Source organism: Gossypium hirsutum, chromosome A10 (assembly GCF_007990345.1).
Source record: "Gossypium hirsutum isolate 1008001.06 chromosome A10, Gossypium_hirsutum_v2.1, whole genome shotgun sequence".
Classification (NCBI taxonomy): domain Eukaryota; kingdom Viridiplantae; phylum Streptophyta; class Magnoliopsida; order Malvales; family Malvaceae; genus Gossypium; species Gossypium hirsutum.
This window is the reverse complement of record NC_053433.1, coordinates 2,254,901-2,388,754: the sequence shown is the minus strand read 5'-3', so window position 1 is coordinate 2,388,754 and position 133,854 is coordinate 2,254,901. Positions and strand designations below refer to the sequence as shown.

The following is a 133,854-nucleotide window of genomic DNA, read 5'->3' as shown; positions in this document are numbered from 1 at the left end:
GTCTTCGACCGAATTAAGTGAAAATATATCGAGTTAATCGAGTTGATGAGTCAAACTTTATCATCCTGACTCGATTTGAAATTTTCAAGTCGAGTTGAATAAAGTGAAATTGTTTTAGTTAAATTAAAACCTTGGTATAACATAACTAATTCAATGTTAGAGCACAGAGATTTGATACCATATAAATTTGAAAACTTTTTCAAAGCAAAATAATAAAAAAAATATACTTTAATATGATGAACTTCAATCATTAATTAATTTATTTAGGTCTCAAAATTATTATTTTAGAACATTTTAAAAAAATAAATTTTAGAATTTTTATAAATATTTTGAATATTGAAAATTATTTTGGTTTTTTTTTGTAATTTTGTTGAGAGAAAGACTAATTTGCTTATTTTCAAAATTGATAGGGATCAAAAAGAAAATTGATAGGGATCAAAAGGGTATTTACACCAATCTGTTATTCGAATTGTAAAATTCAATTCAACTCAAACTCGAATTACTTATTCGAGTTGACTTGAATAACTCAATTCAATTAATTTGAAATTTGAATTTTTTTCGATTTTTTCTAATCAAATTGAATTTTGCTCACCCCAATAATAACCCCATGAGGCCATGACAAAATATTGTAGTCATAGCTAAGGAGGTAGGTAGTCGCGTTGACCGCTTTGGTAGAATGACACTTTTGCAGCTTTAGTCCTTTCTAAATTTCAATCATTTAATTTAATCATTTTTAGCTTCTTTATTAAATAAAGAATTGTATTTTTGGCCCTAAAATAGTTAAAAACTCGATAGAAACCATCTTAATACTACCATCATGTTTGATACAAAAAAATTAGACAATTGGAAGTTAATGAATATTTGTTCATTTCTTTCATAATCATTTATAACCTACTCAATTATTTTGTAGTCTATACTTATTTTAATTTTGGGATAAAGCAACATTTAGTCCTTGAAAATGGTACTTTTTTTCAATTTAATCTTTGAACTACTTCTGGTCTACGTTAGTCTAAGAATTACATAGTTCTTTTTTTTTAATTTGGTCCCTGAATTTCGATTCCATTAAGGTGTGATGATATGACACTTTCTTGCAGTATCATGTCATCATCTAAAAATTCAACATATTTATACAAAATCTAAAAAAATATTATTGAAGCTAAATTTATTTTGCCATGCATGTTTCAGGTCTCGAGACAATAACCTCTTGTCTTGAGACAACCAAATATCAAAGTTAAAATGAGAAAAAAAGAAGAAAATAGACCTGTCTCGAAACTTACATAAATTTTAATATCTCGAAACATAATGTTAAAACTTGATAATTGAATTTAGATTCAAGTCTTAACTCTTAAATTAAACTAGCACAACTTCATAACTTAAAAAATTAGCATGTTACACAATAGAAATGTATGTGTGTGATTATATTTAATGATTAAATTGATATGAATGATAATTGTTCGTTGAATGTTGTGTTTAAACATTAAGTTAACCTAAATTGCTTGACAATATAACATGACATTACACATTTGGATCCGATAACCCAATTGAGAAAATGTCTTACTCTAATGGTATAAATAGAGAACATTAATTTAACATCTAGAATTGAGGCTGTTAGTCAAATAGGCCAAATTTCGTTCAAATTTGTTTATATGGAAAGTCAAATCCATAAATACGAAAGATATAAATTATATCTTTAGATTTGCAACTTTTTTCTTAATTGGTGTTAGAGTTATTGAGTCGAACAATAATGGAGGTTACAATAGGGCAAGTGTGTTAGTGTAAAGATGATAAAAATATTATGGAAGTACTTGTATTAGGAGTTAAATTATATTTTATTTATTTTATTTAAAAATGAGCAAAATAGTCACCGTAAGTTAGATCAAACATTAAACTGGTCCTTTATTATAAATTTAATCTATTTCTATTGCTAAAATTCATAGCTAGTATGGAGTTGGATCTTTGTTGAGGGGTTGCCCTCCGGTTATCTATGACGAGTTATCGAATCACGTTGAGTTGAATTGATGAGTGAAAAAAATCAAGTTACTTAAGTTGAATTGTAGTCTGACAAACTGAACTTGATTTGAAATTTTGATGACTCGAGTTGAATGAAATAGAAATTGGATCAAGTTGAATCTAATAAATCAATTCCATTTGAATTGAAATAAATATTTAATTATCTAGTGTGATATTACGATTATATAAGCTATCATATAATGAGTACATGACTTTATGACTTTTAGATTTTAACTTATGTTTAAAAAACTTGACCGATGGTCAAACCAAGCATACCATCACTTATCGGTTTAATTGGTTTGATCATCGATTCAACAATAATTAAATAAACAATTAAAAATAATAAATATAAATAGATTCAACTATCAAGTTTTATCGATCCCAAACCATTTGCTCAAAAGCAAATTCAAACCCTTTATCCAAACCGATATGTCCACCAATTCGATCCGATTTCAATAACATTACTTTCAACAAATGATTTTGGAAGAGAAGAAAAAAATAATATATTGTAAACCGAAAGGTTATGCTAATTAGAAAACTACTAATATTAAAAGCTTAAATCCTAAACCCTAATTTTTTTTAGCATATTTTGCATGATAAAGCTATATAATTAATAGGCGACATTTATAGTGAGAATTTTTAAAATGAAAATTATGAGAACTAAAATGATCTTAACCATTAGATCAAAATAAATGGTTTTAAACCTTATATTTGTATTTATATTACCTTATTAAAGTAAAATCAACAACAGTCAAATTTTCTCTTTTTTTTATAGTGTAATTGAAGTTTTAGGGTGAATTTTTTTTGGATAATTTTTACTTTTAGATTTTCTTTTTTTAGAAAAAATTGCAATAGAAAGCAAGAGTTTAGGATTATTAAGATTAATCAATCGTTTTTATTGATTGAAAAAATTGATCGATCATTTCATTCTAAAAAAATTAACTTTTTTTTTGGATTGATTTGAAGTACTCACTTTTTACTTAACCAATTTAAAAATCTCAATTTTTTTAAAATAAAATGGTCAACCGGTTTTTTAATCAAGAAAACAAGAATTTATTAATTTTATTTTAATAAAATAAAAAAATCTGAAATTTAGTACAAATTATTTTGATTTAATTACAAAAATCATTTTAATTCTCGTCCATAATTTCGTAATCTATGTATCAAAATTTTTTGGTTGAAATTTTACGAATTTTATTTTCAGTCATGCGGAAACGTACCTGTCGGCACTAATTAGTTTCCGGCACGTGGTTGTAGCAAAGGACAAGCGGATTATTTAATGTCCCCAGAAATTGGGTCCCACCAGATCCTTATCTTTCTTTAAACCCAGCTCGGCAGAATCTTACACAAAATTAGTAAAATAAATGGTCTAATTCAGTTTTAGTCCCTCTATTATATTTAAAATTTGAAATTTAACCATTTTATTTTTATTTTAGTAGAATTTGATCTCTCTATTTTTATAATATCACTAGCATATCCGTATTCATAAAAATGTTAGTTGAATGTTTAAGGTCCATAAAAATCTAACTAATTTGGTCACAGAGTTAAGGTTACATGAAAATATAAATAATATTTAATTAATCATAAATTTACATGTAAGTTGAATGTTTGAGTTTTTTTTTAAATATGTTATTAATTTAATGGTAACAACTAAATATATTATTAATTTAAGGAAATATATAAATATATGTTATTAATTTAGATTTACTAATAATATTATAAAATTACAAATATCAAATTACATAAAATAAAGTAGAAAGGATAAATATAAAATTTTAATATAGTATAGGGACTAAAACAACAATTAATCTTAAAAGAAATCACCGATAAAACTAGCGAAAATCCTTTTTCTCTACCTTTTCTTCGTTTAGTCTTTGCTTCCTGAAATAAACTCGAAGAGTCAGCGTCTTATTCCACTACAACCATGCCTATTTTAAGAAATCCTTAACAAAATTACAACGGTCCATCCGGTCGAATTCAGGAAAAAAACCCACGAAAATGGCAACGAGAACATCGTCACCATCGCCTTCGTCATCACCGCCGTCGTCGTGCTTCATGCTGATCTGTCTCCTCCACTCAGCCATCGCCATATCAAGCGGCGCCTTCATGATGTTCCGTATGAAAGAAATCTACACCTTCACGCACGGGATCGAAACTGCCTCCAAGCTCCTCGGCTCCACCCCACACGACCAACTCCTGATCCGGACCTCCGATTCGTTCTGCGGCCTGCTCTTGTTCACCATCGGGTTCTTGCTCTTCATGGTCTCCTTCGTTGAAGACACCGATTTCCAGTCCTTCTTCGCCGCCGGCTGCACCTTCTTGCACGTTTTCATGGCCGTGTGGAGGTTTTGGTTCGAGACCAGAGTGGAGGATTTGGCTTGGGATTGTATTAGGCAAACGGTTGGCGATATTTTATTGGCTCTTTCTTGGGTTTCCTTTTTGGTTTACTCTTGGAGAGAAAAGTATGATTAGATATTTTCATTTTTCTTGTTAAAATTTCTCTTTTTTTTTTTAATATGGAAACGTATATTTTGTGAAGTTAATAATTTGGGTCTTTTTTAAATGAATGTAAAATTATTGGTTATGGGTCAGAATTTAAGAAAAATTTATCCTGTGTGTTTTATTTGCCCTTTGAAATTAGATTGTAAATACTTAAAATTTTCGTTTAATAATTTTATTATATATTCTGATTATATCTGTTTTATCCATAGTCTCTCTCCAACTCAAAAATAGAAGGATAATATACTTCAATACACTCAAACTCATTTCCTCATGTAACGACAACAATACTCATGTCAACCGAACTATGACTCAATCGGTGAAAATCATGACTTTTTAAATGCACATTTTAAGCTAAATCTTTTATATTGAATTTCAATTAAACTTGAAATTAAGTTAAATTCGATTATTATTTTCTCCGTGAGTTAAAATAAGTCATAAGTTTTAGCACTCTTGGTAAATTTAAAATTTAGTTTTTATACGTTTATTTCTATAAGTTTAATTATCTATTTTCCAGATTTCAAAATTCAAATCTATTTATTAACACTATGAAAATTACTTTATTCAATTCAACTTTATTACAATGTCATTATTTTAACTATATTTCTACTAAGTGAATTTTTTTTATTAAAAAATGTCACACTAATAAATTTAACAGTATTAAAAATTAAACTAAAATTTTAGAACCTGAAAAACAGATAAATTAATTTCTTAAAAATAAAAATAAAAAGAATAAATTTGAAATTTGTGAGCACCACGTGACCTATGGCATAGTCTAACCAAATACACGCTACTTAAACATTTATGTAGATATTTTGTGTAAACTTGAGTATTAATGCTGTTGTTGCTGCTATGGTTGGACTGGTATTACTGTTCATCTTCCGTTAAAAGTTGAGCTTGTGATATGCTATTTGATCTCAACAGTTGTTTGTTAGCAATTGCCCAATGGCCCCTTCTTAGCAGATTGAAAATTAAAAAGCTTAGTTAGGCACTGGGCAGCAGCAGTACTGGACCCAAACTAACCAGCTTGCAATAGCCCATTGTGCCAAGCCTAGTGTTGGGTCTTAATAGTATTATCAGGTAAAGTTAATTGAGGGCTCATATGTCATTACATGAAAAAGCACTTCTTCATTATTCATTATTGTTGTAAATAAGTGATTTTAAAAAAATAAAATATTTATTTTAGACGTGATGTAGTTAGACTTGATCATGAATTAGATTAACCGTTCAGGTTCGAAAGTTCACTTGAAAAGTGGAAGAGTTTGTGCAAAAATATATAGGACTGAAAAATAAGTTTGGATAAAAAGTAAGACCCATTTTCAAGTCTTGAGTATGATTTTTTGGCTCGGGCCTGGCCAAATCAGAATCACTTGTTTTGCTAGCATTTTGTTATTATATTGCTACTATTTTGTTGCTATTGTTTAGATTTTGTACAACTCTTATTTTATTGTTGGTTTTGCTACTATTTTAGAAGCATTTGCTTGTTAAATTGTAATTTTATTAATGTTATTTAAGTATAAGAATTTTTTCAATGTATTTTCAATTTGTTGGGAAACATTTATTTAATGTTTTTAGTATATTTGATGTATTATATTTTTTATAAAAATAATATAAAAAATTTAATACAAGCGAGCTTAGGCTCAAGTTTACCATTTTTAATCTGGATTGAGTTGAGTAGAATTTTAGACATTTTTTGAGCCGAACTAGGGCCTAGAAAATTGACCTAAAATTTTGCATTAATTCTGACCTCGTCCTATCTATGATAAGATCTAGATGTATTCTAAGGATAAAAATAATAAATTCAAACAAAAGTTAAAAAAAAAAATTGAATTAAAATCTCAATTTAAAAATAATAATCGATTCGAGAAAGCTAAATATTTACTAAATATTTCTTCTTATTTGAAAGTGTTGAAAAACACGAGTTAGTGGAATGAGTTCACTAACATCATTCGAGTTTCATCGTATAAATACTACTTTTAATCTTACACGATATTAGCTTGGGATAAGCCTAAACTTTTGCTTATTACTACATTTGCCCCCTTCTTCTCCATCTTTTATCTTATATACCCCTTTCCTGTTTGAGAACTGGCTTACCAACAATTAATAGTAAAAAATTAAGGATGAAGGAAAAGCAACAAAAGATAAGAACAAGAACTGAAGGGCCCCAAAAAAAGTGTTTTAGTTCGTTATTGATGTTTCACAGTTACCCCCCCAATTCATCATTGCATGTTTCTTTGTTTGTCGAAAATCTTTTGATATAATGAAGTTATGCTTGCTTGACAGTTCTCTCTGGGTAAAGCTTAGATAAGCTCTGTAGAGCGGGGAAGGGCAAAAAAGGAAGAAAAAAAAGAAGAAGTGAGGCTTATAGTTTATACCAAGAAATATATTTAAATTTTAGAATATTTCGATTTGGGTTTTTTTAATTAGGTTTTTTCTAGACTTAACATTAATCTGGGTGATGATTAATAATTTAGATTTAAAGCGGAGTACGTGGATCACTTTTTTTTTGGTGAATAGAAAAAATTACAAATAAATGAAAACTAAATCTACAAAGGAGGATCCTCTATCAATCTTAACCCAAGTCTTTTAGAATGAACTGATTTGGCCAAACTGTCGGCGATTAGATTTTCTTCACGAGGAATATGCTGAATTCTCCACTAATTAAGAGCTTTAAGAATAATAAGGATTCTTCTGACGAGAGCAGAATTAGAAGTCCTTGAATAACCTTCTTGAATAGCATTAACAACTTCAATACTATCAGTTTCGATAATAACCTTTTCGAAACTTCTATTCAAAATAAGATTTAAGCCATCTAAAATCCCCCAAAGCTCCGCTTCGACCACCGTGCAGTTACCTAGATATCTACAATAACCCATGATCCACCCATCATTATGATCGGAAACAAACCCTTCAGCAGCTGCAAAGCTATCATCAAATCTGACCTAACCATCAGATTTCAAATTTACCCAATTGCTGTCTGTATGCAAAATGTGTGAGGAAGCATGTGCCTTATGATGAACTAGTTTTGTGGCTGATGAATATTGCCTTGCCCAACTGTAGGAACCCTTGAGGATCTCTTCGTAACTCCAAAAAAGTCTTGAAAAATAAAGTAGTTGCGATTCTTTCAAATTTGCCAAGCGGTAATCCCAAAAAAACACGGCCAGTCCACACCATCAACAGAAATAGAGAAATGATTTTTGAGATTAATCATCATCCAATTTTGAAGGGAGCCAAAATAGAACTTGGATCGTCTTTCTTCTAGATAATACTATCTTATATGATTCGGGCTGCAGAATAATCTCAAAGTACGTAAAGTACATCCTCGCATTTGTGACCACAAAATCCACAAGTGTTGTTATTCCCTATGCCTCTTCTTGATCTTTCGGCGTTCGTTAGAAGGCGCTGCTTGATGACGAGCCATAAAAAGTACCGGATATGCTGAGGACCATTAAAACTCCAAGGCAACTCCCAAGTATGTCCTTTAAGATTCAAATTACCATCTCGGATCTTCTCATAGGCACTTTTAATGGAAAATAAGCCTGTCGGGGTAGCTCCTCACACAATTTTGTCAGGCCCCAAAGAAGGGTGTGGTGGTGGGATTCCAACTATTTTATTAACGATCTCTTCTGGGATCCACAACGAAAAAGGTCTAAATTTCACGATCCATCACCTGCAATCATATTACTAAGCCTACAATCCATATTAAGGTTAGAAAAACATGAAATATAAGATAATAAAGACCCACAATTTGAGATCCAATGATCACGCCAACATTAGATATTATTACCATCACCAACGGACCATAAGAGATTTTCATAAATAAGGGGCCAAACCTTTGCAATTGATCTCCATAGGAAAGAACAACGCCCCCTAGAAATATTTTCGTGTAAGCCATTAGGAACTCCGTACTTTGATCGAAGAACTCGAACCCACAAAGCATTGACATTAGAGACAATATTAAAACCAATCTTCATCATGGAAGAGGTGTTATGATCTTTTAAATGCCTTAGACCAAGGCCCCCATGAGCTTTCGGCTGGCACATCGAGTCCCAACTAACCAAAGTTACCTTCGAGTTGCCTTTAGAGGGCCCCCAAACGAATTTTTGCACAATACATTCAATCTCGTCGCATAGACCTTTAGGAACCATCATTGTTTGCATGAAGTAACTTGGGATCGAAAGAAGGACAGATTGATCTAAAGTCACCCTACCGGCCCACGAAAGTTGCCTAGCGTCCCAACTAGACAACTTGCTGCACAGCTTATCGACCACAAATCATAGTGTATTATTAGTAACCCTTTCATGGACAAGGGGAACACCTAAGTAAAGCCCCAAATTGTAAACTTCCTAAAATCCAAAAAAACTGTTGATACATTTCCATGAATTGCTGTCCACACCTTTGGAAAAAAAAATATTCGTCTTCCTTATATTAATTTTGTACCCCGAGTAGCTACAAGAATTATCAAGAATATTCTTAATGATCTGGGCCTGATGTTCCTCAGCGTGACCGAAGAGAATCAAATTGTCTGCGAAGAAAAGATGAAAAAGTGGTGGACTATTGCGAGCCAGCCGAATAAGGGTCCAAATACCCGCACCAATAGCAGCATGAATATTGTGACTCAGCCACTCCATGCACAAAATGAATAAGTACGGAGATAAAGGACAGCCTTGTCGAACGCCTCTAGCTGGTCTAAATTTCGAAGTTGGAATCCCATTCCACAAAACTTGCATAGTAGAAGTGGAAATTGTAGACATAATAACATTACGTAAAAAAATAGGAATACCTGCAGCTTGAAGTGACGAGCCTATGAAATCCCATTGCACTCGATCGTAAGCTTTTTCCAGATCAATTTTGATGGCCATCCATTTTCTATTTTTTTGCATGCTCTTCATAGAGTGTACAACCTCTTGAGCCATGACAATATTATCAGTGATATTCCGTCCTGCTATGAAGCCAGTCTGCTCAGGAGCTATGAGTTTTGGGAAAACCACTTCAAAACGATTAGCAATAATCTTCATAACCAGTTTATAAAGAACAGAGCACAAACTAATTGGACGAAACTGAGCAAAGCATTCCGGATTTTGGATTTTAGGTAAAAGAACAATAAGCGAATTATTTAACTCTGCATCAATACTTTTAGCAGCAAAAATACTCTTAACCCAACTGCAAATAGAAGCGCCAACGTGGTCCCACTGACTTTGGTAGAAAAGTGAGTGAAAATCGTCACTTCCTAGAGCCTTCAGAGGAGCCATGTCAAACAAAACAACTTCAATTTCTTCATCATAAACTGGATTATTGAGAAACCTAAAATCCTCATCAGTGAGGGGCGGGAAGGCACTAGTGGGTAAACTAGTCATTGGTCCAGGATGTTCACCATACAAAGCTTTAAAGAAATTGACTGCCTCAGTCTTAAGCTGTTATTCATCCATGATCCAATCCCTCAGCTCATTTTTTAAAGCAGTGATTAGATTCTGCTTTCTTCTTCTCAAAGTACGGGCATGAAAAAATTTGGTGTTGCGATCTCCCAAGACTAGCCTGTAACGCCCCAATTTTCGGGAATTCTGTGAATGTTGGCATAGGTTTAATTATATTAGTGGGCCTCTAGAAGGCCCAAGCTTAAGATAGAACCTGGCAATTTTAGTTAATTTTTGTTCCATAAGAAAAAGGGGGTGAAATTATGAAATAGAACCTATGTGAAAATGTTTGAAAATGCTATAGGCTAAATTGAAGTGGCCAAATAAATAGGAGTGCAAAATAGGAGGATTTGCATGACAAACCTCCCATTTTACATGAAGTGGCCAGCCATCATATTGTTGTAGACAATATGAGCACTTGATATCCATAATTCATGGTACAAATTGATAATGGGTTAGGTAAATGTTTCATAATAATGGATTAGGTAAATATTCCATGATAATGGGTTAGGTAAATGTTCCATGATAATGGTTTAGGTAAATGTTCCAAGATGGGAATTTCATGTCTTTTGTATTAAAGAATTAAATGGATGAAATATGAAATTTTATTAAAAAAAAAAGGGGTGAAAAGAACAAAGTTTTGTCCATTTTTGTTCATCATAGCCTAAAGTTAGAGAAGAGAAAAGAGAGGAGAAAGTCTTGAATGTTCGGTCACTTGGGGATGAAAATTTGAAGGTAAGTTCATGGTAGTTTGCTTCTATCTTGATGTTCATGAGTTCTTCTTGATTCTACCTTAACTCTTGAAGCATATTTTGGTTTTTAGTTGTGTTGTGAGCATTTAGTCATGAATTAAAATGAAGGAAATGGTTGTTGTTTCATGTTCTTTTGATGAAAAATGGAAGATAGGTGAAGTTGAGCCAAACAAATGAGCATGCATGTGCCTTAGATGCTAAGGGGAAAAATCGGCTACCATGTTATGCTTTAAAATGATGAAATAGAGATTATACTTAAGTAAAATCATAGATATGTGATGATTGATTGGTGATATACATGTTTAAATAACAAGCATGCAAGTTAGGTGTGAAAGAGTGATTTGGTAATAAATCTGCTTGGGACAGCAGCAGTAACGTGACTTTGGAAAATCACCATAAATTGTGGGAGATGAGTTAGAAGCTGCATAAATTATGTAATTAAAGCTTAATGAATCTAGTTTCAAATGGAATAAACGAGAAAATATTTTGAATTCTGTACAATGAGAAATTTGATTCGTAATGAAGAGTGGTCAGATTAGTCAAACAGTGAAACATGCAAAACTTTGAGAAAGATCTGGTATTGATTGGCCAAACCAAAAATTCTGAAAATTTTTTGGATATAAGACATATGAGTCTATTTTCAGGGAAAATTAACGGCACTTGATTTGGAGTTTCGTAGCTCCAATTATAAATGATTTAGTGACTGTTGCTCAGGAAGACAGCTTGCAGTGAAATTATGATTATGTGGTAAACATTGACAAAAATTTGTTAATGAGTTGCTTATTGATTTCTTATAAGCTTACTATGATCAGTAGGTGTGGTTGGCCGAATATTGTAAGGGGTTAATACGTAGTTTGTATTTGAATAGTTAGATTAACGTGTTAGTAATCCAATTGTAGGCGGTTCGTGTGTGGATCTCATCAGCATATCGTCGCAAACAGGTGTGTAACTAACACTCTCTTTCTTAGTCTAGATCGGCAAAAGTCGAAAATCTGAAATGCCGAAAATTGGTATTTTGTAGATTTGCGAGTGTGCAAATGCTCGTGAGGTAAATCGATTAATGTTTTTGGTAAGCTGCAATGTTTGGACTGCAAAGTGCATGATTTCTGTGTCCTCGATATTTTTGGGCTTAATGGGCCAAATTTGGAATAATGGGCCAACGGGCCCAATTCGGTAAGAACCCTCAGTACGTGATTCTATAGTACGTGAAAGGTAGGAATATGCATGAAAAACCCTAAAATAGATAAATTACTTAAATACTTTTAAAAGTGGAAAATTTACAGTTTTACCCCTAGTAGATAAATTACCGAAATACCCCTAGGGTTAAATTGACCTAAATGTATGTTTGACTGTTGTTATTTACTGCATGCCATGTTGTTATTATCTGATGCATGGGATTGGGATATTGACGGAGGAAGTACTGAAAGTGGCTTGTCCACGTACTGGAGGCTTTGCCTCAATTTACTGTTAACTGAGCAGCAAGGCTGCAACTGTGGAGTGTTGGGCTGGGTGGGTTGAGCTATTCCCCACATGGAGTGTAGGGCTGGTACGGGTGGAGTGTAGTGGTTGGTGGGTTGAGTAGTCTCCCCAAATGGGCTTGCATATGTTATTGATGTTGCATGTATTTTGAAATGGGCCTATGAGCCATACTGTTATCTGAATAAGGGGCTAAGGCCCAGTTTATTGTAATCTAAAAAGGGCTCTGGTCCAGTACCACTGTTACTTGAATGGGCTTAGGCCCAATAGGCTTGAGCTGACTTGAGCTTTGAATGGGTTTTCCTTATACACTGAGTTTCCCCAAACTCACCCCTTTTATTTTCATCCACGCAGGTAATCCCCAACCATAGTGGGCTTGGAGCTATGAGGGAATTCGGAGTGGCCACCCGTTCTAAAAGTTTGATTTTCTTCTGGTGAACTGGACATCCTTTTATTTACGTTTGAAGTTTTGGGTTTTTAAATGTAATAAGGCCACTTAATTATTTTTGATGGTTTTAATATGTATTACTAAGATAGGTATTACTTATTTTAACTGTTGACATTGGATAGCTTTAGGGTGCGTTTTCAAAAACAACAATTGATTTCAAAATAACACGACAACAAGCAAAGCTTCCGCAATGAAAGTATTTTCCAAAATTAATAACTTTTCCTAAAAATGACTTAATCAAATCGATTTCCTAGAAATATCCATGACGTTAAGGCGTGGCAATGGCGGTATGCATGTCTAGGATTGGATCCGAAGGGAGCTTGGTACTTAAGCAATCTGATGGACTCACCACCTCTTTTCCGGTTTCCTACCTGGTGCACAGCTTCCATTCACTTTAACCTATAATGAAATTATCTTTTAAAATACTAAGTAAGTTTTTCTGGATCAACAATATAAAATGTTTTGAACAGTTCGATGTGGCATGTCGGATCCGGTCATAACGTCTAGGCCGGGTTTGGGGTGCTACATTTAGTGGTATCAGAGCCTAGGTTACAACAACTCGGCTGTGGAATGGGTTTACAAAAAAACAAAGATTTTCAAAAACAATTTTTTTTTTGCGAAAAATGCAATTTTTAAAATTTAGATCTTTAGAAGGTGGCATTTTGAATCTCCGGCCCAAGCCTGTAAGTATTTTTCTGAACTTTTCTGAATATTTTCCTGAATTATCTGTCTACTGAAACCCTATTAGGATACTCTAGATAGGATGATACTGAAACCATAGGAAAATCTGATAAGAGACTGAAACTGTAGCTAGACTTCGATTCTGCGAAAACAAACTCTGAACTACTGTCTGATTCATAAAACATCTGTAATAAACACTGGAATATTAATTGATGTATAAAAATTTGTAATCAAGATAAAACGATATGAGTACAAGAGGCCGTGGACGGAGCTGATGAAGTGCTCAAGCGAGATCTTTGTCTTCAAGACATATGCCGGCGGTGGATGCACCGGTACCACCGGCAACAGAGGTAGAGTCTCATAACTGCGGTGCCGATGATGATACCCTGTCACAAGCAATACTTCGTGTTCTGGAAAGGGTTACCGGGGCAAGCACGGGCAATGGAGTTTGGGGATCTATTTCTGAAAGACTTCGGGCTAACGGAGCGGAGATCTTTAGGGGCGTGTCTGGTATAGCCCCGAATGTGGTGGAATATTGGTTAGAGGCCACAGAACAGATTATGGACAACTTGGACTACTCTGAGGAGATTGTGAGTAGGGTATCTTTACTAAGTCCTTTGGGTCACTCGGTTAGGGTAGACAAACTGTATAGGGATGTACCCTTAGAAACTCAAGGTAGGATTTTTCCTGGAGATCTGATGGAGTTACCGTTCGGAAAGTTTGATCTCATTTTGGGAATGGACTGGCTTGTTAAGCATAAGGCGACCCTGGACTGTGCTGCTAAACGAATGGTGTTAAGGACCACAAAGGATGAGGAGGTTATGGTGATAGGTGAGCGAAGGGATTATTTGTCCAATGTGGTGTCGGCTTTAAGAGCCGAAAAGTGGATTTGGAAAAGTTGTGAGGCCTATTTGGCATTTGTAAGTCAGTCAGAAGAGGAGGGATTGACAGTGGATAAGGTTAGGATCGCAAAGGAGTTCCAAGATGTTTTTCTGGAGGAGCTTCCAAGATTGCCTCCGAACTGAGAAGTTGAGTTTGGAATAGATTTGTTGCTTGGAACGGCACCCGTGTCCATCGCACCGTATAAGATGGCACCGAAGGAGTTAGTAGAGTTAAAGGCTCAAATTCAAGAGTTGTTGGATAGGGGCTTCATTAGGTCAAGCGTGTCTCCATGGGGAGCACCAGTGCTATTCGTGAAAAAGAAGGATGGTATGATGTGGATGTGCATTGATTATTGGCAGTTGAATAAACTGACGATTAAGAATAAGTATCCACTGCCAAGGATTGACGATCTGTTCGACCAGCTTAAAGGAGCTTCTGTATTTTCCAAAATCGACCTTCGATCTGGATATCATCAGTTAAAGGTCAATGAGGCAGATATCCAAAAGACGGCATTCAGGACTCGATATGGTCATTACGAGTTTCTGGTTATGCCATTTGGACTGACGAACGCTCCTGCAGCATTTATTGATCTGATAAATTGTATGTTCCAACCATTTTTATATCAGTTCGTAGTCGTCTTTATTGACGATATCCTAGTATATTCTGAAATTGAAGCGAAACATGATGAGCATCTCCGTATAGTGCTGCAAGTGTTAAGGGAGAATAAACTCTTTGCGAAGTTCAGCAAGTGTGAATTTTGGTTGAGGGAGGTAACCTTCTTAGGACATGTGGTTTCTGCCGAAGGGATTAAGGTGGACCCTCAGAAAATTAAAGCGATTTTAGAGTGGAAGCCGCCTAGGTCAGTGTCGGAAATACAGAGTTTCTTAGGGCTGGCAGGATACTACAGAAGGTTTGTGGAAGGTTATTCTGTTATGGAAGCACCCCTTACAAAACTCATAAGGAAAGGAGAACCGTTTGTATGGACTGAGAAGCAGTAGGGAGCTTTTGAGAAGTTGAAGAAAGTTCTGACTGAAGCACCTATGTTAATTCAGCCAGAGTCTGGAAAGGATTTTAATGTGTACAGTGACGCATCACACGTGGGTTTGGGCTGCGTGTTAATGCAGGAGGGTAAGGTGGTTGCATATGCATCACGACAACTTAAACCTCATGAAGGGAACTATCTTACTCATGATTTGGAGTTGGCGACAGTGATATTTGCACTTAAGATTTGGAGACATTACTTGTACGGAGAGAGGTGTATTATATACACAGGCCACAAGAGTCTTAAGTATTTGTTGACTCAGAAGGAGCTGGACCTTAGGCAAAGGAAATGGATTGAGTTGCTTAAAGATTATGACTGTTCGATCGAGTGTCACCCAGGCAAGGCTAATGTGGTAGCCGATGCTTTAAGTTGTAGAACCGTATCTGATCTGAGAGCAATGTTTGCTCGTTTGAGTCTGTATGATGATGGCAGTTTGTTGGCTGAATTGCAAGTAAGGCCAACCTGGGTGGACCAGATTAAGGAAAAGTAGTTGGAAGATGAGTCTTTGGTTGCTCGTTTTCAACAAGTTAAGGAAGGGGAAACTTCTGAGTTCGGTTTAAATGGTAATGGAGTTCTGTATTTCCGAGGAAGAATTTGTGTTTCGAGGGACTCTGATTTAAGGCAGACAATATTGAAGGAAGCTCATGAGGGACTATGTGCCATGCATCCTGGAGGGAATAAGTTGTATCACGACTTCCGAGAATTGTACTGGTGGCCTGGACTTAAACGAGAAATAACGGAGTTTGTAGGAAAATGTCTGACATGCCAACAAGTGAAAGTTGAACATCAATTACCTTCTGGACTGTTACAGCCGGTGAAGATACAACTTTGGAAGTGGGAGAGGGTAACCATGGACTTTGTAAGTGGGTTGCCTTTGACACCATCAAAGAAAGACTCGGTGTGGTGATTGTGGATAAGTTGACCAAATCAGCCCATTTCATGCCTGTACGTACTGACTTTTCGCTTCAAAAGCTAGCCAAGCTATATGTAGCGGAGATTGTACGACTTCATGGAGTCCCAGTTTGAATTATTTATGATCGGGATTCCAGATTCACATCTCGATTTTGGCAAAAGTTGCATGAGGCGTTGGGGACGCGATTGAACTTTAGTACGGCTTTCCATCCCCAAACTGATGGTCAGTCAGAGAGGGTTATTCAGATTCTGGAGGACATGTTGAGGGGATGCGTGATTGACTTTCGAGGTAGTTAGGAGGATTACTTGCTGTTGGCAGAATTTGCGTACAATAACAGTTACCAGGCGAGTATTCGAATGGCACCGTATGAAGTACTGTATGGACGAACGTGTCGTACACCTAGTTGTTGGACCGAACTAGGAGAGCGACAAGTTCTTGGACCAGAGTTGGTAGCTGATACTGAGGATAAAGTCAGAATAATTAGGGACCGGTTAAGAGAAGCATCTGATAGGCAAAAGTCGTATGCAGATTTGAAGCGTAAGGAGATTGAGTACTCAGTAGGTGATATGGTCTTCTTAAAGGTTTCTCATTGGAAGAAGATATTAAGGTTTTGTAAGAAGGGCAAGTTGAGTCCGTAGTTCATTGGGCCTTATCGGGTTTTGAAGCGAGTAGGCCCAGTGGCTTATCAGTTGGAATTGCCTCCAGAGTTAGACAGGATTCACGATGTTTTTCACGTCTCCATGTTAAGGCGTTATCGTTCTGACCCTGCTCATGTCCTGCCAGTTGTAGAAATTGAAGTTCAGACTGATTTGACCTTTGAGGAGGAGCCTGTGCAAATATTGGCTCAAGATGTTAAGGTTCTCAGAAGGAAATCTGTCCCGTTAGTGAAAGTACTTTGGCGTAATCATTGAAGGGAAGAAGCTACTTGGGAATCAGAAGAGACTATGCGTCAACAATACCCTCAACTAGTTGGATCAGGTAAATTTCGAGGACGAAATTTCTTTAAGGAGGGTAGAGTTGTAACGCCCCAATTTTTGAGAATTCTGTGAATGTTGGCATAGGTTTAATTATGTTAGTGGGCCTCTAAAAGGCCCAAGCTTAATATAGAACTCGGCAATTTTAGTTAATTTTTGTTCCATAAGAAAAAGGGGGTGAAATTATGAAATAGAACCTATGTGAAAATGTTTGAAAATGCTATAGGCTAAATTGAAGTGGCCAAATAAATAGGAGGGCAAAATAGGAGGATTTGCATGACAAACCTCCCATTTTACATGAAGTGGCCAGCCATCATGTTGTTGTAGACAATATGAGCACTTGATATCCATAATTCATGGTACAAATTGATAATGGGTTAGGTAAATGTTCCATGATAATGGATTAGATAAATATTCCATGATAATGGGTTAGGTAAATGTTCCATGATAATGGTTTAGGTAAATGTTCCAAGATGGGAATTTCATGTCTTTTATATTAAAGAATTAAATGGATGAAATATGAAATTTTATTAAAAAAAAAGGGGTGAAAAGAACAATGTTTTGTCCATCTTTGTTCATCATAGCCTAAAGTTAGAGAAGAGAAAGGAGAGGAGAAAGTCTTGAATGTTCGGTCACTTGGGGATGAAAAATTGAAGGTAAGTTCATGGTAGTTTGCTTCTATCTTGATGTTCATGAGTTCTTCTTGATTCTACCTTAACTCTTGAAGCATATTTTGGTTTTTAGTTGTGTTGTGAGCATTTAGTCATGAATTAAAATGAAGGAAATGGTTGTTGTTTCATGTTCTTTTGATGAAAAATGAAAGATATGTGAAGTTGAGCGAAACAAATGAGCATGCATGTGCCTTAGATGCTAAGGGGAAAAATCGGCTAACATGTTGTGCTTTAAAATGATGAAATGGAGATTATACTTAAGTAAAATCATAGATATGTGATGATTGATTGGTGATATACATGTTTAAATAACAAGCATGCAAGTTAGGTGTGAAAGAGTGATTTGGTAATAAATCTGCTTGGGACAGCAGCAGTAACGTGACTTTGGAAAATCACCATAAATTGTGGGAGATGAGTTAGAAGCTGCATAAATTATGTAATTAAAGCTTAATGAATCTAGTTTCAAATTGGAATAAACGAGAACATATTTTGAATTCTGTACAATGAGAAATTTTATTCGTAATGAAGAGTGGTCAGATTAGTCAAACAGTGAAAATGCGAAACTTTGAGAAAAATATGGTATTGATTGGCCAAACCAAAAATTCTAAAAATTTTCTGGATATAAGACATATGAGTCTATTTTCAGGGAAAATTAACGGCACTTGATTTGGAGTTTCGTAGCTCCAGTTTTAAATGATTTAGTGACTGTTGCTCAGGAAGACAGCTTGCAGTGAAATTATGATTATGTGGTAAACATTAACAAAAATTTGTTAATGAGTTGCTTATTGATTTCTTATAAGCTTACTATGATCTGTAGGTGTGGTTGGCTGAATATTGTAAGGGGTTAATACGTAGTTTGTATTTGAATAGTTAGATTAACGTGCTAGTAATCCAATTGTAGGCGGTTCGTGTGTGGATCTCGTCAGCATATTGTCGCAAACAGGTGTGTAACTAACACCCTCTTTCTTAGTCTAGATCGACAAAAGTCGAAAATCCAAAATGCCGAAAATCGGTATTTTGTAGATTTTCGAGTGTGCGAATGCTCGTGAGGTAAATCGATTAATGTTTTTGGTAAGCTGCAATGTTTGGACTGCAAAGTACATGATTTCTGTGCCCTCGATATTTTTGGGCTTAATGGGCCAAATTTGGAATGATGGGCCAACGGGCCCAATTCGGTAAGAACCCTCAGTACGTGATTCTGTAGTATGTGAAAGGTAGGAATATGCATGAAAAACCCTAAAATAGTTAAATTACTGAAATACTTTTAAAAATGAAAAATTTACAGTTTTACCCTTAGTAGATAAATTACCGAAATACACCCAGGGTTAAATTGACCTAAATGCATGTTTGACTGTTGTTATTTACTGCATGCCATGTTGTTATTATCTGATGTATGGGATTGGGATATTGACGGAGGAAGTACTGAAAGTGGCTTGTCCACGTACTGGAGGCTTTGCCTCAATTTACTGTTAATTGAGCAGCAAGGCTGCAACTGTGGAGTGTTGGGCTGGGTGGGTTGAGCTATTCCCCACATAGAGTGTAGGGCTAGTACGGGTGGAGTGTAGTGGTTGGTGGATTGAGTAGTCTCCCCAAATGGGCTTGCATATGTTATTGATGTTGTATGTATTTTGAAATGGGCCTATAGACCATACTGTTATCTGAATAAGGGGCTAAGGCCCAGTTTATTGTAATCTAAAAAGGGCTCTGGTCCAGTACAACTGTTACCTGAATGGGCTTAGGCCCAATAGGCTTGAGCTGACTTGGGCTTTGAATGAGTTTTCCTTACACACTGAGTTTCCCCAAACTCACCCATTTTATTTTCATCCACGCAGGTAATCCCCAACCATAGTGGGCTTGGAGCTGTGAGGGAATTCGGAGTGGCCACCCATTCTGAAAGTTTGATTTTCTTCTGGTGAACTGGACATCCTTTTATTTACGTTTGAAGTTTTGGGTTTTTAAATGTAATAAGGCCGCTTAATTATTTTTGATGGTTTTAATATGTATTACTAAGATAGGTATTACTTATTTTAACTATTGAAATTGGATTGCTTTAGGGCGCGTTTTCAAAAATAACAATTGATTTCAAAATAACACGACAACAAGCAAAGCTTCCGCAATGAAAGTATTTTCTAAAGTTAATCATTTTTCCTAAAAATGACTTAATCAAATCGGTTTCCTAGAAATATCCATGACGTTAAGGTGTGGCAATGGCGGTATGCATGTCTAGGATTGGATCCGAAGGGAGCTTGGTACTTAAGCAGTCCGATGGACTCACCACCCCTTTTCCGGTTTCCTACCTGGTGCACAGCTTCCATTCACTTTAACCTATAATGAAATTATCTTTTAAAACACTAAGTAAGTTTTTCTGGATCAACAATATAAAATGTTTTGAACGCTTCGATGTGGCATGTCGGATCCGGTCATAACGTCTGGGCCGGGTTTGGGGTGCTACATAGCTAATCACAACGAGCTTTTTGACGCCAGAGAATTTCCTCACGATGCAGTACATTATCCAAATCCTCTCTAACTTCCATTTCAACTTGGCTGAGAAAAGCCTAGTTATTTCTGTTAGGTTATTTCTGTTAGGTTCGATCTCAATGTTGTGCAGTTTCTTAGTTAAAAACTTCTTTCGGGTAGGAATATGGCCATACACATCTTTATTCCTTCTTTTGACTAGATCAGTAAACTCGGAGTGGATCTTCGACATATCAGTAGAAAGACTCCAATTCTCTTTAACAAAATTAGAGAATGCTGGATGTTCGACGCTGTAATACCCCTACCCGTATTCATTGCCGGAATAGGGTACGAGGCATTACCGGAGTTTACGAATTAAATTTTTTTATATTCAATATAGCCCCTTTATAAATATCTAACCTTCCCTGAAATATTAAATCGAGACCAATCCACATCAACCAAATCAATTCAACATATTTTCAAGATAAATTCATGCATATTTATAAGATAACGTCATCACATATCTAAAACCAGGTTTGTTAACCATACTAATGGCTAACTTTACATTCATTTCACGTTAACATTTACTTTGTTAGCTTATACATGCCATTGATTTCCAAAATAAAGTTTCTTTATATACCGAAATCCTGAGATTGACAGTGTGATGTGTCTTCGACCAAATCCGACCTCCGAGCTCTTAACACTACAAAATAGGGAAAAAGGAAACGGGGTAAGCACTTCGTCCTTAGTAAGCTCATGTAACAAGAATTATACTTACCTAATATTTTCAATAAAATACAATAAACATCCATATATCCATTCAATGCATTATTACCCTAATATGCACAAACTCAACATTCAAGTTAGTACAATAATTTCCATATACCAATAATATATACCATGATTGATGAGCTCGTCAATACCATGATTTCCATTTCCTTGTTATTTTTCCATATTTATCCCGTTGAATTTATCGTAATTTCGATGGATTTTCAGAGGTACACATTTATTGTACAATTCCGGGTCCGTCAATTCATATTCATGTGCGCACATATCCATTTCAGAGAGCACACTCCCGCGAGCCTCAACCTTGCAGCGGGATTACCAGTCCAGGCTAAATCCCCTGCAACGACAATTACTCTAATGAGCTTGGATCTGAATTACCAGTCCAGGCTAAATTCAGACCCTAATTCGGATTACCCGTCCGGGCTAAATCCATTTTACACATATTCTTCGGGAGGGCTATATCAGGATAGGATCACCCGTCCGGGCTAGATCCTTTTTACCGTCAATTCCTTTTTAGAGATCCATCAAAATTTCCTTTCATTCAAATGGGATTTCTTCCCATTTTATCAAATATATCAATGTTTCATTAATTTTCATACAATGAACACTCAAATCATATTCACATCAATAACATACAATCTCAAGCATTTAAGAATATAATTCAAGTTACACGAACTTACCTTGATACTTGTTTGTAAACAATAAAAATCTACTAATCCCGAACTTTTTCCTTTCCTCGATCTAGCTTTGTATTTGAATCTTCCGGATTTGGTGCAAAAATTATGAAATACCAGCTTAAAGAACCCTCCTATGGCGTTTTTAGCTGCTGGAATTGAAGAGAAATGAAGAGAAATCTAGATATTTCCTATTTAGTCCTAGTTTTATTTAGTTAATTTTGCAATATTCCAATTTTACCCTTAATTTATCAATTTTTCTGCTGATTTCATACCCTTGCCGTCCAGCCCAAATAACTTTTGGGTCTAATTTCCTTTTAAATCTTTCTCATTAGACTTTTAAGCTATTTAATCATTCTAGCAACTTTTACACCTATTACAATTTAGTCATTTTCATTTAATTGACTACCCAAACATTAAAATTTCCTAACGAAATTTTAATACCACATTAATAACATTTCATAAATATTTATAAAATTATTTTTGACTCGGTTTTATGAGATAGAGGTCTCGATACCTTGTTTTTACCCAATTTCTTCAATAATTTCTTTTTCTATCTAATCACTAAATCGGTAAAATTTTTCTATCTATATTTTCATACAAAAATATTGAAATAAATTTCTCTTTATATCGGATTTGTGGTTACGAAACCACTGTTCCGATAATTTTGAATTTAGGCCATTACAACTCTCCCCCTCTAAGGATTTTCGTCCTCGAAAATCTTACCAGTAAAGAGATTTGGGTATTGTTTCCTCATTGCCTCCTCCGGTTCCCATGTCGCTTCCTCAATCCCATGCTTTTGCCACAATACTTTCACCAAATTTATCTTTTTATTTCTAAGCTCTTTTGTCTCTTGTGCCAATATCTTGACCAGTTCTTCACTGTAAGTCATATCCGGTTGAATCTCCACTTCTGTCGGAGAAATAACATGTGAAGGATCTGATCAATATCGTCATAACATAGATACATGAAAAACATTATGGATTCTATCAAGTTTCGGTGATAATGCCAATCGATAAGCGACCGGTCCAATTCTTTCTATGATTTCATATGGCCCGATAAATCTTGGACTCAGTTTACCCTTTCGACCAAATCGGTGGACTTTCTTCCAAAGAGACACTTTCAGGAATACCTTGTCACCGACTTGAAATTCAATCTCTTTTCGTTTAAGGTCGGCATATGATTTTTGACGATCGGAGCTGCTTTTAGACTATCTCGAATAACCTTTACTTTTTCTTCTGTTTCCCGGATCAAATCAATCCCATGTATCTTCCTTTCACTAAGCTCAGTCCAATATAACGGTGTTCTACATTTTCTACCATACAAAGCTTCATAAGGAGCCATTTTAATACTGGACTGATAACTATTATTGTAAGCAAATTCAATCAAAGGTAGATACCTCTCCCAATTACCTTCAAACTCTAGTATACAACATCGGAGCATATCTTCCAATACTTGAATTACACGCTCAGATTGACCATCTGTCTGAGGATGAAATGCAGTGCTGAAATACAACTGAGTACCCAAGGCTTCTTGCAATTTGTCCCAGAAACGAGACGTATATCGGGGATCTCTATCTGATATAATGGAGAAAGGCACTCCATGTAGCCTGACAATCTCAGATATGTACCGTTCTGCTAGTTTATCTAAAGAATAATCCATACGTACCGGAATAAAGTGAGCTGACTTTGTTAATCGGTCTACAATCACCCAAATATCATCTTTTTTCCTCGGAGACAAAGGTAACCCCGATACAAAATCCATAGTGATTCTTTCCCATTTCCATTCCGGTATAGTAATTGGCTGAAGTAACCCCGAAGGTACCTGATGTTCAGCTTTAAGTTGCTGACATATTAAACACCTTGATACAAACTCAGAGATATCACGTTTCATTCCCGACCACCAGTACATCTTTTTCAGATCATTATACATTTTATTACTCCCCGGATGTACAGACATAGTACTGCTGTGAGCCTCACGTAGAATCTTTTGTATGAGCTCTGAATTCTGAGGTACACATACCTTACCTCTGAATAATAAACAACCATCAGAACCAATCTGAAATTCAGAATCATTACCTGACTCACACTATGCCCGTTTAACTTGTAACTTCTCACCATTCTTCTGAGCTTCACATATTTGCTGTAAAAATGTCGGTTTAGCTCTTAATTCTGCTAGGATTGAACTATCATCAGTCAATGATAACCAGGTATTCATAGCTCGTAAATAAAACAGAGATTTCCGGCTCAAAGCATCAGCTACAACATTAGCCTTACCCGGATGGTAATCAATAATCAAATCATAGTCCTTTATCAGTTCAAGCCACCTGCGCTGTCTCAAATTCAAATCTTTCTATCTCATCAAATATTTCAAGCTTTAATGATCAGTATAAATATGACATTTCTCACCGTACAAGTAATGCCGTATAACAACCTAATTTTCAGTGGTGTCGGAACAGTGATTCGAGATCACTAAATCCGACAAATGAGTAGGAAATATTATTAATTTAGTGAGTATAAGTTAAATATAAAGTTAGGAAAAATTTTGAAATAGTGAAATGTACTAAAAATATATATATTAAAATAATTAAAATTGAAAATGAGGGATCAAGACCTCAGGAATTTTAAATCGAGCCATAAATATTTTTATAAATATTTATGGAGTGTTAATAAGTTAGTATTAAAGTTTCGTCAAGAAATTTTAAAGTACTGATAGCTAATTGAACAAAAAGGACTAAATTGTATCAAATGCAAAATTGTGGGAAATAATTAAATAGCTTAAATGATAAAAGAAAGAGGGTTTAAAAGGGAAATAGACCCAAGGTCTATTTGGGCTGGACGGCAAGAGCATGAAATCACCAAGAAAATAAGGGGAATTAAGGGAAAAATTGGAAAATTGCAAAATTTACTTAATAAAGCTAGGACTAAAGTGGAATTATCTAGATTTCTCTTTATTTTTCTGCATTCTCATCAGCAAAAACACCATGGAAGAGTTCCCTTAAGCTGGTTTTTCATATTTTTACTGCAAGTAAGTTCAATTCTTGATTATTTCTTGAATTTTTTGTGTTTTTGTGACTTTTACAACTAGGTCCATTTGTTGAATTCATTAGTTCTTGATTCTATGAAAGAAATTGAAAGTTTCTATGAATATGTGCTGGAAGTATATGATGATTTGACATAGAATTAGAGCTTTAAATTGTTTATATGCTGATTTTATTGAAAGAATTGAATATAAAGTGAATGTTTGGGACCTAAATTGTAAAAGAGTTTGATGTTAGAGTTTTATGTGGAAATTCTGAATTTCAATAGTTATGAAATAACTTATAATGTCTAGGAAAAGTACTAATTGAGAAAATTAGTTTAATTGAGGGGTTAATTAAGTAAGGACTGAATTGTATAAACTGTGAAATTTGGGGCAGAATGAAAATCAACATTTTGCACTAAAACAGTTTTGGACAGTAGCAATAGTCTAACTTTGAAAAATCTCCAAAAATTTTAGAAATCTAATTAGGGATAAATAAAATATGAAATTAAAGCTTATTGAGTCTAGTTTCTTATAGAAGAAACGGTGTAAGCAATGGAATTGTAAATAATGAGATATAATAAGTTTTGTGAGACAATGTCAGAATGATTTCGGGTTCCCCTGTTCTAACTTTGGAAAATCATCAAAAATTGGAGAAAAATAATTAAGGGATTAAATTTATATGTTTAAAATCCTTAAAGAGTTTATTTTCAATAGAAATAAGCAGGAACATCATCCGAATCTCATACGATGAGTAAATTAATTCTTAGTGAAGAAGGGTCGGAACTGTCAGACAGCAGAACATGGGCAACTTTAAAGAATAAACTGTACTTATTGGCTAAACCAAAAATTCTGAAAATTTCATTGTAATAAGATAAGTAAGTCTAGTTTCAGGGAAAATTAGCGGATCTTAATTTCGAGTTCTGTAGCTTAAGATATAAATAATTTAGTGACTATGACGCAAATGGACAGTTTTGAATATACATAAGTAAATAGTGAAATTATTGATAATGTTACTTGTTGCATGTTATATAAATTAAGGATGTGGAATGGAGAGGAGGAGGAGGAAAATATGTATGAATATTCAGCTAGCATGGGTAATTTGTATTTTTTAGGCTCATGGACTAAATTGAATAAAAGTAAAATTTTATGGGCAATTTTGTAAAAAAAATGTTAGAAATGACCAATTTGCATGAAATGGATTATTTTATTATTTAAATTACAAAATTGAATGAAATTATTAATTTAGCTCAAGATCAGGGAAAAACATGTTTTAAGGATTAAATTGAAAAGTGTTGAAATTATGGAAAATTCTGACATTTTATAGAATTCATAGGTTGTTATCAATTTGTGTGAGAATAACGGCTGGAAATAAGGATTAAATTGCAATAATTTTATTTTATTTTAACCTAAGGATGAAATCGTCATTAATTAAAAGTTTAGGGGTAAAATGATAATTTTGTTTAGAGCATTAGTTGAATGTATTATAACATGAAATAAATGAAAACGACGATCAAATTTCTTTATAAAGATCCGGATGACTTGAATACGAGACTTGAACGTGGAAAAGAAAAGATATCGGATTAATGAAATATCTGATAAATGAATCGGTAACTCCGGTAATACTTCGTAACCCTATTCCGGTGACGGATTCAGGTTAGAGGCGTTGCATGCCGCCATATCTTCAGCGTAAATACAATAGCAGCTAATTCAAGATCATGTACTGGGTAATTTCTTTCATGTGGTTTAAGTTGACTTTAAGCATAGGCTATTACTTTACCTTATTGCATAAAAACACAACCTAAACCATTTAATGAGGCATCACTGTAAATAACAAATTCCTTACCCGGTTCAAGCTGCACTAATACAGGTGCTTTCGTTAATAGGTCTTTCAATCGGTTGAAACTTTGTTGACATTCATCAGTCCACTCGAACTTTACATCTTTCTGCAATAATCGAGTCACTGGAGAAGCTATCATAGAGAATCCCTGTACAAATCTCTGATAATAACTAGCTAAACACAAGAAACTTCTAACTTCAGATACATTCTTCGGTGGACTCCAATTAACAATAGCTGAGATTTTACTTGGATCTACCCTGATGCCTTCGGCAGATACAATAGATCCTAGAAAACCCATTTCTCGAAGCCAAAATTCACATTTACTGAATTTAACATATAACTGCTTCTCTCGCAGAATTTGCAACACAATTCTCAAATGTTCTGCATGTTCTTCTTCATCCCGAGAATAAACCAAAATATCATCAATGAATACTACTACAAATCTGTCTAAGTACAGTCTGAATATCCGGTTCATCAAATCCATGAATACTGCAGGTGCATTAGTTAGCCCAAACGGCATAACTAGAAACTCATAATGCCCGTACCTGGTTCTAAAGGCTGTTTTTGGCACATCTGACTCCTTTACCTGTAACTGATAATAACCCGATCGAAGATCAATCTTTGAAAACACAGTAGCACCTTTCAGTTGATCAAATAAATCATCAATTCGGGGTAACGAGTACTTATTCTTTATGGTTACTTTATTAAGCTGCCGGTAGTCGATACACAATCTCAAAGACCCATCTTTATTTTTCACAAACAGAACTGGAGCACCCCCCAGGTGAATGACCTGGTCGAACAAAACCCCTGTCAACAAGTTCTTACAATTGTGTCTTTAACTCCTTTAATTCTGTAGGAGCCATACGATATGGAGCTATGAAGATTGGAGTAGTTCCCGGAATCAAATCTATAGAAAATTCCACTTCTCTTTCTGGTGGCAATCCTGGTAATTCCTCTGGAAACACATCGGAAAATTCACATACCACTGGAACTGCATGTATCTTTGACTCAGATACCTTGGTGTCAAGTACATAAGCCAAGTAAGCATCATATCTTTTTTTGACATACCTTTATGCTGCCATTACTGAAATCACATCAGATAACCCCTCTGTCTGATCAGATTTAACCCGGAGCAACTCACCATTCTGACATTTTAGCACAATATACTTTTGTCTACAATTTACTACCACATCATGCGGGGTTAACCAATCCATGTCCAATATCACGTCAAATTCATCAAATGGCAGTAACATCAAATCAGCCGGGAAACAATAACCTCTTACCATCAGTGGACAATTTTTACAAATTTTATCCACCAACACAGACTGGCCTAGGGGGTTCGAGACTTTAACCACAAATTCAGTAGGTTCAACAGGTAAATTTTTAACAATTGCAAGTTTAACACATATATATGAATACGTAGAACCAGGATCAATTAATGCAGTAATATCAGTATCAAGTAAAGAAAATGTACCAGTAATAATATCAGGTGCTGAGGCATCTTCTCTGACACGAATGACATATGTCCTAGCAGGTGCTCGTGCTTCAGACCTGCCTGCAATATCTTTCGTAGCTCCTCGGCTACCACTGACATTACCAGATGGTCGAGGTGGTCTACCTATCGAAACTGGCTTACTCGGCTTCGATATCTATTCAGCTTCTTTTTCACCTCTTTCTGGACAATCTCTGAGGAAATGGTCAAAAGAACCACATTGGTAACAAGCCCCGCTCTTTAATCGACATTCACCAAAATGAGCTTTATTACAGTACTGGCATATCGGCTTAAGAGTGCCAACACTACCAACACTGGTCACTGATGGAGTAGAAGGTTTTGGATTAGTGCGTTGAGAACCTCGCTCTCTGCCCGAATACCCAATGGCTGAAGTAGAACGATCCTGATACTTCTTCAATTTCTTTGAAGCAGAAAACTGGGATTTTCCCATCGGTCTTTTCCTAAAAATTCGAGCTTCCCTCTCAGCCTGTTTCTTTTCTTTGCTCAATTCTTCTGCTTTATAAGCTCTCTCTGCCAATGTAGCAAACTCTCAAATTTCAAGAATTCCGATCAGTAGTTTAATGTCTTCATTTAACCCTTCTTCGAATCGTTTGCACATTTCAGCTTCTGACTGTACCCATTCTCGAGCATATTTACTCAATCGAACAAATTCTCTTTCATATTCAGATACTGATCTGTTACCCTGTTTCAACTCAAGAAATTCTTTTCTTTTCTGATCGAAAAACCTCTGGCTGATATATTTTTTTCTGAACTCGGTCTGAAAGAATTCCCATGTAATTTCTTCTTTCGGAACAACTGAAGCTTTAGTATTCCACCAATGGTAAGCTGTGTCTTTTAGCAGTGAGACGGCACATTTTAGACATTCTTCTGGTGTACAAGATAATTCTTCCAGAACTCGAGTAGTGTTTTCTAACCAGAATTCAGCTCGTTCAGAATCATTATCAACTGCTGCTTGAAATTCTTCGGCCCCATATTTTTGAATTTTATATACTGGAGCTTTTCCTTTTCTGACAGATTCAGTACCTGCACCCTGTGGGATCTTGGGAACCGGTGAAGGAGCAGGAGGGGGAGCTTGAACTTGCTGCACTACAGGGTTAGTTCTTAAATATTGATTAAACCATTCATTCATCATTTGAAAGAAGGCTGTTTTTGCCTCCTCCCCTCGACCCTCTGTCTCAGGCCTTCTACTGCTAGTTTCTTCTCTTTGTACTGAAGCCGGAGCATGACTCCTAGCTTTCTCAGATTGAGCTCGGTCGGATGACATTACTATAAGAAAAACACATTTTAAATGGTCAGGAGATATCACACTATCAATAATAATTTAAATGGCATATATAGCTAATCCCGTATTTGCTACATCGATCTTAGAACTGGCTAAACCGTAGCTCTGATACCAATAAATGAAATATCACTACCCGTATTCATTGCCGGAATAGGGTACGAGGCATTACCGGAGTTTACGAATTAATTTTTTTTATATTCAATATAGCCCCTTTATAAATATCTAACCTTCCCTGCAATATTAAATCGAGACCAATCCACATCAACCAAATCAATTCAACATAATTTCAAGATAAATTCATGCATATTTATAAGATAACGTCATCACATATCTAAAACCAGGTTTGTTAACCATACTAATGGCTAACTTTACGTTCATTTCACGTTAACATTTACTTTGTTAGCTTATACATGCCATTGATTTCCAAAATAAAGTTTCTTTATATACCGAAATCCTGAGGTTGACAGTGTGATGTGTCTCCGACCAAATCCGACCTCCAAGCTCTTAACACTACAAAACAGGGAAAAAGGAAACGGGGTAAGCACTTCGTGCTTAGTAAGCTCATGTAACAAGAATTATACTTACCTAATATTTTCAATACAATACAATAAATATCCATATATCCATTCAATGCATTATTACCCTAATATGCACAAACTCAACATTCAAGTTAATGCAATAATTTCCATGTACCAATAATATATACCATGATTGATGAGCTCGTCAATACCATGATTTCCATTTCCTTGTTATATTTCCATGTTTATCCTGTTGAATTTATCGGAATTTCGATGGATTTTCAGAAGTAAACATTTATTGTACAATTCCGGGTCCGTCAATTCATATTCATGTGCGCACATATCCATTTCAGAGAGCACACTCCCGCGAACCTCAACCTTGCAGCGGGATTACCAGTCCAGGCTAAATCCCTTGCAATATAAACTCATAGAGTATTGTCGGGATTACCAGTCCAGGCTAAATCCCCTGCAACGACAATTACTCTAATGAGCTTGGATCTGAATTACCAGTCTAGGCTAAATTCAGACCCTAATTCGGATTACCCGTCCGAGCTAAATCCATTTTACACATATTCTTCGGGAGGACTATATCAGGATAGGATCACCCGTCCGGGCTAGATCCTTTTTGCCGTCAATTCCTTTTCAGAGATCCATCGAATTTTCCTTTCATTCAAACAGGATTTCTTCCCATTTTATCAAATATATCAATGTTTCATTAATTTTCATACAATGAACACTCAAATCATATTCACATCAATAACATACAATCTCAAGCATTTAAGAATATAATTCAAGTTACACGAACTTACCTTGATACTTGTTTGTAAACAATAAAAATCTACTAATCCCGAACTTTTTCCTTTCCTCAATCTAGCTTAGTATTTTAATCTTCCGGATTTGGTACAAAAATTATGAAATACCAGCTTAGAGAACCCTCCTATGGCATTTTTAGCTGCTGGAATTGAAGAGAAATGAAGAGAAATCTAGATATTTCCTATTTAGTCCTAGTTTTATTTAGTTAATTTTGCAATATTCCAATTTTACCCTTAATTTATCAATTTTTCTGCTGATTTCATACCCTTGCCGTCCAACCCAAATAACTTTTGGGTCTAATTGCCTTTCAAATCCTTTCTCATTAGACTTTTAAGCTATTTAATCATTCTAGCAACTTTTACACTTATTACAATTTAGTCATTTTCATTTAATTGACTACCCAAACATTAAAATTTCCTAACGAAATTTTAATACCACATTAATAACATTTCATAAATATTTATAAAATTATTTTTGACTCGGTTTTATGAGATAGAGGTCTCGATACCTTGTTTTTACCCAATTTCTTCAATATTTTCTTCAATAATTTATTTTTCTATCTAATCACTAAATCGGTAAAATTTTTCTATCTATATTTTCATACGATTTTCCTATCATATCAATTTTCATGCAAAAATATTGAAATAAATTTCTCTTTAAATTGGATTTGTGGTTACGAAATCATTGTTCCGATAATTTTGAATTTAGGTCATTACAAACGCAACCTGCTAAAAACCTAAACGAGCGCCCTCGCGAGAAAAGAAAGTCAGGCATCAAAGATAATTTAAGGGGTTTATAATTCGATTTAAGTCATGGCAAGTGATTCACAAGAGAATTAGGAAAAAGAGTACACCAAGCGTTATTACAAATAGTCCTATCTAGCTGCTCCATAACCCCCTCTCTGCCAAGTGAATTGCGGACCTCTAAAGCCTGAGACTTGCAATAAAGCGAAATCCATAAGTTTACCAAAAAAAGGGGCATATTTTTCCTAGTGACTGACCCCTTCGCTTCTCAATAGGAGAAAGAATAACATTAAAGTCACCAATCGCCATCCATGGAGTCCCTTCCGCTAGAATAGTTCTCTGCAAAGCCTCCCATAAAATTCTTATTACATTCATCGTTTGGATTACATATGATTAAAAAAAATAGTATGATTATATTTAAGGTGAATTTGAATAGGCGGTACGTTTATCTGCGGTTAGTATAAAAACAGCGGTGATGGTGAGATTAGATACTTAAGTGATATTGTAGCGTGTGATAAAAAGTATGCTAAACATATCACATCACACCATCCACCCAAACCCACACTCAAATGGCTATCCATGCTATAGATATAAACTTGTTCAAATTTTGATATTCATATTTTAAATACTTTACTTAATCCGAGCTAACATTTAATTTTTAAGTCAAAAATTATGATTATAAAAAAATTCAATTAATATAATAATGATGTTTTAAAAATTCGATTAACAGACATTTAGAGATTAATTTAAAATTCAATTCTCGAAAATATTTAAGGTAACTAACTAAAAATAATAATCGATTTGATTTGGATAACTATAATTTTTTAAATTGTTTTTCATAAACCAACCCAAACCCCAAGATTTGATTTTTTTTTTTTTTTTGATTTCTTGAGTTTTCTTGCTGGGAGAGTCTTACATACAATTACCGTTGTACTAGAATCTAAATAATAACTATTAAGGGGTTCACAGATAATTTCCTCTCGAAAGGGTACGATTTTCTTTTCTTTTTTTCTTTTATTTTATTTAAAATCGATTTAAACATCAAGAGCATTTTAAAATATAAATTCCAACGCTTTTCAAATTCACATTCATCTTATAAAATTCCAAAATCATCTAAACTCATATTTAACTTCCTATCTCCAAATCCGATCCATAACAAATAAAACCGTATAAACGATAAATTCAAAGTATCACTTTCTAGTGAGGGATTGGAACCGGACACGAAAAGGAACCTACATACGTGGTTGGAACTTGGATGTTTGGCAAATGTTTTCGTTTAACTTGAATTTGTGTGTGTTTTTCTTTTGAAAGATATGGATAGAGACAATGACGAAGGCATTCTGTCTCTATCACCCACAGTTAACCCCATTGATTTTGGATTGAGTGGAGCAAGTTTAATGGAACAAACCCAACAATTTCATGCATATCCCCTTTTATGGTTGACTCCGTTTTCGGCAATGTGCTACAACCCTAGCTCATTTTCCCTTTTTGCTATTTACTCATGTCTTTGATTGATATAAATATATATAAATATATATATATACACCAAAGTAATCGAAATTGATTTGGAGGCCTGAATCACTTTTTTCAAAAATAAAATAAAATTTTAAAATGTTTAAAATAAAATCAAAACAACCATAACTTGGTTTGATGGTTAGGGTATTTATTGTTTTAGTTGTGACATGAGTTTAAGTCACGCTAGTCGCATTATTATTACTTTTAACATTATTGTTATGTCTTTTACGTAACACAGTTAACAATTATTGGCACAAACTATGTTTTAACTTAACATTATTTTCTACTAAATGTTATGTCTTTTCATAACACAATTTAAGGGTGAATTCAAAAAAAAATAGAGGGCAAAGTTGAATTATAAAATTTTGATAGATCAAATTTTAATTTTATCATTTATTGATTTTATGATTTCATAATTTTTGAAGAGATTGAATTTTCTTTTCTATTTTTGAAGTGAAAGTGTACTTTTACCATATATTAATTTATAATTTAATCATTTATGAAAAGACAAAATTACAATTTTTTTTCATTTTGAGACTAGATCTCAATTGCTCTAATACAAAAAATATATTTAAAAAACATATGTATAATATTAATCAAAATAAAATAAATGCACTAGAAATCTTTAGTCAAAGAGCCCATTGAACGAGTTTAATCAATTGGATCTAGCACTTCACTTATTTACAATTACAAACTAATAATATTGGTCTCTATCTTTTAACTTATAAAATCAACATACTTGAAGAGGTCGGATCCTATAAGTTAATTGCACCAAGTATTTTCAAATTATGGTCTTTATTTTAATTTAGACTTTTAAAATGTTTTAATTGAGTCCTTAAAGTACTAGTATCATGTCGATTAATTACTTCCATCAATCTTAATTAATACAGAAGTTTGATTGACCCCCTCTAATTTTTTTTCTTTTCATTTTGGCAACTTCTACTTCTATATTATTGAATGTGTCTCAAAATCTGAAAAATTCTTGGGAGGGGTCATTTTTGGATCTAGAATGGATAGATTCAAGAAATAAGATAATTAAGAATGGATAGATTCAAGAAATAAGACAATTAAAGATACCCACCGGAAAAACTAATCCAATCCATAAAGATGTACCGGAAAATACAATATTTTTATTACTCAACCAACCGTAAGGAGAAGCAAATACAACAGGTACACTAATCAGTAAAATTGACGAAGTAGCAATTAATGCAAAAGCAACCAAGCTACCAACAAAAGAACTATACCATTTGATCCCTTTATGATATTGACCAAAAAGAAATTAATAAAATGCAGGGTAGAGGGATTTTACCATGAATCAATTGATCTTATATGACTTATTTCCAACCCTTTAACCGCTTTTATTCGGACATGGGGTTGAGGGTGATTTTTTTTTATTTCACGTTCACAAATAGGCATGCTAGATTATGCATTTCATCTATCTATATATACAAATAAATAGATTGACCTATAGGTTCACACACGATATCTTACTATCTAATGTGGAGCACATTTAAATCACAAAATTAAATGTTAAACACCGAAATGTTAAAAAAAAAAACCATCCTAAATTTTAATGACATTATCTATTCTTTTAACACATTAGACTCAAATCGCTTGAATCTTAGCTCAGTTGGTACTAATATTGTTGCAAAAATAAAAATGATATGAGTTCGAGCGTACTTAAACTTAAATTATCTTTTATTTTAAAATTTTAAGATCATAAAAAAATACACTAAACTTAAATTGTCTATACAATAGATATGTATATTTAAATTTTAATCTACATATTTTAAGTATATTACAAGTCATACGCTTACTAAAATTAATCCATACATGTGAAATGATCAGCTTTTTTATGGCCATAATTTTATGGACCCAACATTTCCATTTCCCTTTGTTATATATTTATGCTCCAATTGAAAAGTAATCTAATGTATATTATTAGTGGTTGCAGTGCAGGTGGACATGAAATCTATCTCTCTCTCTATATAAAACTTGTAAATATATTTTTCTTCAAAGTGGAAAGGGCATTCTTTGCCAATTGCCACTTATTAAGTAAATGTATAAACAAAATAAAACAAAGAATTGACATTGTCTAATAAAAGCACTTTTGGTGTGTGCTCCCACTACTTCCACTTTGGTCTTAAAATATGATTTGCTTTTAATGGAATTCATTGTCACAATAGTTTAACTCCACTTCTTCACATTCTTCACCAGTTCTTGACCCCATCTTAATACTCTTCATTTCCTCCTCCCTTCGTTATTATTATTTGTTGATATAACTTGAGTGGAGAAAGAAAACAATAAAGTAAAGAGTGACTGAAATGAGATTTTACGAATAATCTCGAAAGATTCATACAAGAAAGTGTTGAAAGGTTAATGGTAAAGAGGAGCTATCATTTGATGCTTATGAGATAAGTCATCAAGTTTTGTTGACATATGTGCTGATGTGTATCTTTTGAGCTAAGTGTCATCTTATATCAAGTTATTATAATTTGCGTAGTGACAGATCGATGATTTTTATAAATAATGAATGAGACATTACGAGATTTTTGTTATTGATAAGACTATAACAAAAGTAGAACAGGGCAAAATGTATAAGATTATTATTTATTTTTTGAGGCCAATTAGATCTAGTGAAATTGTGTTCATTTCCTAACAATAGTGCCACCAATGTGCCACACAGTTGTATGTATGTACACTTCCTTAAAAATTCAACCTGTTGTATGAGTTTCCTTGTAGGTTCCAAAGCACTATAATCAAATTAGTGGTCCATGATGAAATGGGAAAATATAGTTGATTAGCTAAGCTTCCACCCCATTGGCCAACTTTTTTTCCAAAACTTTTTTGTCAAACATTCAATTTTTGTAATGTGAAATTAGAATTTTTGTATTAAGAGGTTGAGATAAAATTATAAAATTACGATAAAATTAAAAGTTGAAAATTTTGACTTTTTACGAGTGGTCAAAAACGTAATTTTCTTATTTAATCAAATTTGGTTAAAAAGATTTAAATCGAATTATTGGTTTTGTGGAGGGACTAAATATAAAATTATTCCATTTAAGAACTAACAGTAAAGCTTCACAGTCAAAAGACATAAAAAACAGTGAATCTAAATTTTAAAAAATAATAATAATAATAATAAAGGAAGTATGAACAATCATTTCAACAACCACTTTTTTTCTTCATAAAAGGGTACAGGGTAATAATTCAAAATCATCAGCTAAGTTGCTTGAAGAGGTAAAAACAAATTCCTCATATCGTTAACCTAATTAGGTTAAATTAGTTGAATATGCGGAAAAAATAATTAATTGGTATAATAGGTTGATTTTTTTTTAATTTAAGAAAATAGACTGTTTTTAGAGAAAAAATTGTAAAAACGCGTTTAACTGGGCGTATTTTCATACACACTCTTCAAAAATGATTTATTTCCTTAAAGTAAAAAAAATATATTTTACCAATTATTTTTTTGACATATTTAACTAATTTAATCTAATTTTGAAGTATTAGTATTTATATATAATTATAAAAAGGAAAAAAAAGTAATTAGCCACTTACTTGAAAAGCTGAAACATAGAAGGGAAATATGTAGTGTAAGAAGGAATGATCTTGTGAATATTCTGACATTCTGCTTGCTGTTCTCACCAGTGGAGTCCTTGTGCTCTAATACTTAAAGCTTTTAAATGTCTTAAAAAGTGAACATTTTTTAAATTAGAAATGTGAAACTTTGATGAGAGTTAAAATGAAGACAATTTAGATTTGTGTTTTATTTGGTATTTGTTACTTTTCTTACATATTTTTTTGGTGCTTATTTGCAATTAATTATAATTGGTATTTCGGGTTATCAAATGTGTTCAATTATGTTATTAGGGTTTTAATTTTTAAAATGTGATTAAAATTTATATTCGAATATGTATTGTTAATACGAGATACGGTGTTAGAGGTTGGAAATGGTTCATACAAAATACCGAGAGTTGTTATTAGTGGTTTAGAAGTACTGAGAGGGTCAAAATGTAATTTTACCATTTATTCTAACTTGTGATTTCGTTAAATTTGAAAGGATTACAAAGCTAATTTACCCTTTTCTTTGTTTGGTTTGAGTATAGAGAAAAAGTTTGGTGGATCCTTACAATGTAAGACCGATAATAAAATTATGGAATGCTCTACTAAAACACGATAAGATGTGATTCGATTATATCTTATAAACTTAACGATAAAATTATGATACATTTCATTAGATTTGATAAAGATGAATTTCTCGATTATCCTTAATCAAAATAGTTGAACTAGTGAAATATTCAAACCAAATAATTATATATACCACAATATCAAATATAAATATCCAAATATTCTATGAGATAATGGTACTTGTGAATATTAGAGGGACCCAAACTCAAAAAAACAAAATTTAGGTCGCATTTAAGGCCACCCTACAAAGTGCATAAACTAGACCCAACAATTTGTTGTCCACCTAAAAAGAGAAAATTAAAAATAAAAAATAAAAAAAGAATGTATAAAATATATTTAAAATGGAGAACTATGAAACCTTGTAGTGGAAAATTAATAGTTAGGAACTAGTCATTTTCAATGAGCATTTTTTATTTCCTTTCCAACTAAACAATAATATTATAGACTAGTCATTAAATTTTTACTAAGTTTATGTTTTGGTTTCTCAACTTTTAAAAATTACAAAATGGTCATTAAACTATTCAAAAGTATTTATTTAAATCACCAGATTGTTATATTTTTAAAAAAGTCTTACAGCAAGCTCTTAATAACGATTCGACAATTAGTATAGTGAATCAATACCCATCAACTAGTAGAAGGACATAACTTAGACCAAAATCGATCTGACAATCAGTGTCAAAGATCGAATCTGTTTAGATTTCGATTTACAGATTCACGATGTTCAAGCTATTTCATCATATAGTAGTGCTTTTAACAGTCTAATAACTTAGATAAAAACTTTGAAATAGTTCAATGATCATTTTATAACTTTTTAAAGTTGAGTGACCAAAACGCGTAATTTACTAATAATTTAGTATCCTTAGATGTAATTTATCCTAATAATATTATATACATATACCTACAAAAAGAACAAAGATATTGTTTCCCTTTCATTTTGATTTTATAGTTAGTTAAAAGAAAACCCAATTAAATTGGCATTTGCTATTGGCTGTATGCCAGTTTTGTCAATTTATTATATCTATTAATCTATATCTATCAAGAAATGGCTTTGTTTATAGCTACATTTCGTCATAAAATTATTTTCCTCTAAATAAACCACATAGATATATAAAAAGTATATATATATAGCAAATATATATACACTTTAGTGAAGTACATGTTGACTCGAATAACATAGTTATATTTTTTTAAAAATAGGATCAATATATTATTTGATATCTAAACTTTGTTTTGATTTTTAATTCAGTACTTGAATTTTTCATTTGAATTAGGTACTTGAGTTTTAATTTGGCACCTAGACCAAATAGCATCATATGACCAGATGAATGTTTGACATGCGTGCTCTAGTAAAAAAATTATACAAGTACTTAATTGGAACAAAAAAGGATCTTGGTATCAAGGGCGAAGCCAAAAAATTTGAGTGGAGTCAAAATTAAATTGTATTTTTTTACGATAGTATTTTATCATTTTAATAGTCTATATCTTTATAATTTTTAAAGTTAAAGGATTAAATAAAATTTTTATTATTTTTAGAGGGCCAAAATACAATTTTACCATTACAATCTAGAATTTTAAGGGCCCTAAAGGGGCCGGGGCTCCTGCTAGCCCCTCTTGAATTCGCCACTGCCTAGTATCAAAGTGAATATTGAAGTCAAACCTAAGTCCTAAATTAGGACAAAAAAATTTATGTACCAAATTAAACATTTAAGTCAAACTCGAATAGTAGAACACACTTATATAACAACATTTTAACTCAAAGAACATATTAAAATTTAACTTTTTTTAGGATTGATATACTAATTGGTAAATGAGTTTGGTTTTAATGTTTAATTTGGTACCCGAACCAAACAACATTATGATCCAATGAATGTTTGACACATGTGTTCTAATAAAAAATATAGGCGCTTAATTAGGACACAAAACTTAAGTATCAATTTAAAAAAACTCAAGTACTAAAATGAATATTAAAACTAAACTCAAATATCAAATTAAACTTTAAAAGTAAATTCAGGTACTAAATAATATATTATTTTTTTTAAATACTTGAATATGAAATCTGGCTGCAACAGAAACATAGTTAATTAGAAAAGTCTGACATTGATCTTTCATTACCAGAAGCAGCATTGAAATTGTTTTCTCTTGCAACATTTCTGACATGATTTTTTCTGCCTATATAATATATATATTAGTATAGAATCTAGTTAGTGACATTATATTCCCAGCATATTCTTAATGATTTATTATTGTTTTTTATGTGTAATAATAAAAAAACATTAGTATTAAACATGTCTCCTGGTTAAGCAACGAAGCATTTAGGTTTGGAAGAAGAATTCATATTTCAATTAAATCTATCATTATATATTAGGGCTAATTTCAGGGACGAATCCAAAAATTATTTCTGGATTAGAATTGAGTTATATTTTTTTACTAGAGTTAAAATATAAAATTATTGTATTAATGTGTATTTTTATAATTTTTAAAAAATTAAATTAAAATTTTTATCATTTTTGAAGTAAAACGTACTTTTACCATTTACTAATATATAAATTTTTAAAATTTAAAGGGCTAAAATATATATTTTTTTTAGGAAGCTTCTTGCCCCTGTCAACCCTCAATGTCGTTTATGGTAAAATATGTATTTACAGTATATACAATTTGAATTTAACGTGTTAAAAAAATATTATCATTAAAATTTGTTATAGATTAGATTTAAATAATTAAATTTTTTTTTAACTTGTCAAATTCAAGCCATTCACGTGATAAGTATATAATATTAACAATTTGACCCTCGTATTTTAAATATATTCCACATTAAATTTAAGCTTATATTTAACACTTAAGCTAATATCAAAGTTAATGAATCTAATTAATATGATATTAATATTTTAAAACTTATTTAAAATCAGCCTATTTAAAATCTAAATCTTGAAGTTAACTCTAAATATCAATATTTTTTCTATACAATTTTTTTTAATGTTGTTTAATTAATAATAAAATTGGAAAAGCTGGATGGGGTTTGGAGTTTCAATTAATTAAACTAAAACTTAGAAGAAAAGTATTATTAAAAAGATTACAAGTAAATTAAGTATTTTTTTTAATTTCATCCATCTACTTCACTAAAATTAAAAAAATTAATCTCATTATTTTAATTTATCAGAATTTGATCCTCATATTCTTTTGTTTTTACTAATACATTGCAAATAAATTGTTGAACCATTGGTTTTAATTAATTTATTACATATATATCGTTGAACTATTGATTTTTAATTTTCATAAAGTACGATGACTAAAATTTGACAAATTACAAGGGCTATCTTCTCAATTTTTGCAAAAGAGAGGGATTAAATTTAGAATTAGAACAAAAATTAAATTTAAGCTTGATTAAAAAAAATTCTAGTTTAGCACTTTGGGTTGATTGTGATAAAAGAAAAAATAACAGGGACAATAATGTCATTACAAGAAAGAACGTACAGTATAATTAAGATACCGTGTATATTCTTCGTTCTCTCTCTCTCTTTTTTTGTATGCAATTATGCATTGCATTAATATATACACAATTCAATATTTTTCCTTTTGATGAAAAAAAGAAAAAAAAAAAGAAGAAGAATATCATTACCATTACAGCTCTGCTTCTTCAACGTTCAAACAAGCAAGAAAACACCCGAAACCCGAAGTTTATTTTCTTTTGTTTACTCTACTCTGCAATGTTTTCAAGCTTCATTAATGGCGTCTTAGCTATGGGGATTCAGAGAGGAACACTACCTCTCTGAAATTTCCCGGTCTTTGTATTTTTGGTTTTTTTTTTTTTTTGTTTATGTTGTTTGGACCGGTGGAAAAGGGGAAAAAACAGGGGGAAAAGGAAGCTGGAAGTGAAATTTGAAAGGAAAAAAGACGAATTCTTGTTCTCGCTGTAAATGGAGTTTAAGTCTATTTTTCTGGGTTGAGTTGGTTTAATTAGTACAGTTTGTGATTGATAAATTTTCTTTCATTTGGATTTATGGCTCTACTCGTTTTCAGATGCGGAAAATGGTAAGTTTTTTTTTTTTATTTTTTTCATTCATTTTTTTCCATGAAAATCTCATATAATTTCTTTTTTCTTTGCTCATAGGTTATACCATGCTTTAGAATTTGAACTTTTTGTTAATATGTGTTAACTTTTTATATAGCTGTAATTTTTATTTGTAGAATTCAAAGTTGTACTTGTTTATGTTTATATGGCCTGCATGCTGAAAAAAATGAAAAAAAAAGGGTATGTTTTTATTTGAATTTTGGATTTTTGAAATGTTGATGCAAAGAAAACTTGTTCAAATCTGCAAATTTTGTAAAGAAATGGGGCTTTTTCATTGAGTTTGAGTAATCTAATTGAGGGTATCTGAAAACTTATTTCTTTGAATATTATATGTAGGTATAGCTGCTATGCTTTTTTGTTATAAAGTGGATTCTTAAATTTTACATTCTTTTTGTTGTTCTTAATCCATTTGTGCATCATCTATTGAGCACCATTAGCTTTTTTCTTCTTTTTTTAATAAAAAATGTGAATATGGGAATCACATTTTAAGGCTTTTTTAGAAAAAAAATAGGGCGGGATATAACTTATGGTGGTTGTTGTTTTGAAGGTTTCGTGGGAATGTTAAATGTCTTAAAGAAGCACTCATGAGTTTCAGCAAGGAAAAGCCACTGTTGGAATAAATTTTCTTCACAAACGTTATTTGATAAGCGGCACTGATCCCTTGTCTGATTTAGTTGAACTCTTCGTGAAGCAGATCCGCTTTGTTTGAGGGAAAAAAGACGGTCATTTCAGCTTTACTTTGGAGCATATCTCCTTTGGCATCATAGTTTATATATATATATATGCGCGTGTGTGTGTGAAGTTGCTGAATTGGAAAATCTTGTTTGGCAGTAGTTACTAAAAGTTCCTTGGGTCAGGTGAATTTCCTAAAGAAAGAAGTGTTTATTGGTCATCATTTGCAGTTATTTATATAGGGATCTCTCCTTTCATGCTAGGAACTTCACACTGACATTCGAAGAAAAACACCTCGAAAGTTTACTCCCTTCGGAAGTTTCCTCCGGTGTAAACTTTTGGACCCGTTTGGGCAAATCTCCTTTGGCATTTGGAGTTCATAGTTAACTCCCTTCGTCCGTTTTAGGGCACATCTCCTTTGGCAATAGAGTCAACATATCCTCTTCAGGACATTTGACTCACTATCTGTTACGAACAATTGAACCAACTAGAAGATACATTCCGTGATTCGTAACAGAAGAGTATAGTCATATCCTTGGCTACGTCTTCTTTCGGGATTGACTATTAACTCACTATCCTTGTTACCATTTAACTTGGGCCCATCATATCTTCGGTGCTTCAGTTTGTTCAAGCAGGAGTTACGTACCGGTACGACTTTCTACCTGGACTTTTTATTGTTTTGTTATAGAATTTGAAAAAAAAAAATAATAGGTTAACAACTAATAGTTTAGTTTCTATAATTAAGTGAAACACTTAATGAATGGTTTCATATTAGCATATCTGTTTTGAACTAAAGCTTCTATGCGTTCACAGGTGCATGCGCCATCTTTTATGGTCGTTTCTGTCTAGCATAGGTCGTGCTCTTAAAGATAGCAAAGCTTTGAAAGTAAAAATCGTGCCCGAAGATTGTTTTATTACTAAGGTCAGAATCTTGCCCAAAAGTGGCACTAAAATCTAAATCCTCCATATGTCATTTATGTTGAACTAAATTTGACATACATCTTCTCGTAGGTGGTGAAAAATGGATATGCTACTCACCGATTCTGATTGGGAAACATTTAGTGAAAGTGGCAGTAGTGAGGAACAAGAAGACACAGAGTTTCTGTATGGTGGCCGGGCTTGTACCATTCTTTCAAGTCTAGAAGAAAGTATTGGGAAAATTGATGACCTTCTCTCGTTTGAGAGGGGGTTCTTTCATGGAGACATTGTACGCTCCGTAACAGATCCATGTGGACAGATGGGCAGAGTTGTTGATATTGATATGTTTGTGGATCTTGAGACTGTTAATGGGAAAGTCATAAAAGATATAAATTCAAACCAACTTTTGAAGATCCGCTCCATTTCTGTTGGGGATTATGTTGTTAATTCGACTTGGATTGGTAAAGTGGATAAAGTTGTTGACCGTGTTACTATTGTCTTTGATGACGGTTCAAAATGTGAAGTCACTGCCATGGGTCAAGACAAGCTTGTGCCTGTTTCTCCCAACATAATTGACGACTCGCAATATCCGTATTATCCAGGACAGAGAGTACGGGTTGTGCCTTCGGATTATTCTAGTTCAACTGGATGGTTATGTGGTACCTGGAGGGAAAATCGGGATGAAGGAACTGTTTCTAGTGTGGAAGCAGGTTTTGTTTATGTTGATTGGATTTCCTCTGCTCACCTAGATCATGATATGAGTGCCTCTCCTCCCTCGCATTTGCAGGAGGCAAAAGACTTAACTTTGTTGGTGTCTTTTCCCCATGCAAATTGGCAGCTCGGTGATTGGTGTATGCTTTCTTTTGCTGATGGCAAGGGAACTTCTCGAAAGTTTCTCCATGCATCAACTCATGACTTGATTAACGGTAACTGGAAACTAGAAAAAGGATTTAAAATAAGAAACCCGGGATCAAGACCGGAGGAACTCTTTGTTATCATCAAGACAAGGACCAAAGTTAATGTTACATGGCAAGATGGTACTTGCGGTATGGGACTAGATTCACATACTTTACTTCCTGTTAGTGTTGCAAACGCACACGAATTTTGGCCTCATCAGTTTGTCTTTGAAAAGGGAACCAATGGCGATACTCAAAGATGGGGTGTGGTTTGCGGTGTGGATGCAAAAGAACGAACGGTTAAGGTACTGTGGAGAAATAAAGCTGTGATTCAAGCAAATGATTTTGACGGAGAGCAGATGGAGGAAACTGTTAGTGCTTATGAACTTGTTGAGCACCCAAATTACTGCTACTGTTTCGGTGACATTGTGGTTAAGGCAATTCAGAACCATTTTGGCGATCAGGCTGAAAAAGGTACCGAAGCTGCTTCGGAAGGCAAAAACATGAAAAGGGATGAGAACAACCGTCCCTGTGCATATTGTCCATCCTGTATCGGCGTTGTCATTGGGTTTGAAGATGGAAACTTGGAGGTGAAATGGGCTTCTGGTATTCCAACAAAGGTTTGAATCTTATTCATCCTTATTCCGTGATTCGAATCATATGCATAGCATATAAATTCAGAATCCCGGAACTTGTTGAACTCATTTTTGGTTGAATATATTCTGTCTCTTAGCTCATCAATTAGCAGTCAAATATCCTTCAAATTTATCGTTAAACTTTGTCACACAGGTTGCACCATATGAAATTTCCCGTATTGATAAGTGTGAAGGTTCAGCTACAACTCCCGGTCTCTATGAAGAAAATACCGAGGATTTTAACCAAGAGATGTTCGTGCATGAGACACAGCCTAATAGCCACAAAGGAAAGGTAAATCCAACTTTCGGTTTTCATGATATTTTAGTTTGATTGCTCATAACATGCACGGAACTTGAATAATCAATACCAGCCTTGTAAACCCAAACTCTTAATGAGGGCCAGGGAATTGTGGCTTAAAATGAAACTGTTTTTATACTTCCAGGAATTTGACAACATGAAAAAATCTTGTATTATGTCTATTTTCAGGAGTTGCTGAGTTTCGATAGTGCACATGGAAGTGGCGAGAAATTCTCATGGGCACCTGCTTCCTTCTTCCGTCCTCAAGCTGCTATTGAATTATTCTCTAGCATTGTTTCTGGCTTCCTTGGATCCCTTGCTCCCGTAACACTTTTAAGCCAAGAGTCATCTAGTTTTATTTCTCATAGTGCAAAAGAAGATGACATTCTTCTCGAGAAAGAAGTCTCAGAAACTTGCAATGACTCTGCCGAGCTAGATCCGAGCGAGATGCAGATATTCGAAACAACAAACATAAAGCAGGAAGTAGAAGAGATCGAAGAAAACAATATGATGCCGAGACTCGACGAGACTTCCGGTCGATACAGGCAGTTTGATATGGTTAGTGATTGCTCCGATCACCATTTCCTTGGTGAAAGCAAGGTGTTGGCCGTGTCTCAGGTTAGTAACATTATCCGACTCCTTAAACATACAATTCGAGCTGTTAAAACAGTCTGAATCATTTTCAATTTCGTACTTGTCCGCACTTTTAGGTGAAACGAAGTTGGGTGAAAAAGGTTCAACAAGAATGGAGTATCCTAGAGAAAAATCTCCCTGGTTAGCTCTTTATCTTACTCTTTGTAATGATTTTATGTTTTACATTTATCAGTTCACTTGACAATTTTGTCACGAGACTATTTTTGACCTTAGCAGAAATTATCTATGTTCGTGTTTACGAGGAAAGGATGGATCTACTACGAGCGGTACTTGTTGGTGCCCCTGGCACGCCCTACCATGACGGGCTGTTCTTTTTTGACATTTTTCTCCCTTCTAACTATCCGTACGAACCACCTGTAAGTTCTACTTGGTCTCTGCATAAAGTGAATATTCACGTAAATCATGAACGTGTATATATATATGTAAACAAGACTCATGAAGTCGAATTTTTGCAGTTGGTTCACTACCATTCATGGGGGCTACGCCTCAATCCGAACCTGTATGAATCAGGGAAGGTTTGCTTAAGCCTTCTAAATACGTGGACAGGTTCCGACACTGAGGTCTGGAATCCAGGAAGCTCCTCGATTCTACAAGTTCTTCTGTCCCTCCAGGCTCTTGTGCTTAATGAGAAACCTTATTTCAACGAAGCTGGATACGATAAACAGTTAGGAAGAGCCGAGGGGGAGACAAATTCGGTGAGCTACAATGAAAACGCGTTCCTCGTCACCTGCCAGTCTATGCTTTATGTACTCCGCAAGCCGCCCAAGGTAACATTAGAGTCCCGTTCTGTAAAATGAGAGAAAAATTAATGGCATTGTCCATTTTCGAGTCACTTATTCTTATTGCAATACCGTTGCAGCATTTCGAGGCACTTGTCAAGGAGCATTTTAGTAAACATGCTGAAACCATCATCACAGCTTGCAATGCATACATGGAAGGTGCACCAGTAGGATATGCTCTCAAATGCGGCAAAAAAGACCGTGATGAAAACTTCAAAGGAAGTTCAACTGGGTTCAAAATCATGCTCTCGAAGCTTCTCCCGAAGCTTGTGGAGGCATTTTCGGATCAGGGAATTGATTGCAGCCAATTCCGAGGGCTGAATAAGTGAATGTCCTGTTATCATATCATGAATACCTTTGTATAATATTCTTCACCATAATTTTCGAAAAAACGAAAATCGAATAAAGATTCCTGCAAGGAAAGCTCTGTATCATATATCTCCAGGTGTGGTTTGGTGAAAAGATTGCAATGTTTTCTTGTATCACGGTCTAAAGCCATGCTTAACAGGCTTTTACTATGACCGTATAGAACTATTATTGTTTGCAAAAACAAATAAGATTTGTGAAATAAGAAGTGAATGATGATTGGATTGGTGTGCTTTTGATAATTTTTTTTTCTTAGATTATGCCTTTCCTATATCCTGTCTTGTTAAATTGGACTAGGATGATTCAATATTAGAGAGGACTTCAAGCTAAAATGATGATAAAAGTACTATAGAGAATTTTGTAGTAAGAGTCGAACTGTATTTATTCATTATTGTAAATTTTATCTGTTTCTATTGTTAAAAGTTGGTTTTCGTATGTAAGCACGAGGTGTATGTGTGATTGTTTGGTTATTTTATCAATCATGTCAGTTTTTAAGAATAGAATTGGATAAAATTTTTAATAGAAATGACTAGTTTGCTCTTTGATATAACGTATAACGATTAATTTGTCAATTTTTTTTAGTAAAAAGAAAAATACAATCTTACTTTTAGTACACGGATTATAATAATATTTTTACCCTAAATAAACCCAATTGGTAAACTTTGAATAACCCAAGCTAAAATAACTTGAACTCAAAACAATTCGAAATTCGAATAAATAATTCAAAAATGAAATTGACTTTATCTAAAATAATCCTTAAATTTTAAAAAGCAAAGTAACATCATCACAAACCAATTCAACTATCTATTTTCGTGTATTTTTTTGTCAAATTTTGCTATTAGTCCTTATATTATACATACGTCGTGAATTTAATCTTTGTATTCTGATTTAATTTTGCTAAGTCAAATTTTACTATTAATCTTTCCTCAATAATTTAATAAATTTCATTTTGTATATTTTTTAAAATTTAAAATTTTAGTTCTTACTTAAACAATTTCTATTAAATTTAATATTTAAATAAAACGAAAATGTTTTTGTAAGTTTTATATTAAAATAGCAAGTTTTATGAGATTATATATATGATAATATATTTACCCTATAAGATTTTGAAAATAGAAAATTTTAAGTTAAACAAGTTTAACTAATGCCATTTGAATCAAGATTCAAAATTTAAACTTTGAAAAATATAAAAACTAAAAGTGATAAAATTAGAGTATGATATAAAGATTAAATCCGTATTTTAGACATAGTAGAGGTATTAATAGCGGAATTTTACCTTTCTTTTTCTCCAAAGAATTTGGCTTCTGGACGCGTTTTTTGTTTGCAGAGCCAACAGACCATCAATGGAGTTCAAGAGTCAACATCATGTCCTAATAATCTAATTTTAATGGTGAACCCCAATTTTCTACAATTTCGTCATTAAAAACCCTCATAAAATCAAATAAAAAAACACCCAACGCTCCCAATCGTGCCCCTTTAATGGAAATCGCTTTAAATCAAAATACCCCACCGATCTGACTCAGTTTCTTCACCGCTCTAAGGCTTCTTTTCGCCATTGCCTAAAAACCAGTCCCGACAATGAAGCCGCCAAAACTTCTTCGTTTAGTTTACCCAAAAAACCATTCGAAAACCCATTTTTTACATCTAAGTCCCTTCCTCTTCTTCACCTTCTTTATCCTCCTTCAAGCCTCCTTAATCCATGCTGAAATCCCATTAGAGTACATCAAACACTGTAACGGCGTCGTTCCGGTATCTCCGGCGGAGCCTACCACTCTTTTTCCCAGCCCCACCACCGTTTCTAACAACCTCGACTTTAAAATTGGGTATTTCAGTGGCGGAGACTCCATTTTTTTCCAATCAAATACAGCCGTCGATGTGCCCAAAGCAGCTACGTTTAGTGCTCAGTTTTCTCACGACATCTTTGGTAGTAATAAAACCCGAATTTATAAAGTTCAAGGAAAGCTCGTTTTACAAATTCCTAAATCATTTTCCCTTCCTTCTCCAAATGGCGGTATCTTAAACCCTCGCCGAGGCTTACGGCGGCAGTTCCGGATCAGGGGACCGAAAATCCCAGTCATCGGAAGGGGAGCGCCAAGTTTTTCGCTTGGTGGGTTTTGGTCGGAATCAACTGGGAGGCTTTGTATGATTGGATCAGGGATAAGCAATGGCAATGCAGGTAAATTCAGGACTTTTAATGTTGTTCTTAAGCTAAATTACTCGAATAATTTCAATGTTTCTGGTACTTTAATCTCTGGGGCTCTTCAAAGTTTGGATTCTGAACATAGTTCGAGTTACTTTGAGCCTGTTCCCATATTGGGCATTAGAAACTCCGAGAATTATGAGTTTAGTTTGGTTGATAATGGAAAGGATGGTTCTTGTTTAAGTGAGGGAGAAAATTTGGATGTTAATAAAGCAAATGGGGGATTTTGTTCAGTGGTTGTTCAACGTAAGATTAGGTTTGAATTGGATTATGGAAATTGTGATCAAGTTAATTGCAGTTTTGTCATTAAAGATGTTAAATTTGTTCCTAGTTTCATGTTCTTTAAGCATATTAAGTGTGTGGATAAAGGGAAAATGCAGGTTTTGTTGGGTTTTCGGAACTCGAGTTGGACCCGTAATTATTTCCCTTTCGATCCTAACAAGACATTGATCGGTGAGGGAGCATGGGATGAGAAGAAGAATAGTTTTTGCGGTGTTGCTTGTCGAATTTTGAAATTCGGGAATTCTTTGAATGGAACATTAATTGGGGATTGTTCGATTAAGTTTAGCTTGAGATACCCCAAGGTTTTGTCATTGAGAAATAGGGATTCGATTGTGGGGAAAATTTGGAGTGATAAAAACAAGGAGGATCCGAGTTACTTTGATATGATTCGGTTCAGGAGTGTTTGGGAAGTATCACCTGGGTTAAAGAATGTTCCTGGTTTAAGATACGAGTATACTGAGGTTGACAGTGCTAGAATAGTTTATGCAAGTAAGCATGTTGCCGAACACAAGGGAAAGACATACCCTAATGCTGATTCGATAGATATGAGATTTGATATGTCAGTGATAGATAGTAAAGGAGAGTCAGCATGGGGTATTGCGAACCCAATGTTTGTGGGTGCTCAGCCTTACAAGTATCAGTCTTACAGTCTTTTACCGTTGTCTTTTGAGTCAGCAATTCCGAGCAATAATGATAGCAGGCTATTGAATATCAGCTATCAGATTAGCTACACGTATTATTCGAGTAACAGACCTGTTTTGGCCCAAGGATTTGAAATTTCTGCTGAGGGTGTATATGATAGACATACCGGTGTTCTATGCATGGTTGGATGTAAACACGTAAGATACAAGAATCATAGTTCGATAAAAACTGATTCATTGGACTGTGACATTTTAGTTACTATCCATTTTTCTCCTATAAATGTTGCAGAAAAGTATCGTGTTAAGGGGAGAATTGAAAGCACACGGATCAAGTCGGACCCTCTTTATTTTGGACCAATTAATTTTTCCTCGAGATCGTTCTATGCTGGACAGGCTAAAGAATCCATTTGGCGAATGGATCTGGAGATTACCATGGTTTTAATTTCCAATACACTCGCATGTCTTTTTGTTGGAATGCAGCTTTTTCATGTGAAGAGACACCCGGAAGTGCTTCCGTTTATCTCTGTCTTGATGCTCGTTGTTCTTACTTTGGGGCACATGATTCCTCTATTGTTGAACTTCGAGGCCTTGTTCGTAAAAAACAGTAATCAACAAAATGCTTTTCTCGAAAGTGGTGGATGGCTCGAAGTAAACGAGATAATAGTAAGGGCGGTAACAATGGTAGCTTTCCTTTTGCAGTTTCGTCTTCTCCAACTCACTTGGTCCATACGGCAAGGTGATGATAGCCAAAAGGGCTTTTGGGACGCAGAGAAAAAAGCATTATACGTATCCCTACCTTTATACCTAACTGGTGGGTTGATAGCTTGGTTCGTGCACCGATGGAAAAACTCCCACCAGACCCCGTTTCTACAACCCCATCACAAACGGCTCCGAATGGTTCCATACCAAAACCGTTTCTACCATCAAACTTCTTTCTGGACCGACTTTAAATCTTACGGCGGTTTGATTCTCGATGGGTTTTTGCTTCCACAGATTCTGTTCAACATCTTCTCCAAATCAAACGAAACAGCTCTTGCTGCTTCGTTTTACATCGGAACAACCCTGGTCCGTCTATTGCCTCACGCATATGATCTTTACAGAGCTCACAGTTCCTCAGGATATCTCGACTTATCGTACATATACGCAAACCACAAAATGGATTTTTATTCTACTGCCTGGGATATCATTATACCTTGTGGTGGTCTGCTCTTCGCCATCTTTGTTTTCTTGCAGCAGCGATACGGAGGTCAGTATTTACTACCTAAACGGTTTCGAAAAGATGCTGTATACGAAAAAGTATCTGTAGATAACAGTGAGGAATTACAAGGGGAAACTGTTCAGAAAAACTTTTATAGCTTGTGATGCAAGTGATGGTGGAAACTTTTTTTTTTCCAGATCAAATATAGTAAACGCTTTTCGATCATCCTGTTCTATAGCTATGGGCTTTATGTTCTTTGTTCTTTTTTCCCTATGGATTCTTTTGCTTCTCAGTTCTGGTATGTTTATCATAGGGTGATACTGAAATAAATGTTGAAATCAATATGTTTTTGCATGGTAGCCAAATTTTGCAAAGCCAACTTATGTATCCTCTAGTTTTATATGAATGCAAAACTAGAGTCTAGATTGAATCAATTCCGGTTTTAGAAGCTCAGGTTCATTTCAGTTTGGGTAATTCTCAACTTCAGTCATTTTCGGTGTTTAGTTCTTTCAGATTTGGTCATTTTTAAATTTGGGTTGTTTAAGTTCAGCCTTCTTAGGGTTCAAGACTCGGGTTTTTGGAGCTCAGTTATTATAAGTTCTGGTCATTTCAATTTCGAGTAATTTGGGATTTAGGTCATTTTGGCATTTTAGTCACAATTTGGGATGGTAAAAATTTTTTCAAGTTCAATCGAGTTAATTACTTGAACAAAAAGCAAGCAGTAGGAAACAAATCACAAACCCAAATTAACAGTTAAAGAAGACGTTGATTTAGTGAAATAAGTAATCTCAAAGACGTACCTTTTGCTACCCCATAGGTTTAGGCAAAACTCGAATCAATGGTCAGGATTCAGGAACCTGTGTAATGTTTTTATGCAAGGTAAAGAATTCTATGTTCATATGAACTACACAAAAACAAACATATTGGTTATGTCTGGTTTCTCACATTATTAACAGCTATGGCTTCAAAAACAGATTCAAGAAAGATACACATGATCGCTATACATATGAGCAGTCATATTCAATGACTTAAGCATTGCTTCCCCTCTTTTGTTGAACACAAATGTGGATATACCACCATTGTTCACATCGATTGACCGAAACCTGAAGCATGAATGAAAAACAACTGTTAGAGAAAGCTGCTGAAAGTCGAGCAACAATGCAACAGTATTTGGTTCAATTATGGTTTTAGTCCAGCAACTATGTTAAAATTCGGGATTTAATCCCTCTAAGCTGATATAACATCATCACTATAATTGCAGACACCATCGATGTTATCAATTTGAACCTACTAATTATAAAGTTAGAAGGACCATTAGGCCGAATTGAAGTAAAATGATTAAATCTCAAATTTTAATGTAACAGAGGGATAGAAATCATAATTAGACCTTTATGAACCAAAACGATATGTGAATCCTAGATGCATGTTCTTTATTCTATTGTTACAATTGCAGCAAATAGTTAAGTTAAACAAGATCTCTAAAAGCTCATTGGCAAGAAATGGAAATTATAAGTACATGAAGAACATACAGTTTTCATTGGCAAGAACATACAGTTCACCAATGGTAATAGTTATAACATGTGAAGAAAATGACATACCTCTCAGGGGGTAGCCCTAAAGCTGTGCAGATAAGTGCCCTTACAATTGATTTGTGAGTGACAACTAAAAAACTTTCACCCTGATAAATGATGAACACCATTACTCATCGATCAAATTTATTTGGGATGCAAAAGATATAGCGATTACAAAAAAAGAAGTTAATGGAAAAGAGAGTATACCGGCGTGAACAATATTTCCCTCCAAGCATCTCTAGCTGTTGCCCATAGTCTCCGAAGAGGGTAAACACCGTTGACGTAGAAATTCGCCGGATCCTCTCTCCATGTTATGTACTCCTTTGGATATATCACCTTAGCATCCACTGCCTCCAAATTCTGAATATCATTTAGTCTAATACTTGCAGAATGTTTTTGCACTATTCTAAAGCAGAAATTAGCTACTTAAGTTAATTGAGTTTCAAAACCGGCTAGATGATAACTTCTACATAGACCAAGCTAGTAATGTACTTAAGACAAGTTTTACATACATACTTATACGTGTATATATATGAATGAAACAGACCATTTTTCATGCCTTCAAGGAAAAAGAGATGGGCTTCCTTCAGTGAATCAAGGAAAACCAATGGCTCTTCCCTCCCTTGCCATAACACTTCAGCAGTAGTCTGCATTACAGAAAGATGGTTCAAAAATACAAAAAGAATCCTATACATCTAACCTTAACAAATAAGGTCGGTAGTCATACCTTAGCACGGGATATCGGACTTGAAAAACACTGATCAAAGTGCATATTTGCAAGGGCATGCCTACACCTTTCAGCTTGTTTCACTCCGGCTTCTGTTAGCACAGATAAGTTTGAGCTGCCCTGCAACACAAAGATAGCAAAGTCAGCACTTCATAATTTTGGGGATTCGGAGACAAATGGAAGAACCAACTTCTATGTCGCTCTGTTCTTCATTATGCTTAAACCCTGCACCTGTTATCTGAAATATATTCAAACATGGGTACGAGAATACGACCTTTTAAGAAAAATACCCTTTGAACACACGACTATATCAAACACTTACACACGAATCCAAGCAACATAGTCTAATTTCATATATGTTCACAAAGCACAATGAAAGCCAACTCAAAACTCCTTAAAATTTGATGTTTTTCATCATTCATATATTCAAACATAGGTACGAAAATACGACTCTTTAAGAAAAATACCCTTTGAACAAACAACCATAGCGAACACTTCCACTCGAATCCAAGCAACATAGTCTAGCTTCATATATGGTCACAATGATGGCAAACTCAAAAAAAAGAAAAAACTCCTTAAAATTAGATGAATATCTTGTAATAGAAACTAATTAACGAGAACCAGAGGCAACAAACCTGAACTCTACCCTCTTCATTCCAAGTGCTAAGGCCATGCCTTACAAGAATTACCTTCTTTGGAGAAGATAAGGACTCACGAGTAATCGATATGGTACCTCTTTCAAAATCATAAGCAGAACCAGTCAAGGCATAATCATTTTCAAGTTTATCTGTATCAGAAACACCGTAAAAATCAATTTTTAAGTAGCAAAAAGGAAAAAAAAAAAGTAAATGAAAACTGGAGAAAGCATGGGAACTTACCAGCAGTTACAGGCCCTTCTGCACTGGAACTTGAGCATCGAATTCTTGGAGTTGAACGACATAAATTATAGCGGTTAGTAGCTAGTTTAGCATCGTTGGAGGCTAAATTTGTAAAGAAAGGGATGGTTAAGGACAGAGCTTCACAAACCATGTTCTTCTTCAAAGATGGGGCGACAAATGATAATGGTTTCTATGATTGTTTGATATACATTAGACCATATGAACAATTGCTGGTGGGTTTTCAGGAATTTTCTATTATCGAATCTTTGATTATTGGGAGCTTGGGGCACTGTATATAGCTTTGAATGGTGGGGGTTTGTTTTCATGTGATACGGTGAGGTATTGGGTAAGCGATTCTTATCCTTGTGTTTTTTTATTTCTTTGGTTAATTACATTTTACATCCCTAAAGTATGCTCATATTTTAAACTGATCCCTTAATTTTAAAATATTCTTATTGAATTTTGAAAGTATTAATCAATTCATCCGTTAGATTGTGACAAGAAACATTCAAAATATATAAATTAAATTATAAATACATATAGGTCGATCTCATAAATTATTTCTAATCTATGTTTTCAAAATACACCACGATTTTTTTATACAATTTTAGGGTAAGAGAGAAGTAAATACAATTTGAACCGTGCCAAACAAGTAACTAAAAAAAACTTTAACCACTCTATATAAGTCAAGATACACCATGTTGGTTTTAAACTATCATTTAACACCTAAACTGACAATTAGACTAACAAAAAATCTAATTAATATAATATTAATACTTTGAAATTTTAATTAAAATATTTTAAAATCTAGGACTAAATTAAAATTTTGACGAAAAGTTAGAGATATTGAACGTAATTTTCTTTTTTACAAAATATCAGTATTTATTCTTAAGCTCGGGATGAGAGATTCTGTTATGCCATTGTGCTGATGCTGATGTAATGTAAGTTTACGTTGCCTTTACCAATTACCCCCAAATTTTGAGTTTGGCAACTCAAGCTGATAACGTTTACAAAACAGTGCATTCCGAAACGATCCCTCCAATGCTTTGCATTATGATATTCGAATAAGAACTCCAATCAATTTATTTTTAGTCATAAAATATTAAAAGAATTTAAAATATTTAAATATAATAAAATCAGAATCTAAAATAATCTAAAATTAAAATCATCAAATAAATAATTCAAATGATAAACTCAAATAACTCCACTTTAAAATTTTAAATAATATGAAGCATTTAAAATAACACTAAATTTTTAAAACACATATTAACCCTATTTAAAACCAACTCAATCCACACAATTGGTTATAGGTGTACTATATCGGTCTAATCTGTCCATCATTTGACTGCATATGTGCTTCTTCAAAAACCCACTATTCAATGCAAAGAGTGGATAGGTTCTAAAGAAATTAATGCTGATAATGTTTAGCAGAAAATAGTAAGACCCTACCTCATTAACTCTAGCAGTTTCACTAGCAAAATAATCAAGGCAAAGAATTTTCATCCCAAAACTGGCATTTGCAAATACAACCGCTGTTTTTAACTTCGTCCTTTTGATGCTGTATCAAAATAGAAATGCATGGAATTTTTAATTGCTGTAAACGTATAAACTAAGACTTTACCGAAGGACGAAAAGGATTATATATCTCAGTAAGATGTCTCCATCTTTTTCATTGTAAACAAATTTCAATCTTCAGGTGGGAAGTCTTCATCCGAACCATTGTCGAGGAAAGACCCAAGAGTTTTCCTCAAAATGCTGAAAGTTCTTTCATCCTGCATTTGCATAACGTATAAAAATAGATGTTTAAAGCTTTTTCAAGTCAACAAATTTGCCAGTTTCATTGTTTAATAACCTGTTTCTTTTTCTTCAATGACTCCTCCAACTGAGTAATTTTATCAGCATAGAATTTCTCTTGCTCGATTATCAAGCTCTTCTCTTTCTTCCCTAATGTACCAACCAATACCAAAATTAGTATAAATTATGCTTCATTAAAATCGAGGAACAGCATTTTTATTTATAGCTTACTCAATTGTTCATATCGCACAAACAGCCTTTCTTTGTCTTCCTCAAATCTGGAAATAGTATCTGTGGAATAGCATTGATAAATCAGAATACAATCAAAAGTCTAAATTCGCATAGAAATAAAGTTTTTCAGTTTATCTTTTTAAAATCATGGTTTTTTGAATCATAAACTTCAAATTCTGAAAAGTTTAGTTTATGTCAATTATGGTTTTTCCGATTCGATCCAATTCCTTATTTAAAAGACGAAACATTAAATTCTTTATCGCTCAACCCAGCAAGCATACATAATTATTTAGTTGTCACTTAAGGAAAGAAATGAATAGGCAAAAAGAGCTTTAATTATCAGAAAAGGTTCCATTTGAGTATTCAACGCTGATGACATACATACATGTTTAAGAGTAAAGGTATACCAGTACTACGGAGCCAAGGCATGAATTTAAAAATTGAAGAACTTCATTTATTATACTAAAATTTAAAACATATCAATCATAAAGACTACTAACCAAGTTTCCAAAGAAATAAGCCAAAAACTAGTTTCAGAATGTTTATTATCATATCAGCAGCAGTTTAAAGTTTAAATAAACAACTTTCCTATCGTAGGATACTGACAGATGTATTACTACAAAATATTCTAATAGATCTTCAAAAACTACCTTTCAAAGACTGCATGTGGATAGTTTTTTCTTTGCAGAATTTCTCGTAAACCTCTTGAAACTTAGCAGTCTCACTCTTCAAGCAATTTTCACACTGCAAAACAAATAAATTACATTACCATCTCAAGCTTTTAAGCCATTTATTAAATCCAATTAACAAATTCACTTTTATTGACCGGTTTCATGGATGATCCCTGAGATCTTTATTAAGTAAATACCTCTTTTGAGCTCTTTGTAAGTGCCTTGGCAAATGTTTGTCTAGAGTAAAAAGAAACAAACAACAATAAATTACTATATCTAGATCAGAAAAAATATGCTTAAATTTTGGCTCAAGGTTGGATTATAAGTAGGCTAATATAGTTTACCTTTCCTTCTCAAATTTTGACTTCAGATCATCAAGCTTAGATCTTATCTCGGCAGCCACACTGTCAACGCAATATACAAGAGACTAAATAATGGCAGAACTTGATAAGAATTTAAAAAAAAAAAAAGAAGATAAAAGGTTAAACAAACAAATATAACAGTTTTGTTATTCATTTGCTCAAATTAAAGTTAGTCAAGCATCAGTTTGTGAAACCATTAGCATAGACGTAATGATCTTCACGAATCAGCGAAGGAATTGATAGAAAATAGAATAATAACACATGCACCATTCATTCAAATCTGAATAAAGTAAAAGTTCAATGATGGAGTTCAAATTAAGAAATTACTGCTTGTTAACTCGTACAAAATTCCTTGAACTGACCAACCAAAATCATGCATCAAATAGCATAAAAGTAAAAGAACACCTGCAATCAATATGAAAATTGAAAAAAAAAAAACAGCTTCATCTTTGAAATTGAGGAGGAGGGGGTGGTGAGGAAACCGCAAAGAAATCACAGCTCTAATGTAAAATTCTCATTGACTATAAAATTCAAACAAATATCGTTTTTAAAAGAAAAAAAAAAGTGAAATCAAATTTTAATTTTACCTGGAAATTGTCTCTTCGTTCTTCTTTTTCCCGTCCTTTTGTGCTTTTTCTTTTATCAGTTGCAGAGCCGACATGATCCCTTTGAGATCACTGAAATTTCATCAACAAACAAAATGCTTATCAAATTAAAGCACATAAACACATACAAAGAAAACATAGAAGAACAGTAGTCGTGAAGAATGACTTAGAAAGATCAGGATCAGGATCGAAATCATCAATGAGTCGGGTTTTCGGATCCGATTTTCCGAGCAAGGACTCCGATCCACGCTTTTTGTTTCTTGCTTTGCTCGTTGACATTGTTTTGATTTCCTTTCTTTTTTACAAAAATTTGGAGTTCAAAATGGAGAAAAAGGAGAGCGAGAGACGTTTCCTTTCTCTGTGTGAGTTAGAGAGTTTTTTTTTTTTTTTTCTAATTTTTTGAAGCTTTGGAGAAGGAAGAGGATTGGCCGTTTTTGGATATAAGAAAGGCCGTTTTTTGTTACGCGCTCAATTGGCGCTCTTTTTCTTTCAATTCAAATATTCAAATAGCTTATTTTCGTTTGATCAAAATTTACAAATTTTATTTCCAATTGATTTTTTTTTAACTTTAATATTGAGAACTTTTTTTTTATTTTACAACTTAGATTTCTATCATTTTTATTTATTAAATTTTTTTTAAAGTATCTTGACACTCATAAATGTTGAGTTTAATATAGGATCTTGATTATTAAAATTATTTTAAAATAAAATAAAAAAAGATAAATAAAGAAAATGTCATTTAATAAGTTGAATTTAAGATGGCCACATCCATGATTGTTAAGTTTCATTTTTTTATTTAAGTTTGAATCTAGATCTTTTTCTCTCATTCATATCAAGTTTAACTTAATATATTGTTGACTTTTTTTTCTTAATTTTCATCAACGTTAATAAAACTTGAAAAAATTATTAACTTTTTTTTGAATATTAATTTTATTATAGATTGTTATCATATCTACTCTTTTTGATATAATATATAAAATCATTTATAACCCCTAATGAGTTAGAATTGTAAAATAAATCTGAAATAAAGTTTAATAAACCATCATAACTTTAATATATAACTTTTGCACATTAACCCTCATTTTTAATCAGTCCATCATCAATTAGAAATTAGTTACTAGAGTATCTACACATATTCGACCCATATTTTATTTAATAACTAAAACCAAATAAACTTTAACCAAATAAGATCATTTTTAATTTAGGCTAACATTTTATAATAGTAAATAATAATATATAATTACTATTATTATATGTACGATATCCATATTTTTCAACACAATGCGCTTCAGCACACTCACATTCATATTATCCTATGCTAATAATAATATTGATGTCAATCGAGTTAAGACTCAATCAATAAAATTGTTAATAACTCAGTCAATAATATTTTTTTCATTTTCTCCTTTCATGGAAGGAGGGGGGGTGGGGGTTGATGAAATTTAAGAATTTCTAACAATCTCACATAACAAATAAGTATAAAAATAGTGTATTAACCATAGCATATCTTACAAACAGATTTGATGAAAAGAAAAAGGGTAGCAATGGCCCCACCATAGCACCATCCTTTTGCTGTCTTCTAGTGGGCTCTTTTTATTGCATAAATAAAATCAATATCTAAGTCGTCCGATTCATTTAGCAGCATCATTGATTACTGATCAACGGTGATCCCATTAGTAAACATAGGCAATCATATACTTGGTGAAACAGGTGTAAAGCACCGGTTTTTCTATTCACTTATCCTTTTGGATTTAATTTAAAAAATTAATCGATTTTAAATGCGGCTGAGCGTTGAGGGAACAAAATAATGCAACGTTCCTAATAATTTCAGAAACTATTATATGGTAATGTTCCCAAAAGCGGTGGATTATTATCATTCGGTCACGAAAATAAAGAAAAATTTGAAAATTTAATATATTGTAGTAAAGTTTTAAGAATAGATCGAATTAGTTAGATCATCGGTTTTTATAGTTTGATTAAACGAATCATTAAAAAATATAAAAATAATAATATTTAAAAAAATTTAATTGATTTTTAACCTAATTATATTGACCCGTATTGGTTCACAAGACACTTGATCTGATGCCTCTCTCCGGATTGATATCTTGGTCGGTTTGACTGGTTCAAATAAATATGTCCCTAAATTTCTACATTTCGTATATCTAAAATTTAGTCTTTTAACTTTTATTTTCAAGAATTTAATCTCTCAACTTTATAGATTTAAAAATATGCTTTCAAATTATATATAACCACGTAATATTATAATTAAAAATTTGACGATATTAATTATTTAAACTAAATAATAAAATTATAAAAATATAAAAATTAAATTTTATTTAAAATTAAAGTATAAAATTAAATATTAAATTTAAGCATATTAAAAAAATTAAAATTGAAAATTAAACATTTTTCAAAAAATGGAAAATAAAGTGGTGTGTGCATGACACGTGTCTTGGAAGAGGACCTTCTTTTATTTTTTATTAAAAATAATAAAATTTAATTTAATGTGTGTTTTAGCATTGTTAAAAATTTAAATTTTTAAGTATTTAACTTCGAGTTTTATCTTGGTTAAAATTTGTATGTATGTAACCGTTACTTGTCGATCTTCAATTTCATCATACATCATTATCATGTGTGAATTTAATTAAATTATTCTCTAATTCTTTATCCGTATTTATTTTATATTAATTTAATTCTATTATATAATTAATTGGATATATACTTATAATAATACTATATTTGTATTTCTCTAACTCTCATAAATAATAAAATTCAAAATAAGCCAAAAAAAAATGTCTGATATCATTTTCAAAGATGGAAAATTATTAAATTTATTCCCACTTAAATCTTGCATTAGTTTAAAATTGGAATAAGGAATGATAAATCTCACTAAAAAAAATTAAATTCATTTTTTACTATATATTATTTAAATATTATTATTTAAATCCATATTAAATACTATTATCTATCACATATTTTAATAAAAACACAATTTCAAATTTTCTATATTTTTTTTCGAATATTCGAATATGTAAAAAATTGGATTCTAATATATTAAAATTCTTTTTATATATAAAAATATTATAAACATTTTATAATTAATGAATTCAGATATCTTAGTCTGTATCTATTATCGGAATAAGCAACATAGATTCGAATAATTAATGTCCAAGGCATCTATCCATATCCACTCTAAATCTACGACGAATAATGATTTTAAAATCCAATCTAAATAGGCTTAACGCACACTTTAGTACTTGAAGTACATCGTTTTTTCCATTTTGGTCTTTGAAGTATTTTTTTTACTCACTCTGGTCTCTAATGTTAAAAGGTATTCCTAATTTAATCATTTGGATATTAAAAGAAGTGGCTAAAATATTCAATCAATCATACGCTGCTATAAGAAAAAAATTACAAAAAATTTTAAAATAGACTAAAAATTTTAATATTTTTATAATTTAGACTAAAAATTTTAAAAGTAGATTAAAAATTTTAATATTTTTATAATTTTATAAATAATTCCAACGCAAGATGCTTAGAATTTCAATATAAAGTTTATTAAAAAAAATTTGAACAATTTTATTATAATTTTTAATTATATCTATTCATTTTTATATAATATTTAAAACTACTTATAACTCTTTCTTAATTCATAAATAAAAAATAATACGCTCTAACGTACTCAAACTCACGTTTTTCTTTCATAATAATATTTATATAAATGAACTGAGACTCATGAGATAGTTTTCTCTTGGAATATATCCCATTTTCAATCAAATCAAAACGGAAAGAATTAAATAAAACACTGACTACGTCCTTCCACGTGGCAAAGTCACATAGGATGGCTTCACTTCATTTGATGGTGAAGCAAATTGTAGAAAAAGGAGACAATAGAGAAATGCAGAATTAGAAACGTCAAAAAATCAGAGAAAAAAAAAAGATTTGCTACACTGTATTCCATTCCAGATCTCTTTATCCTTTATCATTATTTTTTCTTTTTTCTTTTTTCTTTTTCATATAAAAACTGCCATTGAATCGAGGCCCAGTGGATCCTTTATTCTATAAATCGCCTTCTTTGTTTTCTTTGTAAGCGAGACGATAAATACAAACTCAAGAATTTGTCGGATTTTCGGCTTGTTATAGGTACGTAATTGTTTTACTTGTCGTATTTATTTTTAATTTTGATTAATACTAAGATCGCTCCATTTGTATCTTTTGATCGAATAAAGTTTGGTTCTTTTTGGAGGGTTTTGTTTTTGGAACTTGAATTGAAATTTAGAAAAAATATTGAAATTAATCTTTCGCAGGAAATTTTTTTCTTGTATTTTGAGAATTTAAAGAAGTTAGAGAAATAAATTAATTGTTCCCATTCCCTAATTTGTGTTTGGTAACTTTGATTAAAAACAATTATGAACAAATAGGAAATTAGGAACTCAGTGATATACTTTCCAAAACATCGATTCGATTTTGTAACGAGAGAATTTTGTTCTTGGATCTACTTTTGATCGGCCATGTAATGTACTGTCGTTGGTGGATTCTTGGAAGCTTCGTTTTAATAATTATATGGCTTACAATGTTTTCATGTTTCACCTAATTTTAACATAACAATGTAAAAACATAGAAAGTTGCAGTTTGTTCTTTGTCCTTCAAGTCTTCTAATGTGATAGGGAAACCCTAAGTTAGAAAACTAGGTGTTGTAATCTATCAGCTTTTACTAAGACCCAAAGTTACCATGAGGGCAATGTTTTCGTTATCGGGACCTCGAGGGTGATTGATGGATATACGCATGCGTCTTACATTTTCTTGTAATATAATTGAAATACATGAATGTAAGTTGTGGTCCCTTGAATTTGCTGTTCTTTTACTTTTTATCCATTTGGTAGAAGGGTGGTCAGACTTCTGGCTTCATCCATTTGTAGTGTTAAAAACTAGCATAGCTAGCAAAATTACAAGACAGTGACATGCGGCATGACTCGTGTACCTCATGTTGATATACAATGATCAGTTTTTTTACGGTAGAAATGGGTTTAATTTTAACAAAAGGACCAGTTTGCTTCTTTGATCTAATTTACAGGGACTAATTTGTCCTTTTATTTAAGTAGAAGGGGCAAAATCCCCTCTTCTCCTAATATAAGGGCCTCCATGATACTTTTACCTAATCTATCAGCTTTTACTAGGACCCAAAGTTACCTCGAGGGTGAATGATGGATATACGTAAGCGACTGATATCTATACTCTATGTGTTGAATGGTTGTACATTTTCTTATAAAAATTGAAATACATGAATGTAAGTTGTGGTCCCTTTAATTTGCTGTTTTTTTTATCCATTTGGTAGAAGGGTAGTAAGACTTTTGGCCCTTTTCATGAGAAAAATGTGAATAAAGCTATATGAGTTGAGGCCTTATCCGTTTGGTGTTTTTTCCTTATTTTGGCCGTTTATATGTCTTTCTGCATAAATAGCTGTTACTTCAGTGCTAGTTTTTTATCATTTTTTTCCTGGTCTTTATCTTTCTCAGGTTCTAGTTGCTCGATTGTTGCTCCTTTATTTAATATCTGGCATTTTCATGTGTTGATCCTCTTTCATTTTCTTTTTCTCAGAGATCAAGAGTGTCCTACTGGTTAAATCTAAGTTTGTTCGAACTGATCCATGGATTTTGAACAATATTATGCTCGGGAATGGAGGACCGTCCCAGGTGCTTCAACACCAGAGAGTTTGAATGGTAACTTCAACTGCAATATCTGCTTAGATTTTGCACATGAGCCGATTGTTACACTCTGCGGTCACCTTTACTGCTGGCCTTGCATCTATAAATGGCTTCATGTCCAGAGTGCCTCCCTTGCCTCAGACGAGCATCCACAGTGCCCTGTTTGCAAAGCCGGTATATCTCACACTACCATGGTTCCCCTTTACGGTCGTGGCCAATCTGAATCCGAACTTCAAGGCAAGGCACTTTATAGGGGTATGGTGATACCTCCAAGACCACCGGCGAGCAGTTCACATCCTCTCTTATCACCTACATCCCCGAACAGTCAGCAGCTTCCTTATCGCAACCCTTACCAAAACCAAAACTACGACCCCCATGCTTCCTACGAACACGATTCATCCTCCCCGTTGCTAAACCTCGGAGGTTCCAGAGTGACCGGATTCCATCATCCGCTTGTTGGGATGTTTGGAGAGATGGTATATGCAAGGGTGTTCGGAAATTCGGAAAGCATATACGCATATCCGAACCCACACTACCTAACGGGAAATGGTAATAACCCGAGGTTGAGAAGACATGAGATGCAGGCTGATAGGTCACTGAATAGAATTTCAATCTTCCTCTTCTGTTGTTTCCTTTTGTGCTTGATTGTATTTTGAGCTTCTTATTTTACTTGCCATTTTGTATAAATTGTAAAGAATTAAGATGTAAACTTGTGGTATAGCCCCCATAAGCTGATGAGATTATATTGTATGATTAATATAATATTAGATTTTATTTGAAAATTCTACCATTTCTTTTCCAATTGGCTGTAAGTCAGTATCTAAGGCATTTGTCTCACTTGCTAATAATAAAACAATTTCAAAGAAATCATAAATTCAAATTCAAATTATTTAGATTGAACAAGTGCATGAAGTCGAAACTGTGCCTCTAAGCTCAAAATAACCCAAATTTTAAATTTATCAAAATTTAACATAACTTCAATTCTCTAAAACAAAACTATTCAAAAATTTTAATCTTAAATTGATTCAACTCAAAATTAAAGTAATCACTTAAAAATCTATAGGAATCATTTTCATCAAAGGTGGATATTTATTTCTTTTTGACAAATTAGGGTAATGTGGGGAATATGAAGTCACAATCACCAATTCAATTAGATCCCTAAACGGTGGTTCACAAGGATTTTATGATAAAAAGGGTAGGTAAGTGATGGATGTGCATATATAGGGTTCACAGTGGAGCATTTAAAATAAAGGTGGATATTTATTTTTTCTTCCGACGAATGGTTTTCTGCTTGACGCATAGCGATTGGTTATTATGAAACTTGAGGAATTCTACAAATTGGAGTGCGGTGAATTTTGAGTAGCATTCTTTTTTTTTTCCTTTTTCTTTTGTCGGTTGTTACGGAAGATTCGCAATTATTATATTTTTGCTAATAGTAATAATTGTGTGTTCAAGATCTTGTGAATATAAGTATTATTTGAGTAAGGAGTTACATGTCTGAAGGATTCATGGGGATTTTAACCGAATATCTCGGTATTGATGAAGTACACATTACCTTCGGAGCCAGGACGGATTAAGATTAACACAGATGGTATAATGTCGTTTAATGATGATAACCTTTTGATTGGTAGGGTATTTAGAGACGTAAATGAAAAATGGTTATGTGAATACTCAATAAAAGTGGGCAAGGAAACAGTAATTCGTATTGAAGCTTGAACTATTTTTAAAGGTTTATGCATCACATGGAAAAAATGTTATAGACAGTTGGAGGTCAAGTGCAATAATACACTTCTTGTGGAGACCTTACTCGCAAGTAGCGATGTCAACAGTAATTTGGCGAAATTATGATTAATAAATTATTTACTCAAACAAAATTGGAAGATAAGAATTCAGTACATTCCTAAATATCATAATATGGTTGCTAATAGAACGGCGAAATGTGTATATTGTAATCCATTAGGCTTGACGCTTTTCAAGGATCCCTTGATTTTTATTCAATAGATTTTGGAGTCTGAAAGTGATATCCTTCACTAAATTATTTGATTATATTATACTCGTTTAATGTTTTTATTTTCCTACCGAAAAAAAAAAGAAGCAGAGCCAAAGCTCCCCTCCTCTTCCATCAACTTCATTGATCACATCAATGGCAAGCTCAAGCAATAAGAAAAGGGTCAATGTGCATGGACCACTGGTTAAGTGTCATAGCTCAAAGCCCACATGTTATTATTAAATATTGGTTTACCTACCAAATTGCAGCAAAAATATGGGCTTGAGCCTAGCAAAAGAGTCTTTGGGAATGGGTTTATCTTAGGCAAAGCGTAGCATTAACAAAGTCCAATTGTAGCATATAAGGACCTCAATATCTATTGGATATGTACATATTCTCCTATTTATTCACTTTCTCCAATTTATTCACTTTCATCACATTTCATTCGTTTACTGAATGGTGAAATATATTATATTTTTAAAGAGAATGTGTACTTGACTCTTGGAGATAATAGTTTTAAGATGGGCAGTCTTAAATTTAAAACATGAATCGTAAAACGGATATAAAAGATACAAAAAAAGAATTTTTATCTTTGTTTATGTTTATTTTTGGATTTACAAAGTACGAGATATAGCACATTAGATAAAAAATTTGTATTTTTTAAGTTTATGTAAAAATTGTATGAAAAGCCTAAATTTCATTGTTATAGATTCAAAGGTTTTTATTAATATAAATATAAAAAGATCCTAATAATAATATAACATACTATATAAAAAATGGTTATTTAATTATTTTTCAACTAAGTTGGTGTTTAATTGACTTGTGACATTAACTTAATCATAAATTTTAAGTATAGGAAAAATAAGTCAATAACAATATAGAACATAAACAGAGATGGTGTTAGGAAGTACACATGCGCTCACACGTATATATCACAACTAACAATGATAAAATTACATTTTTTTATGGTCCCTTTAGAAATTGCAAAATTATAAGTTAATATAATGGTAATATCGTATTTTAGCCTTGTTAAAAAATCGTAATTCAATTTTAGCCTCTAAAAAAATTCTTACTTCGTCCCTAAATACAAATATCTAAAATAAATAAATAAAAATTTAGATAATCAAAATGTTGTTAGATAAATCAAAAAAATTAAATACCAAAATTTATATTATAAATTAATCATAAATTAATTATTTAATTTAAATATAGTAGACTTTCATACTTCAGCAGAGCAATGCTAGGTGCAGTTCACGTAGACACCCACTTCACCAAAAAAAAAAAGAAAAAACAATGATTATTGATTAAGTATCAAGCAAAGCATGTGCTTAGTGAATGATTATTATCATGTCTTTCTTTTCTTGTAACTAATCCATATTATAAATATATATTTTTAGATTATATTAGACTCACCGTATGTTTTGCTTAGCGGCGGGTCAATTTTCAAGTTGGTTAAATTTCGTTTTTTTCTTTTCTTATTATTTATTACATACCTCTTTTTTTTTAATTTACAGATATATTTTGTAAGTATTTTTATTGTCTTCACAATTTGTAACAGATAGATGATAGTGCCTATTGTTCGCTAAAATTCCACCAACCAGTACCAGTAGTTTTTTATTGGAAATTGGGTGGCTCTTCATCAACTTCTTAATTTATTTTTTGGTTTGAGTGTATTTCAGAATAATAAACGATTTCACTTGTTGATTTGGACCCGTGTTGTCTTAAGTTTTATATGTTTTTTATTTGTTTTTCCATTGTTTAATAAGTCACCAGTTTTAGAAGTTTTTGTTTGCTCTTGTAACACGTTTTTTAGTCTTGCTTATGCATATAATTTCAGTTTTACAAGTGATTTTAAGGATGATTTTATTGTCCTTCTCTCTAGTTTGATGAATGCTCAATTCTTTTATTGGTTTTTGCTTGCCACTTTGGACCATCCAAGGCCTATTTCATTATCGTATCAAGTACATGCAATCACTTTAGATATGTCGTGCTTGAGTTGTGACAAAGTCAATTGTCAACATGTCATAATGTTCTATTGATGCTAAGGTTAAAGCCTTTATTGTGTCGAGGAAGCTTATCCTTCATCATCTAAAAAAAAAATTCGAAATGAATGGACACGTCCAATATTTTCGGTTTGATTTATTAATTATTTTTTTGAAACCACTCAGTAAATAAACGTATGTATTCATTTTGAAACCTTTTTAGATAATGTATTCATTTTGAAACTTTTTTAAATAATTACGCTTATTTTATCTAAATTAAGAATTATTTTTTAATTTCATGTATAATTTATTTTATTAATTCCAATATTATTTTATATAGTAGAAATTAGCCTTGAAAAGGGGATAAATAAAATCAAGTCTAAAGAAAAGGGGGGGGGGGAAGGATAATTAGACCAAAAAAAAAGTGGGTTTTATTGGTTTAATTGTGGATAGGTAAACACCTAACCGTATATTTTAACGGTCAAATCAAGTGTGCCCACCTTTCAAACTCCACTCCATTTTGTGTTCTTTTCATTTGAGATTTGGGTAACGTGGCATTGAATTTTAAAACGATGAATTAAAATTTTCAAAAAAATTCGAAGGATATAATTAAAGTTTTAATTGTTTTTTTTCAAAAACTTTTCAACTCTCAATTAGAATAAAGGTTAAGGGTTTAATTAAAAAAATTAATAAGCTTAGTGATAAATTTTAACTTTTTGACAGGTGGAGAGAGAACAGCTCAAGCTCTCGCTTCTTAAAATAGAATTTATTTTTTTATTTAGAGTCTTTTATAATTTATAAAATTTTAAAGTAATAATAATAAAATTATACTTTAACCTCTTAAATTATAAAGATATAGACTATTAAAATAGTAAAATTATATTTTTACTATCGTAAAATATAACGTAAAAAAGTAATTGCAATTAATTAAGTTAAATTGAGGTTAAAAAACATTTGCTCCAACTCAAACCAAACTAATTATATGACGCTTAAACAGATTTATCATCAAATAATAATTTACTCTAATTGAAAATGATGGATGATGTTATTAGATTTATTAATTAATAGGATTGTTTAATTTCAAACTATTTTTAATATTATATATAGAAAGAAAGAAAGAAAAATTAAAACAGTAAAAAAAAATCAAATCAAACATCTACTTTTCATAAATTTATAATTTAGTCCATATATTTTTATTTTAAAAAAATATAATTAATCTATTTTTTAAATTTTTAAATTTATTAATATTGTTAAATTCTTTTTTGTTAAATTTATTGGTGCAACATCTTTGAATAAAAAAACACATTTAGTAGCAATGTAACTAAAAATATGGCACTGTAATAAATCTGAATTTAAACAAAATAATTTTAACACCATTAATAGTTGAACTTTAATTTGAAAATTTGAAAAATAGAGAGATTAAATTCCCGAGGAATTAAATTTTGAATTTGGTAAAAGTATAATAGAGACTCATGTATCAAGAGTCGGATTGCATTTTACCTCATTTACTCAAAAAATAAACAAATTAGTCCATGTACATTAAATAAAAAAGCCAACTAGTACTCTTCGGTTGAAATTTTCAATTATTTCTACTGTTAAAAACCGGCGCAGCTAATTGAATAACCAAATAATTATACCTGGCATGCCACGTGTATCTCATATCAATGTATAAGAATAATTTTTTAATAGTAAAAATAAGTGAAAATTTTAAAAATAGAACCAATATTTTCTTTGATCTGACGTATATAATTAATTTAATCATTTTTAATAAGAAAGATAAAATATAATCCGATTCTTAGCACAGTAATTTTCACAATATTTTTACCTTCTAAATTTATAGAGAGTTATAGCAAAATTTTAATAAAAACAAACTAATAAATCCGTCAGTAAAATACCGAGGTTGAACTATCTGTTGAGAGATTGATCTAAAAAAATAGCTTTAAACTGATTAAATCGATAACCAATTTAAATCAATAAAATTAACAGGTAGAACGATTAAACCGAATTTTTAGGAAGATATTAATCGAAACAGTAGCATGATGGGAATGGATTCAGCCATCCGTCCGTTTAAAAAACATTGCGTATCACATCAATCATACGACAAAAATAAAATTTATTGGTAGTAAAACAGCTGGAAAATCGAAAGTTCTAGCAAAACCTTCCTGAATTAGTCAGACATCGCGGCCATTATTAATTATTATTTTTTTCTCAAATTTTTTATTTTGTCAGAAAATTCTAGTATTAAAGATGAAGAAAATTGTATTAATAAAATTTTATTTTTAAAAAAAATATGTGAAAGTTATATATATTAGCACGTTTTTGAGCTCGAGTATTATATATAGAAAAAATATTATTGTTAATCAGATTTAACTTTATATTTTGTTGAAATTTTATGTGATTATTAAATATCGATAATATTAAAAATTAATTTTTAAATCTATGTCAACATGTAATTTATAAGGAAATAAGAAATAAGGAATTGAAGTGTCATGCATTAAGTTGAAATTTCACTGAAATCAAGCAATCAATATTCAATAGTCAAAAGTTTTAACAGGAGAAATATTTATATCCAAGAGTTCCTTATACTATAAGGTTTGATTTTGGACATACCTTATCTTATAAGGTTAAAACTCTAAAAGCAGGCAAAATAAATTTATGTACTATTGAAGATGATGACATTATGTATTTTTATTAATAAAAACAAACTGATACAAAATAGAAATAAAAATATAAAAAAGTAAATCACTTCATTTATTTTCAGATTATTTAAACTCTATGCTTCCAAATATTAGTTTCTGCGTATATACTAATACCAGGTGCGTAACTAGGGCTGGTAGGGACCGTCTTCTTAAAATGAAAAAAAATTATTTAGGCCATTTAAATTTTTTAAAATTTTAAATTAATAAAGATAAAATTATATTTTGGCCCCCTAAAAATAATAAAAATTTAATTTAATCTTTTAAAATTATAAAAATATAGGCTATTAATTTCGACCTCCACTAAAAAAGTTTTCTAGCTACGCCTATATTTATAATAGAATAACCATAAATTTAATGAAAATCAAACAAATCAACAATTAATTTTTTTTCACTAGCTGTTTTGTTTTTCAGAAAAAATATCACATAGTTAATTGTATTTTTTGTAAATTTAAAAATTAATTTTTATATTTTTATATTTAAAAATTTAGTCTATTAACAAGGTTAAAATTATTTTGTTAAATTTATATCCATTACAATACATTTTTTTCTTGTATTACTACAAAGCGAGTTTTTATTTATTTATTTCAAAACGTATCACCGATAAATTTAATAATGTTAACAATTAAATTTAAATTTTAAAATTTGAAAAAAAACTAATTTATAAATTTATGAAAAGTAGCATTTTTTGAATTTATTTTTCTCATAATCAATTTTTTCTCGAAATAATTGGATTAAATTTAATATTGAACTAAATAAAAAGACAAATACTTCCAACAATAATATTTTTTTTTCCACAAACTCAAACTACAGCTTCATTTAATTTGACCAAACAGAGGTTGGTCTTTGTTTTTCATTCATTGACCAAAAAATAAAAAAAGACAATGCCCCATGTGCCCGAAATGCATGAAATTTCAATCTTTTGTGCATGCTCAAACAATAATTTATATTAGTATACCCTCGCCCTTTTTCTAATAAGTTAAAATAAACTGTTCGTTATAGAAAAATATATATATAAAATCCTGACAAAGTTGCATTATCTAATCCCAAAACCCCCCAAAAGAAGAAAAATCTAAAAGAAAATCACTAAAGAAAGTAAAAGAAAGACCAAAGAAACAAACCACTTTCCACGGCACTAGTAGTTTCCAATAGGTGTGTGATATAAACATATACATATATATATATTAGAAAGTTGTAGAAGCAAAGAAGCTTTTTAACTTTAAGGGTATAAATAAAGAGAGAGGAGTGGTGTGATGATGAGTAACAAAATGAGTAGCAATTATTCAAGCTTGTCGTCGCCAAAGGCGAAAGGGCCAGCACCATTTTTGGCGAAGACATATGCTTTGTTAGAGGAAGGTGAAGAAGAAGAAAGTGGAGAGGAAGGGTGTAGCAGGAGGAGGAAGAAGATAGTATCGTGGAACGATGAAGGAACGGGTTTCGTGGTTTGGTCGCCGGCGGAGTTTTCTGATCTTACTTTGCCTAGATATTTCAAGCACAATAATTTTTCCAGCTTCATTCGCCAACTTAATACATATGTGAGTGAGTATATATAGTACCGTTTTCTTTTGCAATCCATATTTCATTGTTTTTATCGTCGGAACTTGAACCCGGTCGTTCAGGTGAAAGCAGAGTATCCTAACCAACTAGACTACAACGGAGAAGATTAAATTTTGGCTAAACTATCAAAATAGTCAATTTTATTTATTTTAGATTATATTTTAGTCATTTATATTTGAAATATTACGTTTTAGTCACTTATATTATCATGTTGTAGCATTTTAGTCACGTACTGACGTGGCATATCAAATTATCATTTCAAAAGAAAATTTTAAGTTAAATTTTATAATTGTTCTCTATATTTTTTATTTTAAGTAATTTATTTTTTTTACTTTAAAAAAGATGAAAAAAGAAAGAAAATAGAGGGAGAAGCATAAGCTAATGGAAACTAAAGAAAAAAGTTAAAAGAATATAAAATAAAAAAATTAAATTGCTGAAAAATTATGAGAATTAATTGTATAATTTAATCTAAATTTTTTGTTTGAAATGATGATTTAACGTATCACATCAACTTAAAGTTACACTATTAACGATAATTAACGGATCGGTAAATAAAATGCTACAATATGTTAATGTAAGTGACTAAAACGTAATATTTTAAACATAAATAATTAAAATGTAATTTGAAAAAAATATAAAAGTGACTATTTAATAGTTTACTCTTAAATCTTTAATTCAAAGTTAGATATTTTATGGGAAAAATACCATGAGGACTATTATGTCAAATAAATTTTTACCCTTTTTTATTAAAAAAATAGTAAATTAGTCAAAGTATTAAATTAAGCAGTAAATTGCTCTCTATTATAAATTTCATTTATTTTTATCAGTAAAAAATGATATTGCTAATGGCATGCATTGTGTCCCTTACGACTAATAAAAATTAGATAAATTTATTAACAAAATAATTAACTTAGTCTTTAATCTAAACACAACCAGATTAAATCTGGTTTGGATACTGATATTCCGCTAATTACTCAGGGGTTTTTTTTTCCCAAAACGAGAATCGGAAAGGATAATGGTGTCGTTAATACTACGTAGCCTTAGTCAAAATTTCGAAGGTTTTTAGTAAAGTCAAAAGGTTGCAGCGACTTAAATATATAGCCTTCATGTTAAAAAATATAGCGTTGATCACAGTGTATAATGGATTGATGTTGAAGCAGGGGTTTAAGAAGACATCATCAAGAAGATGGGAATTCAAGCACGAGAAGTTTCAGAGAGGTTACAAGCAAATGTTAATGGAGATAACACGCAAGAAAAGCGAGCCAAGTGTGTTCCCTGCTTTCTTGAAGGCATCTTCTTCAAGTGATGATCATCAAGATCATCATCATCATCATCATCATCAGATCATGAATGACGGCAGCAGTGCTGTTGATGAAGAAAGTACAAATGTTCATCGTCAAACGCTGATAGAGGAGAACCAGAATTTAAGGAGAGAGAAGGTGGAATTGCAGACCCAAATAGCTCAATTCAAAGATCTGCAGATCAAGCTGTTGGATTGCATTGCTCAACACACTGGAACTAGTGATCATAAAGAAACTAGGCTCTGCTAGTTAGCTAGGTTGATTTTGTTATTTTCTTTCGTTTTCCATTGTAGCCAAAAGGGTTTAAATGGTTTGTTTGGTGCTTGAGAAAATGAACGAAAATGAAAAAATGAAAAGAAAAAAGAGTTTTCATTTTAGCTTTATATATGGTCATGGAACTTATGGATTAACCTTTGCTTTCATCACTTCATTTTGTGATTTAACACAGGCCATTTGCCAAAATGATCTGAAGTGTTCGTGGGATAATATACTATTTGGTACCTAAGTTTGATTGTAATGTTCAATTTGATACTTAAGTTAATTTTTTTCAATTTGGTACTCAAGTTTGACTTCAATGTTTAAGTTGGTACCCAGACCGATCAATTCAATAAATATTTGACATATGTACTCTAATAAAAGAACGAGTACTTAATTGAGAAAAAAAAGAGAGATAAAACTCAGATATTAAATTAAATCTGAAAGCCAAACTTGAGTACTTAAATGAGATAAGGAAAATTTTAAGTATCAAAATTCAAAAATCTAAGCACTAAATTGAACCTTGAAAATAAATTTAGGTATGAAGTGATTCTTGAAGCCAAAGTCAAGTACCAAATTGGAACAAAAAATTTCAGATACCAAATTAAAAATTAAAGCCAAATGTACAAAATAGTATATTAATCTTCATTTTCTTTAAATATCACTATTTTTTTTTAATGTGTAGAAATAATATATATTTCTATTTTTATTAAAATTCTAAACATATTTTTTAATTAATTTTTTTTCACGTGATGCAATAATAAAAATATGTTATATTTCATACCTATTTATAAAAGCCCAAATCTAAAGTCTTATATTAACCCATTATTTAAAAAGGCCCAAAAAATGGCCCAATCTTTTATTAACCCCTATCTGTGTATCTCGTAAAACCCTACTCGAAGGTTTCGAATTTCATTTCATTTCAGTGCCAAAAATCCCCAGCAGACAGGCATGAACTCCACGAAGCTGTTGTCGAGCTCAAAATCCCTAGCTCAAAATGGGGTTTTCAGCAGATTTTATTATACTAATAGGGTCAATAGAGCCACTTTATATTCCAGGATCAGTCCTTTGGGTAGCCCTGACAAAAGCGTCGAAGCGGAGCTTGACGACTGGCTCAAACATGGGAACAACATTCGAGTTGCTGAGCTTCAACGCATCATTCACGATCTTCGTAAACGAAAGCGCTTCACTCAGGCTCTTCAGGTTTTTGGGTCTTTTGATTGCTTTTGTTTTTTTTGGCCGGGGGGGGTTGTTGTCTAATTCGCATTAATTTGTTTGAAATTTGTATTTGAAGCGCTTATCCTTTTGGGTTTTCATGGTAATATCGAATTAAGTAGTAGAGCATTGTGAAAACTTAATGATTTGCTGACTTGATTATAAGATGATTTGAATTAATATGGAAATTTTTTGTTTGAAATAATGTAGAAATCTGTAAGCTCAAGTAATGGATATGATTGAGCAAAATGCAGGGCTTATTTTGTGGTGTAAATTTTGGTTAAAATATGGGGACTTTTTTGACCTGCAAAAGTGAGTCTGTGTTTGACTGGAATTATGAACATAGCAACTAAGAGAGAAAAAAGTTTCAATTTTAAAAGAATGGATGCTCCACATTGTTTCCTAAAGTGGAGAATGGACTAATGTGAGCTGTTCTTAGGCCTGCAAATATAGACTTGTTAATTAAAGCTGATTATGGCATGGAGCTTGAAATTTAAATTGTTTGATACCGGTTTTTTTAGTTTATAGTGATTGAATAAGCATTGGCATGAAAGTTTCCGGTTAAGGAATTGCGATTCTAGTTGGTATATGAATGTTCAAACATTGAACCGTTGATTATGGCTAACTGATGTCTAATGGGTGCAGGTTTCTGAATGGATGAATAAAAAGGGTCTTTGTGCCTTTTCACCTACTGAGCACGCGGTGCAGTTGGATCTCATCGGTAAAGTTCGTGGATTTCTTTCTGCGGAAAGCTATTTTAATAAATTGAAGGACCAAGATAAAACTGAGAAGACATACGGTGCTCTTCTGAATTGTTATGTGCGGCAGCGCCAGATAGACAAGTCGCTCTCTCATTTGCAGAAAATGAAGGAGTTGGGTTTCGCCTCGTCAACTCTTACTTACAATGATATCATGTGTCTTTACACAAATATTGGACAGCACGAGAAAGTACCTGATGTACTGAGGGAGATGAAAGAGAACAACGTATCCCCGGACAACTTCAGTTACAGAATCTGCATCAATTCTCTAGGTGTGAGGTCTGATCTTGAGGGAATTGAAGAAATTTTAACAGAAATGGAGGATCAACCTCATATCAAGATGGATTGGAACACGTATGCTGTTGTTGCCAATTTCTACATAAAAGCAGGCCTTACAGAAAAAGCCATTGATGCACTAAAAAAATCCGAACAGAAGCTAGATAATAAAGATGGAACAGGCTACAATCATCTAATATCGCTCTATACGAGTTTGGGAAATAAAGCCGAAGTCTTGAGATTATGGGGTCTAGAGAAAGAAGCTTGTAAAAGGTATATAAACAAGGATTTCATTATCATGCTCCAATCTCTAGTGAAGCTTGATGAGTTTGAAGAAGCTGAGAAAATACTCAAAGAATGGGAATCATCCGGAAACTATTACGATTTTCGGATACCGAATATCATCATCGTTGGGTATGTTAAAAAGGGTCTACATGAAAAGGCTGAAACGATGCTCGAAAACCTGAAGGAGAAAGGTAAGACAACCATTCCTAATAGTTGGGGCATTGTGGCAGCAAGTTACTTAGATAAAGGTCAAGCAAAAAAGGCTTTCAAGTGCATGAAGGTGGCCCTATTGTTATTCACGGAGAACAAGGGGTGGAAACCGAACCTAAGGGTGGTTACGAGTATATTGGATTGGCTAGGCGATGAAGGCAGTGTTCGGGAAGTGGAAGAATTCATGGAGTCATTGAATAGAACAGTTCCGGTCGATAGAAAAATGTATCATACCTTGTTGAAGGCAAATATAAGACATGGTGAAAGAGTGGATAAGGTTTTGGACCTCATGAAAGCTGATAAGATAAATGAAGATGAAGAAACAAAATCAATATTGGCCATGAAATCCAGCTAAATTCATTAGGTTGGTTCCTCATTTTTCATTCATATTGACTTTGAATTTTACCCCTTCTTTTTTGTGGTTATCTCATTTGCCTCTACGGCTTATGTGAATTTTCTTAATGGATACGTATTGTAGTTTTGTTTAGCACTGTTCTTGAGGAGCATTTCATTTGCATAAAAAGTCTATTAATTGCTAGTTTCATAGTAAATTTTAGTGAATGTTATCAATTTTGAATTGTGATTAGTTTGATGTAATGTAATAATTTGCAGGTGATATATGCTTCTGTTTTTTTCAATATTTTTCATGAAAAAGTTTTAAGGTTAATATTCGAATTAGTACTTTAATGTTTAATTTGGTACGGCTTTAATATTCAATTTGACACTCAAATCTAAATGTGAACCAATGAATATTTGATTGGCCCATATGATATAAACTAATGCTTTTTTTAAAAAAAAATTATATACAATTTGATACTTGAATTTAATTTTAATTTTTAATTTAGTATTTTAATTTGACTTTAATTTTCGTTTTGGTACTCAAATCAAACATTGTGTTACCCAATAAATATTTGACATAAATGATGAAAAATAATAAGTACTTAATAGAAAAAAAATACTAAATTAAATATTAAAGCTAAACTTGAGTGTTTGATTGGAAAATAATTCTAGTATCAACTAAGGCAGAAAAAAATCTAAAGCCAAGCTCATATACTAAATAGTATATTAACCCAATAACTTAATTTAAGAAATAAATATAATCCATAATGTTGATGGAAGTTAAACATTTTTATCTTCTAAAAATATGCCAAAATACAAGGCATAGACAAAGGTTTCCCACTCCTCAAAGATGCAAATTGTGCATATACATACAGTAAGTACTAACTTTAATCAACTTGAAAAACACAAGTAGATAAAAGAGTTTTAAAGCAAATTAAAACCAGAAAAAAAAAAGAAAAACAAAACAAAAAAAACTAGTTTTTAAGTACTGTTAATTGGCATACATTCAACCTCATGACTGAGAAATCTGGAAATGAAATCAAGGTTTGCCCCAAAAGTCATTTATTTTAAACAAACTGAATCCACCCTTACTCGGACAGTGTCTCTTTCAGTTCACCATTGTTTCGCAGTTCCAGTACAATATCACAACCTCCGATAAGCTCACCTTTGTAATAAAGCTGAGGAAAGGTCGGCCAGTTTGAGAAGACTTTCAATCCCTGTCGAACCTCATCGTTGGTTAAAATATCGAATGACCCAAAATCAATGCCTTCCTCTTTTAGGGCGTTGACAACTTTAGAGCTGAAGCCACATCTTGGATTATCGGGGGTACCCTTCATAAAGAGCATCACCGGTGAAGATGAAATCAAACTTTTTAGATGGTCTTCTAGTGTCTCTTCCTTAACAATGCCTTTCTCGGTTAAAATCCTTTTGAGTTCACCACTTTTCTGCATCTCTAATGCAATGTCTGATCCACCGATAAGTTCACCTTTAATATACAATTGAGGGTAACTTGACCAATTTGAATAAACTTTCAGTCCTTGACGAACTTCATCGTCTGAGAGTATGTCGAAACTCTCGAAATCAACTTTCTCTTGTTTAAGGATTTCAACTACCTTGTGGCTAAAACCACACTTGGGCTCATCAGGCTTTCCCTTCATAAACAGCATAACCGGGCTTGAATTAATCAAGCTTTGAAGCCGAGAATTTAGGTTTGCGGTCAATCCGGTCGGTTCCAAGATGCCACCGGTTCCTTGTTCAGTTGCGATAATATCAACTCCGTGATCTCTAAAAACTTCTTTAAGTTCACCACTTTCATGCATGGCAATTGCTATATCACATCCACCAAGAAGTTCACCTTTGCAATAGAGTTGAGGAAAAGTTGGCCACTTCGAGAACTTCTTTAAACCTTCCCGAACTTCATTGTCTGATAGAATATCAAATGTTCCGAATTTCACCTTTTCATCCTTCAAAATATCAACAACTTTTCTGCTAAAACCACACTTGGGTTCTTCAGGGTTTCCTTTAATGAATAGCATTACAGGATGAGAGTCAATCAATTGCTGCAATCGTTTCTTAATTTTGTCATCAAGACCAGTTTGCACTTGATTTCCCGTTTGGGATGAACCGTTTGCCTTTGCCAAATCTTGGACACTCTCGAGGACGGTGGGGCCAGCAGCCATCCCAAGACTAGCAGGAGCAGCAGCTTCTCCGGGGTTAGTTGAACCAGCAACCTTGGCAACTTTGTTGGCCAGACTGGAAGGATCTGCACCCTCCAATTTATCGACAACCTTTCCATCCTAATAGAAACAATGAAAAAGCTGATCATAAGCTCACATTTTGGAGAATATTTAAATAGCAAAATGGAATACTAATCAAAACGAGCATCAAGAGATAAAACTTAGAGCAAATTATCAACTGCAATATTGAAAAGAAAAAAGAACAGTCACAATTGGATAGTCCAGCCCCAGTCGGTGGTAACATGGAAAATTATTGCTTTATTCAAGATGGAAAAGAGAGGTATGGGCAATTTTGGTTAAATGCCCAAGTCAATTCCCCTCACCTTCTAGTACTGGCAAGACAAGCTTAGAGTGAATTCAACATCCCTCAAAGGATCAATCTACCTATAGGAAGTCCCTCCTATCACATGGAAACTCTTAGCCTAGGACTCCCCACTCCCCGGTATAAGAACAAGCGCAGCTAATGATAATTGCACATCCTATTTATCGAGAAAATAAGAATGAAACCAATATTTCACAATACTTTTCATCTTTAATCCACATACTGAATCAGGGTACATTCATGAATTGAACCAACTTCAGTTCTAGCATGCTGACACATAAATTCATGAATTAAATAAACTCAAGTGCAAAAATAATCATATATTTTCTTTCAATGGTCACTTAATTGAAAATTGCACAACCAAGTTATTGTGAAAATAAGTAACAATTAACAATATTTCGTAAACATTTTTGCTCTTTTCTCCACATACAGGCCTAGAACATATTCACGAATTAAATAGAATTTTCCGCTAGCATGCGTGTATGTCCATGATCGGACCAGTATAGACAAGTGGCCCTAAGAAATCAACCTTTGTGTTTTGCCCTCTATTACCTGTCTGGAAGAGCCACAAAAGAAACCAATAATATTCAATCATTACAAATCCACACACACCACCAAAATGTATAAGGTTACTTATTTCATCTATATATACCTATGTTACTTGGAACGCGGATCAGTCCAATTTGAAGAACAAAAACTAGAACGTAAATTCACTAGGGATAGTCTTCTCCAGTTCGTTCAGTAGGAACTGGATGCGTTTTCTTTTGGAACTTACATATAGTTTTTGTGATATACAAAAATATAAACACAAATAACTAGTTTTACTGAATTATATTGCTAGTGTTCCCTGTTCTGTTACGGAACATGCGTACCAATTCGAAAATCACTAGGGATGTACACTCCTAAAAAGAACAGGAATTAGCCAACTCTAATTCATAAAATTAAAACATATTCAATTTTTTAAAAAATACCCATCAAAAGACTTTACCTTGAAGAAGACAAAAAAAGGCACAGCAGAAACCGAGTATTCCTCAGATATCTCAGGCTGTTCTTCAGCTTCTACCTGCAATAAAAAATAAAAAAAAATCAATATCCCTCATTCAAATAACAATTTTTTTACCCCCAAAAGAAGAAAAAAAAGGATAAAAATCACTGAAAAGGGAAATTTTCAAAGTTTCGAAGAAGAACCCTAAGGAAGTGAGAGTTGGGGAAATCGGTGGAGAGGTGAGAAAACACTTGGTCCATCTGTTTTGAAGCCTCACACCACGAAGCCCAGAAGTGAAGGATAAGCGTTGCGCCACTCTGCCGTAACCCATCGAGTTCACCCTTGGACAGCACATCTTTCACTGAACCACCAGCACCACCTCCTCCCATTATTACGGTTTTCGATATTTGAGCTATTTTCTTCTCTGCTTCGAAGTGAAATGGAGAAGAGATTGGTAGACGGCGCTTATTGAGTAACACAATTCCACCCTTTTTTTAATGCTTTTTTATGTGTGTGTGTTTGTTTTGTTCACAAACCACTCGAAAACCAGTTCCAAAAAACCTTGAAGTGGAACATGATTCTTTGTTTTTAGGTATTTAAGAGGTCATGGATTTCCTGCTTTGTTTCCACGCTATTTTATTGACGATTATATTGATCAATCGCCGTTGGTTTGTTTTTGGCCGTTCGATTAACTTTTAACTCATTTTTTCTAGGCCCTACTAAAAAGAACAGTGAGTCGAATATCTGTATCCTTTAAAGGGATAAAGCTTTTCTATTAAATTTAAAAACTAGATTCATTTTTTTCTTAAATTTAATTTTTTTAAGATTTATCGATTTAGATAAAAAATTTGACTGATATACTAAGGGATTAAACCAATTAAAACGAAAATTACTTGAAATCGATAAAAATCAAAAATTGACACAAAAACTAATAGTCGAATCAATTTAACGATATATATTTTTATTTTTTATGAATTTTTAATTAATTATGAATTATTGTTAGTTTAGCAGATGAACTAATTAAACTGATTGAATTGGGAACCAATAATCTGATCTGTTTAACCATTTGTCCTATTACGTAACACAATCTCAAAGTGTATTTTTCAAGTTTAAGGCCTAAAATGAATTTAATTGACAAATTCAAGTACCAAAGTGAATAAAATAAGTGTACAAGTACCAAAATGAACTTAGTAACACAATCTCAAAGTGTATTTTTCAAGTTTAAGGCCTAAAATGAATTTAATTGACAAATTCAAGTACCAAAGTGAATAAAATAAGTGTACAAGTACCAAAATGAACTTAGTAACCAAATTTAGAAGCAAAAATTATATTATCCCTTTTAACTTATGCAATTTAATTTAGCATAATTTTTTTTTTGTAAATTTAATCCGTATTTGTATGATAATTACTAGTTAGTTCAATAAAAATTCATGGTAACATTTTAACTGAAATAATTAACTATATTACCGTAATTATCTATTTAATTTTGAAAGTAAAAGTATCATGAAAGCACTTATACTATAAGTTAGATTACATTTTGTCCTTTTTACTCAAAAAATGAGTAAATTAGCCTTTATACATTAAATCAAAAAGCAAACTAATCCTTCAGTTAAAATTTCATCTATTTTTACTATTGTACATTGACATAAGATACACATAGTGAGCCATGTGTAATTATTCAATTATTCCATCAATTACGCTAATTTTTAGTAATAAAAATAGTTGAACATTTAACTAAAAGACTAATTTACTTTTTAATTTAACGCATAAAAATTAATTTACTCTTTTTTTAGTAGATAAAATAAAATACAATTTGACTCATAGTATAGAAACTTCCATGATACTTTCATTAATTTTTGCAAACTAATAACACTAAAAAAAGAAAAAATTATAATAAATTAAAATACAATTAAACCTAAAATTTTATCATAATAAAAAGACCAATATCACAATTCAATATAATAGAAGGACCAAAATCATAATTTGACCATGAACGTTGTTTGCAAATCATTAAATCAAATTGCTAGCTAATCTTGAAATAAGATGTTTATCGTCACAGGTGTAGTTTGAGTTTAAATTATACTAGTCGTGTCTGTTGTTCGAGCTTTACCCTATTCTTGTATTTAAAAAAAAAAATCAACAAAAAAAACCATTTCACCACCACCAAAAAAACAAGATTCCAATTAATTTCAATTTTCATTACAGTTGCTTTGCAATAACAAAATATAATTTAGAGAAAAAAAATACAGTTTTCCAAAAAGAATCAAACAACACAGCGAAGTTTCAATCTTTAGGCTCAGGTTTTCATCAAACAATAGCTTTTGGCTAATCATCATTAGCTTTAATGTTCAAAGAGATGGCATTTTTTTGCCAAAGCTCAAGCTTTTAGGGTTTATTTTATCTAACCGAATCCTTATTACTCCACAAGTTTCTCCTTCACTCCATGTTATTGATTCTTTCTCCAACAGCCTCTTAACCTGAAACATTTAAAACCAACCAAATCGGTACCTAAAATATTGGCTTTTCTCTGAGTCTGTTTGAATTGACGGTCGAGATTCGAGGCAGTGAGATTAGTTTGAAAAACTTTACCGATTGTCTACGACGGCCTTTTGACGAGTCTTCTTCATTTGTTTCTAGAATGAGTTTTAGGTACTTGAATGCTGGTTGAAAAACATAAACCATGAGTGAAAAAACAGGCTTAAAGTACCTGGAAGCTCCTTGTATTATAAGAACTGGATCAAACTAGTCCCCATAATACTAAAAAAATCAAGTAAGCCCAAATTATAACAGAGTTACCATTTCCTGTATAATTGAAAAAAATAATTTTCAAGACATTTTATAAATAGAAAATGTCAACTCAATTCTAATTTAGCCTTATTTGATTCTTTTTAATAGTATAGGGACTAAATTGATCCATTTAATAGTAGAGGGACTAATTGGATCAGGTCCAAAGGACCTCTTGGATACATTCACTCATAAAACAGCATAGTTCAAGGGTAAAAATCATATTCTGGAAGAAATGGTTTGACTTACATGGGATGCCTGCTAGTGAAGATAGATGGCATTTCAAAAGACGAATTGCTTCCTTTGCGCCATGTTCATGCAAGTCGAGTGAAATTTCATCTTCCGCATCTGGGCCCCTGACAAATCCAATCAAGAAAAGGATATGAGAGAGAGAGTATAAAAAACGGGTCCATAAACATGTTGAAGAACAAGAAGCTAACCGAGTTTCGAAAATCTTTTGATTTGATTCTTCATCTGCTTGGCAAGCCTTTTCACGAAAAAATTGTCCCTGCCACACCAAATTCATCCATAATTCAGGTAATCGACTCATGACACTGCATTCATCCCAGGCGACAAATTATGCATATATTTTACTTTACATTTTAGACGAATATTTTACCTGTTCTACAAGTCTGTTTGCCAGATCTTTATCCCCTTTAGCGAAAGCGTCAATAGCCTGACAAGGAATGCATCGCAGTTAATTAGAATACAAAGGTTATTGACGTATAAATTGCATCGAACATTTGATAATAGTGTCAACATGCAAAAATTGACTGCGATTTTAAAACCACAAGACTTACAGCTTTATAATATTCCTTCATTGTGCCCCTATATTCCGTCACAGCTCTTCGAAGAGCCTGGAAACCATATTCTTCATCTTCATCTGCATGTAAAGCATCGAATAAGATGAATTAAAATTTGCATATAAATAAAAGGAACTCGAGCATATTACTCATATTACTCAATACTGAGTTACATAAACTTCCAAGTGAAATGTACGATGTCGCGTACCATCTTTTTTATCTTCTTGCGAGTGAACTCTATCAACCTTGGACTCAGAATCGAAGTCAATTAGGGGTCCTTCCACGGGTTCTCCTAATGCAATAGACCTTTGTCCTGCCCTCACTCTTCTCGTAGGCAATTCATCTAATCTCTCGGGAGCACTAAATAAAGCGGTCCAAATCTCCTTTTGGAGATCGTATCTATCCTTCTTTTGTCTTGTTCCACCATTGGTGTTCAAACCTATGTTTCTGCTAGCAAGTAAAACATTTTGGGATAGCCCATTAGGAACTGTAAAGAATAAAACTTACTTTTCGTGTGAAATAACTAATATGAACTCTAACAAGAAATAATAAAACTTACTTTTTGTGTGAAGGTTCCTCTGATATTGGATGCTTATCATTAGTCTGTAAAAATGGGAATTCGTAAGAAAAAAGGATAACCGATCCTGAAGATTATATAATTGAGTTTAATGCAAATAGAGAACATAAAAACATTTCTGGAAGGCAAGCTTAATACATAGAGCTTAAATTACAGACATTGCACAATACCATGTACAATGATACATGTCACAGGGTTTTACGAACTTGATTAGACTAACCTTTTTACTGGACTCACCGAGAATTTTATTTCCTTCATCCAAACTCATAGCTGACCGGTCAAGGAGCCTCTCCATACTCTTATAAATCAATAGAGAGGGAAAAGAACCGTTAGAATAACCTTTGAAAGCGTCTTTGAAGTAGAATAGCAATGAAAAAGATCAACGAACAGTAAATCAAGGCAATACAAAATTCATTTCCCTTTTAGTACATGATACTTTGCATCAAAAAATCTGCAGAAAAGCACATTTGGTCTTCTGAAATGAGGATAGTATCTATACCTTTTGCATGTCGTATCCACAGCTATCTGCATATAAACCAATAAATAAATAAAACTAGATTAGTGGTCATGCAAGATCATGTATGACGTGCTTATGTATATAGGCAATGATTAACAGTAGGATTACCGAGAACTTCTTTGATCACATTCCTCTCAAGTTGAAATCCCGCGCCAAGCATTTTGAAAAGAAAATCTTCCATATCTTTGTGCAAACGGTCCTCTTTTGGAGGACTGGATTTACGTCCTTCTCCCCAAAATACAGATGCCGGCCACTCCTTTGAGTCTACCTTTAAAGGTTTGGTTCGTGGACTGGAACCATTAGTCGAAGGGGCGGACTTCATATACCCCTTTCCAAGCATGCTCGAAACAATGCCTCCTGAAACCGGTCTCCATTTTTGCTTTACAATTCTTGAATCCCCGTTCGCTTGACAATAATTCTGACAACTATCACTACTAGATGATTCCAAAGGTTTATCCTTTTTCAGCTCGCTATTAGTCGTATTACTAGAAGCTGAAACCGGTCTCCATTTTTGCTTTACAGTTCTTGAATCCCCATTTGCTTGACAAGAATTCTGAGAATTATCACTACTAGATGATTCCAAAGGTTTATCCTTTTTCAGCTTGCTATTACTCGTATTACTGGAAGCTGAAATCGGTTGCCAATTTTGCTTTACAGTTCTTGAATCCCCATTTGTTTGACAAGAATTCTGAGAACTATCACTACTGGATGATTCCAAAGGTTCATCCTTTTTCAGCTCGCTATTGGTTGCATTACTAGAAGCTGAAACCAGTCGCCATATTTGCTTAGGGGCTGTAAAATCCCCATTCACTCTAGAACAATTCCGGGAATTATTAGCTCGGGATGATTCCAAAGTTTCACCATTTTTTCGTTCTACAGAGGTATTCCCCTGCATTCTAAACAGAATTTCACTGGCTATATCCACATTCCGGTCTGCCTCACAGTAAGCAGAAGCAATGTCGTTAAGCGAAAATACAGATCCGAATGCATCAAGCAAACTGTTCAATGCACTCTCCTCATCGTATCTCAATCCATTTAAACCAGACACCTCCATTTCATCAAGCTTCAAAGCCCCCCAAAAAAAACCATGTGGGTAAAAATAAGAAATGATTCAATGTATAATGTTTATATCAATAATCAACATTTAAACTTTTTTTCAAAGGATGAATCACATTGGTCACATTATTTAGCAAATTTGTAGCCAACAAAAATTGGAAAAAAAAAAGATGATTAAGATACAACAGATCTATGGCTAAAGCTAGTCATCAGCCAAAAAAAAAAATTCAAATTTGATCAAAGAAGTATCATCATAAGCTACCTCAAAACTCTTGGTTCTGCCATGTTATATATATATATACACACTTAGTACAATCCACCTTTGGGATATAAAGGAGAGAGCTTTATTTTCTAAAGTTTCAAAAACAACAAACTTGAAAACAAAATATAATGATTTTAAGATTCAGCAACCAAATATTAATAGCCATAACTATAATCGAAAACGATCTAAAACACACACACACACAAAAAAAAAAATCAAAGATTACCAATTTTGGCTGCAAAGAATCAATTCCAAACGGGAAAAAAGTTATAATTTTTAATTCAAAGGAAATAGAGAGTTTTAAAGCACTTACCAAAGGGTTTTTCAGTGAAAGGCTTTGGAGGAGGCGAAGTTGAAATTCTTGCAGAGTTTGGTGAATTATTTATTTATTTATAAAAAACTAAAATATTTAAAAATTGAAAAAGGAAAAAAAAAGGGAAAAAAATTATTTTGGCGCTGAACATGAGTAAGATTTGATATTGCTACATTGATTGAGAGTGTCGGAGTACATTGATTGAGAGTGTCGGAGTAAATTCTTTATTTTTATTACGCAGAAAATCTGGTTGACTGAAATTGTTGAAATTGCTTAGAAATTTGATTTTTTTTTTCCCTTCGTTTTAGCCGTGTGTGGGTCTTCAAGTCTTAGAGGATATTTTTCCTCTTTTTATTTATTTTTATATTATTTTCTTATTTTCAAGAAAAGGATTTGTTCTTAACCTTCATTTTCCTTGGGAAGTCCGTGAAAATACCTAAGAATTTTCCTTGAGGAAAAATATAATAATATATAAGTATATGAATTTAATTATACAACAAAAATTATAAATTTTAAGGGTATGTTTGTTTACATGTAAAATATTTTTCGGAAAATATTTTTTTTATTTTTCTATATTTATTTATAGAAAATAGTTTAATTAACAAAAAATAATTTACAAGTCAACTTAAAATAAACCTTATTTTCTTGTCAAATAGCTTACACTCTTGAAAAGCTTAAGTTATTTTTCGAAAAAGAGCTCATTTATAGTTTATAGATACTTTTATTTTTTATAAAAATTAACTTAAAATAACTTAATATTATTATATTGATAATAAATTTTATTTTTATTTTTAAAAATATTTAAAATATTATATTTTTCAATATTATTAAACATACATAATTATTTATATTTAATCTTGTAATAAATTATTAATATAATAAATATAAATTATTATTTTAATAAATTATTTAATATTTCAATTTTATTTTAATAATAAATTTTAAAAATAATAATTTTAAATAATATTATTCACATATTATTGAAATATTCAATATTAATATTTTAATAATAAATATTTATTACAATTATAAATATATTAATAATAAATGTTTTGTAATATAAAAGTTAAAATATGTCATAAGTCTATGTACACTTCACAGATTTGTAATTTAGTCATTGTACTTTTATTTTCAAGAATTTAGTCCATTTACTTTTCAATTTTGAAAATCAAGTCCAATTGTTGACATTGTTAAATTTTTTTGTCAATTTCGTTGATGTCACATTTTTAAATAAAAATACTCACTTAATAGTCATGTAATTAAAAAATAACTTTGTAATGAATCTGAATTTAATATAATATTTTTAATATATGCAAAAACAATGTAAAATATAAAATTATAGACAAAAATAAATTCAATTAAACAATGAAAAAAAAAAGAAAATCTCAAATGTATGTTTATTTAATTGAAAATAACTTTTATGAAATATTTTTAAGAAATTTACCAAACAATAGAAAATATTTTACACAGATTCATCCAAACACCAGAAAATATTAGCTTTTCCAGAAATCATTTTTTGAAAATCATTTTCTGTGAAACAAACGAAGCCTAAGATGTAAAATATGGATTAATTAGGTAAAATTTTCATTAAGGAAATATGATATTATCATCATTCAAGTTCTCAAAATACAATATCATTGTTTTCACAATCGGATCAAATTAATTAGTTGGGCAAATTAAATAAAAAATTTGATCTTGAAGGAGTTAGATCAATTGATTCATGAATAGATCAAATCAACGGTTGAATCGATTTTTTTATTTTTTAATATTTTAATTTTTTAAATAAGTTATTCAATTGAATTAAAAAACCGATTGGACTAGTAACCTGATCACTTCGACCATCGATCGATTTTGAAAACCTTGAACATATGAGAAAAAGTTAAAAGCGTAAGGTGTATATCTTGCATAGATTTTGTTTAGCTCTTTTTGGATTAGTCTAGTTTTCATCCGTTATGCATTGTATTAATTGATTCCGCATTATAATAGATCAGACATATATCTATACTTATATTGTACTATCTTTGTATTGGTTCTTAAAAAAAAAAGCAAAAACAAGTTTATTAAAATTTTGTAAAATTTATTTTTGGTAATTTTATTGAATTTTATATAAATAACACGTTAAAAATATTTCTTCATATGAAAAAGGATAATCACTCCACTAATGATTCAGTAGACTCAAAACAAAATAACTTTAGCTAAGATCTAATAATGGTTTTAGTCCCTCCATCATATTGAAATATGGAATTTGATGCTTCTATTTTAATTTATCATGATTAATAAAATTGCAGATCATCACTTTAATACAACAATGTTATTAATTTAAACCTACTATAATATTATAAGTTATAATTAGACCCTTTAATTAGTGTATATACTTAACATTTCTCTTTCTTTTCTTTTCTTTTTTTAACTAAAACAAATTATTTTGTGTATTTTTGGATGCATTAATTGTAAAAATTAAATTATGATTTATGTTACCAGACATTTTGTTAACTTTGTCTTTTTTCTTATTACCTGAATTAACAATTTTTTTTTAAAAAAACAGATGTCAACATGAACACATGCAAAGCACAAAATCATAACAAGCATGAAACATTTAGGCCAGAATTCAGATCTTGTCCACTTCACCACAATGTAAACGAAAAGGCAATATTTCGCCTACCGTTCCGATAAAAACTTCCCCTTTTTTCAGTCTCCCTCGACGATGGCAGTATCTGCCCAATTCGCGGCACTGCCATTACGAGGAATGCTTTGGAGTCTCGTAAACAAGTCGACTTGAAACATTACTCCGCAGATTTTCCCATCGTCATCTTGACGAGCTATTGCTTTTACCTTATGGAGTGGATGATCAATGCTTATAAGGCCATTGCCATTCATGAAAATGCAGCCTGTAAAATTTAACAAATACATAAATTTGTACTTTTAGCAGTAAAATGAACTTGAAAGGTAAGTTTATAAATACTTTTGGTCTAATTATTGTTTGTCCCCCAACTATATTGGAATTTGGAATTCTCTTCAATATTTGGCATAATTTTGTCACTTTACTTTTATAAGTTATCATGGGCGAACTTAGAGAATTTTTCTGGACACGTCAAAATTAAGTTGTATAATTTTATGAAAATTAAAATGTAATTTCACTATTTTAATAATTTATATCTTTATGATTTTTTAAAAGATTAAATCAAAATATTATCATTTTGATGGTCAAAATACAATTTTACCATATACTAAAAATTTCATAAAATTTAAAAGGCCAAAAGTTGAATTTCCCATTTTAGGGGGTCGGGCACCTGCCAGCACCCCCCGCCGCCGCGGCCCCTGTTTGCAGGTCAAGATTGAAAACACTGTTAAACCTTAGCTGTTAACTGCTGCTTTTAAAGTGACATGGGTTTTTACAGTAAAAAAGTTATCAGCAAAAGAAACCCACTCATCAGTTTAATGACTAAAGTTAACAGTTACAGTTAAGGAGATCAAATTAGGCCAAATCAAAATAAATAAATCAAATCTCAAATTTCAGCATGTTAAAAGGACTAAAACCACAATTGGACCAATACTTTTACCTGGAGGAAACGAAGCAGAGGATTTTCCACAAGCCTTTTCAATGGTGTTTGGATCATCTGATAATACCAGGGAGCCATCTCCAGCCATTCCCCATTTAAGTTGAATGCTTCCTTCACGGTCCTAATTAAACATTGTTAAACAATTATGTTATAAAGTTTAAAATGACAACTACGTAAGTGTTAAAAAAAAAAGAAGGCATTTTGGTTATATCTACTTACTCTGGCCACAAAGAGAGTACTAGATTTAGCATCGAAAAGAATGAAAGCAAATTTTCCTTCAAGATCTTTAATGACTTGATCGGGTGGATATGGAGCTCGGTCTCGAAGAACCTTGTAAGCATCAACCACAAGCATGGCTTCTGTTGCTTGTCTGGACAAGCCGTAATGTCGCCTAAGTTCGCTAATGTTCACAAGAGTCCCAATAAAGATGCAGAAGATGTCATCCATGACAACCATGGACCTGCTGGTACATTTCTTGTTAGATCATCAAATAATTGAAAAAGGGAACCTATATATATCTATTATGTGAAATTGATACTAGAAGTACAAGCCATAGCTCTGAAAAAGATAGGATATATTACATTGTTAGTCATAATAATTAGTTTTTTATTTTTTATTTTAAAGCATTAAAGTTCTTAGATTATAGAACTTCTGAATTTTATGAGATGCAACATGAAACATTCAGTGTATAATCTTTATTTCCAGCCAAAGATAATTTGAGGAAAGAAAACAAGATTATATAATTCAGCTCATAACCAAATATGGAGAAGAATGAATTTTGAATACCTTGGATGCAAAGGACCTTGTGCTCCGTGTGACAGTGTCATGAAATTCCCATTTGAAAGGTGGTAAAAGGTCGACTCTGGCCACAACAACCTGAAAGTCTGCAAGATTTCTTCTCGAGTTTTCTTACCGTCTGAATCCAATCCAACTGAAGGAAGCCTGAGCTCCTCCGGTGGATTTCCTATTGCTTTCTCGAAAACCGCCAACATTTTTGCAGAAACACTAATACTAAAGCTAATGCATATCCTTGGCACCCTAAATGGAGCCAATACTTTCAGTTCATGCTTATCTCTAAATTGCTGTAGCCTTGTAACTGAAAGAATAATGAAGGTTCCTTTCACTAGCTTACAAAAAAGGATTACGTTGGGGTCTATGCATGTGGCACAACACAAAGCTTTAAGTTGGGTCTCACGTGTAACCTGGACTCTGAAGCTAAGGCATGCCTTGCATGCAAGAATGGTGCCAAAATTTTTTGTTTCTTCCTCAGATGGGCTGAGGTCTCAGATCACAGTTTCCAAGAAAAGAAAAAGAAAACAGAAATGATGGGGTTATTCAGAAAATTTCAAACTGGACAGCTAGGATTAATGGATAATGGATAAAGAAAGCAATTAGTATTGTTACCGTTACAACTTGCTACTCAGATCTATTAGCTTACTTTCATTGACGAAGCATTCATGCCAAGCCAAGGCCTGGGAACTGAGGTAAACAATCAAAATTGCCAATTAATCTAAAAGTTGGCCGCATTGTGTATACAAATATATACTGAAAGTGCAGTCAAGTGGAAGGAACATGAATGTCCTTTACTTGATATAAGCAACCGTACAACCATAATTCAATGGTTTTTCCTGTTCATACTTCATCACGCGTGGGTGATTTCTTAACATTTCCAGTGCTCGCTCCTTAATGACACCAGTGCCCATGCCGTGCACAATGAAGAGAACTGAATTTGATCCTCTTGCTGCGATAGCCATGTCAAGTTGGAGTTCAGCCTCTTCAACTCGCATACCACGGAGATCTACAGTGTTCTTTGATGTCTGAATTAATGGGCCATAAGTAATTGCACCACTTTCTGTAGCATCTGAATTACTGGGGACCTCTCTGCTCTGTTCTCCCTATAGCAAAAACGATCAGAATCAGAGTTATTAAATTCAACTCCAAGACAAGGAGAAGATTATAAGCTTATACATGAAACAAACCCAAAATGCTACTTTTTACAGTATGATTCAATGTGTCGGCAGGAAAAACCCAACTTCATTGCATCTACATGATCTAAGTCAATAATTTGTGAAAAATATGCAGGAAACAAGCTATGGGCTATTTGTCTGTAAAAGCTTCAGGAGGCATTCAAAAAAAGGATGTAGAGAACATTGTTGGATATGTACTGAAGTGCAACTTAAATAAGCAATTGCGCTAGTAATGCAAGTATGACAACCAGTAGAACCAGAAAATACACTACGGGAATAGTCATGGATTGGCTTTCCCAGTAGCGACAAAAAGGACCTTGGAAATTGGGAGATTAAAAGGAAAAGGTTAATAAATATACATAAGGGGGAGGGGAGCTGCATTCCAACATAGTCAGCCCCACTAATCAATTGAACTGCAGGGTATATCAAACAGAGCCACCCACTACTCAACTTAGTTCTTGCTATTATTGTCCTTCACCAAAATGTTCAGCATGGTACCCAACCCGATAAGAGGACTAAAAAAATATAACACATAAAACAAAAGCAAAATGTTTAAGAAAGCATTCTTTATTACAAACCTGTCTTTCGAAACTCTGCCCAGAACTGATCGCATTATTCTGTTTGCTACTAGAAATTGGTCTAACATTACTCTTCTCAACACGGACCCTAATTTTACCATATTGGACTAGAACAGTGTCATCATCCTCAGATGCTGCAACAACAGTAGCTAACTTGTTTCCCAGTCCCTTTAAATGGACTTGCTCACCAGACACAGGTTGATATGAACTTGTATCTGTTTCAGTAAAAGAGAAACTGTAACCAGGTTGATGAGCTTTTAGAATGGAGTTAATCGCAGATTCTGATTTTTTAACCAACGAATTCAACTCCTCAGAGTCAGCAGTTTGGAGCTGATTCTCAAATTCCTGTACTACAGTTTCAATTTGGGATTTTGCGGCATTTAGTTCTTGTTCAACCTTTTGGGTTTCCTTCGCCCTGAGAGCTCTCTCACGCTCTTCAAGATTTTCTGCCTCACTACTAACCTTCATTATCAAGAGCAAGAAACAATAAAAAAACTGCTACAATAAGTAATACAGAACATATACTAGTCTTGAAAAAAACGAAGTTAAGCTCTCCAATGTGCTAATAACTGGCCATATAATACAGCTTGACCTCGAATAAGTAATCAACACCTATTATCACTTCTCTTCTTGATAACAAAGAGCAAGCAGCAACAAAAAAATGATGTTCTGATGAGTTGAAATTCTAAAATCATACCTCGTGATAAAGTTTCATAATTTCTGCATGAAGAGATTCAGCTCTTTTGAACTGAGCTTCCAAACTGTTCCTTTCCTCCATTAGCAATTGTTGCAGCACACCTTTGCGCTCCTGCTGCTTTTCTGGCATTAGACTCTCAACCCACATCTTTGCTCGTTCAATTATATTTCCATCAAAACCAATTGATTTAGCAATAGTCAATGCATTGGAATCACCAGTTCTACCCCAGAGTATCTGGTAAGTGGGTTGTAAGGTCTCCAAAGAAAATTCCATAGCTGCATTCTCATACTGAGGGTCCATTTCCTTAAGGCGACTTAAATCCGCATAACGAGTTGTCACAAAAGCTAAATAAACGCGATTCTTTAGATATTGTAAGATACTGGTGGATAGAGCCACACCTTCTGAAGGATCAGTTCCACTACCAATTTCGTCAATGAGGACAAGTGATTCTTTTGAGGCTACTTCCAAGATCTCACAAATTTGTGATATATGCCCGCTAAATGTTGAAAGACTGTTGCAAAGACTTCAATCATAAAAGAAGAGTCAGGACAAAAGCTATTAAGGAAATGAGAATTTATCACTCATAAAAAAAGGTAAAACCACTACCTGGCTGTCCCCGATATCTGCAAGAACAAGATCAAACCATGGAAGTCTTGGCTGCTTCTTAGCAGGCAAATACATGCCTGCCTTTGACATAATAGATGCCAATCCCAAAGTTTTCATTGAAGCAGTTTTACCTCCTGTATTGGGTCCTGAAATAATGACCACCCTCGTTCCACATTGAACTTTAATATCTATAGGAATGGGAAAGTTGGATACAACTTTTGAAGACTTTATAGGAGTCATTTCACCACTTGTATTGCCCAAAACAGATGGACCCATAGAGTTGGATGTGATAAAATCAGTGGAATTACTTAGAAAAGACCCAAGGAGAAGCGGATGTTGCATCCCTTCAATATCTATTGACAAAGCATTATCTGCGCCATTAGAAATTAACATTTCAGATTCCTTTGAACTTAAAATTGGACAGACACCATTCACCCATCGAGCATATGCAGCTCTAGCAAAAGCAAGATCAACTTCTATAAGTCTATCCAACAAATACTTTATCTCAGCTTCTGATTCTGCTATTTCAGATGTAAGCAGGCTTAGGATAGCCATTTCTTCAGCTTTTTCAGAATTTGAAAGCTTTACTTCAATGTTGTTCAACTCAACTGCTTCTTTGGGCTCCATAAAGTATGTTGCGCCGGAACTGCTAACATTTAGAACCACACCACCTGGAAGTAGATATTTATAGGTAGCCTTGACACCCACACACATCCTTGACCGCCTCTTCGTTATTAAAGGTTTATCAATGCCTCCCGCCTGAAATATACTAACTGATACTTCTTTCAACAGAAAATCCAGATTTTCCATGTTCCTCTTCCTTTCTTCTCTAATAAGCTCCAATTCTTCACTTGCTCTACCAAGGATAGTTGAAAGGCTGCAGTCTATGCAAAATCCTATCTTTCGCTCCAACTCCAACTGAAAATTGCAACCTTGAAGTATTTCAAGTAATGGAGTGTACCTGGCAAAAAATTCAATAATAAGAATTAGATTCTATAAAACTAAATTTAACATTCATACAGGCAGGTTATATATTTAATTTCATAAAAGTAAACAGGAAACAAGCAGTGCAGAGTTGGATCTATAGTACCACGAAAACAATATTAGACCCTTACTAAGACAAGATATCATATGACAGACTGCCCTGTCCCAATTGAATCAAACAAAAATAAGAACCTTTCAGAGACACATCAAATAAAGTTGCTTACACCAAAATCATTTTAAACTAAGAGTCTAAGATACTAAAAGTCTGAGGTACCTACACTAGGAAAAGCAAAATATGAAAACCAAACTCTATTAAGATCAAAAGCTCGAATCCTTAAAGAAACATAAAATCAATTTCTGAACTTGTGAAAAGAATCAAAGCATTCATCACCGTAACTGACCTTTTCTTGCTACGTATAAAGATAATCCTTTCAACTTGAAGCTTTAACACTCATTAAGACACGCCTTGAAAGCAATTACAAATCTTTTAGAGATGTTGTTCCTCAGTATTATATGTGTATTTATCAGTTATCACTAATCCATTGTAGGACAGTAAGACCAATATGAAAACTATAACTCCAACCGTTTGTAATATATAATCCTAAGCCATTGCAAACTATTAACAGTTTTTTTTAATGCAGATTAAATTTGTGTCAAAAAAGCAAGAGAAAATTGAAAATAAATTAATCATACCTCTCCAAAGAACCACCTTCAGCGATAGCTGCCAACTTCTCCGAGACAGCTCTCGCGGCACCGAGCATCCTACGAACTCTGCAAAGCTCCCTTACCGTTAGCACCTGTCCTGAAGCCGCGGAATGAAGGATCTCCGAGACGTCTTCGATTACAGAGAGATCCAACGGTTCCGACTTCAAGGCCTCCAAGGCGTGCAAAGCGGAAGTGGTTTGGTCGAGAAGCTTCTGGGACGCTTCCCGCGATTGACCCACGGGAACTGCGCCAGTTTTGGTGAGGGAGAAGGCCATGGAAGTAGATATGAAGGGAGAAAGGTAATTGCAAAGGGAAGGCCATTCTAAGGTTTTTAGGGTTTCGCTCTGGAGAGTGGTGACGAGTTCAGATGAGCGTTGATCGGCTGAGTTGGCGAGCAAGCAGATGAGTTTGTGCCGAAAGGGTCTTTTTGAGAGATAGTGGTGGCAGAGACGGTGGCGGTACGAGAGAGACGGAGGATTTTGGAGGGAAAGGAAATAAGTGGAGACTTGCATGAAGATTATTTAGATTTCAGTTGGATGGGTTTTTCCTTATCCATTTCTGTTTTTTAAACTATACCAAACGTCCGCCGCTACGCGCCACATCAGCATGTTTTAGGTGATACGTAATTAATCTCGGAAAATGACTTCAATAAAATATATAGTTTGTATTTCCCTACTATGCACGGATTAAATATATTATTAAATAATTATTCTTAAAAATAAATAAATTATAGCATATATTATGTGTTATGTCATTTAAATTTTATCTAACAATTATTAATGTAATTGTGAAATGCATTTTGAAAAATGGAATCGAATAATTTTTTAAATTTTTTCATTTAATCAATTACAATTTTCATATTTTGTTTATTTGTCTTGTACTTTTATTTTATAATAATTTTTTATTCGATCTTTGTTTGATTTTATATAATATTTTATAATATTTAGTAACAACATAATTTAAAATACACATAGCATAAATATAAAATATTATATATCATGCAAAATATAACCATATTAATTAAATTATACAATAAATTAAGCATTTATTAAATTAAAAATTGAAATAGTAACATAATCAAAAACTAAACTTATGTTCAAATTTGAAATAAAATTAAAAATATATAATAAAAATGACTTAAAAAGTTAAATATAATGATGTGAATAAAATAATATATTAAAATAAAATGACTTAAATGTATAATTGGAGTTAAAATGAAATTAATCTAAAATCTAGATTTTAATATTTACTCTCAGGTAAAGTTTTATTATTAATAGAGTCTTTAATGACTTTGACTCTTCTATTTTCTTTTTTCATTTTCACTTCTCTATTTTTTTTCTTTCTTTAGATGAATAATTATATTTTCTAAAACTCTTCCTTTCTCTAAAAAACCAACCACAATCATTAACATCATCTTCCACTAACAATGTCTTCAATCAACATTAAATTCACTTCTCTTTTCCTGATTTCATAATGGTTCTTCCCAAGATCAAACTAAAATCTATTAAAAAGTTAAAAATGATCGTGTTCCATGAAAAGGACAAATTCTAAAAAGAAATATAATACTTTTTTTTCTTTTCGCTCGTGTATATTTCCTACTCCTACTTTTCATTTGTAGATGCTATAAAATAAAGTAATGAAAGAATCCAAATTAAAGTGCTACACATAATTACAGCTATAGGGAAAGAATGTTTCAAGTTTAAAAGATACTGTAATGCCGAGAATTTTAGCAATTCAAATATTTATTTTATTATTTCAACAACTAAAAACTTTATATACGATGATATCTATCAAAAAATAAAAAAAGTCAAATAAAAATTATTGCTGATTATGAGTCTTGTATTAATTATAGTTAATTATAAAATATAATTTAAGTTTGGTACGTATTACCTAATTACGCTCTTTACAATATATATTACCTGTAAATAATTTTTAGAAATATAATAAACAATTACACATGGGAGAATTATATAGTGACAAATGATAGATTGTAAGCATGCCATATAAAAATTGTTTCCCTCTTTATAACTTCAAATTGTTATAGTATATATATTAGATTAATTTAAAGTAGTTTAATTTACCATTTGATCCTTGACTTATATTCATTTTTCAATTTTAGTATCTAAATTATCACTTTTGTTCCACTTTACCCAAGATATTTTTAGTGCTACATTATTAATCTCGGAAAATGAATTTCGTAAAAGAATTGGATTAATTTAAAATAGCTTAATCTACGATTTTTAAAAAAAATACACGTGGAGCATTCTATTGGACACCGGCAATTTTAAAGTAGAATGAAACTAAAATGATATTTTAAATACCGAAGTGGGAAACCAAAAGTAAGTACCAAAATGAAAATTTAATATAATTCAAGAACTAAATCATAAATAAAACCATTTAAAATAAAGGTCAAGATTGAGTTCTACCACAAAAAGCCCGACCTTCTGTAAAAAAATAAAAATATCCGACCTGACTCCTTCCATTTTTAAATTTATTATAGATTTTTTATACCAAATGAAAATTAAATATATTATACAATAAAATAAATATTAAAAATATTAAGTCGCTTATATTTAAAAATTTACTTAAATATATATAAAAATTAAATAAAATTTATATTTTTAAAATATGTAAAAAATAATGACATGACCCAACCCAACCCATGAACACATGTAATTTACAATATTTTCTTTATATAATTTCATGTTTTTCTTTTCCTTTCTTGAAAAATTTAGCATTCCCTTAAAAAAAATGTAAAAGTTGCTGATAAATAAAGATTTTACTACAATGCATTATGGTGAGAAGAAAGATGAGACGTAAATTTAGTGATACTAGCATGCACGCCTTTTTTTTTTTTTTCATCTTAACTATGTAAAGATAAACATAACATAAATAATTAAATGTGTTTAAAATCCTAAACAAAAACTAGGAGACAAATGTATTAAATATATTGTACAACTTGTGATTATTGCGTTTTAACTGTTTTATTTTTCATTTTGTGTTATGAAAATTGAGAAAAGTTCATTGCTTGTTATGATGTTTATGAGAATAATGTTACCCATTTTTTCCATGCTATGTTGCCAGGATTGTAGAACCACAAGCAGCAAAAGCATGGTTCCCTTCTTTGTAAACAAGGTTCCCTCTTACAAAAGTGGCCAGCACTTTTCCAGACAGTCTTTTGCCTATGTAGGCAGATATACTCTGCATTCGATAGGGGAGAAAACATACCCCGACTTAACAATAGAACCAATCGAGAACAAGAATTATGTATGAGATAGGAATAATAGGGTAAAGGTACCATCGAGGCCCTTGTACTAAGAGCAAAATTACATTTTGTTCTCTCTACTCAAAAAATGGACAAATTAATCCCTGTATATTAGATCAAAGAGCAAACTAATCCTCTTGTTAAAAATTTCAACCATTTCTACTACTGAAAATTGGTTTGTATGTTAAAATGAGGTACACATAGTATGCCATGTGTAACTATTTGGTTATTCTATTAGGCACGCCAGTTTTTAACAGCAAAAATGGATAAAATTTTTAATAAAAAACGACCAGATTGTTCTTTAATCTAATGTACAAGGACTAATTTGCTCATTTTTTTAGTAAAGAGGGTAAAATATAATCGGACTCCCAATACAAAAGCCTCGGTGATACTTTTACCAAATAATAGAGATAAAGGGATATGTACCGGATTTTTAACAAACATGGGATGATCTTCATTGAGGTCAAACTCCACTTCAGGTTCCCAAACAACGACATCTGCGTGGTTTCCGATTGCTATGGCTCCCTAAACAATGTAGTTGTCATCTCCAGATTATTCATTCGTAATGCACCAGAAAAAGGGGAAGGGGATCAATGGAAATGCATATGTAAAAAGATAGTTTAAGAAAATTGACCTTTGAATGTTGTCCAGCAAGCTTCGCAGGCCTCTCGCTCCACCATGAAACTAACTGTTCCAAAGTTATTCCATATTTCTGTCCGTATGACCATGTCACAGGAAGAACAAACTGCATATGTCTCGATACAAAAGGGCATTAATCAGTATCCACCAACTGGTACCAAGTAAGAGTACATAACAATCAAAGAGAGACACGAAGAAATGATGCATCGGCATAACAATATAAATCAGACAGAAGTTTGGATATCAACCTTGAAGCCAGAGAGATGATACTATAAAGCATTTTGTTCAAAAATTAGCATAATATTGAGGAAGTAATGTTAGTCTAACATGGTATAAGAAATTTATATAGGAAGAAAGCAAACAGTTTCTCGAGATCATTTTTCTTTAAATGGAAATTTACCAACCTGTATAGATGATATACCGCCCCAAGCCTTCAAAAAGTTACCATCATTCAGGAGTTTAAGTTCCGGTACTGTTGGTGAATGATCAGAACTCAGCATGTCAATATCTCCTTCCTGGAACATTAGCAAAAATAGAAAAGAAATGGTTTGAAGAAACTGGATCGATGTCAACTAGTTGCACCAGAAAAGTTAATGGCAATACCATTAAAGCATTCCATAGTTTTTCTTTATTGGCTGCATCACGGATAGGTGGGGCACACTTGAAACGAGTATCTCCATCAGGAATTTCTTCTGCTGAAAAAGCTAGATAATGAGGGCAAGTCTCAACAGTTATGCTGTCACCTCTCCTTTTTGCTTCCTGATGCGTTCACAATGAAAGTGCAATATCACAAGCAGTAATTTATTGGCAGTTTGAAGACTAGGAAACAGAACACGAAAATTGTGCCATGATCAAGCAAGGGAATTCTATCAGAGAGATTGTGGCGTATAAATACCTTTATAAGATCTAAGGAAGAACTGGCATCAGACAAATGAACCACATGAAGATGAGCACCTTCTGCCGGACCTCCGCTCCTGGTGTCCTTTGTAACAGTCAAAAGTTCTCTAATAGCTGCCTCCTCCCTGAGTGGGAAATCAAGATTAATCTAAACCATGTAAAGAAACAGAATTCAACAAATTTGTAAACTGTGCAGAACATATATAAAACCACTGAGCTCCAAACAAAAGTATTTAAACATGTTCCTTCCCAATGAATAAAATAAAAGAAAATTCAACTTACCAAGAAGGTGGCCTTGTTTTAAGATAAGTTGAATATGATCGAGGATCACCACCACCATCTTCAGTTTCTAAGTGGCTTTCAACAACTGATTGAATCTCGGAATGTACGAGTAAAGGTCTCTTGTATTTGGCCAATACAGACAGTCCTGACTAAAGTAGCAAATTGACATGAATTTCAGAAGATAGACTAAAGATCACCAATGTTTCAAACACTGATTAAATTATATTGATCAGAAGACTATAGTTTATGCATTATCACAAGACTAAAGAACATGGAAAAAGAAATGCAGACAGAAATGCAAATATGCCGCGCTTCAAAAGGAAAACTAGCTTTATCATCAGTTGAGTGCAATAAGGGTATCAGAAACGAACCTTAATATGACTGGCATCTGTCATAGGAAAGTCATCAATCCCTGAAGGGCACATAAAAGACTGCAAAGCATGAACATAAAAGTCGTAAGATAAAATTTCTTTTGTCAAAAATGATTAAGCCTGCTATTACAAGATATCTTTGTTAGGACTTACAAAACGGAATTAGTATGTTCTAATGATGTCAGTGAGTTCTCACCTTAACTAATGCACATTAGGTTTAGGATCCAAAGCAGCATTCACCAGTTGGGAAATTCTTAATGTCATACATGACATTAAGATTAATCATACAATATTATTGGTGGCATAATTTTCTAAGAAAATACAAAGACCCAGCCTTCATGCTATTGGTGGCATAACTATGCAAATGATATATAACTAAATCATTTCATTAGATGCTTACCTTCAAACCATGGACACCAGCATCTAAGAGGGCTTCCAGAGCTGTTGCATTGAATGCATTTTCAGGAACTAGACCTCCCCAGAAGCCTGGTCATGGTATATTATTTAGACTTCAGTCTTTGAGATAGAGATTTATTAAGGTACAGTTCATGGAACATACCAACATCAACATAAATACTCTTTTCTGCAGCCTCAATCTGTCAAAAGAAACGGCGTTCAAATAGATGATATATATCATATCTATTATGTTGTCATCGATATGTACTAGGCATACCTTGAGTTTCAAGGTTTCTGTTGAAACAGTGGAAGGAAAGTTATTTAGAGGCATGTCAATCAATGTTGTAATGCCACCTGTACACATACAGTAATAAAAAGTTAAGGTGCGTACACAGTATGCCAACCAAAAGAAAGAAATATTCCAAATTCCAATAGCACAACTCTAAAGGACTAATAGTGCATGAATATATCTGTTGATCATGAAGGGAAAATAAGGAAGAACAACATATTTATCTAAACAACCAAAACCAACCATAAACATTTTAATTGGTAAATAAGTAGCAAACAAACCCACCACAGAAAACTGTAAAGTTTACTCAAAGAAGGTGAATTATTTATAATTTGCATTTATTACCAAAGGAGACATATGTTAATACAAGTTTACAATTTATACATATAAAGCAATATACCTGCAGCAGCTGCTTTAGTCCCTGAAGGAAATCCTTCCCATTCTGCCCTCCCTGGATCATCTAAATGTGCATGCCTACCATGGACAAAACGTAAGCAACTTTTATGCACTATAAATTTTCCTTTTGATTGCATCTACTTTCATGCTCAAGCAGTTATCTATCTCCATTACTGCTTAGAATTTATACTATGTTTGATAGACAAAAGGAAATCAGAGAGACAGAAACGGTAAGGAAAGAAAAAAAGGAGAGAGAGGAAAGAAAGTTAATTTTCCTTCATTCAATTTGATCTTAAGGATGAAAAATAAAGTGAAAGAAAGAGATTATGGGTAAAGTTGTAAATAAAATTCTTAATTTAAGCTGAAAAATTGGTTTCCTCTCACGGAAGGCCTGAAATTGGAGGAAAAGTAAAGATGCAAATCCACCCATTTTCCTTCAGTCCTCTTGTGTTTTCCCCTCTTACCACTTGAAGGAAATGGTGGAGAAAGTACTTTTTAGTTTCATTCCATTCCCTTTTATTTCATCTTTCCTTTCCACCAAACATAGTGCTATGCTATGTATTTACTGTTGGGGAAATGAACAAATTGCGAATGAATTATTAAGTAGCATGAATGGTAGAAAACAAGATCTAATATCTTACACATCGATCAAGCCAGGCATGACAACTGCATTGCCATAATCAACTACTTGTTTAAATTTGCCACTCCAATCCTTGTTCTTAACTATTGATACGATACTCCCTCCCTTTATCTCAACTGTCCATTTACACATCCGGAAAAAACAAATAAACAAAATGAAGTACTAAGTACAGCAAAATGGTCTAGTAGTAACACTGATTATCAACATAATGAACTAGATTCCCATGTTTACTCTATCAAATCTTCATAGTGATACCAGTCATTTTACATACCAGCACCAGAAATAATCCCTTGTGGTGTCACAATGCGCTTGCTTGCAATCCAATAGTGACTGTGAGGAAAAAGACTACAACCGCTTTGAGATGACTGTCAAATATGAAATCATAATTTCAGTTTATTTAATTGATCGACGATATCAAAAAATCATATCTAAAACGACAAAACTGCGTTACAAGAAAAGCAAGTCAATGGAAGTAAATTCCTTAAAGCAAACAAAGCAAAGCTTAAGCTAAAATCACATAATCATTTTCAGGATTATTAAGATTGAAATTCATCAGAGTATTTCCTTAGTTTTGATATTCTTAAACCAGATACTAAACCTAAAAGAAAGTCACAGAACTGAGAAAATCTTCGTTTCATCTGTTTATTTTTCTCATCAATGTCAAACAGAAAAAAAAAATACAAAAATCGAAAATTAAGATTATAATTAACACCTAATAATTAGAGTTTAATTAGAATAAACCTTGGAAGAATCTTGAATGTAGAAAAAGAAAAGGAAAGAAGCGAGCAGCGCTAACAGAGGAAAAAGCTTCCAATGCAGCAAGTCCATCTTTCTTCCCAGCTTCCACTTCCCTTTTTTCTTTCCTTGCTGATAAGAAAAAAGAAATCAATGAGATTTCAACATCTCGGTACACGTGTGATTTTACGAATGAATTGAGTCAAATTCTGCTATTAGGCCATCTAATTTGCATAAATTGTGGAGTTAATACCTGTACTTTAATTTAATTAAAGTTAGTCTTTATACTTTTCAAATTGTAAAAATTTAATCCTGACTAAATGGTAGTTGTTAAATCTATTTAGTTAAATTCTATTATTACTCTTATGTAAGTTTTTCAAAGTTTGATGCTTGTAAAACATTTCCCCTTTCCTCTCAAACTCAAATCTAATATATATATATGAGCTTAAAATGCTCAAATTCAATCTCAAATTAAATTAAAGTTTTTTTCGAGATAAACCCAAATAACTTGCAAGTACAAATATCATTTACTCATGGGTCAAGTGGTTTAGCTTACTTTGTGTCGTTTTAGATTTTTATTTTTCAATCTTGGATCCGTAGCCTATTTTACTATTTAGAATCAAAAAAATATATTAAAAAATAATATTATATTCATATTTAGATATTTTTATAATTAAATTTAAGTAAAAAATATTATTATTTTTAATATCTCAAACTCAACTACACTTGACAATTAACACATTTTGAAATGTGGTCCAATTGAGCTTTCTCAATTCTCTTAGAGCTTGTTCACTCGTCGTTACTACACTATAATTGAACAGAAAAAGGCAACCCATAATAATTACAATTAATTGAATTAATATGCAAATTTGTCACTATATTTTAGTCGACAAAGATTTATTTTTCGATTCATCTCTAGAATTAAATACTTCATTCAATAATTGTTTTTTATCCAATCTCAATGAATAAATAAAAAAAGACAAATCACACCAGATTTGACTCGATTATTGATATAATGAACAGATCTGTTATTTCTTGAAATATCTCTTCTGATTCAAAATCGTAGCGTAACGTTTAACTATTTGTTTATTTTTTAATTGTCTGGAAGGGACAAAAGAAACATATTGTTCTTTCTTGAACAATTTCTAATCTCTAATAGACCTTTCAGTAAGATTCGAATCCAAATGAAGTTCTAATCATCTATTAGAAAAAAAAACAAATGAATTTTTTAGGATTCCTAAAAAGATTTTCTATTTATTCTGAATGCATATGATTATTCGTTTGTTTCTCACCTTACTTGAATAGTTGAGACATTGAGAAATATCAAAAAGGCAATTAAGGAATCAATCTGATTCTATTTTTGTTTGAAGAAATGAAGGATCCTAAAAAATTAATAGTTATTTTAATTGTTGAATCTCTCTTTCATTGATAATACCTGATATTTCAAATCCTCATTACTAATAGAATCAAAATATCTCTAGATTGATTAGAATATTTTTTCGATTAGTAAAAATATGTTAGTTGAACAAAACTAAAATCTCGTGGAATAATATTGAATATTTGATAAATTGGATATTGAAAATTACTAATGTACTTTATATTAAATGGTATTTGTTATTGTCGTTACGAACTGGAGATAAAATCATCACTATACTTTTCTCTATATTGAATTTTGTGGCTTTACTTTTATTTGATAGAATTTTAAGAGTTAAAATTTTTATCAACTTTTACTATTCAATTTTATTTTAAAATAATTAGAAGACAATATTTAATATTTTTATATTTTAATTTAATATTTAAATAAATATAATATTAGAAATAAAAAAAGTTATTTTACAAAAATGAACTTGATTTTTTCTTTTACTATATATGTATTTTTATTTTTCAAATTTTTTATTTCATTAAATAGAAATTTTAATTTAATCTACTAATGTTTAATATTTGTAAGTTAAATTATTGTTAATTAATAAAATAAAATATTTAGAAGAATTATTCTTATTAAATTATGTTTTCAAATTATTAAAATTGAATGATGAAATTTAATTAAAAAATTAAAGTTGGTGAAGAAATTAAATAAAATTCAAAATTGATGATAAAATTCAGTGGGATAAAAATAAAATGAAAAATTTACTCGTATTTTTAAAATATAATAAGAATGTAGTAAAAAATTTAATATCTACCTATCAACTTTAAACCCTTATAATTTTCCTTTGTATCAATGGTGTATTCAGATCGTTTCAATCTGATTGTACATCCGTAGGCAAACCAAAACCCTAGAAATCGAAAGAAGATTTTTTTTTTTTAGAAAAATGCCTCAGGTGAAGATTATCGCCAAGAATTTCATGGACATGGTGGCTTCATTGCCCGCCATTAAGCTCGATTTGCTCTATCGTAATCAGTTCATTTGCGAAGCCATTCTCAGGTCTTCCCTCCCCCCCCCTTTAATCCGTAACATTAAAGAAAACAACGAATCTCTGAATTTATCGAAGCATTCGTTCATTGAGCAGGTCGTTGCCGCCGCTGGCGAAGAAATACGTGTTACAAATGTTGTACATCGATATTCCCATAACATCCAAGTCGTTGCAGGAGTGGCTGCTCGCTGATGGATCATCTAAGCACAAAGTTGCAATCGATCGGTTGATTCAGCTAAGAGTATTTGAAGTAATTGATCGGTAAGCAATTGCAACTACTTTTTGCTTCATTTGCATCTGTTTTTCTTATTACTGTGCATAATAGGAAATGGTCGTATGAACTGTGTTAATCACTGTTTTTCTTATTACTGTGCATAATAGGGAATGGTCGTAAGAACTGTGTTAATCGATCTTTATCTTTTTGCTAGGAAAAAGGAAACCACTTACAAGTTAAATTCCACGTTTCAGACTAATCTCCGAAAACATATGATATCTGGGTAAGTTTTTTTTTTTCCCAGGTTAGAGGCTAGTTGTCAAAATGTAAGGGGCTAAAATTTTCTCTTTGTTATGTATTATCAGTTTACATACTTGTAAAACCCTTAAATTTGCCGGTTTAAATTATATTCTTCTTATTACTTAAATTACAGCCAATTCTATCACATGCGTAGTTAATTTTTGTTATGCCACTAGATTCCTTATGTTGTGTTATTGTTGTAGTAGTTATTTAAAGGATTATACTTTGCAGTGGGATTTTGCCAAGAGAACCAATGCCTCAAAGTGTTACTGCAAGGCTTCCAACCTCAGAGGAGCTCGATGCCTATGCACATGAGCAATGGGAGGTGTGACTTTCACCTATTTTTTTCATCGATTCATTGGCATAATTTATGTTCTTAATGGTAGTGTATGTGATGCGGAATTATGCAATTAGTTTTGAATTTGCTCAACTGTTTAGTTTTAATGTTTGAGCTGCTTCTTACTTCAGCTTTGTTAAGCAGTGTTTCTTGCTGCAACTTATAAGTTCAGGACAAGCCGAAAAATCAACGAGCTTCAGCTCTTCCATGATGAGAATTTTTCAGCGTGGTCTTTTGCGTCAGAGGTGCTATATCCTGCCATGAACTTTAGCTTCATTTCTTTTATGCAATAGATATCGAGGGTTCTCTATCTCAAGATTGGTGTCATGATGTCTTTATGTCTGTTTCTACAGAGATAAAGAAGCTCCAAGATTAACCGAGAGTGGTTTCCAATTCTTGGTGTGCATCATGAAACTCACGGCCCTTTTGCCTCTTTTCTGGTTGTCTGTCACCTAAAATTACTTCTCATCTGTGTAATTTACAGTTGATGGATACAAATGCTCAGCTTTGGTATATTATCAGAGAGTATATCTCCAATTCAGAGGTATATTTGATGAGATAATTATTGTGTTCTGCTCGGAACTTGTTTGTTAGAGCTATTTTGTTCTACTGTTGTTAGGTTCTTGAAGGGGAAATTGGCATGAATTTATTGTAAATTTTTATTTGGTATTGGTTTATTAGTATATATTACCCTCTTAAATGTGAATGTACCCTAGGGGGTGTGACTGTGCGCATGCACTAAAGTAATAGCTTGTGTATTCTTGTGTGCTTGAGCATTAGCAGCTACTTTTAGTTCAAGGGAAAAGGTGCCATTTCCTATATGGGACTTTTGGTTGTATAAGTGTTTGTGGATTGATGGATCCATATACTGATAAGCTTAATGAAGGAAAAATAGAAATTGGCTCCTTGTCTTGGCCTTTACTTGAATTGGAAGACATTGATGCAACTATTTTTCTGTCATTTTGTAGCCCGTCTTTTTATCTTATGCTCGGACTTTCATGTTTTGGTGCAGGAGCAAGGTGTAGATCAAGCAGACTTAATTGCTTTTTTGCTAGAACTTAGTTTTCATACCCCTGGTGAGGTATGTCATATTCATTTATAACTTCACCCTTGATCTATGATTGTTCATAGAAAATTTTTTTTGGAAGAAGCCTATGCTTGACATTTGTTTAATCCATGTTTTCTTAGCAAGTATCTACATTATTAATCTTAAAAAGAAACTTTTGTTGTATTTTGTTATTTGCATAGACTCTTACTTCCTTTTGGTAATGCTTTCTTTTCTTGAGGTTCTTTAGATTTAACTTTTGTGAACAATTTGTTGGACATTTTCTATAAATTTTCTTTGTCTTGTCATAGGCATATAGTTTAGATACACTGACTGATGACCAGACAACTATGATCAAGGACCTTGCAGACTTGGGATTGGTCAAACTTCAGAAGGTTGTCCTAATTAAAGTTAGTTTTTCTTATAGGAATACACAGATAAACTGTTTTAAGTAATGCTTTATGATGGTTTTATGGTATTTGCATATGTCCAGGGCAGGAAAGAGAGTTGGTTTATACCTACTAAATTAGCCACCAATCTTTCAGTGAGCTTAACAGATTCATCATCAAGAAAACAGGTATGGCTAATTAAGATAGTTGTGTGAATACATGGCTTCTGATGTATTAACTGTTATCATTGTTTTCCCTAGCTGTGTTACACTTTACTCATGCAGTTATTTTGCTATATAACTTCAGGGATTTGTTGTTGTGGAAACAAACTTTAGGATGTACGCATACTCATCATCTAAGTTGCACTGTGAAATTTTACGTCTATTCGCAAGGTATGAAGCAGTGAATCCTCAATGAACTTCCCATTTTATAACTTTGGATATCATTTTCCAGAATGGTTCCAGGGAAAATGAAAATCACCCAGTGTCAAAAGCAAAAATTTCTTATTTTCCTCCAAACTCTTTGGGGCCAGTAGGTGGAAATGTAACCACACAACCTTCTGATTAAAAATTAATTTCCTCTTCGATACCATTAAAAAAAAGTATCCAAATTGATTTAATGCTATTAGGAGTCTAGAGAAGTTAGAAATGTAGTAATACATTTTTAGTAAGTAAACAAGGGTCTGTTTCTGCTTGATTGAAAGAATAGCCGATTAATAATATCTCTTTTCTGATTCTAGCTCTCCACTTCTTTATCTACCCACTTCAAAAAGGCTCTTGAATTTACCTGTAATCTGCTGATTCACATATATAGCCAACCACTTTCACTGGCTTGTTCTAAGATTCTCAGCTTTATTACTTCTATACTAACTATTGAATTCTTCACTAAAACGATAATGTGCTCACATTTATAGGGTAGAGTATCAACTTCCAAACCTCATAGTTGGTGCAATAACAAAAGAAAGCCTCTATAATGCTTTTGAAAATGGCATTACTGCGGAGCAGGTTAGCATCCATTTCTATTTGCTCTTTGATATCCCAAATTGAAGGATCTAGACATGCAAGAAATCTCACAATTGAAAAAAAGTAGCAACTTAAATGATCTAACATAGTCTAACCAGCTCCTTGTAACTCCTGAATACAGATAGTTACATTCCTTCAGCAGAATGCACATCCTCGAGTTGCTGCGAAAATACCATCGGTACCTGAAAATGTCACGGATCAGGTTGAATACTTAATCTGCTTGAATACTTTGGCTCTATTACGTGACTAATTCATTTAAACTTATACATTCCTGCTTCAAGGGAAGCATATCGAGTATTTGCTCTTTTCAGTTCGAAAGTAGATTACTCTAGGGATGTTCACGTAGTTGCTCTTTTGTTGCAGATAAGATTGTGGGAAACTGATTTGAATAGAGTTGAGATGACTCCAGCTCATTTTTACGATGAATTTCCTTCGAGGGTAATATCGAGCCTCTTGATCTGAGGGATATATTTCTTTTATCTCTGAACATTATGCTATCATATCTTGGAGTTGACGTCTTCCTCTATCGAACAGGATGTCTTTGAGGCTGCTTCCGACTTTGCTCGTATGCATAATGGTTTACTATGGGAAGATGCTAAGAAAATGCGTATGGTTGTCAAGGCAGAGATTCATATGCTTATGCGCGAGCATCTTCGTGGTCAAAACAAGTAGGTTGTATACTTAGTACGTATATATCATCCAATCTCTCGATGACACCAGCCAATTGAGATTGTTCGAAGTTTTGGTAGGGAAAAAGGGTGCTAGGAATCTCTACTTAGCAAGAGCAGGGTCCTTGTATGAAAATTTCCATTTTTATTGGAGGCTCTCAACCTAAATAAATTAGGAATGGGGAAGAAGAACAGCTCATTTATTTTTTAAGCTTTAAAATCAAAGGTTGATAGGATCCTTTATTTGTCACTGCACCCTGCCTTTGTATCTGCTATGGAGATTTTCAACAAAAGCACCTGTCAATAGTTTTATATTATCCAAATCAATTTTACTATATTTAATGAAAGAAAGCAATATTTGAAGACAATCTTTTATAACCAAGGTTCTCAGTTTTCTATTTTTATTTATTGGTGGAATTTTACACTTACGAAGTAAACAGCTAATGAATTTTGGAATGTATGTTGGAAATTATATAAATGAGCAAAACCAGCCTTTAGGGCTTGTACTGAGCTTCCTATGGCTCGTGTTTGAGCCTTTCATGGCTTGTTTTTATCAAGCTAATAGAGGCTTGCTTTCTAGAGTTCGTGGCCTCGTGTTTTGTCTCATTTAATCTGAAGATCTTTTGTTGTTGGAGCTACGTCGAGATTCACTAAAAAGATTATGAACATTGGCATCGAAAACGTGTTTTTTTTTTGGGATGTTTGTAATTTACTAGTTCTATTTTTTCGTTGTAGTAGGGTTTTTGGGATCAAGTGTTGTATCAGATATGCTTGATCTTCGATCACGCGTTGCATGCCATTTTCTTCGATGATGGTACACAAGGGTTCCTCTCTCAGTTTGACTCGAGTTTACTAGGGGTGTCATTGTATGAACATCAGCCTCTGTATGCTAGGTTTGGGCTTGAGACCCTATTTTTATTTGGCTTTTGTGCAACCATTCCTAGTATTGGAATCTTCGTGGTTGAACAAAAAAACAGTAGGCAAATATATTATTTTGTTACTGCCCAGGATCGAACTGGGGGCCTTTAGTGTGTAAGACTAACGTGATAACCACTACACCACAGCAAATTCAGTGCTAAGGATTCCAAGTAGCATCACTTATTATATAAATTCAAATGGGAAATTCAAATGGGAAGTGTCATTTTTTGATAGTGTGACAAAATGTAAAAAGCCAAGCAACAAGAAAACAAACAGATAGTTTCCCAGAAATTTCCCCCCTCCCCTCTCTCTCTTATCTCAATCATTCTTTCCATCATAACCCCTTTTTGTCAATTGATTTGGCCATTTATCCTCCCTCCCCCAATGCTTCCTGTGGAAAACTGAAAAAGTTTGTGTATTTAGATCACAAAGATTATGCTTTTGGACAACAAATATTACTTAAAGAAAATAATTTCTTCTATGTGAATACCAGTAAGAAAACAAACAAAAAAAAATGTCACTGTTTCTTTGATTGATAAGCCATTACGCATTTGCCACACCAATTTTTCCTTGTCCTATATTCCCAAAGTCTATAGTGTTTATCTAAGATACCCCCGAAGTAGCTTATTGTTAATCTTTCAGATTAGTGATCACAGAAAAAAAACCAGCTCTGGGGTTTTCTTTCCCATAATGGCAAGAATCATAAAATCTTGCCTACAATCAGCTTTGAAATGTGTGAACCTGATAATGGCAATGGTGGGTATTGCTATGATTTTATATGGCTTTTGGATGGTAAGAATTTGGCAAAGAGACATGGGAGGCTCTTCATTTGATGATTTCAATTCCACTGCTCCATGGTAATGTATTTATATATATACAGAAAATCATTTTTCATCTAATCTTATCAGTTTTTTTTCAGCTAATTACAAAAAAACAAGTGCAGGTTTATATATACTTTTCTGGGCACAGGCATCACCTTATGCCTATTAACATGCTTAGGCCATATTGCTGCTGATACTGCAAATGGATTTTGCCTTTTCTGTGTATCCTTTTTTTGTTTTTCATTTTGTATGCTTTTGTTTGAGTTTGAAAATTTCTTTTCCAAGCAATGTATTTGTTGTTTCTTTAATGGTAGCAAAAAAGTACATGGTGATTATCTCAGTGCTTTTATTGGTGGAAACTGGAATTGCAGCTGATGTGCTCTTGAATTCGGAGTGGGAAAAGGTATATGAGACTTTTTTCCTCTATTTGTTTTGTTGAAGGGAGGCTGAACTTGATTTTTGGAAAAGTCTTCAATCTAAGTGCAATTTTACCATTACACTAACATGTAATTTCATAAAGATTTAAGGGACTAAAAGATGAATCTATCATTGAGGAGAGGGGAGGCGAGGCCACTATGTGCCCTACTTTGTCTTCATCCCCGTCGAGTAAATGCTCACATTTCTTTGGTGGGTGAGGCACTCTCACTCCGTGAACCCCTTGGGGCTCTCTACAGAGTTAGGAGACAGAACCCAGGATAAAACCAAGCACAAATACCTTGAGACAATACCAACCATTGTTGAAAGGTCCTTCAACTCTTAGACAATACTTCGAATACATCTCCTCCAAGCAAGTTCAACCTCTCCTTGACGTGTTTCATTTCAATCCTTTTTTCCTTTCAAAGCATTTTAGTTTCAATTTCTTATCATTGGTTGATATGATACCAGGATTTGCCTGAAGATCCAACAGGAAGGTTCCATGATTTCAAAGAATTTGTCGAGTCCAATATTGACATCTTCAAATGGATTGGCTTCATTATTTTCTTAGGACAGGTAACTTCATCTGCAAGTTTCATGAACTTAGATCACATGATGATGAAAGGATGTTTATTGGTTAAGTTTCCCACCCTCGTATTCACAGGGACTTTCAGTACTATCGGCTATGGCATTGAGAGCTTGTGGCCCTAACCAATGCTCAAACTATGATAGCGACGAAGAATTCAACCAAGCTAGGCTTCCTTTAATAAATAACCATCCTCAACAACCTGCTTATGTTATTGTAGACCCTCCTTTTGCCAATAAGAATGAAGCTTGGAATGTAAGTAAGCCTTTTCCAACTTTTTCTTCTTTTGGCTTCTCTTTATTTAGGAGAAAGCATCGAATAAATCATTATACTAAGAGTCAAATTACATTTTACCTTCTTTATTTAAAAAATGTACAAACTAGTCTATGTACATTAGATTAAAGAGCAAATTAGTCATTTTAGTTAATTAAAAATTTCATCTATAAAAACAAGTGTGACTATGGAAATAATTAGACAGTGATACATAGTGTGTTACGTGTATATCATGCTGGTAGACAGAGGCTAGCTTTTAACTGTAAAAATGGATGAAATCTTTAATAGAAAGACTAATTTACTCTTTGATCTAACCTACAAGAACTAATTTGTCTATTTTTTTAGTAAAGAGGGCAAATTTCAATCTAACTCCTACTATAGGACACTCTCACCTTTATTTACTTTTTTTGTTTTTTTATGTTAATTTAATGTTATTGATTTATCATTAAGCAGATGAACAAGTGAAAGAAAAGGATGTTAGCCAAATTTTCATCATTCACAAATGAAAGCAGAGAGCTCACCATTACAAAACACCACCAAGCTATGTATCCTTGATGTTCATACCAGAAAACAAGTTTCAGCACTGAGTTAAAAAGGATAAATCCGTAAATTCACGTCGTTTTTCCGTTTTATAGGTTCTAATAATTTGTATTATATAGATTTTGACACGTTCATACATTTGTGTTATGTGGTGTTTTTTTGTAGTTGTTCTTATATTGTATGCATAATTAAGACCTTAAAAATTGTTGATGGGTTTTAAGGTAAGAAACTGTCATGTTAAATATGCAAGTGAAATAGAAAATAGGTTAAAATATGTCATTAGTCCCTGTCCTTTGACAAAATTTGATCTTTAATCCCTGTACTTTAAAAGTTCAAAATTATTAATTTTCATTAATCATATGCCCCATCACATGAATACCAACATACCCAATTGATAAATTTTGATAAAAAATACTTACAATTTCAGTGCTAGGATTGGGATTTCTAAATAGAAAAGGCCAGACTTAATTCTAACCATTTTAAGCATAGGGACAAAATCGCAAATTCTGTCAAAGTACAGAGACTAACAGCATATTTTAGCCTGGAAAATAACCAAACATAACCTGTTTCAAATGTTCAAAGATAATATTATGTAATAAATATATAAGCAATCTTTAAAAGATTAATCAATGAATAAACTTAGCTCAGTCATCTAAAAACTACATAATAGAATCTTAATACCTCAACAATGTTTACAAAACAATAACATATTTGAGCCTTAAAATGCAAGTAAACCCCATACTGAAACACAGAAAGGCAAAACAGAAAACAAAAAGATCCCAAATGGGGAGGGGGAAAAAACTCATCACCTATTCGGATTTTTTCGAGATCTTCCTCTTCATTCGGCTAAATGGTCCGACGGTTTGATCCATGATATACATGTAAATAACTTGGCTCCATGATTTATACGATTCCAAGCCTTTGTAATACTCGGGTGCGATTTCTTTCACCTTATGTAACTTATACCCAGGGATCCTAGGGAAATCATGATGTTCATTGTGATAGCCAACACTCCATGTCAAAAGATTAAGAGGACCATAATAAGAATAAGTCTCTTGTTCGGGTTTAAACACATAATGTTCGGAGATAAAATGGCCTGCCATCGGGTGCATTCCACCACCAACGAATGTCGAAAGGATCAAATAAGCGAAAGATTTCCACCCGTGAAAGTAAACCATGGTTGCATCGAGGGCGAGCTGAACGAATAAGTTTATGAACTCCCAACAACCAGGGGGTTTCGGTTTGAGAAACAAAGGTCGGAGCGCATAGAAGAAGAGTTGGAAGATAACCCATATGGATTTTGAGAAAGCATTGGTCACGACACGGGCTTCAACGTAGCTTGGAACATCCATGTCGATGCCGTCTACCCCTTGGAAACGATGATGTTCGAGGTGATACTTTTGGAAAGTGATGGACATAGGTACACCGATAGGGAGGTTAGCGAAAATCCCAAGCCAACGGTTGTAGATCGGAGTTGAGAAGGCAAGGTTGTGGCTAAGTTCATGGATGGCTAAGAAGAGATTGTGGTTGAGGAATGAGCCAAAGAAATAAGCAATTATCAATATTTTTAGCCAACTAGCATCATGGAGGATAGTGGCAGTCCATAGTTGAATCAAAACCACCACACCAATCTGCAAAATGCATAAAGTTTCAAGGTTTAATCTTTATATTCATTTATATAATTCATTTCAAATGGGTCTATCACTTCAAAGTCCCAAGCAAAAATAAAAATAAGGTTAAAATATGCTTATAGTCCCTATACTATTCAAAAATTAGGAATTTAGTCTCTATACTTGTCTTTCAAGGAATTTAGTCCCTCTACTTTTCAGATTTCAAAAATTTAGACACAACTGTTAATAATGTTACAATGTTTTTGTTAAATTCAGGTTAATTACAACATTTTTTTAATCACACTACTAGCGAGTGAGTGGTATTTTTATTTCAAAATGTCATAGCAACAAATTTAACAAAAAAATATATACATAGTGTTAATAGTTTATCCTGAACTTTGAAATCTAAAAAATAGAAGACTAAAATTCTATAAATACAAGTATAGAAACTAAATTCCTAATTTCCATAAAGTACAGGGACTAGAGGCACATTTAAACCTAAAGAACAGGGACTAGAGGCACATTTAAACCTAAAAGTAGTTTGGGTTTTGATGAAAACTACAACTAAAGGCTAAAGTTCATGAGCTCATGGTAGAAGTGCAAAAGTTCATGAGAGAGCTTAATTCCAACCAATGTGAACCGAAAGATGACTTTTTTTTTTAAATCCCAAAACAGAAAAAGGAAAAAGAATCCAGATTTCCATTTAAGTATGAACAAAACAGAGAAAAAAAATTGAATAATGAGATGAAAAAAGACAAGTATATGGCAGTCCATAGCTGAAGCAAAATGCATACGTTTCAAGGTTTGATATTTTTTTTAAAATATATATATATATTCCTAGTAAAAATTGAATAGTGACATTTTTCTAAAACCCCAGATTTTCAATGAACAAAACAGAGAGAAAAATAAATCAGAACCAGAACCAAAACAGAAAAAAAAATCCAAGGCCCAGATCTCCGTTTAAGTTAAAAAAAATCAAAATCCAATACAATTAACCAGCTACATTGCTTGGGGATCTAAAAAAATCAGTAAAAAAATTTGAAGAACGAGATTCAAAAATTTTTGAAGGATATTAACATATATACCTTAAGGAAAGCAAAGGGATCTGGACCAAAAAGCTCTTTAATTTGAGGGTATTTAGAGAGGATCTGACGTCTCCTTGAAGCATGAGGTTCATCTGTATATGACCAAAAGAAATCATTCGCCATTGCTAATCCTTCATCTTTCTCTTCCATTCTCTTGTCCCCTCCTTTCCCCATTTTCTTTCTCTATTTTTTTCCCTCCAAAGTCCAAATCCCTTTATGTTTCGTTCCTCTCTTTTTTCCCTCTTTTCCTTCTCCTTGTATTTGTTTTTTCCAATGTGAAGTTTGTGCCTTCCGTTTTCTGTGTATGATAATATATAAAAAAAACCGCCATAAAAGAAGTTTTTTTTTTTAAGGAGTTTTTTACGTGTATTATCGATTGAACGGTCTTCACTCTTTCACGGTTTTAAAAATATCCAGCTTGTATTTTGAGACTTTTTCTTATTTGGGTTAATGTGTTATTTGGTACTTGAGTTTACCTTTAGTGTTCAATTTAATACTTAAATTTTTTTCTGGTCCTTCATGTTTAATTTGGTGCCTATACTAAATGGCTTTTTGTGACCCAATGAATATTTGACATGTGTGCTCTAGTAAAAAGGTATATACATACTTAATGAGACAAAAAAAGCATTATTATTGAAATTAGATCGGATTGATCAGTCAAATTAGTTAGATCAAAAACCGATCAATATACCATTATGGTTTAACTAATTTTTGAATGAATCGCTCAGAACCATTTGAATCGAGACAAAAGAAATTAGTTGAACCTATTTTATAATTTTTCATTTTTATGAATTTTCAATAGTTTATTTAATTGAACCGAATTGGTGGCTAAATTAATTTGACCATTGGTCCAATTTTTAGAACCATGAAAAAAAGTCAAAATACGAAATTAAACATTAAAGTCAAACTCAAATACTTAATTAGGACAAAAAATTACTCGAGTATCAAATTGAAAACACTTATACACTAAATTAAATATTAAAGACAAATTTAGGTATCAATTTGAAAAAAAAATCAGATACCAATTTGAATATTAAAGTAAAATTTAGATACAAAATAATATATTAAACCTTTTCATTTTGATTTACTTTAATGCTTTCGGGTGGTTTCTGCTTTGCCCTTTTCAAGCTAACATGAACAGAACATTGTTTTTGCCACCCTAGAATATCCGGACAACATATATGTTCGAGCGCTGTGACATTACTTTTTTCTATAAAAAGTTAGGTAAACTATAAAAATAATCACTTTTATTTATTTTAGATTACATTTTAGTCACTTATATTATCGTTTTGTTACGAAGTAGTCACTCTATCGTTAAACTCCGTTATCTCTCTAACGGTGGTCTTACATGGCAGTCCAAATAGGTTTAAAATGTCAACTTAAATGTCCTACGTAGTAGTCCAAATTAAATTTATTTAATTTAAAACATATTTTCGTCCTAGCAACTGGACATCTAAGTTGACATCTAAAACCCATTTGGACTACCATGTAGGAATACCGTTAGGGAGATAATAGAGTTTAACAGTAGAGTGACCACTTCATAACAAAACGATAACGTAAGTGACTAAAATGTAACATTTCAAATATAAGTGACAAAAATATAATTTGATACAAATAAATGTGATTATTTTAATAGTTTACCCAAAAAATTATTATCATGAAGAATATTACTTTTTGATCCTATTGGACTTTTTCACAATTATCGTGTCAGATTTAAAAGAGTTCAAGCTCAAACATTTGGGGTTCGAATTTTTTTGGATTAAATTTACAATGTTGTATGGTGCACAAGAGAACCAAAAAACTTTTTGAGTGATATAGGTTCAACTTAAAATAGTAGCCGATTTTGTACTTTTCAAAATTAGAAATTTAGTCCCTGTATTTTTATTTTATGAAATTTAGTTCTTCTATTTTTCAGAATTCAAAATTTAATTCCAACTGTTAACCTTATTAAATTTATTGTTGTAACATTTTTTAATTAAAAAAATTTATTTGGTAACCATGTAATTAAAAAATGACTTTGAAATTAAGTTGAATTTAACAAAAAAAATATTAATAGAGTTTAACAGTTGGACTTCAATTTTAAAATTTAAAAAGTATAAAGATTAAATTCCATAAAAAATACAAAGACTAAAATCCTAATCTTTGAAAAGTACAGGGACTTGTAGAAAATTTTAACCATAATAGTATTACTACAAGCCAGGCTGTTTTCCAAAACAATGGAAAGGAAAAAAACAATGAACAAGCCATGTGATCAAACATCAATTTGACACAATATTACAACATGTTCGTTGTTCGGCATATTCTTTAAAGGTTAAATTTTGTTATTAGTCCTTATATTTTGTAAAAATTGTGGATTTAATATCTATAATTTGATCAATTTCAATCCTTATACTTCACAAAATTTGAAATTTAAGTCCTCAACCCAATAGAAGTTGTTAATTATGCTTGGTTAAATTCAATGATTAGTCTTGTACTATGCATATATTTGTAAATTAATCTATATTTTTCAATTAGATCATTCTAAATCTCTTTACCTTCCAAATTTTGAAATTTCAGTCTAAATCCAATTGATTATCGTTAATCTATTAACTAATTTTTATCAAGTAAAATGTTAAAATAACAAACTAACACGACATTGCATACATGACAATGTGCTTAAAGCATCACATTTTGCAAATAGCATAACTTAAGTAAATAAATTTAACAGATATTATTTGGTAAAGTTTAAAATTTTAAAATTTGAAAAATACAGGAACTAAAAATGACCAAATTAATATATAGAGACTAAATTCAAAACTTTTGCAAAATACAATAACTAATAACAGAATTTAACCTTATTTAAAACACTTCCATATATTAGCTTTATTTGAAGTTGTTGAGCATATTCCTTTGAAACATTTTTTTTATTTTCCAGTTGGGGTTAATATAACTATTAGTCCTTGGTAATTATGTTCACTTCATTACTTGGTACCACTTTTTTATTCACTTTAGTATTTAAACTTAGCAACTAAATCCATTTTGATCCTAAACTTAGATTTCATCAAGATTTAATAATGTGACATTTTCAGATTATGTCACATCATCACCTAAAATTAAAAAACAATGAACCTATTCTTAGTTATGACACTATATTAGAGTGTTAAGTCATCAAACTTTTAGATTTGCCAAGTTTAGAAACCAAAATGGATTTATTGCCAAATTCAAGTACCAAAGTGGACTTAATTGGCAAGTTTAGGGACTAAAAATTATATTAACAGTTTCAGATATTACTATGTTTCAGTATTATTCATCTCATTTCCATGAATCTGCAAACCTCAAAAGAACAAGAAGCTCAAAAAGAAATAGAACTAAGAATCAAACAAGATAACATATGGTTTTGGCAAAAGGAATTTATTATATTTAATCAGCAAACATAAAAGGCTATACAAGCATGTACAAAATGTACTAAATACAGGTTTTCTTTATGGATCCTACATGAACTATATATACCTCAACTTCAGCACCAGCCCACAATAACTCGGGCATGGTCTTTTTGCCTATGGTGAGAAGTGGGAATAAAAGGCATTGCATATACTAGATTAGCTAAATTTGCCAAATCGAGAGATTTGGTCCTTATGTAATCAAGAAAATACGATAAGGAAATCCTCAATAAAAGTACCATGGAGGCTTCTGTCCTAGAAGTAAGATTACATTTTGTCTCCTCTACTCAAAAAATAAGTAAATTAGTCCCTATACGTTAAATCCAAGAGCAAATTGGTCCTTTTGTTAAAATTCCAAAACTGATCCTTATACATCAGCATGAGGTACACATGGCACATCACGTGTTACTGTTTAGTTATTTCATTAGCCATACTAGTTTTTAATAGTATAGATTTTTAACAGAAAAGACCGACTTGTTTTTTGATCTAATGTACAGGGACTTAGTTGTCCATTTTTTGAGTAGAGGGGCAAAATAAAATCTGACTTCTAGTATTAAGAGCTTCCATAGTACTTTTACCGGAAATGCTCTGATCGTGGAGCTGATGTTTTAGACTATATTTAATCACTTTAAATGAGAATCATAAGTATCAAAAATGGTATCAGGGATAATAAGTGGTAACTTATCTATGTACATGAAAAGCCTTCTAAGATTCTCCCTTGTCACTGTGGCCATGTCGATTATATCCCGGCTGTCTGTATATACCCAAAGATCCCCCGAGTTAACTCTTTTGAGACTATCACGACAGAAAGGGCATGACTGTGATATTGACCGCCTGCAATTCGTTGAAACAGAATGTTATTCGAGAATTAGCAAAATGGGAAACTATAAACCGAGTTTAAGGCAACCTGCAAGTAATGTATCCATTGACAGTCACTAAACACCGGTTAAACCGAGAACATTTACCGGGTTATTGTTCTAGAATACTAGCCATACTGGTCAGCAGTCCTTGTCTATTTGAACTGTGAACGGTGAGGTACAAGTTTTGCTTTTACCATTATGTGGTAAAGCGATTTGCTTAAACCGAGGACACCTTAACTAAATGATGACATCAACAGTTTTTCAAACCCGATTCCTAGATGGAGGATACAGTTTGAAAATAAGCATGATAGGAAGTCAAGAAACTCGACAGAAGGCCAAAATACGTTTCAATTACTCGAAAGCTATATGGATTACGGGAGACATGAACGGTTCCTTCTTTAAGAAAATGTAAAGGAAACATCATATTCTCCATTCTGCATGCCGTATCACAACAAAAATCAACACTTTTGATGTCAAAACATGAGGATTTAAGAGGATGTCGGCATAGTTAGATGAATTATGAGCAGATAAAATGTAAGAACTGAAAGGAAATAAGAGGATTAAAGGCATGGAAGAGGAAGAATACCATTCCCTATAACATTTCAAGCACATGGTGTGATTACAGTTCGGCAGCAACATTTTACTGTTTGTTTCCATGCATATTCCACATTCTTCTTCTCTTTCGAAATCAATATCGGTAAGCTGCTTATACTCTTCATCTTCTCTTCTACGATACCTTTCCACGCATGCCGCTTTCTGTTGTTTATCTTCACTATCAGTGACACCGCTCTGAAGTTGCAGCAAAGAGGGATAGATAACAGCTGGACACATAGGAATCGAGAACCATTAGTTCTACTAGGGGTGTAATCAAGCTGAGCCGAGCCCAAATACTACCAAACTCGAGTCTGATATTCAGCTCTTTTACCAATTTTTGTACTCAAGTTTGAACTTGACTCGATAATTAAGCTTAAGGATAATCATATATGTCAAAGGCAATAATGTAATTTAATCGTATAAAAATATGAAAAGCACAATGGCTTGAGAGCCTTTTGAGTCAAGTATTACTAAGCTTGAATTCAGCTTAATCGACATCTCAAGCTACTCGAGCTCAGCTCGATAATTACCAAATCAAGTTTGAATTTTTTTGAGTCAAAATCGAGTAGCTTGCGAGCACCAATATCTCATTTACACCCCTAAGTTCTACACATTCACCAAACAGCAAAAGACTCAGATGGAGAAAGATACTGTAGAATTCTCGGATGCTTGCTTTCCTTTCATGTGTAGACATCGTGGTAGTTCCATCCACATAAACCTGCAGAATGTGATATATGGTGACGAAATCAACTGATTTTCACCGTAAAAAACTACGAGCTAAACGTAAAGTAACAAACTATAACCTTGTAAATTAGTATTCTTAACAATCCAAGGGCTCCTGCAAGGTGAAAATCAGTCCACTGCACCAAAAATAAGAAGAGGTGCGCGGCCGGACTATACGACATCCTCATTTGAAGACATGCACCATCATATTCCCTCGGAAAATCTGATGCCCTGCAACACGACGAGCCGGCGTTTAAGCCGAATGAGAAGAATATATATAATGATAATCTTAAGCAATATGGATCAAAATACATCGGTGAAATACTACTAAAAAATATTATTGAGATATTGAGACATTTGTATTAGGAGCCAGATTGTATGTCGTCTCTCTACTTAAAAAATGACCAAATTATTCCATAAAATGAGGTACATGTGGCATGCAATATTTGTTTATTCTATCAATCACATTAGTTTTTAAGGTAGAAATAGGTGAAAATTTTAATTAAAAGGATTAGTTGCTCTTTAATTTAACATGGACTAATTTGTTTATTTTTAAAATAAAGAAGATAAAATACAATCTGACCACTAACAGTGTGTGAATATTACTTTTACCTGAAATAGTGAATTATGTGAAAATACACACTGCTGCAAAGCAGAAATACATGTTTTTTTCTAGCAGTTCACTTCTATTTAAACTTCAAAATAGCTAATTTTAAAATAAAATGCGCACTTCATGAGCTAAAGAAAAAACTATTTAGGGAAAAAACCTCTCTTAGTCTTTCTCAATTTCGAAATTGAGCTAAATGGTCCTTTTCAAACAAAAATTAAAGTAATTTAATCCCTGTTAATTTTGAAAGTAAGCCATTAAGGACAATTAATCATAGCATTAAGGTTTTCAGACATAATTTTGATTGGTATAATAATAAATTTAGTTCTCAATATTTATATATTTTATCAATTTGGTCCAGATTTTAAAAAATCAACAAATTTAACCTCAACATTAACACAAATGTCGCAGGCTAAATTTGTTAAATCATTACCAAATTGATAGAAAACAATAAAATCGTGATTAATTGGCATTAACTGCTCATTTTCAAATTTGACAATATTAAATTATTCCAATATTTTTTAGAGGAATCAATTTGTTCAATTTCAAAATCTGAGAGAGTTTTTACCAATGATTTAACACCCAAATTTTGTTTCTAAAAAGAAGGGCAAAGAATCAAACATGGAAGGCCTAAGAGCAACTAAAAATAGGAAATTGTTACAGTTAACCAATACAGAATTCACAATAATTATTCAAACAAACAAACAAAAAAAAGAGTTTCAAGTTTTATCAACAGTCATTCATTCCCAAACAAAAATCAAAGCAAAGACAAACAAAAATTCTCCAAAAAATAAGAATAACCCAAACCGTTAAGAAACAAGAAAAATCAAACCCAGAAATTTTCTTTCAAAACAAACACACTTACAGGGTATTAGCATGTTGAATATCAGCTTCAAGCACTTTAAGAGAATCCTTGAAAGATTTTCGCATAGAACTTGTGTACATCTCTTAGGAAAAACAATCAAATTCCAACCAATCCTTCACCCCTCAAAAAATAAACCCTAGTTTCCTTCTCTAAGCTTAGCTTTTATTTGACAGTGTCTTTTAAGGCGTCTTTCACTTTCAATATTGGTGGGTGGTGGTTCTAAATTCTAGGTAGCCATGACAGTCAAATAGAACTTTGTCTTGACAGTCCGTGACACGCGCCTTATCCGATACCCAAAAAATTGTCCCACTTATAATAATATCTTTATCAGAATCTAATTTGATGAATTTTGTGATTGTTTTTTCCTTCTTTTAGGAGGTTTTGCCTGCTACCTTTTTCCCCCTTTTGCTTTCGGTAGCTTTTGTTTTACACTTTCTTTGAACATTGACAATTTGACGTTTTACGTTTCTTAGAGTAAATTACTCTAATATCACTGATTATTAATAAATTTATATTTTTATCGTTTAATTTTAAAAAATTATAAAATAGTTACTGAATTATTTGAAAGTTAAGTTAAACTCTCATTTCTAGTGGAGTATCTAGGAAGGCTAGCAGGAGCCCGACCCCTTAAAATGAAAAATTGTCCATTTAAGTTTTTTAGAAATTTTAAAATTTTAAATTAATAAAGTTAAAATTTTATTTTAACCCCCTAAAATTAATAAAATTTTAATTTAATCCTTTAAAAATTATAAAGATATAAGTTATTAAAAATTAAAATTTAATTTCAGTCCTCCTAAAAAAATTTCTAACTTCTCCCCTGCTCATTTCCCTTCTCTTTTATAATTTAGTTTTTTTCATAAAACAACTTTGAATGCCACTAAATCTACGAACCAAAATCCAAACAACTTTCTTCTCCAATCTTCTACACTGATCATAAGATCGACATGGATTTAAGGTATGTTCTTCTACTTGTTGATGGGTATTGATCCACCGTACTGATTGTCGAATTATCGTCTGTAGCTCGCTAGCGAGACTTAAACAAAAAAACTTTATCAACCCGGTAACTTAAATAAAATTTTCCCAATAGCTCAATAACTTAAATGAGAACTTTTGAATAGTTCAGTGATCATTTTGTAACTTTTTGAAGTTGAGTGATCAAAATGTAAACTTGTTAATAATTTGGTGACATTGGATGAAATTTACTGTTTTTTATAAAAGCAACGTTTATTCCTTAAGTTTAGCATTTTTTTTTCCTAATTTGGTCTTTAATTTTTTAAAATTAATTTTGGAAGTTGAAAACTTTTTTGATTTGATCCCTAAACATGGCTTTTGTTAAGACACAATGATGTGGGGCTTTCAAAATGTATCACATTTACCTAAATTTTTTAAAAATAAATAAAATCTAAAATACAAAAAAAAGTTTTATAAATTCTTTTTTTCTAAGAAAATGTTCATAACACGACAATCTCGAAGTGCTAATCTCAAAGTGCCTTAACAAAATTCATGTTTAGGGACCAAATAGGAAAAGGCTACCAAATTTCAAAATCAATGTAGACCATAAAAGATAGTTTAAGAGCCGAGATGAAAAATGTTCAAATTCAATGACTAAAGCCCCCTTTGGATGGACGGTGGAATCTTTTACCTCACAGTTACATTAACTAATCTCATCGCCATCATTGTTTTAACTTTACTGAAAGTAAACGCACTGCCCATCTAAAGGCACCCTAAATGTTACTCTATCCCTTCATTAACAATTTGTATTTTCAATTATGAAAAGGAAATTATTAAGGTGTAATTATGATTTAGTCGACCTACTTCTATGTTAAAATTTTATATTTAACAAATTTGCTTTAATTTAATAAAATTTGGTCATTGTACTTTTATAATGCTATTAATAAGTTCAAGTTGATAATATTTTTAATTATTGTCATTTCAGTGATGAAATAGAACGTTTCTAGTGTTATTGGGTCGTATACTTAACGTCACATGAAAATTTTATCATCAATTAAGGGCAAAGTTAAAATTTTATTTTAGGAGGTCATAATTAAATTAAAATTTTAAAGGGTCAAAGTGTAGTTTTATCATTACATTATAATTTTTTAATTTTTGAAGGACTTAAGTAAAAATTTTCCATTCCGAGGGGCCAAGCATCATTTTCAATTAATTATAAATCTACACTTCATTTGAATGATTAAAGTTGTTAAAAAACCAATAATACTATCAAATTGAATCTGCTAATAATATCATAAAATATAAGATATTAAATTATTTCAAATTAGAATATAAAAATTAAATCTAAATTTCAATATAATAGAAGGATTCAAACCACAATTAGACGAATTACTAAACTACCAAATCCGATTTATGTTGTAAAATAATATTTATATAATATTATTTTCAATTATTTTTACAATTAATATTATATTATGTCAAATAAGCATAATATATCAAACCCCAATCAAGAACTATAATAATTAGAGAATATTTGTTAAGGTTCTCACATTTGAACATTATTATTAGTAACTTTTATTAGCTGTAATGTTTTTTTTTTCTTTTTTTAATGATACAATAAAGAGATTAAAATATTATTTATATTATTTCTAAATTTTTTATATGATATTACATCATATTTTTGTCAAATAATCATATGGTATCCAACTCCAACCAAGAACTATAATAATGAGAGAATATTCGTTAGGGTTCATAATTGAACATAATTATGTAAATGTTATTATTCCTCCTTTGATTTTTTTTTATCCGCACCAAATTATTTGTTAAAAATTGATGATTAGATTTTTAAAGGTGAATTTAAATGAACGGTGCATTTATTTGTAATTAGTATAAAAATTATGGTGATGATGAGATTAAATATTATAGCGTGAGATAAAAAATAAATTAAACGCACCACACCACTCATCCAAACTCACACTTAATCCTTATTAAAAGAAAATATTGATCTATTTTTCAATGACTAAACTCTTTTATATATAATTTTTTTAAAAATATCTGTCCTTTTATAATAAATATGATTACATTGATTAAATTTAAAATTTCCCACAAATTTAATTTTTGTTTTTATATATAATAAAAGGACTAAAGTCATAGACATTAATACTCCTAAAACAATTTAATCCGAATTTAGAGACCCAATTATAAATACTCAGTACTAAGGTATATTTATAAGTTTAGTCCTTCTATTATATATACTGAATTGAATGAATCATTAGTTGTTGTCGTTTGACATGATTCGTTTATACTATTACTCGATGGCACAATTAAGGCCACATATTCGATTAACATTAAATTTTCATGTCAGGTTAATGATTAAGGCTTTAAAATATATAATGACAAAATTAACCCTAATGTTTGCCACTTTTGTCTCTCCATCTTCAAATTTTAGTCATACCATTAAAACTTTAGCAATAATAAACATGGTAGCCTACGGGACTGACCATGCCTACTTCAAAAAAATTCAAAATAAAAAAATCATAATTAAAAAAAATTCCACATCCTAAATAAAATATATATAATATTGATGTCATTAAAATTTTAACAGTTCAATAATTTTTTTATTTTAAAAAAAAGTTAATTAAAATTTTAAGCGTTAAAAACTAAAATGATAAAAGAAAAGGAATTATGGCCGACATTAGGAGCTTAAGAAAGTCTCATTTTTACTTTATTGAAAGAAATTAACAATATTATCAAATTTAAATCTACTAATAATATTATAAAACTATATTATAAATATGTGACAACTTAAAATAAAAATGTGATATTTTCTTTGTCAACGTATTGTTATGGTAAAGTACTATAAATGTTTTTGTACTATAAGTAAGGTGTATTCTGCCCTCTCTATTAGAAAAATAAGGAAATTAATTTCTATATGTTAGACTAAAAAGTAAATTAATAATTTCTATTAAAAAAATTCATTCATTTGTACTAATAAAAAATAGCGTGACTAATAAAATAATCAGACAATCATATATGGCATGTTATGTGTACCTACCAATTTCTAATAGTAAAAATGGATGAAATCTTTAACAAAATGATCAATTTACTCTTTAACCTAACATATATAAACTAATTTGCCTATTTTCTGATTAAGGAGAGTAAAATATAATCCAATTCTTACTATAGAGACCTCAATAATAATTTTTCTAAATAAAAGCAATATAAATTAGGCCATTAAATTATATAAAATTCTATTTCCAAATTAAAAAATAAATCTGAAACAGTATTCAGACCAATTATTAAAGCATCATGTTAGATAATAATTTCTATTAAGGTTCATGATTTCTTCTTTCCTGTTCATTTGTTAAGGCTCATGATTGAACATAATTATGCAGTAATTTTTTTTTAGCTTTAATATTTTTTTAAAAGTTTGTTTGTTACGCTTAATGATTAAATATTTTACCCACCGCATCTTGTGTATTAGTACAATAGTTATAGTGTTCATCGTTCTAAATATAACCTGAATTTAAGTTACGTTAGTCGCGTTACTGTTAGGATTTTATCTTCCTCTTATAATTCATTAAAAAAAAATCTTTACCCATTATTCAATGCCAACATTTAATTTATTTAAGGATTGAGTTCCATTCTATTGGATTTATTGAATTTATCGAATTGTCTTTGATAATTCGTTTTTATTTTATTTTTAATTCTTTGAATTTTTATTTTGATAAACTCAACTCTATTTTATGGGTTTTGGACTTTTTTTTTTTGACAAAGTTGCAAAATATTTTCCATAAATGTTCTTTAATTTACTTATTCAAGTAAATAAAAAAAGTAATCACTAACTCTTAAATAGCATTTTTTTTAGAAAATTATATAAAATTTAAAGATATTTTTCTTTAATATTTTAAGTATAATTATATTAATTATCATCAAAACACTCTTATTTATATTAATTATTTAAAAAAATATTTAAAATTTAAATTATTTTGTATTTGTATTTCAAGTATTATTATACTAAATTATTTAAATTATTTATTTATCATTAATTGTGTTTAAAATGTATATTTCATGTATCACTATATTAAATTAACTAAATATCATTAAATTTATTTATGATTTAGTTTCTAACATTACGTATAAAACGAATATTTCAAATTTCTGTTATAATTTTTTACCGTAATACTGAACACTTTACAAATCAAACTTTTTCATTGTATATTTTTGTAGCACTTTTCGATTTTTTTTTCAAAAAATAAAAATAAAAGCATAGTTCAACTATTACAATAATACGAAATTAGTCCTTGAATGAATTCTTAGAATAAAATGGGCTGTCCAGCCCACCAATCTGCAACATTCTCACAAATTTAAGATTTATTCAACCAAAGATCAAATTTATAATCACTTGAAAGCCCTTTAGACCAATTTTTCCAAAAGTTTATATGCATAAGCCTTCTAGAAAATAGGCCGGGCCAATAGCTTTTTTTTTTTGTGCGTGTCTGATTCTAAAGGCTCATTTGGTTGACATTTTTGCTATTTATTACCTTTACGAATAAAAAATATATAATATTAAATTTAGTTTTTAATATTTACTATTTTTCATTTTGACTTTATTTTTTATCATTTTAGCTTTTAAATCCCAACTTTTAAATTTTAGTTAAATTATTTTTATTGGATAATAATTTAGACTAAGTTGTTAAGATCTTAATGGACTAAGAGGATAGTCTTCATGTATTTTAGTTACTGATGTGGAAGATATTTAAAATTTTTTTGGATTTTTTTATATTTTTACGAAGTACAAATAAATTATTACGTCGGTGCCGTCAAAATTTTAATAATTTAACTAAAAATTTTGAAAATTCGTAGTTAAAATAATTCAAGGAAATTTTTGATTAAAACGATAAAAAGGATAAATTAGTTAAATTTAACTAAATGTATTAAAATTTATTATTATTTTTATATTTCGAAAATATATTTCATGTTTTTTTTATGATTCATAAAAATAATTTCTTTTAAAATTTGCCATTAGTCTGAATAATATTATCTCTAAAATTTAAAATTAAATTTATATGGAAAAGTGATATATTTTTATTATTCGTCGGTGATAAGGTCAAATCAAGCATAGATGCAACAGGAAGGTTATGTTGATGGCAAAAAGTCTTATCCGAATTTAAATTCTCCACAAATATATTTAAATTTTAATTTTTTTATTATCTATATCAAATTAAATCTGAATTATATTTATTTATTTGTTAAAAAATTTCATTATAGATTTTACTCTTTTGATATAATGTTTAAAATTATTTATAGTCTCTCCTCAACTTTTAAATAGAAGGATAATACGTTTCAATGCATTAGAACCGACATACTCATGTATTGACAATAATACTCATATCAATTGAGTTAAGACTCGATCGACATTATCTACTTAATATTTAAAACCGTACAATCTTTGAGTTTTTATATAATACTGGATATAGATTTCTGAATTTTTTTAAATAATAAAACAAAGTATATCCGTTAATTGTAAAAAATAAATTATACTGGTATTGGGATACCCAAGGCCCAAAGGTTAACATAGCCATTTACTTTTAATTTATATCAAATAATTAATAAGAGGATAATGCGTTTCAGCCCACTCGAATCTTCGTCCTCCTACATATACTAGTAAATCTTGAATAAAAAATTAAAAAAATGTTAAAATATACTCCCTATAATCTCTCTGTTTTTTAGATTTAAAAATTCTAACATTTAACATTGTTAAAATTATTTTTTAAAATTAGATATTTTAAAATTAAAAAAATACTCACTTGATAGTAATATAATTAAAAAATTAATATTATAATAAACCTGAATTTAATAAAAAATTAAGAATGTTAATAATTGAACTTAAATTTTAAAATATGAAAAATAGAGGGACTAAATCTTAAATTTGTGAAAAACACAAATACCTATGAAATATTTTAACCTTAAAGAAATTAATCAAATTAATGTGCTGACTGGGTTCACCGTCACTTCCATTCATTGGGTTTTTTGTGGCTAAGAAGGATAGCCGTGAGACAAGTTTCTTGGATCCCTATATATTATGATTAACTTTGAACAAATCATTCAATATTGGAAGTTATTATTGTTTATTATGAAAAAAGAAATAGTCCCCCGATGGTAATTTTGATGTTTCTAATATTTGCCCAAAATTGGAAATTGGGAAAGGAACCATATGGTTTATGGAAATGATAAAAAATTATATAAAATAAATATTTTTTTCAGTGTTCCAATTGATGGTTGGTTCAAAATATTTTTACAATAATTTTATGTTTTAGGATAAAGTTTCCTGTCTCTTTCCAAATATATTTAGGTTAAAATATTACAAAGGTTTTATACTTTTAAAATTTTCAAGATAAGTCCTTATCCATGCAATATTTTATCTGGTTTACATGAAAACCATTAAAATCCACTGTAAGAAGAATAAATGTTTTTAATGATACAAAATTGAATTTGTAGTAATTTTTAAATACATATACAACTAAAAGTAATATTTATATAAAAGTATAAAGAAAATAAAAATGGTTAAATACACTATATATCCTAAAACTATTATCCAAAGTTTAAATTAATCCGTAACTTCAGTAACATTATAATCAAATATTCAAAATATCAAAATTGTGTCAATTAGACCGTTCTATCAAATTAACAATCAATTAATTGTTCAATGTCACTCCATTGGATGTAAAGCATATTTGTAAACTCGTGTGTAACTACTACATAAGCAACTTGAATATGATATGTTTTTTTAAAAAGAAAGCAGCGTTAACAAAATTTAAGAAAGCTATTTCTTTTTTCCTTTAACACATCAGATCTAAGTTGTATACACAATAAGTACACATGCTTACAATTTAGTCCACATGCTATCCAAAATGATGCCTAGGTCCACAAAAAATCTGCTTGATACAATATTTATATTTTGAGGATTACATTAAAATATTTTAAAAGTTAAAGACTAATTTAAAATCTGGGTTGTAATTTGGAACCTTAGTTGTAATTAACTCTTTTAAATTTCAAAAAGGTTGTTGTGAAGTGTGAACTAATATATCTACATTTCGATATTGACGTGTGATCTAGGCATCAATTATCGAGTTTTGGATAATGTTGCCACGTTTTTATGGATCATCCTTCAATTGTATATATAACCCATTACGGGGCTTTTCTCAATATCTCATCTTCATCTTCATTTCAAACTACCTGCTTCTAGCTCTCCTTTTGAATCAATCTCCATTTTTAGTTTTCGTAAAGTGAAAGGATGTTAGGCATTTTCAAGAAAGAATTAATGAATCCACCAAAGGAGCTGCATAGCCCAGCTTCACTCACTTCATCAAACAAGACCAAGCTTCCCAATCAAATCATCAACCATTTCCTTTCTTCAAATCCCAACAATGCTTTCTCAATGGGGTTCGGATCCTCAGCTTGCTTTGCTTATGCTCCCACAGAGAATCGTTTCCCCAATCATCAAAGGTAAAATAATAACCTCTCTGTCCTCAAAGAAAGAAACCCATTTATTTTTTGTTTAATTGAAGTTTCTGGATTTTGATGGAAATGTAGGTTGTTCTGTGGAGTGGATGAAATATACTGCATATTCTTGGGGGATTTGAATAATTTGAGCAGCCTGCTAAAGCAGTATGGGCTGTCAAAGGGCACCAATGAAGCCATGTTTATCATCGAAGCATATCGGACCCTCCGCGACCGTGGTCCGTACCCGGCTGACCAGGTCCTTAAGGATCTTGAAGGCAGCTATGGATTTGTGGTGTATGATAGCAAAGCTGGAAGTGTATTTGCTGCACTGGTAAGACCATTTTCAAAGTCAACTTCTCCATATAATTGGGATGATTCAAATGTATATTTTCTTATTAAATTAATTAATTGGTTTTTATTTAATGGTGTGTAGGGTGCAGATGAAAGGGTTAAACTCTATTGGGGTGTAGCAGCTGATGGATCAGTAGTTGTTTCAGATAACTTGAAGCTTATAAAAGAAAGCTGTGCTAAATCATTTGCACCATTTCCACCTGGTAATGTGTGCTTCATATTGATTAGTTTTTACCAGTATTATATTATAATTCTAAAAGATTTCCGTACAAAAACAATTGTATTAACATTTTGTGTGTGTGAATACAGGGTGTATGTTCCACAGTGAGCAAGGATTGACGAGTTTTGAGCATCCGAGGAGCAAAATGAAGGCAATGCCAAGAATTGACAGTGAAGGGGTGATGTGTGGTGCCAATTTCATGGCCGATGCTCAGTCGAGAACAAGTAGGATGCCCCGAGTTGGTAGCGAAGCCAATTGGGCACTGCGAGGCTCCAAAGCTTGAATAATTCAATACTAAATGACCCACATTTTATTATGTTTTTTTTTTTGTTGGGGGGGGGTTATTTCCTCGTTTATGAAATCGTAAAATGCCTTGTAAAAGGCATGTTTGATAAATAAAATGAAAAAAATTAGAAAAGAAATCCTAACATGGCTTGATAACTGAAATGCCTGGAAGAGTTTTATCATCTAATAAATGATGCAGCTTAGCATTTGATCATATGAAGATTGCAAAAATATGACCTTTTGTAATTGACCATAGGGGAGCAAGAGTGGTAATTAACTATTTACCGTCTGCTTCATAGCTGCGCAATCTAATTGATGCCATTACATCAAATACACCTTTTTAAGTTGATGGTTCAACCTTCATCAAGCCCTGACAAATGAGAACTACTTAATAAATCAATCTGACTCCACGAAGATCTGCAAAATTCAATCGATGAGATACATATTAGAATTAGACATGTTGAAGTCTAACCCAAATCTGATCCTGATCCAACCCTATTTGATCATATGAAGGCAACAATCGAAACCTAAACAAGGAACGTGAAATGATTTTAACCCAAGATGAACCAACTAGCAAAATTTGATCCCACAATAACCTAGACCCGAAATGTTCTAAGAAGTTTTAAAATCTGAATTGATTAGATCCAAAATCAACTCGACTCGCCTAATTGACAAATCTAATTAGAACTAAATTGATGTTAACAATTTGATATTACAAGAAAACATATAACATGATACCAACCTCCACATCTGCCAAAGGTTCAAAAGTTTTTTTCTCTTTTGTGTCAAACACTATAAGTCCACTAATTCTCTGGACTCCGAGTTTAGTTGCAACCACGTTCTGCAACATGCAAAGTAGAACACATAAATTATTACAATGGTAGCAAAAATCTTAGCAGTAATCCAACTGTCTTTAGCAGTTTATACAAGGGAGAAGTAGAATAAGTAGTAAATAATGTGACATCTTCCATTTATAGTAAATGATGCCTGTAAATCATCTTCATACCAAATGGAAATCAGTGGAACCGAATGCCTCCACTGCTGGTAATGCCTGTACGAAAAGGGTCAAATCCATATGTAAGTATTGCAGCAAATCATAACTTCCATATTTTAAGATATTAAGTGAACAGATAAAGTATAATTATAGATGTTACTAATATTACTGGGGTACTGAGTCTTATCAGAAGACAAAAGAAAGCAATTCATCAGAGTTGTGCATGCAACAACCTCATACATGTAAACAGTACCTCATGGCAACAATGGAAAATGATAGAAAAGTAACTTGTGAGCCTAATATTTAAGAAAAGATTCACTTATCCGGTTATTTTGAGGCTTGATTGGACAAATCTAAGCAATCCTCAGTTGTCACGACCAGATTACATTGACAGAAATTTCAACTATACCATTAATACATACATTTCATGCAGACTGACCAGATTCCTTTAAATGCCAACAACCACATCTCCCTCTTCATCAAGAAGTAAAGGCAAGATTCATATGAATTTCTACCATATCCTTCATGTATACATGTTATGTGGTGTGACATATCACTTTAGCCACCCACCTAGCACAAATCTCTCTTCATCAAGAAGTTCTAAGAACATAATCTAATCCAAAATTCCATTATCACCCTCTACCTCTACCAATAAAGGTAAGCTTTAGGTATATATGCTGCCAGGAAGTGTCAGAAAGAAGATAATACAATAGTTTTGGACAAAAGATGATAAGCTAATGTCGGAAGTCAATTGAATCAATTACCATTGTCTGAAGACCATTGAACATAACAAACTTCTCGTGTGCACTATTTTTTGATAACCAGACCTCAAATGGGCCCAACTCACTGTCTGTATGGTTT

The 133,854-nt window shown here is 32.1% G+C and overlaps 19 protein-coding genes and 1 non-coding gene across 24 annotated transcripts in view; 9 read left to right on the top strand and 11 right to left on the bottom strand.

Moving 5' to 3' along the window:
- The first annotated feature begins 3,688 nt into the window (after positions 1-3,688).
- Positions 3,689-4,615, top strand: LOC121208552 (uncharacterized). Its single transcript, XM_041079511.1, has one exon. It carries the CDS (start codon positions 4,009-4,011, stop codon positions 4,480-4,482), a length of 474 nt encoding a protein of 157 aa, XP_040935445.1. The 5' UTR covers positions 3,689-4,008; the 3' UTR covers positions 4,483-4,615.
- Positions 4,616-40,622: 36,007 nt separating this feature from the next.
- Positions 40,623-46,638, top strand: LOC107925175 (probable ubiquitin-conjugating enzyme E2 24). 4 transcript variants are annotated; one of them, XM_016855773.2, is made up of 11 exons: positions 40,645-41,138; positions 41,726-42,035; positions 42,114-42,498; positions 42,664-42,772; positions 42,862-44,284; positions 44,454-44,591; positions 44,787-45,215; positions 45,308-45,371; positions 45,465-45,607; positions 45,707-46,018; positions 46,111-46,638. In XM_016855773.2, exons 5-11 carry the CDS (start codon positions 42,872-42,874, stop codon positions 46,357-46,359), a joined length of 2,748 nt encoding a protein of 915 aa, XP_016711262.2. In that variant the 5' UTR covers positions 40,645-41,138; positions 41,726-42,035; positions 42,114-42,498; positions 42,664-42,772; positions 42,862-42,871; the 3' UTR covers positions 46,360-46,638. The 4 variants fall into 4 exon arrangements, with proteins under 4 accessions (XP_016711264.2, XP_016711261.2, XP_016711262.2 ...); XM_041079510.1 differs by having other exon boundaries at positions 40,646-41,138; positions 45,468-45,607; XM_016855775.2 differs by having other exon boundaries at positions 40,623-41,138; positions 41,726-42,498; positions 45,468-45,607.
- Positions 46,639-46,643: 5 nt separating this feature from the next.
- On the top strand, positions 46,644-51,076 carry LOC107925167 (uncharacterized). The gene has a single exon (XM_016855764.2). The coding sequence runs from the start codon at positions 47,975-47,977 to the stop codon at positions 50,879-50,881; it is 2,907 nt and encodes a 968-aa protein (XP_016711253.2). The 5' UTR covers positions 46,644-47,974; the 3' UTR covers positions 50,882-51,076.
- A 489-nt stretch (positions 51,077-51,565) lies between these two features.
- LOC107925168 (probable 2-carboxy-D-arabinitol-1-phosphatase) lies at positions 51,566-54,236 on the bottom strand. Its single transcript, XM_016855765.2, has 7 exons — positions 53,894-54,236; positions 53,651-53,802; positions 53,016-53,135; positions 52,836-52,935; positions 52,496-52,635; positions 52,316-52,395; positions 51,566-51,820 (listed from the first exon to the last, which is right to left on the bottom strand). Exons 1-7 carry the CDS (start codon positions 54,042-54,044, stop codon positions 51,694-51,696), a joined length of 870 nt encoding a protein of 289 aa, XP_016711254.1. The 5' UTR covers positions 54,045-54,236; the 3' UTR covers positions 51,566-51,693.
- Positions 54,237-55,373: 1,137 nt separating this feature from the next.
- Positions 55,374-57,989, bottom strand: LOC121208551 (uncharacterized). The gene is made up of 8 exons (XM_041079509.1): positions 57,723-57,989; positions 57,539-57,628; positions 56,934-56,993; positions 56,787-56,826; positions 56,569-56,662; positions 55,919-55,978; positions 55,746-55,837; positions 55,374-55,665 (listed from the first exon to the last, which is right to left on the bottom strand). Exons 1-8 carry the CDS (start codon positions 57,833-57,835, stop codon positions 55,579-55,581), a joined length of 636 nt encoding a protein of 211 aa, XP_040935443.1. The 5' UTR covers positions 57,836-57,989; the 3' UTR covers positions 55,374-55,578.
- Positions 57,990-61,390: 3,401 nt separating this feature from the next.
- Positions 61,391-64,043, top strand: LOC107925295 (E3 ubiquitin-protein ligase RMA1H1). 2 transcript variants are annotated; one of them, XM_016855945.2, is made up of 2 exons: positions 61,391-61,699; positions 63,155-64,043. In XM_016855945.2, the coding sequence occupies exon 2, from the start codon at positions 63,204-63,206 to the stop codon at positions 63,915-63,917; it is 714 nt and encodes a 237-aa protein (XP_016711434.2). In that variant the 5' UTR covers positions 61,391-61,699; positions 63,155-63,203; the 3' UTR covers positions 63,918-64,043. The 2 variants fall into 2 exon arrangements, with proteins under 2 accessions (XP_016711434.2, XP_016711435.2); XM_016855946.2 differs by lacking the exon at positions 61,391-61,699 and adding an exon at positions 62,856-63,072.
- A 7,074-nt stretch (positions 64,044-71,117) lies between these two features.
- LOC121202804 (heat stress transcription factor B-1) lies at positions 71,118-73,167 on the top strand. The gene is made up of 2 exons (XM_041079508.1): positions 71,118-71,461; positions 72,644-73,167. Exons 1-2 carry the CDS (start codon positions 71,180-71,182, stop codon positions 73,031-73,033), a joined length of 672 nt encoding a protein of 223 aa, XP_040935442.1. The 5' UTR covers positions 71,118-71,179; the 3' UTR covers positions 73,034-73,167.
- A 770-nt stretch (positions 73,168-73,937) lies between these two features.
- Positions 73,938-76,270, top strand: LOC107925307 (pentatricopeptide repeat-containing protein At4g21705, mitochondrial). The gene is made up of 2 exons (XM_016855964.2): positions 73,938-74,242; positions 74,900-76,270. Exons 1-2 carry the CDS (start codon positions 73,991-73,993, stop codon positions 76,136-76,138), a joined length of 1,491 nt encoding a protein of 496 aa, XP_016711453.2. The 5' UTR covers positions 73,938-73,990; the 3' UTR covers positions 76,139-76,270.
- Positions 76,271-76,834: 564 nt separating this feature from the next.
- On the bottom strand, positions 76,835-80,269 carry LOC107925211 (monothiol glutaredoxin-S17). Its single transcript, XM_016855839.2, has 3 exons — positions 79,870-80,269; positions 79,670-79,744; positions 76,835-78,419 (listed from the first exon to the last, which is right to left on the bottom strand). Exons 1-3 carry the CDS (start codon positions 80,053-80,055, stop codon positions 77,211-77,213), a joined length of 1,470 nt encoding a protein of 489 aa, XP_016711328.1. The 5' UTR covers positions 80,056-80,269; the 3' UTR covers positions 76,835-77,210.
- Positions 80,270-81,843: 1,574 nt separating this feature from the next.
- On the bottom strand, positions 81,844-86,283 carry LOC121208549 (putative nuclear RNA export factor SDE5). The gene is made up of 12 exons (XM_041079507.1): positions 85,979-86,283; positions 84,456-85,410; positions 84,330-84,355; positions 84,051-84,128; positions 83,813-83,856; positions 83,462-83,700; positions 83,251-83,333; positions 83,070-83,126; positions 82,891-82,958; positions 82,700-82,806; positions 82,256-82,326; positions 81,844-82,143 (listed from the first exon to the last, which is right to left on the bottom strand). The coding sequence occupies exons 2-12, from the start codon at positions 85,399-85,401 to the stop codon at positions 82,015-82,017; spliced, it is 1,848 nt and encodes a 615-aa protein (XP_040935441.1). The 5' UTR covers positions 85,402-85,410; positions 85,979-86,283; the 3' UTR covers positions 81,844-82,014.
- Positions 86,284-88,526: 2,243 nt separating this feature from the next.
- LOC107925229 (stem-specific protein TSJT1) lies at positions 88,527-90,684 on the bottom strand. Its single transcript, XM_016855869.2, has 4 exons — positions 90,325-90,684; positions 89,758-89,998; positions 89,539-89,659; positions 88,527-88,866 (listed from the first exon to the last, which is right to left on the bottom strand). The coding sequence occupies exons 1-4, from the start codon at positions 90,528-90,530 to the stop codon at positions 88,667-88,669; spliced, it is 768 nt and encodes a 255-aa protein (XP_016711358.1). The 5' UTR covers positions 90,531-90,684; the 3' UTR covers positions 88,527-88,666.
- Positions 90,685-90,897: 213 nt separating this feature from the next.
- On the bottom strand, positions 90,898-95,718 carry LOC107925230 (endonuclease MutS2). Its single transcript, XM_016855870.2, has 5 exons — positions 95,064-95,718; positions 93,388-94,347; positions 92,781-93,306; positions 92,084-92,545; positions 90,898-91,433 (listed from the first exon to the last, which is right to left on the bottom strand). Exons 1-5 carry the CDS (start codon positions 95,585-95,587, stop codon positions 91,122-91,124), a joined length of 2,784 nt encoding a protein of 927 aa, XP_016711359.2. The 5' UTR covers positions 95,588-95,718; the 3' UTR covers positions 90,898-91,121.
- Positions 95,719-98,143: 2,425 nt separating this feature from the next.
- Positions 98,144-103,189, bottom strand: LOC107924881 (allantoinase). Its single transcript, XM_016855454.2, has 15 exons — positions 102,992-103,189; positions 102,522-102,615; positions 102,252-102,366; positions 101,615-101,688; positions 101,203-101,279; positions 101,089-101,125; positions 100,930-101,015; positions 100,530-100,589; positions 100,159-100,307; positions 99,875-100,001; positions 99,583-99,738; positions 99,384-99,494; positions 98,975-99,085; positions 98,767-98,865; positions 98,144-98,276 (listed from the first exon to the last, which is right to left on the bottom strand). The coding sequence occupies exons 1-15, from the start codon at positions 103,076-103,078 to the stop codon at positions 98,148-98,150; spliced, it is 1,512 nt and encodes a 503-aa protein (XP_016710943.1). The 5' UTR covers positions 103,079-103,189; the 3' UTR covers positions 98,144-98,147.
- Positions 103,190-105,177: 1,988 nt separating this feature from the next.
- On the top strand, positions 105,178-109,739 carry LOC107925028 (general transcription and DNA repair factor IIH subunit TFB2). The gene is made up of 15 exons (XM_041079505.1): positions 105,178-105,407; positions 105,493-105,657; positions 105,825-105,893; positions 106,142-106,235; positions 106,392-106,492; positions 106,601-106,646; positions 106,732-106,791; positions 107,260-107,328; positions 107,604-107,687; positions 107,786-107,869; positions 107,988-108,073; positions 108,595-108,685; positions 108,825-108,905; positions 109,067-109,141; positions 109,238-109,739. The coding sequence occupies exons 1-15, from the start codon at positions 105,295-105,297 to the stop codon at positions 109,373-109,375; spliced, it is 1,356 nt and encodes a 451-aa protein (XP_040935439.1). The 5' UTR covers positions 105,178-105,294; the 3' UTR covers positions 109,376-109,739.
- Positions 109,740-110,366: 627 nt separating this feature from the next.
- On the bottom strand, positions 110,367-110,439 carry TRNAV-UAC (transfer RNA valine (anticodon UAC)). Its single transcript has one exon. It is a non-coding gene; the product is annotated as a tRNA-Val (tRNA).
- A 105-nt stretch (positions 110,440-110,544) lies between these two features.
- On the top strand, positions 110,545-113,197 carry LOC107925279 (tetraspanin-19). The gene is made up of 6 exons (XM_016855927.2): positions 110,545-111,146; positions 111,233-111,332; positions 111,433-111,513; positions 111,996-112,100; positions 112,189-112,365; positions 112,837-113,197. Exons 1-6 carry the CDS (start codon positions 110,980-110,982, stop codon positions 112,846-112,848), a joined length of 642 nt encoding a protein of 213 aa, XP_016711416.1. The 5' UTR covers positions 110,545-110,979; the 3' UTR covers positions 112,849-113,197.
- Positions 113,198-113,576: 379 nt separating this feature from the next.
- LOC107925278 (sphingolipid delta(4)-desaturase DES1-like) lies at positions 113,577-115,995 on the bottom strand. Its single transcript, XM_016855925.2, has 2 exons — positions 115,619-115,995; positions 113,577-114,554 (listed from the first exon to the last, which is right to left on the bottom strand). The coding sequence occupies exons 1-2, from the start codon at positions 115,790-115,792 to the stop codon at positions 113,733-113,735; spliced, it is 996 nt and encodes a 331-aa protein (XP_016711414.1). The 5' UTR covers positions 115,793-115,995; the 3' UTR covers positions 113,577-113,732.
- A 2,997-nt stretch (positions 115,996-118,992) lies between these two features.
- Positions 118,993-123,143, bottom strand: LOC107925285 (E3 ubiquitin-protein ligase AIRP2). Its single transcript, XM_016855934.2, has 5 exons — positions 122,687-123,143; positions 121,295-121,445; positions 121,143-121,209; positions 120,484-120,718; positions 118,993-119,871 (listed from the first exon to the last, which is right to left on the bottom strand). The coding sequence occupies exons 1-5, from the start codon at positions 122,764-122,766 to the stop codon at positions 119,661-119,663; spliced, it is 744 nt and encodes a 247-aa protein (XP_016711423.2). The 5' UTR covers positions 122,767-123,143; the 3' UTR covers positions 118,993-119,660.
- A 7,660-nt stretch (positions 123,144-130,803) lies between these two features.
- LOC107925261 (stem-specific protein TSJT1) lies at positions 130,804-132,213 on the top strand. The gene is made up of 4 exons (XM_016855908.2): positions 130,804-131,146; positions 131,234-131,474; positions 131,577-131,697; positions 131,804-132,213. Exons 1-4 carry the CDS (start codon positions 130,935-130,937, stop codon positions 131,995-131,997), a joined length of 768 nt encoding a protein of 255 aa, XP_016711397.1. The 5' UTR covers positions 130,804-130,934; the 3' UTR covers positions 131,998-132,213.
- Positions 132,214-132,275: 62 nt separating this feature from the next.
- The window catches only part of LOC121208548 (trafficking protein particle complex subunit 13), a 4,982-nt gene continuing 3,403 nt past the window's right edge, over positions 132,276-133,854 (bottom strand). The window contains exons 9-12 of the mRNA XM_041079504.1: positions 133,758-133,854; positions 133,006-133,050; positions 132,742-132,840; positions 132,276-132,416 (exon numbers count right to left, since the gene is read on the bottom strand). The exon at positions 133,758-133,854 is cut by the window's right edge and continues 17 nt beyond it. Coding sequence (XP_040935438.1) covers positions 132,396-132,416; positions 132,742-132,840; positions 133,006-133,050; positions 133,758-133,854 — 262 coding nt within the window. The 3' untranslated portion in view covers positions 132,276-132,395. The remainder of the gene's footprint in view (positions 132,417-132,741; positions 132,841-133,005; positions 133,051-133,757) is intronic.

Excerpts from the sequence above, each read along its gene's own strand:
- LOC121208552 (XM_041079511.1), top strand. The coding sequence starts at position 4,009 with ATGGCAACGAGAACATCGTCACCATCGCCTTCGTCATCACCGCCGTCG.
- LOC107925175 (XM_016855772.2), top strand. The coding sequence starts at position 42,872 with ATGGATATGCTACTCACCGATTCTGATTGGGAAACATTTAGTGAAAGT. Across the intron at positions 44,285-44,453 it reads CTTCTGGTATTCCAACAAAG|GTTGCACCATATGAAATTTC; the intron begins GTTTGAATCTTA and ends TTTGTCACACAG. Across the intron at positions 45,372-45,464 it reads CCTAGAGAAAAATCTCCCTG|CAGAAATTATCTATGTTCGT; the intron begins GTTAGCTCTTTA and ends TTTTGACCTTAG.
- LOC107925167 (XM_016855764.2), top strand. The coding sequence starts at position 47,975 with ATGAAGCCGCCAAAACTTCTTCGTTTAGTTTACCCAAAAAACCATTCG.
- LOC107925168 (XM_016855765.2), bottom strand. The coding sequence starts at position 54,044 with ATGGTTTGTGAAGCTCTGTCCTTAACCATCCCTTTCTTTACAAATTTA. Across the intron at positions 52,636-52,835 it reads CCTTGAAGGCATGAAAAATG|TGGATGCTAAGGTGATATAT; the intron begins GTCTGTTTCATT and ends ATTTGGAGGCAG. Across the intron at positions 52,396-52,495 it reads GGGAAATATTGTTCACGCCG|GGTGAAAGTTTTTTAGTTGT; the intron begins GTATACTCTCTT and ends ATCATTTATCAG.
- LOC121208551 (XM_041079509.1), bottom strand. The coding sequence starts at position 57,835 with ATGTCAACGAGCAAAGCAAGAAACAAAAAGCGTGGATCGGAGTCCTTG. Across the intron at positions 56,827-56,933 it reads TCAAAATTTGAGAAGGAAAG|ACAAACATTTGCCAAGGCAC; the intron begins GTAAACTATATT and ends TTTTTACTCTAG. Across the intron at positions 55,666-55,745 it reads CATTGAAGAAAAAGAAACAG|GATGAAAGAACTTTCAGCAT; the intron begins GTTATTAAACAA and ends ATGCAAATGCAG.
- LOC107925295 (XM_016855945.2), top strand. The coding sequence starts at position 63,204 with ATGGATTTTGAACAATATTATGCTCGGGAATGGAGGACCGTCCCAGGT.
- LOC121202804 (XM_041079508.1), top strand. The coding sequence starts at position 71,180 with ATGATGAGTAACAAAATGAGTAGCAATTATTCAAGCTTGTCGTCGCCA. Across the intron at positions 71,462-72,643 it reads TTCGCCAACTTAATACATAT|GGGTTTAAGAAGACATCATC; the intron begins GTGAGTGAGTAT and ends ATGTTGAAGCAG.
- LOC107925307 (XM_016855964.2), top strand. The coding sequence starts at position 73,991 with ATGAACTCCACGAAGCTGTTGTCGAGCTCAAAATCCCTAGCTCAAAAT. Across the intron at positions 74,243-74,899 it reads GCTTCACTCAGGCTCTTCAG|GTTTCTGAATGGATGAATAA; the intron begins GTTTTTGGGTCT and ends TAATGGGTGCAG.
- LOC107925211 (XM_016855839.2), bottom strand. The coding sequence starts at position 80,055 with ATGGGAGGAGGTGGTGCTGGTGGTTCAGTGAAAGATGTGCTGTCCAAG. Across the intron at positions 79,745-79,869 it reads CCAACTCTCACTTCCTTAGG|GTAGAAGCTGAAGAACAGCC; the intron begins GTTCTTCTTCGA and ends TTTTTATTGCAG. Across the intron at positions 78,420-79,669 it reads CTTTTTTTGTCTTCTTCAAG|GATGGAAAGGTTGTCGATAA; the intron begins GTAAAGTCTTTT and ends TGTTTCTATTAG.
- LOC121208549 (XM_041079507.1), bottom strand. The coding sequence starts at position 85,401 with ATGGAGGTGTCTGGTTTAAATGGATTGAGATACGATGAGGAGAGTGCA. Across the intron at positions 83,127-83,250 it reads TGAAGGAATATTATAAAGCT|GCTATTGACGCTTTCGCTAA; the intron begins GTAAGTCTTGTG and ends ATTCCTTGTCAG. Across the intron at positions 82,807-82,890 it reads CAAAAGATTTTCGAAACTCG|GGGCCCAGATGCGGAAGATG; the intron begins GTTAGCTTCTTG and ends TGGATTTGTCAG.
- LOC107925229 (XM_016855869.2), bottom strand. The coding sequence starts at position 90,530 with ATGTTGGCGGTTTTCGAGAAAGCAATAGGAAATCCACCGGAGGAGCTC. Across the intron at positions 89,660-89,757 it reads GTACTCTCTTTGTGGCCAGA|GACCGTGAAGGAAGCATTCA; the intron begins GTAAGTAGATAT and ends ATGTTTAATTAG. Across the intron at positions 88,867-89,538 it reads CTCTGCTTCGTTTCCTCCAG|GCTGCATTTTCATGAATGGC; the intron begins GTAAAAGTATTG and ends TAAATTTTACAG.
- LOC107925230 (XM_016855870.2), bottom strand. The coding sequence starts at position 95,587 with ATGCAAGTCTCCACTTATTTCCTTTCCCTCCAAAATCCTCCGTCTCTC. Across the intron at positions 94,348-95,063 it reads GAAGGTGGTTCTTTGGAGAG|GTACACTCCATTACTTGAAA; the intron begins GTATGATTAATT and ends ATTTTTTGCCAG. Across the intron at positions 93,307-93,387 it reads GCAGATATCGGGGACAGCCA|AAGTCTTTGCAACAGTCTTT; the intron begins GGTAGTGGTTTT and ends CTTTTATGATTG.
- LOC107924881 (XM_016855454.2), bottom strand. The coding sequence starts at position 103,078 with ATGGACTTGCTGCATTGGAAGCTTTTTCCTCTGTTAGCGCTGCTCGCT. Across the intron at positions 100,308-100,529 it reads CAGATGCCAGTCATATTAAG|TCAGGACTGTCTGTATTGGC; the intron begins GTTCGTTTCTGA and ends TTGCTACTTTAG. Across the intron at positions 99,739-99,874 it reads CTTCCTTAGATCTTATAAAG|GAAGCAAAAAGGAGAGGTGA; the intron begins GTATTTATACGC and ends TGAACGCATCAG.
- LOC107925028 (XM_041079505.1), top strand. The coding sequence starts at position 105,295 with ATGCCTCAGGTGAAGATTATCGCCAAGAATTTCATGGACATGGTGGCT. Across the intron at positions 106,647-106,731 it reads AGAGTGGTTTCCAATTCTTG|TTGATGGATACAAATGCTCA; the intron begins GTGTGCATCATG and ends TGTAATTTACAG. Across the intron at positions 107,329-107,603 it reads GTTTTCATACCCCTGGTGAG|GCATATAGTTTAGATACACT; the intron begins GTATGTCATATT and ends GTCTTGTCATAG.
- LOC107925279 (XM_016855927.2), top strand. The coding sequence starts at position 110,980 with ATGGCAAGAATCATAAAATCTTGCCTACAATCAGCTTTGAAATGTGTG. Across the intron at positions 111,333-111,432 it reads ATGGATTTTGCCTTTTCTGT|TACATGGTGATTATCTCAGT; the intron begins GTATCCTTTTTT and ends GTAGCAAAAAAG. Across the intron at positions 112,101-112,188 it reads TCATTATTTTCTTAGGACAG|GGACTTTCAGTACTATCGGC; the intron begins GTAACTTCATCT and ends TCGTATTCACAG.
- LOC107925278 (XM_016855925.2), bottom strand. The coding sequence starts at position 115,792 with ATGGGGAAAGGAGGGGACAAGAGAATGGAAGAGAAAGATGAAGGATTA. Across the intron at positions 114,555-115,618 it reads ATCCCTTTGCTTTCCTTAAG|ATTGGTGTGGTGGTTTTGAT; the intron begins GTATATATGTTA and ends TGCATTTTGCAG.
- LOC107925285 (XM_016855934.2), bottom strand. The coding sequence starts at position 122,766 with ATGTACACAAGTTCTATGCGAAAATCTTTCAAGGATTCTCTTAAAGTG. Across the intron at positions 120,719-121,142 it reads AAGCATCCGAGAATTCTACA|CTGTTATCTATCCCTCTTTG; the intron begins GTATCTTTCTCC and ends CTATGTGTCCAG. Across the intron at positions 119,872-120,483 it reads TTGAAATGTTATAGGGAATG|GCGGTCAATATCACAGTCAT; the intron begins GTATTCTTCCTC and ends AACGAATTGCAG.
- LOC107925261 (XM_016855908.2), top strand. The coding sequence starts at position 130,935 with ATGTTAGGCATTTTCAAGAAAGAATTAATGAATCCACCAAAGGAGCTG. Across the intron at positions 131,147-131,233 it reads CGTTTCCCCAATCATCAAAG|GTTGTTCTGTGGAGTGGATG; the intron begins GTAAAATAATAA and ends ATGGAAATGTAG. Across the intron at positions 131,475-131,576 it reads GAAGTGTATTTGCTGCACTG|GGTGCAGATGAAAGGGTTAA; the intron begins GTAAGACCATTT and ends AATGGTGTGTAG.